Here is a 144,179-nt window from a genome sequence, read left to right as displayed (position 1 = left end):
GTGGAGAACATGGGGAAAACATACAGTGTATATAGGAAGTGCAAGTGACTTAGTATCAGCAGTTCATTTATAAGTCATGAGCAAGGGAATGTGAAAAAGAAGAATTGTTAAAATGCATATACACACAGACGGGGGTAAAAACAATACCCCGGATGGATGGATGGATCTTGGTCATTGGATAATCCCTGCTTCCTCATATTAAATTAATCTGGTTATGATTTAAACAGCTGATGACAAATATTACACTCTCTGGATATAACAATTATTAGTTATAATAATCTAGAAATGAGTATTTATAAAATACAATGGGGTTTTTTTTCACTCAAGTTATCTGAACGGATTATTTTTATAAACTCACTGATGGTGATTATTGAGAAGGAGAACTGGTGTTAGCAGAACTCTCACATTGCTTTAATTGTCGAAGTAAATGAGACCTGGTGATAAACAAGTAATTTGGCAGACAGTTAAAATGTCTGGTTTCTCACATGTCCTACCTTCAGTCTCTCTCTCTCTCTCTCTCTCTCTCTTTTTGAACTTAAGTGTTTTTTCCACCATTGGTACCACTCTCACCCCTTTAGAATAACATTATTATCACAAGCATGAAGAGCACCACAATTATCCACAGCCCGCTCTTTCTCAAGTTAGGAAATCGCCTTGAAAATTGGATAGGCCTGCAGAGTGTTGCCACTTAAGTCTGCAGTCCTGTGTGTGTGTGCACGTGTATTAGTGTGTGTGTGTGTGTAGACATGGAAACTCCACACCATGCATGCTGTCAGATCTCAGTCCGTAACATAAACCAATTTCCAGCAGTACCTCTCCTTTAATCGTGTGAAGCAACGATAACAACTTTTTTTTTTTAAATACGATATTTTACAAGACCAAATGAGTTAACTTCCAGCTGACATATATTTTTAATGGTGAAATTAGAACAATTATTTTATACCACTTTACGCTGCATTTAGAGGTGGAGGGCGTGTAGACTAACTAAAATCTTATGTGGGTTTTATTGTGCCAGCAATTACTGAAATTGTTGGTCCTAACTTTGTAATCGATTTTAAGATGATGCCACTTAAAGATCAGTCAGACCTGGTTTCCAGCTCCAGCTCAGATGTGTTGACACACAAGGAGCTGGACCACATCACTGCAGCCTGCAGTGGCTGCCCTGACGTCCAGATAAATACAAGGTTCAAGAGGTGATTTGACCTTTACTGTCTGGGCCTGTGGGCTTTGGGCAGCAAAACGAATCACATTATCAATCTATAATCAGACAGAACATCCCCCCATCCAGATCACACACTACTACTACCCCATTACTTATCGGCGTTATCACAATTGCCTCCGACAAGGAGGTTACATTTTCAGTTTCTTAGTTAGCATGATTACACCCAAATGTGAAGACGTATTACCACGAAACCTGGTGGAAGGATGCGGTATGAGTCAGGAAAGAAGCCATTACATTTTGCAGGGATTGGGTGTAGATCCAGCAATATAAATGTCTTCAACATTGTGAGATACGTTTTTTTAGTTTTTTACATTTTCTTTGATTTTTCAAAGAATAATTCATGGACATTGATGAAAAGATCAGGCTTATGAAGGGTGTTATTTATGAGCATGTGCAGTTTATTGCAGATCCAAATATAAATCTAGATCATTTGAATTTAAATATGGCTTCATAGGGAGACTGTTGGGCCTGCACTGAGAGTCATTCCAGTGATTTAACTGGTGCTGTTACCATCAATACGATCATTACATCCACATAACACAACCCAGCCGGTCGAGGGAGACGGCCGTCCAGTCTTGTTCCAGAGATTTCTTCCTGTTAAAGGAGAGTTTTTTTATCGCCACTGTCACCAAGTGTTAAGGTTGGGGTAAGTGGGATCTGTATGGTTTCTTTATAATGTTGTAAGGTCTAAACAACTGGTGGTACCATCAGTAGTAATGCCTATATAGGCATCTCCCACCCAGACTTCAGCCATCGGAGCCCAGCTGTGTTTTATTGATTTTCTGACACTTTTAACTTTATAGGGCCTCTGTTCTACTTTACACCAATTTCCTTCGCTCTGCTCGACTCTGTTCTGGTCGGCACCGCTCCACTTTACTGCACTCTAGTACACTCTTCTGTACTTTACTGCACTCTACTCATTTTTAACAGCTCTGCTCTGCTTTATTTTACTCTTCGTTGTTGTTGCTGGTGTTCATTTTCAGAATTATACCACTTTGCGAACACATTTAGAAATAGATGAGGTATAGAAATACTGAAACCAGATTTGGATTTTATTCCACTCACCTCCTCTCTAATGTCATCTAATGTAACGTTAACTTAAACCCTAATCCACTTAGGTTTAGGGTTTTCAGATTACGTATATTTACAGAGGTTCTTTGAGTCTCCAATGGTAAAGCTTTGGTATTTTAAGATTTTTCTTTTTCATCTTATACTTGCTGGCTTTACGGTGTCTAGTGTCCTATCCTCTTATTGGCCAAAACCATTGATGGAATCAATTACCAAAGGTATTCTCTGCTGCAAATACTAAATATTCTTTTACACTTCCAATTGATTTCTCTTTACTGAAATGCTCTCTCCATTTTATTGCATGACAAACTCTTATAGAGAAATAATGCCAAAATTGTCACAGTAACTTAACTCAGCTTTGTTGTTCTTCTGATCAATTCACCGAACTCTACTGTTCAGTTTTTCATTCTTCTCCTGCTCGGCTCTACTGGTAAATTAAATAACTCTGAGGTAAATCTAAGCTGGATTTTGAATTTTGAGGACCCCCCCCACACACACATATTATGAGAAGTTACTTGACATATGCTGAAAATTATTAAAGAAAACAATGTCATATATCAAGTCAAGACATGGCACTGTAATAAATTAATTATGTTTATCTGTTATGTAGCTATGACCATTGTTCTTTTTTGTACAATTACAAACAGCTTGGGGGCAGTAGAAGTTATTTTGATCTATAAGCTTCTGGTCAAAACCAATGAATCATATACTGTCTGTCATTTTTAGCTATTTTTCATAACTTAATTAATTTCTACAAAGCCACTCGGCTCACAGTAAACACATTCATTCATTGTCATTTTGTTTGACTGTGCTCAGACAGTGAAAAGAGCTCTCTCCCACCTCACATGCCCACAGTCTCAGCTTGGCCTCTCGTTGTTTACAGGAGGGAGTAAAGTCTTCTCCCTTAACTTCTGGCACAGTATCACTTTACTCTGGATTCAAAGCAGAAATCCTCACACGATAGGGAAATGATGTCATAGAACACAGAGAAGGGGGTCAGCTCAAAAGCAGGGGCCACTTTGAAAAAGTTATTTGTTGACAAACCATAAAACAGAGGGGAAAAAAAGGCGGAAATGTGTAACCCCCAAAAAACAATGAAGCACAGAGCTAATGAGTCCCAGCGCTGTGTGAGCACACACAACCCAGATGACTCCATTTCTCCTCCATGTTTGTGCTTTTTCACTCTGCGTTTATTTTTCAACGGCATCTGCTGCAGCAAGGTTTAATCAGAAGTGTTTATACAAGGTACAGACACAGAGACCAACATTATCCTGTGGAGATAATCTTTCTCTTTTTAACTATGATAAATAAATAAAAGATGTGCATCATCCAGCAATATTCAGTGTGACACCGCTGGGGAGTCATACTGCAGCTTGTGTATTCACAAGTCTGAGCTTGACATCACATTACAGCCAGGTTCTCTGTGTTTTGGTTTTCCAAGCTGGAAAACCAAGATGAATGACCCCTGGGAATAGCAGATGATAACAAAATGTCACTGAGTAGAGCAGATACCTCCATCGAGGCCCATCGTCCCCCTGACATTCAATCGAGCCGCACCAAATTTCACACATTCATTGGTATGACTTCCCTAAATGTGCTCGTTTTTTTTCTTTCTCGGGATCCAGAGCAACATTTTATGAGGTCTTTCTGGACCCATGACCCATCCTTCCACCAAGTTTTGTTCAAATCGGTTCAGTAGTTTTTTGCTAAACCCTGCTGACAAACTGGAGAAAACCATCCAACAAATGGGAAAGGGGTGAAAACACAACTTCCCCGGCAGAGGTAACAACAAATTATGGGATTTTTTGAGGGGACAAACACTGTAGCAACAAGTCTACAGATAGAAGATGGATTCTACTATGTGTACGATAGAATAACTGAGTAACAGTACAGATCTATTACTTGTGCTTTTATTACTACTTTTTATGCTGAATTATTGAGATTCATCTGAAGTAACGCTGCCATTCCAGTTGAAATTTCTAAAGTTCCAACTTCCCAGTGTTCGAATTCAACATACGATAATGCCTGTGGTATACTTGCTTTCCAGCCGTGCATATGCGGAAGACAACGGGCTGTCTCCTGAACGTTGTTGTTCAAATACTTGGTACTATGTGTGTTACTGGAGGATTCCACTAGAGGGCACACCACCGAACAAAATGTAGAGTGCGCTTCTCTTTAATCCCTGACTAAGACCAATCTTCCACTTCTGGATTTGCGTGCGGAAAACATAAACAAAGTTGGACACACTTGAGGAGATCAACATTTGGATTAGGTATAGATCAAGACAGAAAAAAAATGCATTTATAGGTTCATGTCGGACCCTAAATCAGTCATGTGAAAATGGCGAGTTAACTGCTCTCGTTCTGCATTTTATGCCACTAATGACGTTCCCCTGATAACTAACCCACTGACCAAGTCAAGGATTCGCTACTGCCCCAAACGATTATACGCAGGGTATGTGAAGCAGCAATCTTGCGTAAAGGTACGTGTAGTGTATGAGTTTATTGTAAAAAAGGCTAACTAATAAAACTTCGGAGCTACAGTTATTCTCGCAGCAGTACAGGCCTCAGCCACATGCTCACAATGACAATGCTAACATGTAAATAGCTCAGTTTTATGGTAGTCTATAAGTGAAATGTGTTTTTATCAACTGTTTCTTAGAAGCGTTACTAATTCCTAAATTCACAAAGACGCACATTTAAAGGCCGACTACCTCTTTAGAAACCGTGCATATCTTTTTCCCCCCTTTGCTTTTATCAGAGTTCCCTGTGTTCCTGATAAAGTTTTGTGTGCATCAAAGGACAGAAACAATTCGCGTCTTTTAAGTGCGACCAGAGACGAGAGCTGAAATGATTATGTGAAGCAATGAAGTCATTAACGTGGCAAACGGACGTTCTCCCCCTGTGTCAATGATTTTAGAGTGAAGATTGTGTCCGCATGCTCACGCACAAGCCCACATGCACGGACACACACTTACACCCTCTCTCTCTTTCTGTCTCTTGCTCTATCTCACACACTTAAACACACATTGTTCCTTTGGGATCTGAGCTTATTCATGAGTCTTATTATGCCAAGGTTTTCAGGTTTTCCCTTTTGATGTGTCATTGTGTTTCTCCAGCCTTTTAGGTGGTTTTCTTCTTTTCTGAGTAACATTTCATGAACACCCCCTCTCTCTCTCTCTCCCCCCTGCCAAACCACCCCACTTCACCTCCAGTATCCCTTTTGGCACTTATGATGCCATGTTGTGCATTTGTCCAATTCTCTGAGCGATTCCTCGGCCCCCCCGGACTCGAGGAGGTGCTCGGGAAGGTTCTGTAATCCAGATTTCTGGAGACGTAATCACGATAGGTTGTGCGTGAGAAGAGCCAGCCGTTTGTTAATTTGTTTTCGAGGTTTGTTTGTCTTACTCATCCATGTGTGCTTGTGTGCGAGGCTGCGGCAGAATCCAAACAGTGTGTGTATATTGTATAAATCCCCTTGTTAATAGCAGGGGATGGACACATTTCTTTGATTTTCCCTTTCATTTCACATCAAACCTATACACTAATTCTGACATTCAATTACTACCTCCTGTGTTCTGTCGAAAAAAAACCCATTAATCCCACAATTTCAAGGCATCAATCAGGGAGTTTAACACAATCGCTTCTCTTTTCAGACTAAACTCACTCACCCTCCTCCCACCGCTGCCACTCACATGAGTTTTTCCCAAAACAGTCTAATTGGTCCAAATTATTCCAAGTACACATGATCCCCCAAATACTTTCAGTCCACGTTGCAGCTCCGAGACTTAATCCAAACTTGGAGTCCCACTCTGGCTTCCTCCTGATTCTCCATGCAAGATGCATATGCAGATTGCACATGAGCTCTTGTGAAAATAAAGGCACTTGTGGTGAAGGGTCTGAAAAGTCTCCTGAAGTGGTAGACTCTGCGGCCTAATTAACATGCCATAGGTGTTAATTGGCAGCTGGCAGCAGTCAAAGCACGGAGCAGGTGAGCACCAGCGCTTGTTGAACTTAGATGCACTGAATAGCACGAGGAGTCACCGGAGGTTTACACGGCAGCGATTTGCAAATCAATGCCCACGGCTGGAGGTTAATTTGGATGTGGAGAAGGCTGACATCATGTTTCCAACCTCATTCACGAGGTTAAAGCACCATTTTCCCTTCTTCTTCTTCTTCTTCTCCTTCTTCTTCTCCTTCTTCTTCTCCTCTCTCTTTTGATTTGCACCCACAGACTTTGATTAAAACATCTTAATCTGATCGTTGGACTGCAGTGATGTGTGAGGGTTCCTCCGGTGTAATTGCATTAGGCTGACCTTCATTTTGAAAATCATTGTGTAATATATCTTTTGATGTGGAATAGTTGTGTGATTCCATTGTAAGAGAAAATAAATTGGTTATTCTGAAGTAAATTACTCAAGTAAAGTTCATTTCCATTGTTGATATAATCCACCAGCTGACATTTTACTGTTAAGGCACTTAAATAAAAGGTGTAAAATCTCTGATGTTCCCAAATTTCCAATGATAAGAGATAAGAAATGTCTGTGGATTTTTAAATGCGATTTTATTTCAGATGTAATGCACATCCAGCAGTTATTAAATCCATGTAACATATGGGTTTATGAGATACAGTTTAGTTATTGTTCTCATTAGTAAATATGTATAAGGCTAAGAACTGACACAAAAGAGATGGTTTTCCAACAGGATTTTACTGACCTTTTAAAAATGAATAGATCCACATTATGCTTTCCATATTGAGCCCCTGCATTGTAGGGTGACCTGAAAAGTGCTAGAAGGAAGTGAAGATGGAGAATATATCTGAAATATGAATGATAATGTATGGCAGGGTCTTCCTCCTGATCTGAACTCTGACTTACTTCAAGGCTGTGGGTAAAGAAAACGCACTGGGACGGTTCCATACACATTTAATGTACACCTCCTCACAACCGAGGTGGTATCATCACATCTTTCATTATATCACTCTGCAAGTGTTAAACATCACTCATGTTACTTTCATGTAGTTTGCCATATAATATAGTTCCAGATGTAAGTTAATGAGCAAAGTACAATATGTAAGTGTATAATCACCAATAGTTACATTCTATAAATTCTCAATCATGAAACTGAGAAATATGTATAAGCTACAATCAAATCTCATTTTACATGTTCTTCAGATACGATAAGACTTTATTAAGAAATTGTTGCGCCAGTAGCACAATGTATGATATACTACATTACAATATATGATATAGGAGTTTCACAATATAAATTACATTTCTGATCTCATCTTACAGTAAGACTGGCTTTTCCTCTCATATTTCAATTTGCACACATCCAGTGTGATCCGGATCATTTTGACAATTTTATTTTGTTGTTTTTTTATTGATTTAATTGTTAACATGATCCAAGGTCCTTACTTTTCCCGGCAGAGAGTTGATATTTCTGAGATCCCCTCCTCCTCCTGCTCCTGCTCCTGCTCCCCCTCCTCCTCCTCTGCGGCCCTCGGGGGAGTCGTGGCCCACATTCACGAGCCTCGATCGCCGCGCACACTTACATGAACCTGACCCAATCAATTACGTGAGAAAACAAAACAAACGGTAAATAGATCTTTGAGTTAATAAGTAAATAATCCGCAAACAAACCCGGTCGTGGCCTGAAGCTCTGAGCTGATGAACACACACGACACGCAACTTAAAGCCTGTGATTTACGTTGCCTTGACATTCACAGTCACTATATACGTCTATGGCCTAGTATCTAATACTTTGACAGTCAATCATTTCAACGTGTCACTATGAGCTCACATCTTTAAGATTCCCTGCTTTTATGTTTTACAATATAAAAAATACTCTGCTTTGCAAAATAATAAGTATATATCTTATTTGAAGTAAAACTTATAAAAGTACATGAATCCCTGCCCTTGAGTTGGAAGATATTCTAGAGAGTCAATGCATTCATTTTTCATTTTTCAAAAAGTTTAACTGCTGCACACAAAGGCCTGCTGGTGTGTGTGCGAGTGCGCGTACGTGTGTGTCCACAACTCTCTTGTGAAAGTTGCACAGTTATTGGACCACAACTGGCTTCTAAACAAAATCATGCTCATATAAGTCTCAAGGCAACACACACACGTTAAATGTGGGAACGCACACGGACACACGCACACGCACACGCACACGCACACACACACACACACACAAACACACACACACACACACTCACACACACACGCACACGCACACGCACACGCACACGCACACGCACACACACACACACACACACACACACACACACACACACACACACACACCACACATATTATGTACTGGGATGGTCAAACTTGAAGTGATTAACATTGAGTAACATTTTCTGAGCCCAGGGAATCTTCCATTCTCATATGATCTTGATTGTTGTTGCTCTTTTTCATTTTTGAATTTGAAATAAATAAAATTAACATGCACACATTTGACCAGGCTTGTTATTTTCTTGTGTCAAATGAACTAAATATAGAAACAAATAAATATCCTTCAGTTTACCCTGCATGGTTTGAGTAGGGCTTAATTAGGTCTCGGGTCTTTTAATGGACTTTGTCTTGATTTGGAGGATTATTATCGAGCTGCTCTCGGTGATTACGTTTGTGTAAATGAGGAAGAAGAAGACAGTAAAGCTGCTTTATATGAGGCATTCGTAAACTTCTGGTCGTCACCACGCACACATGCAACCCTGATGCAGATCTATAAGAAGTTGGTTGCACGGTTGCAGGTTTTAGCTGCTCAGGCCTGATGTGCAGATGGAGATACTGTCTGCTTTCCTCTCTGTATTTGGTGAAATAAACGAATGCATGCATTGGAAAAGAAATTGACAAGTTTCTTTAACACATCATCTTTCCACAAAACCAAAAAGTTTCATCTTGGAGAAAAAAACAAATAAATATTGGTTCAACGAGGCTAATTGAAGAACTCGTACAAAACTTATTTTAAGAATGTGGGATGATAATAGTATTTAGTTAAAAAAGTTAGAATAACGAGATATAACTTGCGTAAATCCTGCAGACTTGCTGTGTTGTTTTTTTTAAGGCCTTTTTGCGCAGCTTTGATGTGACGCACAGATTTGAGGGGCAGCTTCCTTCGCTTTGGGGCAAACACACACTCTCTCTCTCTCGCACACACGCACACACACATATACACTCTTACACTCTTTCATCAATTAGCCTTTACCTCCCACCACGACTCAGCCCCACATGGAGATTTTCCTCCCAGAAACATATTTAGTTTGAGTTGATGGGAAAACAAAACATCCATTTTTAAACAGATTTTTCATCAAGTCGACTGTTCGGGCATTAATATTTCACTTGTGATGGTAAAGCCAAGCAACACAGTTTACAGAGCAGCGAGTCAGATGTGTTTGCTTCTCTGAGCGCATGAGCCTGAAGGAAAATAAATCTCTGCAGTCACTCTAGGTGGCGAGTTTCGTCAATTTATTAAATTGGAGCGTTTTTTTGCCAATCCCCTTGCACGGAGAGCATTGTTTTCTCTCTCTGTTTTATCCACAGGGCATTATGAATAATTCGAGTCCAAACACACAATCCTGCTTATGGAGGACACCAGGAAAAGACCTGCTCTGCGCCTAATGCCAAACCAGAAACCAGAAGCAGCTGGGAGCGATCAATAATTCATGCACAGGCCGCAGAAGGGGCCAAGCACTGTACTGTCGGTTCGTGTAGATTATGGGAGCACGTTATAAGTGGAGATGAGGGAGGTGGTGAGATTCTTCACACGCGTAATAGTATAAATACCACACTGTAAAAAAAAAAAATACTTCATTACAATGAAAATATGTCATATAAAATGTAATCAAAGTCAATAAAGAAAATATACTTGAATTAATTAAAGTAAAAGCGTCCAACAATGAGAAAATACTCATATGAATGTTGCCTTGTTATTCAATTGTTGTTGCTGATGCATCAATGTTTTGTGTCAAGAATTATTGGTTCATAACAATGCATCATTTTATATATGTAAACGCTTGGCAAAGTTATTAAAGTCCAGTAAAAAGAGGTCGTGGATTAAAGGGAAAGAAGAAAAGCTGTGATGGCAAAGTATGTGACGTTTTTAAACAAATAAAAAAGTTAGGATTAGGCTAAATAAAGCTTCTAAAACGAGTTGATTCACTTTGAAAATAGCTTAAGTGTTTTAGGATGACGGTCACATGATCACACTTTCTCAAACAGCACTTACATTTACAGTCATGGCCTCTAAAGGGTTTCAACAAAAAAGAAAAAAAAAAGAAAACTTTCTCCACCTTTGACGCTAGAGTCAAAATTCAAACTTACTTTAACGGGGGACCCTTATAGAAATTAAGTAACGTCACGAAAACGGGGGTATTTTCATCATCTTTTACAACATCCTCTGTTTAGGAGCGAGTCCAGGAAAAGGCATCACAGCTCGCTTGGCTCCACTGATTTAAGAGCTGCTAAACTCCTTCTAATCAGGCCAGTTTGCAGAGTTTGAACTGGAAAGGATCCAGTCAGCAGGTTTACCTCAGTTGAACTAAAGGAGCTTGTGTGGGTCCGGCGCGGAGGCTGCTCCGCCTCATGCAGGCCACTGTTGAGTAAATAACTTCATATGAAGTACAGGTGCACAGCATGAGAAGCACGAATCCGCACTCACAGCAACTGAACACAAGTTGTGCAATGTTGTAAACTTTTTTGGGGGAATAAACATAAAAATATGACCAACACAAATCATTTGAGAACTATTCAAAACGCTGCCATTTCATCCATGAACCCGTTAACCCAAGTTTGAAATGGATGTTAATCTTTAAAAAGAAGATTTAGCACGACAATTTAAATAAAATAATAAAAAACTTAAAAATGTTTAATTTATTATTTAAGACTAAGGTTTTCTTGGTGGCTTGTTGCGTAGTTTGTAAAAACGCAGCGCACTAGTTTGTGTCACCAGGTGTCAGTTGACAGTTCGCAGTGATCTGTCTGTTTTCCAGTGATTTGTCAGACACTTGTTTCTAATTTCTAAAAACACGTAAAATGGCACCAGGACCGATTATTTGGTGCGTGTGCGTTTTATTCCTTTTTGTCTCAAATAAAGTTTTGGAGCGTTTTACGCACGTTAACAAAAACTCCCAGTTTTTTTATTTATCCATTTAATTTAACGTATTTATGTGTCATCACAGTTTTATAGGCTACGTGCCCGGTGACAACGCATGGAGGAAATTCCACGTTCCCTGTGGGAGCGCACAGGGGCACCGCGCACAGATGCGCTCTGCTGCAGTTTGCGAGAAGAAACGTTCCCAAGATGTTTATCGGTGGAACGATTGAGTCCAGATTAAAAAATGAACCTCGGGCGATCACATCCCGTCTCAGCGGCCAAACTGCGCCGCCGACCGAGGAGATAAGGTGCGTTTGGGAAATGTTTGTTTCTGTGTTTAGTCACATTTAATGGCAACATAAACTTATCTTGAAAACCATAATGAACGGCCATTAGGACTACAAAGCTCTCCAAATGGTGCGCGTTCAAGGGCATATTTTAGTGTCATATCAGAATTACAACTCGAGTAAACCAATTTTCTCCACACAGGAATAAACACAGACTCAAGTGAACCGCAGAGATCAAGCAGAACGGGATATCACAAAGTGTTTCCCAAACTGCAGCAGACTTCTCGAGCAATTATGAGCGTTTGGCTTTGGATGGTAAAGGAAATAGCTTTCCTTGCTGCTAAATGTCACCAGAAACGCGCCTGGAGCTGAAAGTGACCACTTTGTTTTTGTTTTGAGCGCTTACACCCCTCTCTGTTACTGCCACTGTCATGGAAGAGTGTGCAGGTCAGAGCTTAGACCACATGGACAAATCCTGTAGCCTAAACAACCACTGATTATTTATCTCTGCCCCTAATATATAATGAGTTTATAACTTTAAAATGTGTTTTTGTTTTGGTTGCACAATAAAACGAACTAATTGAAACTTTACTTTCATCTAAAATGTTCTCTTTCTTTTTCCTCATTTCCCAAAAATAAAATAAAATAAAATAAAAACCGAGCTGAAGAAAAGGAAGAGTGTGGTGAGAAGATCTGGCCATAACAGAGAAATACTGTTATAATAATAATAAAAGTTGAAAGCTGAAAAATTTGACAGCACCCAGGACTCTAAGGAAGCTGCAAATTGTGGCCCAAGAAAGGAAAAACAATCATTTAAAACAACAACAATACAATACTAATATATGATATATATATTTAAATAATGCTCTGGTGGATTTGCATGAGACAGAATCACCTGCATAAATATTGACAGTGTTTCTAAAATCTGGCGTCCTGACCTATTTTTTGTCCGTCCAAATTTAGACTTTTGGTGATCTTGGATTCACTCGTTAGCCAGTCTTTAATTGCTCCGATTTTGGATGAGCTCTTAACACGACGGTGCGTTGCTGTTGGTTTTTCCTTCCACTGTTATGTTTCTTGCCACAGTCACTAACCTTGTACCCAGCTCGAGTCACGAGTACAAAGAGCGATGTCTGCAGGAATTCCCTCAGGTCAGAGAGAAAGCTGTGTTTTGAGGACCTTCTTAGCAGCCTTTGCCTCACTGGCCTTTGACCCCAGCCAGCCCTCTTTAGTGAAAGAGCATAATCCACCTAACATGGATTTAAACAAACAGTGTAATCCATAACACTCAGCCGCTGCACACCATCTCATTCAGGTTATGAGCCCTGCTGCTGTTATGGCTGCGTTGCTCTGAGTGGGTGATTTGTCTCGCAGACTTTATTGTCCCCTGGCAGCAGGAGCAGGCCCTCGCTGCAAATTTCACGTTGCGGTTCCCTGCAGCAGCACCCGGTCGAGATGGGAGAGTTTTGGATGGGAAAGAGAGCGTTGCATCCTGGGATACACCTGCACTGGAACCTCTGGGTGGAAAAGCTGTGACTGGGGAGCACGATTGCTGGTGTTTTCCCAGTGCGCGGCTCCGTGTGCGCCTCGGTACAGCTGTGTTTGTGGCCCTTGCACCCCTTGCCCTCGCCTGCCTCCCCGCCGCTTCAAGCCTCACCGCCTTCTCCCTCCCTCCTCCCTTAAAAAAGTCCATCAATATTTTGGTTGACCTTTGACTTGACCCGGCACAATTAAACAATGGGATTTTGGGTACACTAAATGGCCTGGCTTTGCTACAGAGGCCAGACTAATGAGAGGATGTCGTCTTTAGTTTATAGTTCAGTCCAGAAATCGGTGGAGCGGAAAAACAACCCGACGTTCCGTTAAGCTGCCTCACGCAAACTTTCAAAGCATGGGGCACTTGGAATGAGCCTGGGCTTTCCAATGCCATTTACCTTCACTCATGTAACCTTCCTCCCATCCTCCCACTTTCTCTCCCCCCCTTTTAGCTGCGTTTCCTCTTCCTTCACCCCTGTGTTTTCTGAGCAACAAGTTGAACAAACACATTTTTTAAGGTTTCCGTGAACAAATGTAGAACTGTGCTGTTGTGCATGAGCTGTCTTAGTCAGCCTGTGTTTGTGCGTGTGCGATACAAAGGCTGGTTTTTGTGTGTTTAGCTGTGTTGCTGATGTACTTTCCCCCCGGGTCTTGCTGGTGTTGCTTTTCCAGACTCTCCCAGCTGGAGTAACAACAGGCTGCTGAGACACTTTCTGATTTAAAAAGACTCTGGCTCTTCTGCACCAGCACTCACGTATAAAAACACCTTGGAACTCACTACGATTACTTTGGTACAGTGCAAAACTACATTTGTAGGTACTTTCACTTTGATTTCATGCTGCTTTATACTTCAATTGTATAATCAGGCCAAAGTTTCAGAGAGAAATATTGTGCTTTTTATCCACCTACATTCATCTGACTTAGTTTAAATATAAAACCCATAATAAGCTTATTAAATACTGTAACAGATTAAACCCCAGGTTCTCAACCGTTTCTGCTTGTGGACCCGTGCACTTTATGAGAAGTTCAGCTGATTTTTTTTTTTCTTTCCTCTAAAATTGCTTGGTTAAAATAATTTGTGGAAATATTTTAGAGCCATTAAGATTTGAGTTAATTATTTCACAAAAGCAAAAAAAACTTTGAAAATATTTTTTTCCCCTATCCCGTCCCTTTATTCATTTTGTATTTTTTTTAGAACCCCCACCTGCAGGTTGGGAGTCACCACTAGTAATAAAATATCAGCTCCAACTCCACATTACAAATTAAATGATCTGTTATAACCACTGACAGAACAAATACTTAAAAAATCCTGCTCAAGGTTCAGTTTTTAAGGAGCACACTCTTTAAAACTAGTTTGACAAACTGTATACACAGAGAAAGTTGAACATCCAAGTGAAGTGAGAATAAGCAGAACACATTTCAAAAGAGGGGAGGGACTCTAATTTGGATAGATTTTAGGACAGCAAAACATTAATAAACGACAAAATCTTAAAATAAATGTATGAGAGAGCTCTGTATACACCGTCAGGTTGAAATAAAAATGTACAGAATGTATTCTTAATCATTTATTCTTGACAGAATAAATAAAATATGACAGAAAAATCAAATGCATTTTATTTTGGGGGGGCTGGGTTAGGGGTAGCAGGAAACGTATTTATGCATTTATTTATGAAATCCAAGCTACAGTCCTGCACCTCTGCCCTAAAAGAACAACCTATGACCTATATACTACTACTAACATGTGCGATTTGAGACCTCTGCTCTTTCATTGAATACATGACGACATTTAATAAAATCCTCTAACCGTGTTTAAAAAATTAAAAAAACAACAATCAGATCTGTTCTCTGATGGTTTTCTGGGGTGAAGCTGAGCAGACGCCGCTCTGCACTTCCATGATTTATTAGGGCATCAACTGTATGTTTTTCTAGTATAATGGCAGAGAATCTATCAATGCCACGGCGCTGTGTGCTGTTACTGTTAACATATCTCAAAGCCTGCAATATCATTAATGGAGCCCCTCCCCCCCTTCCCTATATAAACACACACATGCGAACGCACACACTCCGACCCTATGGTGCCCATACATGCACTGGCTCCATTCGGCCATTGGCTGAGTCTTTCGAGGAACCTCCTCCCAGAGCGACAGACTCGATATCTTTCGCTCCAATAATCTCTCACAAATGCTGCGTGTGGCTTTGGTGTCCCCGAGTGCCTCTACGCACGAGATGCCTCAGACAGGGCTCAACGTATGACCACGCACACAAATAAACATAGTGTACACACACATCAGCATCACTTCAGCTGAAGGACACGTCCTCCATGGATGTAAAGGCCTCTGCTAGCGCTAGGGCGGCTCAATATTTGCTCTGTTGTGTTTCTTTCATGATATGCAGTAATCTATATAAATATATATATGCTTTTCTCACCATCCTAATGTGCTGAGGGGCGATTGTCTTTATTCATATCATGATAAAAGCTTTGGATTAACATCTGAGGTGTTAGATGAGGGGATGGACAGCTTGAGAAAGCAGTGACAATGGACTGATCTGATGAATTGAGAGGAGGGTGAGGAGGTTCTGTCTCCAAAATAACAGAGGGAGGAGACGTGTGTGTGTGTGTGTGTGTGTGTGTGTGTGTGTGTGTGTGTGTGTGTGTGCGTGTGTGTGTGTGTGTGTTTGAGTTGGAAATAGACAAGCAGATTATAGATGAGATGGGGGGGTTAAGGGGAGACAAGGCTTTCTTGGAGTGAGAGGAGAAGGGGAGCACTGCCTCATGAGTCCTCCACCCAACCCTGGAGGAGTTTCACACTCCTGCAACAACAGTGCTCCCACAGGAGTGGTGTTTGTCCGACAACACAGTCAACAGATTGGGGCGGACGTGAACAACAGGAACGTGAAATATGCGATGGGAAACGTGTCTTTGAGATGAGGTAATGTTCTCTCCTCTGGCACATTGGGACAACAGCTTCGGAGGTTGGTGGTGGATGATTCGCTGGTGGCTCTGTGTTCTCTGGCCCTTTGCCCAAACAGCGGGTTCATTACCACTGAATCAGTTACAGCAGACTGACACCCAGACTTCATTCACACACCTCACAGCTCGGATGAGACCGCCCTCCTCCTCTCCTGTGCCAAGATAGTGAGCCCTCCTCTCTGAATGATGCACACAGCTCCCAGTGCTGTCAACTACCAGGCAGGAAAAAGCACACGGAAAGAAAACTCAGATGCTTTTTGTTCAGTATTTATTTCTCCTACATTTCAAATTTTACAACTTCTTATGAGTGAGGAAAAAAATTATGTCCTATCTGCAAAGTTTGGATTTTATTCTATTTTAGTCGATGGAAATCAAGAGTTACAATTAATAAAAAAGGAAGACCCACTTGTAAATCTCCCCCCAAAATTATCAGTGGTTTAAATCAATTTCTTTTATGTCTTTGAAATAAAAAGAAATGAATCACCCCACACAACCATGGTAAACGGCCAATGTAGTTGAATGAAAAAACCTGCATTATTCTGTGGCTTCAAAAATTCTGGGAAACGGAGATTTATTGAAAACAGATTATAATTTAATTTGTTTTTTTGCATCATTTCCAAATTGAACCACTTATTTCAGAAGTAATTTTGCTGAAGATCTGCGCTCTCAATAAACCATTAGTTTCACATTTTGGGTCACTCTGGGCGACTTTCTCGCTGGGAGCTAGATAAGAAGACAGAAAGCGTTCTCATGTCTTCACGTAGAACAGGTGAAGTGTAAAAAGAACAAGGGGGTTAGGAGCCAGACTATTTCTTGGCTGCAGGGATCAGTTGTTTCTTTGAGTCTTGGCTGGTTTGCTGGCAGCTGCCCTAGCCAAGAAATGGACCTAAAAAGTCTGACTGTCACTTTTGCACTTTGGTTTTTGTGCTGATGGAAAAAGGGAAAAAAAGGGAGATACCACAGGTTAATTAATGAGCTTTAAAGGTGACGCTGGGAGGATTTTGTCACGGTTGGACTGAACCAGACGAGCTGCCTCCTCCTGACGTCGGCCTTCCTGAGCTTCATATTAACTGTACAGACATGTAAGTGGAGTCAATCCCCTCGACTAACTCTCACTAAGTAAAATATTGGGCTTTTCCATTAAGGTGTAGAGTTCATCAAATTCACTTTTGCAGGGGCAGGACTGCAGCCGAATCTAGCCCCAAAATAATCTGTCATAAACGAAAAACACATGCAGCTGGCCCCTTAAGAGAGAGAAAAAATGATTGAGAGCCGCAATTGAAAGAGGAAGTAAAGAAGGTCAAAAAGTGATCTTTATTTTCTTAAGCATCCCTACCTCTGCTATTAGCCAGTGGTCGTTTCTTAACCTTTCGGGTCCTGAATCAAGGGCCTGCTCAGTCGAGTTTCCCCTCAGAAATGGAATTAGACTAAAATTACAACGTGAGGTCATGGCTCTCTGGCACTGAACCCAACAACTGAGAAAAAAGAAGAAAAAAAACGGGGTTAGCAAAAAAGATTTAGAACCTTTGAAGAGCATAGCTTGGTATAGAAATAATCATAAAATATAAAGTAAATTATGTTCACTGAAGTATGTCGGAGCACGTTGAAGCCAGAAACCTCAAAGTGGGAGGACTATAGCAGGAGTTTTATGGAAGTGGCCACTCTCGGCATTCTTGTGATATTCCCAAAGTACTAAAGATAGCAGGGCTGTAAAGTACACATGTATGCTTGTGTGCAACAAAGACACACACACACACACACACACACACACACACACACACACACACACACACACACACACACAGGGCCTTAAGTTATAGTTGGTACAGATAGGTATCTAAAATATATGATGTGATGTATTGTTTCCACAGTCACTCTCTTTTTAATTATGAGATCATGCAAAATTGTTGTGGTGTTGCATAAATTGCATTTTGTGAGGACGGCAGCAAGTAAAAAAATAACACGTAAGACAAAGAAATCGCTTTTTTCAGATTAGTGTAAAACAATAAAAAAGAAATACAAATCCCCATATTACATTTGGTTGGTGGTGACAGAGAGCGTATGATGGTGGGAGGTTTTTTTTTTTTCATGGTGCTGCGTCTGGGTTTTAACATCCCCAAAGTGCAGGCTACTCTGCTTTGCTTGTGGTTCGTCTTTGTCCAACAGCTTCTCATGTGGGGATTGTAAAACCAACGTCCTGGGGCATCGTTTTAACCAGCACACCTTCATCTGGAGGAGACTCTCCACCCCTAACTCTAACCCTAACCCAGTGATGTGCATGTTTTTTTAAAGAACCAGTTTAGGATGTAACAGTGTGAATCAACTACACTGTTTATCTTTCTGCTTTACTGCTGTCAGTTCAGCTCATGCATCTCAACAACAGAAATGCCCTTTTTTGGAGTGAGCTGGGAGGAATATTACGACTCGTCAGTTGTGTGTCATGATGACAATCACAGAGCTGACACACTGCTGGGTGGTAAAATGTGGTTTGTTGCTGCAGTAACAGCCTCCACGACAAACAACAACATGTAGCACCACTAGGAAAATAAAATAATGAACGATTGGGCTCTTGGTTATTTATGTGTGTTGATATTTTTGCTTATTTTTCTGATTACATGTTTATGTAAATACTATTTAGATGACACATATTTGTGCTTGTGTACAATATTCTTCAAAGTCTTCAGCTCCATGGTAATTGGTCATACAGTATGTTCTTAATGTCATGACTGTTTTCATCTTACAGTTGAGATGTCTGTGCTCATCATTAACGAGAACTAAAAGTCCCACCGCACCATACACAGATAAAAGCTGGAGATGTTACCTTACTGGGATATAAACTTTATTCAACAACAAAAAAGTCTGTAAAAGATAGCAAAATTGTTATTTTATTATTATTGTTACTATCATAAATTCGTTTGTAGTATTATTTACTATAAATTGACAATAACACAAAAAACATATTTGAAACAACAACATGAATGTCATCCTGAGGCGGCTGATCCGAGGTTATATTTTAAAAATATAGGGTTTAAAAGTTTAAACATCACTGTGGGATTGGATTCAGTTAAAGTGTATTTCTAAAAGTAGAGGAGGAATATGATAATTTTCTCTTTGTCTTATCATTCTCATTCTTAGATAACTCTTATTCTTAGTTACCTTCTATACTATATGCTATGGGACATAGGAATTCCCTTTCTTTAAAGACTGCTCAATGTCTTTGGCTAGCACCACTGAAAAGCCTTTAAATAACAGATGCGACTCAAATGGAAAACAATCTGGGGAATTGTGTGATTTCCAAAAACTATAATGGTAGCCTTAACCCTTATCCAGTTGTTTATTTTGTTATTTCTGCACTTTCTGTCCTTTCCTGTCCAGGAATACAAATACATACATGTACAATTCTAAATATATAAGCACAGTTAGATGTCTGGCACAATGCTATAGCCTCACTCTTTTCCATTTAGTCTCAAATATCTCACTAAATCATGTGGAACTGAGCCTTAACATTTTGCCAGATGACCCTAGATAATTATTCAACTACTGATTTAGACCTTTAATCCCTGCTTTAGTTTTCTGCTGAGTTAACGAGGGAGCTAGTTAATGTACTTTCAGCCACAGGGGAGATGCTGTTTGGCTTGCATCCCATAAATCTATGTGCTGGGAAGACTGCATCTGTATAGCAACAAATCAGCTCATACATTATCTCAAGGTTCATTTACATAGTAAGCTAGAGACATTATAATATTATTGAGAAATCCAACACTTCAATTGATGAGCAAAACACTATTATTTGTTATAATCTTAAGAAACAGCGCAAACAAAACCTTTCACAGAACCTCACTGTCTGTTTCACCATTGATACAAACTAGAGTTTCCCTTTCCAACACAGAAATCTCCAGCATGACCAGGTGAGAGGTGGAGCAGCAGGCAGAGGCAGGACGTATCTTATGACTCTGCTGCAGAGATCATGTGTTTTTGTTTACATCCCATCCACACCAGCGTCGCTGCTTATCACCACAAACTCAATGACATCTTTCTTGGTTTTCTTCTATGTGTCTGGCTCGGCTTTTTCCCTCCTTTGTTCTTTGTATTTTTTTTGTATTTTTTTTTCATCTCTGCGTCTGTTGAGTGTTAGAAACTTCCACCCCACACACACACTCGCTCGCAGTGAATCCTGCAGAAGATCTCCTGCTGTGTTCCCACATCAGCTCCTTGGGACTTGCTCTAGAGTTTAGGAGGCTGACCGGAGGAAGGTCCGGATGCTCTCTCGCCAACATTTCTGGAGAATGTCTGGAGATTACCAAGAGCTCCGTGCATGTCTTAAAACAGCTTTCGATTCACGTGTCTTTAGTTTGCTTAACCACTTCTAAAATATTCTATCTGTGGAGTTAATTACCACACCAACAAACTATTCTGCAAAAAAAAATCACTGCTAATTAACCTTATAAGGATTGACGACTTACCTTGTGTTTCTCTTTTGTTTCTCTTTATACATTCTAGGACCTTTAGCTGCTAATAATCATGTCCCTTGTTCTAATGGACCTTTAACACTGAAAATTGCTTTTTTTTTGTCCTAATAGGGACCAAGAAGTGGGTTGTACCCAAGCTATAGGGGGCGCAACTGAGCAACCCGCCAACACACATTAACTGGTAAACATGCATAATGGGCCACTGCTAAAAACCACATAGGCTCCTTCAGAGTAGCTCCTGCAGGATTTTGCTCACAGGGACCTGAAATGTGTGTTCTACTCTGCAAGAAGTCTTCATGACGTCAACAGATGGTTGTCCCCACAACATAATGATTACCACAACACGCACACACACACACACACACACACACACACACACACACACACACACACACACACACACACACACACACACACACACACACACACACACACACACACACACACACACACACACACACACACACACACACACACACACACACACAGTTAAAAGAAGATCATAGACAGTATGTAAGACTTATCTTGTTATTGCGACCAAAACGGATCCTCGACTTTCTCCTGAGCCTTGGCCCTCCTGTGATGAAGTGGGAAACATAGTGATTGATGGTGCTCGTGCTCCAGGATTCATTAGATGACCTGCTCTGATATAATGATATAAGAAAGTGTCAGAAGTGTGGGTGGTCGCTCGGCACGCTTCCTTTGAGCAGAGAAGGGACAAATCCCGCTCCGTGTAGGCAAGAGATCACACGCATGTCGCAGATTACTCATAACTTGATCCAGAGCGGCTGCTCGTTTGTGGAAACGTGTCATGAGTTTGCATATTCTTTCTGTGGATGCGCATGTGTCTTCAGACATCACCGGCTTCATTCTGCTCTTTGTCTAAATCCTGCACGTACGACTTTAATGACCTCAGCTGTGAAAACAGAGCGCATGCATCTCCTCCACGCCCTGTCCTACGGCGGGTCCCCAGAGGCCGATGTTGGCGAGGGGGGAGTTTGCAGGAGTTTGGTTTGGGGGGGGGGGAGAGAGGGGGATCCAGATGCTTGGTTCGAAGGAAGCTAAATAACTTCAAGGTTCACTTGCTTAAGCTCCGTATGACATTCTTCAACACTTCCTTCACTCTCTCCTGCTCGCTCTTGGTGGGTGTGCCTCCACTGTATGTTTGTCTAAGGCAGTGTGAGAGAGCGAAAGTTTGTGTTATTCTTCGGTGCGTATCAATCCTTCTGCATTTATGCAGCCAAAGGGTGTCTCGTGGAGGGAGAGAATATTGGGAATCAGGTGCATTATGGCACCATTTCAGTGCGAGAAGAAGAAAAACAATCAAGTCGTGACGGGGCGAATAGAAATGTTATTGTGTGCGAGTGTGAGTGGAGTAGTTAAATGCTTCCATTGGTCTCTCTTTCTCTCTCCGTCTGCCCCTCAGGCTCCATAAAATGGCAGTGGATAGCCAGCCGTCCCTGAGGAGCATCACTAGGATAAACACACACTCATGAATGGGCTGCATTGAGCCGGCTCTGGTAAGGGATGCAGGGGAATACAGGGGTCAGCAGCGGACCCCTCCTACCGGGGAGAGGTCACCACACTGACCGCCCTCATAGCAGCGGCGCGCAGAAAGCCAAAAGACAAGGAGGATAAATTCTTTGCTGAGCCCCCCCGCCTCTCCTCCGCTGCCGTTAGCCCTTGTTCCTTCCATCCCTCCCTTCTTCCTACATCCCTAAAGATTGAGACGATAGCCCCCTCGAACACCCGTGCTCTGCTACTGAGAGAATGATTATTTGTTTAGACTGGGAAAGCCATTAAGTATTAACGACAGAGTATCAACCTGTCAAACTGTTTGACCGCCGGCTTTGCAAACTGGAAACCAGGTGACAACAATGGAAGTTACTTTATTAGGAATATCCTGAGCTCAATAACTCAAATAAACTGATCAATAAGTTGGTGTCTGGTTGATAGTCTGTGTTTCTAAAATACACAAGCAGAGTTAAACTCCTCTGCAACTGGCGACACAACCAAAACTAGGTGGACGAAGAATTTATTTGACAAAGAAAGAGTTCAAGCTTAGTTTGTCTGTTTACATAAGACGATGCTTCCTCACCTTCTGGTTTAGTTTGGATAGAACTGCAGTTGGATATTTCATGCACTCAGAAAAGTGATGATTAATGATTGAAGATTAAAGAATAGTTTGATATTTTGGGGGAATACATATACTATCTTGCAAAGACTTAAACATTTTTTTTTTCCGTGTTTCATTTATCTGTACAGACATTGGAGTGTAAAAACAGAATTATATTTTAACCTTTAGACAGAGCCAAGCTAGCTACTTACTGTCCTTGTGTATTGGCTCAGGAGATAACAAGAAGGTTGGCGGTTCGATCCCCATCTCCCCCAGTTCCCACGCCGAAGTGTCCTTGGGCAAGAACCCCAAATTGCCCCTGATGGTGTGTGATAGAGAGAGTTTTGCATATGCACTGAATGAATGTATTATGGCTGAATGTCCAAACTGAGTATAACCACAGTTTGAGCCCCTCATGTATTTTACTGTTCAAACCATCTGTCAGGTATAAAAAGCGGTCTAGTGCATGATTCAAAAATACACTTTTAACCTATTATTAATGCAACTTGAGAAATCTGTAAAAATAAACTTTAAAATGTTATTTCCTTCATATTATTTGAGGAATATTTGATTACTGTACATTCTATGTTAGAACTTCTCTCTGGGTTTGACAGGTACTTATTTTTCATATGTTTAACACTTACTTGAATTCAAAAGTAATACATAAGAGGCGCAGCTGGGAATATAGGCTACACTGACCACCTGCTGGCTCCAGCTGCATATTTACCATAGAGACATGAGATTGTCTTGACTTACTGCTCTAAACCTGGCCAGAAAGTTCAAAACTCTACTCCCCGAAATGCCTTAAAAAAATGAAACTTTCCATTAGGAAATTAAGAAGCCTAGTAGCCTACTGTGAGACCCATCAAATTGATTGCAGGGAAACCTTGATTTCCAGATATAGTGGTGTAGATGTAATTTTCAGGATCCAGCTCCAACTAATGCTCTTTGTTTTTCACAGTGAATTTGATAAAAGAACCATTTATTCCTGTAAGTGAAGTTAAGTTAAGGCCATTAAGCTTATTAAAACGGTTTACCTCTGGGTTTCCATCTCATAGACTCCATGAACTAAGATGATCTAAATTTGTGTATAATGTTCTGTTAAATTGCACCAACGCACACACACACTCACACACACACACACACACACACACACACACACACACACACACACACACACACACCGTAGCCAGGGAAATGCACAGATTTATGCATTTGCTCTGTGACATCTTAGCACCAGCATTTCACCCCTTCTTCCCTCATTGGCAAACATCGGCACATCACCCCCCCACCGGTGACGAGCAGAGAGAATGGAAACACACTGATCTGTGTAGCATGTGTGCTCATGCTGGACCAAGGCCACGTCCTGGACACCCTGCCGCCACCTGAGTGCAGAGGGAGGGGAGAAGATGGAGAGATCAAGAGGAGGAGACCAGTGAATCAATTAGGCTACTACTGCGTCCTGCCGGCACACTGTTTCACATAACTTCAACTTTATTTATATAGCCCTTTAAACACAGCATTATTGAGCCAAAGTGCTTTACCAAGAAAAGTGAAAACGATAATGAGCGATAACTTAAGTAACGATAAATAACAATCATAACATAACAACTTCATCTTGGATTCAGGGTTTGTTGTCAGGGTCCTTATTTACAGTTCAACATCTCGTTCTTAATGAACACATGGCGAGTTCCTTTATGACTTCCAGGAGGAGGTTTTACTGTTTTCTAAGCATTTTCCCTATAAGCTGTCCAACTTATTATCAAAATTCTCAAGTATGTTTATCTGGCTCCTAATATCTTTGCTTTCATAACAAGACCTCACTCTGTATCCCGTTTAGTTAAGAGTTTCCAAATGTATTATTCTACCGTGTTTGAGTTGGCTGCATGGGGCTGCAGTGCTGTGCATGAATCAGTAAAGAATAAACAGCCACTAACGACCGTCCAGGGCGTCGTTTAAGAGTCTTTCACCAGACACAAGACACAAATAGAGACTTTAATACAAATTCAAGATAAGATAAGATAACACAAGATAAGATAAGATAAGAGGAGATAAATGAGATGAGATAAGATAAGGATAAACTTTATTAAAGTAAGAGTCAGCAGCAGATAGCAGAATGAGGTAGACAAGAGAATAAAAGAGGCATAGGATTAAAAAGTTAAAAAAGTTAATAAGAATACAGAGAACATTTACATCATACATACACCTTTCACTACAGACAAATATTGTTTGTAGAGAAATGTACTTGCATGGGCAACTGTAAAATGTATTTGTGCATTAGTATAAGAAGATAATAAAATAGACATATCAATATATATATGCATCTATAGACTGTTATATAGGCAGGTATGGTATCCGAAATAAGTATGAGTATAACATAATGTGTGCTATGAATTAAATGTAGTATATGATATGATATAAGTATAACATTTCGAAATAAGACGGTAAGAGAGCATGCATGTGGAACAGTGTGATATAATGTAATACAACTGGCATACATTATACAGATAATGTGGAAGAGTAAACTAATCTGCAAAATGACATTTTCCTTAAAAATAGTGGGAGTAATGGTGAGTATTTGTGATATGGAATCAGACGGTTGTAGTTGTCTTCTGTGTCACATGGGGCAAACAACATTGAGAGAAGCACTTCTGATCAACAAGCATAACTCCTCCAATATATTGTCTACAGTGTTTTAGATGACACACACATATATATCCAGTAAGGGTTTAACTTGTTTTGAACTTGTCTGTCTTTTGCCTTTTTGTTTGAAAGTAAACTACAGCGGACTCCTGCAGGCCCCTAAGAGGAACACCTGACCCAACACTGCACATAGAGGTCCAGCACTGTCTTACTTTCATTTTCTTACATTTAACAAATACAGCATAGTCACACCAGGTGCTCAGGTTTTTTTTTATACAGATTGGTCTCAATTGACCGATTGGCTGTAGCCAAGTTTTTAGAAACACTGAAGTCAAACATTCATTCATGCCCTGTGTGCCAACTCACACCAAGAGAGACTTTGACTTAGCTACCAAAACTTTTTACGCTTTTAATCATTCGTTTAATTTTTTTAATTCCTCCCACCGACTGCCAGGACTGCTTGAAATCTGAAAACCCATTTAATGAGTTATATTTTGAAACGTTTTCATGTGTAACATTTAAAACATCAGAAATGTGATTTTCACGTGTCAGGTATACAACTAAGATTGAGTTTTCATACTTTATAGCCATCAGATAGATAAATAAGATCATTTCACATTTTAACATGAAAACATAAATCACACACTGTTATTTAAATATATATATAGGTATAAGTATACATTACAAATAATATTAAACACTTTGGGTTTTAAAATATATTAATAAGAAACACACATGGCCAAAGACACTGAAATTGAGCTCCTTACCCCCTGGCGACTGTACCGGCAGGGTGTGTGGCAGCAGTGCAAGTAAGTGCAGCATAGAGAATCACTGTGTGTTTGGAATGTGTGAATGTGGCTTATTTACTGTAAAGTGCATGATCGATAAGACTATAAGTTCTCTATGAATACTATTTATGATATATACTTCTCTTCAGGTTGTTAAATCACTTCATTTGTTCCCAGAGTTGATCATCAACTGTAAATATGAAATAGAACAAGACAATGTAGTTTGCTGCTCCTCACCACATCACCGGTGAGTCAGAGGAGCACCACTGATTCGTGGTAAAACAGATATTTTGCTGTTTGCTGGAGAAGTCCGCTTGCATAATGATCGCACTGAATTACCACTATTGCATGGTGGTAATTAGTCTTGGTGTTCGCATTTATGTGCGCACTGAGGGTATGTGGGTGTGTAAAAGCCACTTTTCCAGCTTTGCCGTGTACAAGAGGGCAAAATGGAAGCATAAGTGAGGCACTCCAAGCATGGGAGATAAAACATGTGAAGCCCCCCCACCCCCTGAGTGATTGTAGATTCAAACCGGAATGCATAAAGCGAGTTCAGACGATGACAAACACACAAGTTGGACTTCTTTGTGAACTGGTATGGTTTAGACAAATTGAGATTTTTGGTCCCTGGTCGAGTAATATATACACTTTGTGTTAGCATTCAAATTCAGCTGGTAATTTAGCCTGCATGTGCCAACACAAGAGTTCGGCTACATTTCAGCAGGTCCGCTGCACCCTGCTGTGCCCTGAAAATGTATCCAGTTACGTGCCGATGGAGCCACTTCACATATCCAACAGAAGTCTGCTTAGAAATGAGCAGACGAGCTTGACCACCCTGAAGACCCTCCCCTACAGCGATGTTACACTTTGATGGAGGCGACTGAAGACTTTTTGACGGAGGAAAAGGAAGTGCCCACCACCTTGGGAGGAAGTATCAAATAAAGCAGCATCTTTTTTCCACTTTGGTGAGATCTCGCCAGTTGGAATCTCTTCTGTGGGGACTTTATTCACACTGGCACTCGGACAAAAGGCGGCTTTCAGACAGGTCTCACATGGATATATGGTGTTTGTACAGTTTCTCTCCTCCATTTGAGAGGGTCAACATTGTCGTTGCAAACTAGTTGTGTGTTTTCCTTCTTTATTTGACCAAACCTGTGGAGGAAGAGAAAGGGGAATGGAGAGAAGGGTGATGAAATGACACCTTTAACTGCATGACACTGTGATTTGTACATGCAGACATAAAATAGATGTAAGGAAATGCACTCAAATACTCACATTCACTGTGTTTCCTGTCACTCTTTCCCTCTCAGACACTCTAATATGTTGTTTTTCCATGCATTACTCGGTCATGACTCAGATGGGCTGATGCCAAGTTAGAAATGTGTATTTCCAAGGGATTTTCCTCACCTCGACAATTTCTTACAGTGTGTGAGCAGGAAATCAAAGCTCAGCTCCTTAATGGGTTGCAGAGGGTCATGGTTTTGTCTTTTATGTGGCCCACATTTTGCCAAAGGCTGCGTCCAAGAGTTGGGGTTGCTCTTGTGTGTGTATCCTCAAATCTCTGGATCTAATTGTGGGTCAATCTGTTGCTGTGTGAGAGGAGCACGTCTGTCAAATATCAAGACAGATTTAGGCAAACTTCCAAAAGCCAGAGAAGGCACAGCGACAAAGAGAGAGAGAGAGAGAGAGTGAGGTGGGGTGGCTTGATCCGACCACTTAAACGCTCAGCTCCGGCGTCTGCCCTGCTCCCTCCTCAGATCCGAGTCATCCCCCGTATAGACACTCTGCGGTCGAGTCAATGAGGCGGAGAGCTGGGGAGAAAGAGGAGGATGGGAGGAAAGGAATATACAGACAGAGGGGAATGTACGGGGGAGGAGAGGGGAAGGGAAAGTGAGGAGTGACTGGGCCTTCATGGGTGGCTTTGGCTGCTGATGTTTGTTTTTTGCCTTTTGACTGACAAGCCTGTCGTCATTGAGGAATCAATGAAACAAACCAGAGGATGCAGGCTGCAATTTCAAACTTGGAAGCAGTCTGAGACGGTAGAAGCTTTGAACTACACCCCCATTCCCCACGTCAACCACACGTATACACGCACAGGTTTACAGGATGCATGCTACCGCGTTCTACAGCGTGTGTACCGGTCTGTGTTTGCTGTGCAGACTGCTGGAAGTCTGTGTTTAGAAGCCGGTCCCGCTCGGAGGATATGTTTGGGTTCTGCCTTGTGTCAGCTGCAGCCGTTGGTGTGGATTACCTGTGGGTGTCACGATGATGAACGGGCTGCTGGAGCTCAATGAAGTGTTTATGACCGAGAGGCGTTGTTGCATGTAACTAATCAGGCCTGAAGCCGGTAGTCGCAAGCGGTGCTTCTTTGGCAGACCCCTCCGAACGGTAACGCGATGATGCTTAATGATGTGAGGGATGCAAACGGTCAGCGGATGTTGTGGTGACATCACGCAGCTGCTGGACTCAGGAGCAACCAAGACTAAGTGGGACTTTCCAACTGGCTGAGATGCCCTGGCTAAATGCAGCCAATTTTTTCTCTTTTTGTTCTATTTATTGTTGTAACCTAAGTAGGAGATGTCTAGGTAACCTCTGTACTTTGTTTCAAGTGGACAGAATAATAAATTCTGCTGTAACAAATGGTTTGTTTCAAGCCGCCTGTTATTTTATCATCACATTCTGCACAAGCGTGATGGATAAGCTATGGGCCCCGGTTGTTTGTATGAGCGGATAGCATGCCAAAGCAAACACGTGCAGGGCTAGAAAAGTGAAAAATGCAGTGAGAGGCAGCAACATAATTCTACAGCGGATCCCAGATCTGTGGGTTCACACCGAGGTGAGACAGGCAAGATGTAGAACAAATAAAAACACCCCCCCGAAAGTCATCATCTAAATAAATTATGTGCAAGGATGCGTGCGCTCGCACTTCATGAGGTGGTGAAAGCTCAGTGTTTCTCCCATGTCTGTGTGGGGTGAGGTGGCCGGGAGCCAGAGTCTTTAATTCCTCTGTCAAACAGCACTTCATACATCTCTACCACTGTTACTGTAACTGTAATTCTCATCATGTGAACGCATCACAACTTTGCACCTACAGACTCTGAACTTTCAGTCTGGCTACATCCACACTACTACCTTTTATTTTGAAAAATACAACATTTTCTAACTAACTCGATCTCGGTCCACTTTAGCTCTGTATCAGTTTTAATCCCGGTCTATACCAACACGCCTGGAAACACATACCATGTGATCACCCTCATACACTTGGCAAGTGCGTGCCAATGTTCATGAGAATTGTATCTGATTGCTCGAATAATAGCTTGTCTCATTGTATTTTTGTAAAATGCAGAATTTAACTGCACAACAGCTATTAGCAAAGACAAAAGGCTCAGCAATGCTTTTAATTGATTATCTATGTTGTATTCTACACTGATAGCCAAGGCTACTGATAGTTCTACGGCTAAGGCCAATTCTTCAGGAAAGAGGTCATGTGATGGGAGCCTGACGAATCAGCAAAGGTTACATTGTGTCAGAGAAGACCCAATCGGCAATTTGTTGTAAGTGTCATGGACATTTCTGTCCGTCCAGACTGAAACGCAGCCCTGAAGCAGTGTTTTCAAACGTATCTGTAACGCGTAACAGCGTTTATGCGTTTTCAAACAAAAACTTAGCAGTGTGGATGTGTGTCCCTGTGGAGTAAGATGTGCTAAAAAAGTTTTGTTCTGCCTTTTGTTTGAGATCTCTGATGAGACGACATAAAGGAAGAAAGAAGAAAGAAAGAAAGAAAGAGATGAAATGGGCCAGAAAAAGAAAGAGCAAAACGATGGCATTACAAAGGGGGAAAGCAGAATGTATCCCAGAGCCACTCTTGTGTAGCAGGTCCTTGCAGCTCTGAGCAGCCTCTAATTAGGCGAGTATTCAGGGGTGGCATTAGTTCCCAAACTTTTTAATGGGGTGGAAAGCGGAGCTCCTTTTAGAGAGCGGGGATAAGTGTAGCGACTGTTCCATACACTGAATAGCAGATGGAGAGATTCTGCACCTCCCTGGGAGGTATTCACTCTTTTTTTGTATTCCATTCCCTGTACTCTCCCCTTTTCCCAATTGCTCTCTTTTTCTTATGTTCCTCCTGTGTTTTCCACACATTACCTCCATCAGACGCTGTGAGGTGTAAACACACAGTGTTTCACCTCGAATTGAAATAAACTGATGCACGAGAAGAGTTCAACTTTGGTCTTTCAGTCAAAACTCCGACAATACAGTGTGATGAGATTGCAAAGAATGAATGAATAAAAACAAATATATCCTCCTGAGTGAGACTGACCTCTCTGCTGTGTTTATTAATTTAGCTGGTCCTCTGTCTGTCCCTTGTCTGTCTGATATCCCACTCTATAGCTTCACAGCACAACTACTGTACTTCGGAACATTACCTTATAATTTAGGCTTCCTTGTTTGTTCCTCTTTGTGTGCTGTTGTGGTTGTTTTCTTTTTTATTGTATGTGTGTTTTTTCTTTCCATTGTGATTTACTGAAAATGGAGGGAAAAGATGGGAGTACTGGATCTTTAAATTCTGTATTTCATGTTACACACTTTGTTGAATAAAGTATGAGAAAAAACTTTTCTTTATCAAATGTATTAATTTATTAAAACCCGTGATCAAAAGTGAAAAAAGAAAATACATTTCTGGACAGTAAAACTTTTTAAAGAAATTTGAAAATATATCAAAACTATAAAACTTTATTAAACTATAAAGCTGTTACTTGTGTAATCCAGATTCACATGATTTCACCATTTCAAATTGGATTTTACCTCTGAAATCCTTTAAGTCGTTTTTTCGCACTTGTTTATTCTTAGGTATTTCTTATTGATTTTAAAAGTTTTTTGAATTTAAATATTGACTTCTCATCTTTTATGAGATAAAAATATTTAATAAAATTACTTTATATGATTTGTGCCACTTAATGATTTTCATGTTGATATTGATGAGTTTTCTATTCTTATTAGCCTTTTTATTATTATAATATATAAACAATAAAAGAACGTATAAATATTTTTGTTAATCCCACAGTGAACTCAATGCAGTGTGTTTGTGGGGTTATAAATTATTTAATAGAAACATTATTGGGCCAGAAAATTAAGATTTTTACTGTTAAAAGCTTTTATAGAGGAAAAAGTAAATGAGCTTCAGTAATTGCACAGGGCAAGCTGAATTCATTATTTATTGAAAATCTAAGAGTTTTGTAGCTGTCTTTCATTTTTTATAATTTTTATATCTAACAACAAATGTCTGATTGGAGGAAACAACTTTTATAACTTTTTATAACAGATTCCTTTTATACAACATGGGATAATAAATAAGACAGTGCTAATAAAGAAAGCTTATCAAAATAAAAGAGTTGGAAAAATGACCATAACTTAAAGCTGCATGTGGAATGCATTAGAAAAAGCTTTTTCCCTTTTTAAACCTTTTGTTTATATTGTCACTTTTATTTAATTATTTTTTCATTTGAACTTATCTTAAACCACAATAAATCCCATTTTCTCCTAGTTTGATTTTGTACATTTTCAATACCACCACATCCATCTTCAAACTCGGAGTTGTTGGTATCTCTCTTTTTTTAAATACATCTTTGCAGCTCTGTCCAGTATAAGCAGAGGTGCTGGGGTCAAGCTAAGACCCCTTGTTAATAAAGGATAAAAAATAACGTGCTAACTGGTTTGCAGCTTACTGCAGAGTTGCCACGTCTTTATGACTTTCTTTGAAACGTATAGATTATTTTCTCCGCGCCTCCAAATGCCCCAACGCATTTACCCAAAGGCCAGTGTCTTTTATGGGCTGAGTGTTGTGCTTTATCCCCTCTCCTCATGACCTGTGACCCAGCAGGATAAACTGCTAACTGAGCTTCAGTCATGCTCAAGGAGGCTGATGTCCACATGATCCGTGACATTTCATGAAAAGCCTCCTTTTTAACTGGACCACTATTTACACTGATTCTGCTGCTGCTGCCATTGTGACCTCAGGACAAACCTGTTAATCAACAAACCAATGAATTAAGTGTTTCAAATGCAACTTGTCTCATTTACTTTAATACAACTTTTTTGGGGTTTAACTTTAAATATGCTCGTAGCCACTGCTTTGTTGGATCAGTCTATTTCATGTTAAATATATTAACAAATAAATAATAATAATGATATAGTGATAATATAAAGTGATAATATTATATAGCTTTCAAACATTAAGCCTGAAAATAAGAGCCCTCAGATAATCACAAATCAGATAGATAGATAGATAGATAGATAGATAGATAGATAGATAGATAGATAGATAGATAGATAGATAGATAGATAGATAGATAGATAGATAGATAGATAGATAGATAGATAGATAGATAGATAGATAGATAGATAGATAGATAGATAGATAGATAGATAGATAGATAGATAGATAGATAGATAGATAGATAGATAGATAGATAGATAGATAGATAGATAGATAGATAGATAGATAGATAGATAGATAGATAGATAGATAGATAGATAGATAGATAGATAGATAGATAGATAGATAGACGTGGGATGTTTTGGATGAAGGACCTTGATTTGAATCAAGTTTCTAAATGCGTATTCTGTATATGTGTGTGCAAGTTCAATTTATTAAACCTCAACTATTAGCTACTAATATTTATCCAACCAGTGCAATTATGCTATTAAAATAGACTTGGGGCCCAAACGAACTCTGAGTTGAGTATGAAATCCTCATGACCATGGACCCACTGGGCCATTATAGGAAAATATAAATGTTTCAGATACACACATGCCATAAAAACTATTATGCGAGTGCAGGCCAATTACATACACAAATCTAATTGCAAACTGCATGGGTAGCCCAAATTTTACAGATAGACACCACAAAATTGTATAATTTACAAGTAACTAAATACCACGGATTAAATCCCTGCAGGACTCTAGAGCAAAAAACGACCCTGACTATAGCTTTAAATATTCGTCTGCCTGTTCAGCCTGGTTTTTAAACTAGTCCATATAGTACAACTGACCTGCTTCCCTGCTGCTCTCTCCTCAGCGTGAGTGTGTGTGTGTGTGTGTGTGTGTGTGTGTGTGTGTGTGTGTGTGTGTGTGTGTGTGTGTGTGTGTGTGTATGTCTCTCATTGCGTGTTACATCATCACGCAACAGCCCGAGCTGTCCTCCCGTGGCCTAGTGAACTGGCTCGAAGCGCCCTGCATGCATGTAGCTATCCTACACACACATACACACACACACACACACACACACACACACACACACACACACACACACACGTTGCTTTGAATCAGGGGGATGCAGCAGACACATGCAGTCGACAGGCGCACACATCCAGTCACGGAAGCAGCCGGGCTCCAACAGTATAGGCAACATACACAGGTCGTGAAAAATTAAACAGGAGAGGTCTGACACATCACGCAGCATCACGGCAACACAGGTGCCGCTGCAGCCTCGAGCTCCAGCAAACCGCCTCAGACATGGGGGGTGAGCAATCCGGTTAAAAATGTAAAAAAAATCCACGGTGTCTAATTATCTGCAAATATCTGTGCGTAAAAACAGCACTCTTTTGGGGGTTTTATTGTCCATGTCAAAATGAGGCGTGATCTCTCCTGCGTGGGGGAGGTAGTGACCCTAAATAAAAGAGAATAAACAATAAAACTAGTTCTGAGTTGTGTGAGGTGGTTTCTAACCTCCAAAACACCCCCTGTCCATCCACGTCGTTTTCTCTTCGGTAAAACTGTGTCAAATAACATCAGATATTGAAATGTTGACATTTTTCTCCCCTCCTGAGCTGACCACCTGTCGGCATCAGCACAGGCAGAATCACCCAGCAGGCAAAGAAAAAAAAAAATAATATAAAAATACAGCCGCTGTCCCACCGCCACCGACACCTTCCTGTCCGCTCACTGTAATTATTGAGGATGAGCGTGTGAGAGGTCAGGACGCAGGACGCGCAGGAGCCGTTGTGCGCATGTTCCACAGCGAACAGCACGAGTACAGGAGAGAGTGCCACATCTAAACAAGCATTTGCAAATATTATATATAGATTTTCTTGGGGTTCCATGACTCACGCGTAAACACACACTTTTGGAGGAAACACTGTTATCCATCGACCAAAGCCATGCAGTTGTTATTAGCTGATTAAACACACAATCACAATATCAAACACCTCTGACTTCGTGGTTTCATAAAATTATTAGACCCCATATCTGTCCAAGCAGTCGAGTGAGCACTATAAGCCAGTAATGATTATTTAACAAATTAATTTCCAAACAAATTAGCTTTTTTTTGCAAAACAGAATTTATTCTTGTTTAAAACAAACTGTGTAAAAATATCACACTTCAATAACACAAAACTTGCCCCAAAATGTACAATGTTTTATTACTGAAATAAACACACACTGCATATTATTATAAATGTAAGATTTTGCTTGCTGTGTCATACAAAGTTCAAATCAAAACTTGAAAAAAAAGACTGTTTTGATTTGCCATAACTATTAATAAAAAAAAGAACATGGATGTGTTTGACACAAATACATTATTATTAGCCTATTTCAAACATGTGATCATTCGTAACCTGCTCATTAAGTCATTGTATCCTGAGACGCCCTAAAAACAGTGACTTGAAAAGAATCACTTCATTGAAAGTACAAGGAAAGTTCGTGGTCCAAAAGTCTGATTCACACCGATGATAAATGAACATAAATAGCCTATATCTTTATAAACAGCGTGAATATAGGCACACATCGTGTTTTCATGTCCATCATTCAGCTGTGTGCTATCAAATAAACATACAAAAATAATCCTACCTTCAAAGAGGGGCGCGTTTTTTTGTGTTTTGTGGCAGTTTGCTTTTTTGTCTAACTTTCTTGAAAAGTTTTGCAGTTCAGACTTTTTAGCAGCCGCTCGTGCCGCTGGCCACTCTGCTCGCAAAGTTTTCACCCGGGTGTAAAACAGCTCCCGGGTGGACGGTGTGCGGCTGGCCCCCGGCTGCAGGCCCCAGAGAGGAGGGCAGGACCGGGACGAGGGCCGGGGAAGTCCTGGACGGGCTCAGCGAGCCGCCTATGATGCTCTCTATGGAGAAGGGAGACCGCTGCACCGGGGAGCTGGACTTCTGCACCGGGGACGCAGCGTGCGCGCTGGCGGAGCCCAGGCCGGAGCCGAGCTGCGGGTAAAACCTGCTCCTGGCTAGGTCCGTGGTGGTGGGCATGAGGGAGGGCGCGGGGATAACGGTCCCCGAGTGGGAATGCGAATGTCTGGAGTGCTGCTGCTGCTGCTGCTGTTGCTGCTGCTGCTGAAACGCAAAAAGCGCAGAGTGTGTGTGGTAGGACTGGAGCTGGATGCCGTATCCTCCGCAGCCGTACGGTCCGTACCCGTACGCCGCAGCCGGGATGAACGCGTTGTGCTCCCGCAGCAGGTCCTGCGCCTGCTGCCGCTTGAAGCGCTTCCTCCGCCGCAGGAAGCTCCCGTTGTCGAACATGTCGGCCGACTCCGGGTCCAGGGTCCAGTAGTTGCCCTTCCCGGGGTTCCCGGGCTCCCTCGGGATCTTCACGAAGCAGTCGTTGAGGGATAAGTTGTGCCTGATGGAGTTCTGCCAGGCCGGGAACTTCTCCCGGTAGTACGGGAAGCGGTTGCTGATGAAGTCGCAGATCTCGCTGAGGGTGAGCCTCTTCTTGGGGCTCTGCAGGATGGCCATGGTGATCAAGGCGATGTAGGAGTAAGGGGGCTTCACCAGGGTGTTCTTGCCCGCCGGCTTGTAGGCATCCCTGGGGGAGGTGGAGCTGTCCAGGCACGGAGGAGGAGAGCCGTCCAGGAGGATGCCGTCGTGCATCTGCGCCTCCTCGTCCACGTAGGAGCGCGTCCGGCCGTCCCCATCCTCCCCTTCTCCCACCACGTCTATGTCGGTCTCTTCCGAAAGGATGGAGGCATCCGACATCTCTGAGCTCAGAGTCATGGCTCGCACTCGGCCGTGCCCTCCGACGCCAGATGAGGAAGACGAGGATGGGGATGCACAAGCCGCCCTCCCTCTTCAGAAACTCCCGTGAGGAGGAGGAGGAGGAGGAGGAGGAGGAGGAGGAGGAGGAGGAGGAGGAGGAGGAGGGGGAGAGGAGAGGAGCACGTGTCGCCGCCGGTCACAGATGCCCCCCCGCTCTCTCGCTATTTCCATATGTCTGCGGGTTTATTTCTTAAAAGAATTTCCCCATGCCGACTTACGAGCGATCCGGTCGATGGCGGGCAGAGAAATGCGCCGGGAAACCTGCAAAAGGGCCAAACCTGAATCACAGAGGGGGTGGATCCTCTCGGTGTTTATACCAGCGGCCCGGTCACATGGTGAGGAGACGTCACCAGGGCCGACGAAGGGAGAGAGAGAGGGAGAAATAAATAACAAAACACAGGGTCTTTAAAGAGAAAAAAGTTTTGTGTGGCCAACATCCTTTTTAGTGGTTATTCATGGAGGTCTATATAGTCCACATGTATGACTAATGTCAAGCTTTTATTACACCTCAGTGCTCTGAGCAAAAATACATTCTGGAGGATGAAAAAACATCTCCGGGAAAGTTAAATTACACACACACACACACACACACACACGCACACACACACACACACACACACACAAACACACACACACACACACACACACACACACACACACACACACACACACACACACACACACACACACACACACACACACACACACACTTAAACATAAGCAGGTATTATAGGCCACAATTATATATCAAATAAATCTACATAAGTTATATAATTGATACACACATTATGTATTTGTATGTGTGTATATGTTTAATTGAACAGGTTTAATTACTATATAATATGTAAACATGCTATGTTTATCTTTTATTTATAGCCTATTTGTCCAGCCTATACCAGTGTATATAGTGTATAGCCTATATTAGTGTCATATATAAATATGTGTTTATTTATGATATAATATGTAGATCTAATGTGTTTATCTATTATTTATGGCCTATATGGCCAACCTATACCAATGTATATACAGGTAGTTGTATATACAGAACTTATATACACTGGCCATAATATTTATATATATATTTATTATAGTATATGTATTTATTATCGCCTATTTTACCAGTGTCATATATTAATGGATAAAAACGTAATTTAGAGCACATGCTTTTTTTTAATTTTAATTTAAAGAAACAGCACTTGGAAATAAAAAATACTACTCTTAATATCCGCCGTGAAGAATACCTGTAAAACATACCCACGATAGGCTATTTTAATATGAATGTGTAGCGATGTAGTGCCGGGGAGTGGTGCACCGTATCCAGGCAGCTCGGTTTGCGTGATCCGGTAGTTATCTAGATTATCCGCGAGCCATTAGTAATGGAAAAGAGTCAGCTGTTAACTCGAATCAGTCACGGGTCACGCAGAGCATGCAAGCCCCAGATATAAGGCCTCTGCTCTGCCGTGCGTCTGCAGCATCGTGCGGCTGCTGCTGCTGCTGCTGTGTGTATATCTCTCTAATTTTATATTATCTGCTTTGCTTTGGTTGCGGGGGATGGCATGACTATTTCTGGTAGTTGGTTTCTTTCTGTTTAACAAAAGTACAAATCTGATTAAACAAATACTAATTTAACAGATTAAGAGTTAATTTTCAGTGGCAGTGGCCAGTGACAATTCCATTACAATGTTTGCAAGCCTTTCAAAAAACAAGATTTCATAAAATATATAAAAGAAAATATCCTGAGTGTCTGAATTTTATTTTAAAAATTACCCTGATTAAAGCATATGAAGTTCATGTTTGTTGATTTTATACTTCTGTTCACGTGTTGGATTCATCCTTTAATTTATATAATATTTTATGAATCAAGTTGACACACGTGCAATCGGTTTATTTTATCTTTATCTTATTTCCAACCTGACTCTGGCACTGAAATTGTTTTGTGACTTTTCCATTGTTTTTTGGCAGCAGATAACTCCGGATATGATCTTAATTTTCTTTAGCAAAAATAAATCAAACCCTAAAAGCTCAACAACACCACGATCGGCTGAGTTTAATCGAATTATTAAGGAAAAACAACTTTCCCAAACATTTTACTTTTCACTTTTTCCACTTAGTGAATAATAGAAACTGCAGATTTTTTTTAAAACACAGTTGACCTAAAAGCGAATTAAAAATTATACTAAAGTAAAAATATAAATACATATAAAACTCTGTATTTATCGTTACTTTATAACAAACTGTTATATTCAGGTGCTGTGTGACTCTTCACTAACTTTTCTCATGGTTCTCATTTGACCGGCGCCATCTAGTGGTGAACTTGTCTCACAGTTATTTTATATCTTTTTTGTGGCCCATAAAATATGTAAATCCCAACCCTAAATCCGCAGGTATTTAAATGTAATTTAAAACTATATTTTTTCAGAGTTTATCAGCTGAAGAACATATCGTTTGTCTGACTTGTATACCATGATCCTGGTATAAAGCTTCAAACTACAGCTCTTATTCTTTCTTTTCATTTTAATCTCCATTTTGAAACGATTTTCTTCATTTCCTTTTCTGTTGTTGCAGTTTGTGGGAAGGGGGTGGGCTGATGGTTTATGTCGTTTGTAACATCCTGTTGAGAATCTTAAATAAAGTGTATTATGAATTTATAAATTTAATCATAATCAATTTCTAAATAACACCAATAATTGTTCTTAATTTTGCTTGTGGTAATTTATTTAGTTAATAAAGGAGTTGATGCTTTTGTATATTGTTGATTGTTATACATCACAAACACTTCACAGTTTGAAATATAAAGCGAGTCTGTGGGATCCCTGTATATTGATTATTGTTTATTTTTTTTCAATATAAAAACACCACATAGGTGACATACACACACACACACACACACACACACACACACACACACACACACACACACACACACATACACACACACACACACTTTATATAAAGTTTAAATATTTTTTTGTGAAGATGAATCAGTGATCGTGAGAAGTTGTGTTAACAACCAGGATTCGCTCTAAAACATAAGACTTTTATTTTAGACGAATAGTTTTGTCCGATCACTTTTAGCTTCATGATATAAGGATTGTGTGATTATTAACAATATAGACGGAAACACTCCACCCTGGTTTGATTAAATTAAATTCCAGCCCTCACTTTTTAAAGCCCAATTAAAAAAAGGAACAAGTGTATATATGTAACCCTAAATTAGTCCTCCCTGCCTATATACCTGCATTTAAAAGCATGTATAATGAATGAGTCGCAGCTGTAAATCCAAAGACCTTCACACCAATCGTTGGGTTCATCCAGAGAACTCATTAGATCCATGTCGTGAGTTATTTTAATTGTTGAATGAGAGATTATCATTAATTTATACAATCTCCAAAATGGAAAGGACGCCTTATAAAGCCACGACTGCCCAAAGTCTTTCTTTTTTCCGTCCTTTCTTTCTTTCTTTCTTTCTTTCTCTCTCTCTCTTTATATGATCTGACACTTACAGCAGCAGCACTAGCATGTGTGGTAAACCACTTATAAAGTGTTTCTAAATTCCCCCTCTGCGATCCGAGGGTGTTTCCGTGCCACGGGGTACCAAGAAAGCACTTCGATGTTTTAAACGCCTGCGTGACCCCGCCAACACACACACACACACACACACACACACACACACACACACACACACACACACACACACACACACACACACACACACACACACACACACACACACACACACACACACACACACACACACACACACACACACACACACACACACACACACACACACACACACACACACACACACACACACCCTCCAGTATATCACTGTGTGATAGTGGAGTTTGGAGCCATGTGATTAACGTGTATCACATGCAGAAAAAAGGCGAGACAAGGTACCAACAATGACACTGAGCCTGCAGCGGTGGCTGCCGAGAAGAAAAATACAGAAAACCAGAGAACCAATCACACTGATATGAGCTTATTTAGCTTATATCAGGCTCATGCCTATAGAGAAAAAGGAACAAAAACAAAAGATTGCTGTGATTTTTATTATTTTACAGACAGAACACGTGAAGCCTTCTTGAAAGGGTTTAAACTCTAGGGAAGGGAAAGATATGAAGTGAATTTAATACTAAAGGCCTCTTTCTGTTTGATCAATGTGACATTAACGAAGCAAACTACTCACATATTTCCAGATCTTTACTAAAACCAGTCAATACGAAGTTACAGACAGATATGGGGATATAATTGCATTAATTGCATTGATACAGGTGATGATGGAGTATTTTCCTGCTTGTGGGTGACTGTTGTTGGTGCATGCAATATTTAAATGACAAATTCATGCACTTGACTTTCACGAATATCATCTGTAACAGGATGCAATCATGAAGCGATTATTATGGAGCTGAATGACAGAGATGAGCAGATTTATCTGATTATATACACATTTTATTAAGTGCTTTATTTTTTTTTTACAAATTCATGGCATCTTTGCGCTATACAATCTGTTATCTTTGGCCTGGATGGAAACGTGTTCCTAAAAAGGTTCATTGTCGTCTTTGTTTCATGTTCACGTTTGTGATGACGATGCAAAGAAGTAAAACTAATTAATCACGCCATAACACCAATAGTCTTTTAATATTAAAATGCCCCAAGAGATCAGTATTGTGTTAATTTATGTTTTATATCGTATGAATTCATTTTATTTCACTTTTACAGAATGTGGCTGGGAAAATAATCCAAGTTTCATGTGTACTTTGGATTTTTGTAAAGCTGATGTTGCGACATTGGTGTAAGTTTCAGTCAGATTTCATCACAGTCAAATGAGGAAATGTGCGTTGCAGGTGAACGTGTGTAAAAATTTGTCTGACAATCAAATAATTGAGCTAAACATTTAACTTTTTGATGTCCATGCTCATTGATCAAAGGAATATCAAAGGAATGTAACAACATCAAAGGCCACTTGCTATCTGATGTTGTTACTTTCCTTTGATCCACTGGTTTTATCATCAGGTCAAATACCACTCCATTCACGGTCAAGTAATCACTTCCTAAGGACACTTTGTACCGACACCTCACTTCGTTGAGACTTCTCATCACCGACTTCGAAAGCTTCACTACCTGCTGCAAACCCCAGCTGCTTTAAGAAGAGAAAGGAGCTGCTGCAGAAGAGAATCACAACATCGACATTGATCGCACCGAAATGACAGACAAAACTGTTTCAGCCGGCTGTTTGACAGCAGATAAACCTGGTATGTAGCAATGACGGGGAGTAATTCAGTACATTTACTCAAAAACAATACTAAGCTGGTGGCTTTCTCTCTGCCCTCGCTAACTCCATGTAACCTTGTAATGCTCTTCTTCTTGGTCACAGATGAACAGATGCAGTCAGGGGATATTAAGGAGTTAGGGTTCAGCATACTGTACAACGGCAACCACTACTTCATCAGTGAGGGGATCGGTGAGGGGGGCTTTGGAAAAGTTGTCAAGGCTGAAAATGTAAGCACATCCCAAGATGTTTCCCTCAAGATCCTCAAGCATGGGGCTCAAAGAGAGGTATGTAATCTTGTTCATTTTGAAGTTTTGTTTCACATTTTCTTACTCCTAACTTGTTTAATTAAAGAACTGCTGATACCATGCGATGTCACCTACAGCCCCCATATCATAATTACTCTTTCCACAACAGATGAGGATGCTTGAGGCAGTGAGCGCTCTTGACCCCGCCAAATACAACGTGGTCCACTTCATGGAGCAGTTTCAGGACTATGGACAAACCTGCCTGGTGTTTGAGCGGCTGGACATGAACCTGTACCAGCTGCTGCAACAACGAGGTGGACACCTGCTGACTCTGAATGAGATTCGGCCCATTGCACACCAGGTAAAGATGATGGGGCTCTTTAATCAACCTATCATCAAGTGGTAACATACCTTTATATCTTCTACATCTGTAACTAACATTTCACATTGTTTCTGCAGTTGCTGACAGCTTTGGAAGGACTGAAGAGCATCGGGGTGGTCCACTCAGACCTCAAACCAGACAATGTGATGCTGGTGAACCATGAGAGGGAGCCCTTCAGGGTGAAACTCATAAATTTTGGGCGTTCCTTCATGACCTCAGAGAACACGCGTTGCAACACCCACACCCAGGGCTACAGGTAAGATCAATATGCCAACCTCATGTGTGTACTTTTGTGTTAGTGTTGTAAATGAACCAGCAGAAATTGTGTCAGTCTTCAGTAAACATGGTGAATTTGACTTTGTAGCTAAGTTGGTTCTTGTTTTCACTCACAGTTCACCCGAAGTCATCCTGGGCCTCCCTGTCTCAGAGGCCATTGACATGTGGGGTCTTGGCTGCGTGCTCCTTTTCCTCTACCTCGCCAACCACCCGTTTTCAGTCAACTGCAGGTACCAGGGAGTAAGTATTCAAATAAGTATAGATTTAAATGCCACGACATCTTCAAAGAAACAGGCTGATGTGATTTCTTAATTCTCTCTCCAGATGAAAGGAATTGTCGACATGCTGGGTCAGCCAGATGACGACTTCCTCAACGCTGGAAAATACACTTCCCATTTCTTTTTGTTGGACAAGCAGTGGAGGGACCTAGCGTGGTCGATTAAGGTATGTTAACCAGTTTTTAAATATTTTTCTACTACGAAGACAATACGTCTTCCTCAAAATGTTGAACCCATTACAAAGTATCTGAACAACATGTTTTGTTCCTGTAGACCCCAAGTGAGTTCAAAAGTGGAACTGGCATCCAAGCCAAGGAGTGGGTGGGTGATATTAGAAGCCTGGATGACCTGATCACAGTAAGTTGTCCATTTCATTACCAAAGAAAGAATTAGTACCAAGATTCTCTGTGGTTGAGAGACAGGAAGTAGTTAAATGGTCACCTACTTTGTTTTAAATCCAGCTTCAACCACTGCTGAATGGATCCAATGAGCTCCAGGACAGGAGAGAGTTCGTCAGTCTTATCAAAGGCCTCCTACAGATTGACCCAAAGAGGAGGCTCACACCACAGAGGGGTCTCTTACACCCCTTTCTTGTCCACATGATGGATGACATGGAATTCCCATAGTAAGTCACTGGTTTCAGTCATAGATGTATTAATGGAATAAATTGTTGATTGATTGTTCACTGACTAATCCGCTGATTTGTGTATTTTTTAGTTTAATGAATTGTCTGGAAAAAATGGGGGTTGTAAACGTGTACGACGCCGATGACGATGAGGACATTTGCTCAGCCATTCCACAGTCAGAGGATACAGACTCAGCTGCTAGTAACTCCAGTGGCAGGGTTGAAGACATGGGTTCCCCATTGGAGGAGACTACACACATGGATGCTGCAGAGGAATCACCTGAGGACAGATGAAGCTCAGGAGACACAGCTCTGTGAAGAGACTCATTCAGCCAGAATCAGCAGTCTGAAGAGGATGAATACGTTTTTAGGCAGAGTTGTGAATAGAGTAAAGTTAGTTGAAATAGTATAAATTAAGTATAAATTAACTGTTAGGTAACATTTTCTTGTTTTTTGTTTAACCAACTATTTAAAAACATTAAGATGCAAAAGTAATAATATTGAAAAAATGACTAAAATATCTTGATATACCATTGGATGTCTTTATTTCTAATCTGCCCCAATTCATCACGATAACAGTGACATTTTGCGCAGCATTGCCATCTAGTGGCTGTGGTAAGGTACTCAAGGTAAATTTCTGAATTTAATCAAAAGTCTATTTGAAAAAAGGAAAAGGGATAAATGTAAATATTTTGTATCATGGTTCCAGTCACCCAAACACTTGATCTGTTAGATACCACAGCTACAACAACAGGTACATAAAACAAGTTCATACAGTCAATGAAAATCATTGAAACAACCATGGCCCTCTGCTAAGTTTCTGGACAATACATGAATTCCATACCACTGATGAACGGAATAATAAGGGGTAGACAGGGGCATCCAAACATATGAGGAAACATCCTTAAAGCAAAATGGCTTGCAGCATGAAAGAAACGGCTGAGGTCCTAAAGGTCAAAATGGAATAAAACGTCATAATTACAGTATGAAACACCCTCTCCCCATTTAGGTGTGGCCACATGAAAAGGGAAGAAACAATCAAACAACTTCAGGAATCCAAGTGGTCCATTAAAAGTCCATATCACATAGTAAAGAACCTGGTGGGGTGGCTGGCTGTAATCCTTGATGCACCCTGCGTTGCAAAGTTTAGGTAACTGGATTTTTCCATGTCCCACTTACTGGCTGTTCATTGTATCCCAGTTTCTATAGTAAAATTCAAAAGAGTTGTGTAAGTTATTTGGAAACATAGCAAAGCCCTGCCTTTTTAAACCTTTGTCATTTCAACTAGGTGGTGAGTGGGTGGTGTTTCTTATATTAACATAACATGCCCCACCGAATAATAAGCTCAGCAGCGCTTTTACTTCCTCCATAACCTGAAAAGGGCAAGAGCACCATCACCAGTTATGTACGAAGCAAACTACTCACATATTTCCAGATCTTTACTAGAACCAGTCAATATGAAGTTACAGACAGATATGGGGTTATAAATTGCATTGATACAGGTGATGATGGAATATGCAGTTCAACTTTTCCCACTACAGTATTTTCCTGCTTGCGGTTGACTATTTTTTGTGCATTCAATATTTAAATGACAAATTCATGCACTTGACTTTCACGAATAGCATCTGTAACAGGACGCAATCATGGAGCGATTATTATAGGGCTGAATGACAGAGATGAGCAGATTTATCTGATTATATACATTTTATAAAGTGCTTTATTTTTTTTACAAATTCATGGCATCTTTGCGCTATACAATCTGTTATCTTTGGCCTGGATGGAAACCTGTTCCTGAAAAGGTTTACTATTGTCTTTGTTTCATGTTTACGTTTGTGATGACAATGCAAAGAAGTTAAACTAATAAATCACACCATAACACCAATAGTCTTTTAATATTAAAATGCACCATAAGATGAGTATTGTGTTAATTTAAGTTTTTATAGCGTATGAATTCATTTTATTTCACTTTTACAGAATGTGGCTGGGAAAATAATCCAAGTTTCATGTGTACTTGGGAATTTTGTGAAGCTGATGTTGTGACATTGGTGTAAGTTTCAGTCAGATTCCATCACAGTCAAATGAGGTAACGCTTTGTGTGTGCGTTGCGTGTAACAATTTGTCCAACAATCAAATAATTGGAACCGGAAGTACTTTGTTAATCCACTCTGCATTATCTAACCGGCTCCGAACTACTGACCTATGATGATCCCTATCCTAATCTGAACAGCTCCATGTATTAATATTAGTTCAGGGTCATAGCGCCACCTATTGATCAGTGTAAAAATTAGGTCTTGGTAACATTGTCCAATTGAGACAAAATTGCTCATGCTAAATCAAATGGCCTGCTTGAACAGATCTATATGTCTCTGCGTAATAACATTGATGGTGCCACCCATAGATTTATATATAAAGGCTAGATGTCTCGTTCGACGGAGCCGGACGTCCTCACCTGGTGGGAGGGCTGGCTGTAATCCTTGTTGCACCCCCGCGCTGCAAAGTTGAGGTAACTGGGTGTTTCCTTGGTCCCACCCTTTTACTGGCTATACTCTACTATTTTCTATTGGGACCAATGTTCGTTCTTTCACAGTTTCTATAGTAAAATTCTAAAGAGTTGTGTAAGTTAGTTGGAAACATAGCAAAGCCCTGCCTTTTAAACCTTTGTAATTTTGACTAGGTGGTGAGTGGTTGGTGTTTTCTAATATTAACATAACATGCCACACTGAATGATAAGCTCAGCATTAAACAAGTTTATGTTCTGTACATATGGCAGAATTGACCTGCTACTGTCTGTATCAGTTCGATGTGGTATAATGAAAAACGTCTCATTATCAAAATGATCTTGCAGCGATTTGACCCAATAGCAGACTGCTGGAGAAAGTTCCACTTGGTCTGTGGACTGCACATAAAGGGCGTGCCCCCACTGACTGCTGCAGGTCGCCCTCCATGCCTGTTTATTCAAATGTATTAATATTGAACATACTATGTGTCCAAATTGTACCAAATTTGACATTGCACTTCCTTGGACCATTAACAATACACATTCTACGTGTTAAACTGATAACTGATTTGCCTTCCACCTACAGACAGAGACACACAGATAGATGTTTGTGGAATTAGCTGGATGATAAAAATGATAACGATCATATGCATGTATAATATGAAAATGCAAGTGGGGCAGCTCATAAACATATCCAGATCTAACAAGAACCTCCGGCCATTGATTGATGGGGGTTGTTAAGGTGTTACCTGTAAGGCTGAACTCGAGGCAGCAGTGTCCCTGCAACTGGCATGCTCTTTTGGCCCTACGTCACTTCCTCCCTCCTCTCTCTCGCTTCCATCTTGCTCCCCGCATGTGTCTGCTGTTAGTTTACAGGTCAGTGAGGAGCTTTCAATACCTTCTTCCCTGCACCGTTTCCCCCGGGCCGACGGCTAGAGGTAAACCAAAGCCTTCCCTCACCGGACGGCCGAGGTCCGCCGCGGGGTGAAGCTAATCCCGGTGACAGTGTGTGTGGGCTGCGACTGACAGGCCGTCCTCGGGCTCACAGCTAGCTCCGAGGCTAGCCCAAGTTAGCCTGCAAGTTAGAGGCTACCGGAGCTAAAACCGCACCTTGTTTCTGCGCTGCGGTTTGCTTCAATTAGTCAGCAAACCCGTTAGCTTGAACCCGACCCGACGCTAGCTGCGGTGCTGTTAGCTCGTTGTGTTTCCTCTTTTTCGTGTTGTTGTTGAGCCTCCCACGCCTGCTGTCCACAACACAGACAGATGAGTGGAAAGCGTTAGCAGGTTGCTAATTAAACTCATGGCTCATTTGACTGTGATTCTTACAGCAACTTGTCGCTAGTGTTGATTCAACGCACACATTTGTTCACTCTGCTCCCTGTATGTGTGTGTTTACCTGTGTGTAGTTTTCAAATAGCATTTGCCTCATTTCTCCTCATCTCGTTGCACCTTGCATGTCATCAGGATGCTGCCGGATTCCCACGACTTGAGACCTTTGTTAGCCAAGTTTCACAGTGATGATATAATCTTGATGAAAATATTTGTGACCTGATTCAAATATAAAACTGGAGATAATATATATATATTAAATTAAAGTACTGTTCATAATTAGCCTGGAATGTACAGTGTTTCAGCGATGGACAGCTACACCAGGTTTCTATCATCTCCTAGATTTATTTCTTATTACATTTTATGAAGTGAAGGTTTTGTCTGTGGATCATTATGTGATACACTGTGCAGTTTATATCATTATAGGTTGGATTTAATGTTTTGGCAGATTTGTGTTTATCCTTGTTGCATGTTCATCAGTAATCTGATCAGTGTATAGATAATCACAGAAATATCCTCAGTGTCAAATTAAGGCTTTTGTTAAAATATAGTTATTTTGGCTTAATAACAAAAAGGTCCAGAGGAATTTAAAGTGAGCATGTTGCAGTGTTGAAATACCAGAGTGGCTGCTTGGGAGTTTGCCAGTAGAGCGACACAATGAAGAAAAGAACAAAATTATGTGTTCTACCTGACTCATCTTTGCTTGCAACAACAAAATCGACAGCATGTCACATTTCTGCTGCACCAGGTTTGCTCCTGAGCCTTCATGTTGTAGGAACGGTGAGATCAGATACACTGACGTCAGGAGGCAGTCACTCACCTCACTATCTCATTTGGCCTGTCTGTAAACCTGTTCTCCTTCCATCACCCCTCACACACTGTCCATGTCTGCTTGCTGTGTGGTTTTGAGAGAATAGTTGTTGTTTACAGGACTCATTGGCATCAGAGTGAATGAGTTTGTGGTAGTCACTGTAACTATGTAAACAGCAGACTAGCAAAGAAGTTGGTTAAGGTCCAGGGCAACCTTGAGGATGCCAATATGAATATCAGCTGTGTTTAAGATGCCAACATAATCATGTATGTTCTTTCTTTTCCCAGATGAAAGAAGCAATCATGAATCAAGAAAAACTTGCTAAACTACAGGCACAAGTCCGCATCGGTGGAAAGGTAATAAAAAACAAAATTAAATATTCACTTGTCCATAAAAGGCATTTTCTTGATACTTTAAGACACTGACAAGAGAGTCAAAACAAATTTCCACAGATTTTATTATACTGCAGTGTTTCCCCTATAAAAATTATTCAGCGGCAGTCTACCACACAATTAGCACCACCTTTGTTTCAGGATCAGGGCAGACACACATTATGAATCTGGTATCCTTGTACAGTGCTGTGTTACCCTGCTGCATGTCCTCCCTCCCAGGCAGTGAGGAGGCAGACACACACACACACTCCAGACAGGAGAGAAGTTCTTCCTGCAGAGTATGATACGAGTTGGCCCACTGCCACTGCAAAGATAAAATCCCAGGGGAAACACCGAACTTAAATAAAAAGCTGTAAAAACAGATGCTCTAACTGACAAGAGATGGTCGTATTACTGCTGTATGTGTGAATGAGAATTTAGATGCTTTGCAGGACTATGAAAATGTCTTAGAATATGAATCTATTGAAATGAGATTTAAGCTCATTTAGAGCAGCACTGCACAGTGAAAGCTCTGAGGACGTTTAAAGCTTGTTTCTATGACAACCTGCAGTTTTATCTCTTGCATCAAAGCAGCAGTATCTTTTGTGTACAGTCTTCACAACACTGTGTACGGAACAGTGTACTGTGGGCCCAAGAGGGAGCTATGATAAATAAAAAACAGCAGACCTTGGGCCAAAAAGGTACAATATCTAGAATACATGTTATATTGAATCTACACGATGGTGCCTTAATAGAGCATTTAAAACCGGGAATTAAAACAGAAATATGTTTTTATCAATGTCTCCTTAGGGTAGCGCTCGCAGGAAGAAGAAGGTTGTACACAGAACAGCAACCGCAGATGACAAGAAGCTCCAGTTCTCCTTAAAGAAACTTGGTGTCAACAACATCTCCGGCATTGAAGAGGTGATTCTGAACCTTTGTCTCGAGTCTTGTCCCACTGTGAATTAAAGTGAACGTGTTTTCACTATTGTTTGTTTTGACCCGTTACAGGTTAACATGTTCACAAATCAAGGAACAGTCATCCACTTCAACAATCCCAAAGTGCAGGCCTCCCTCGCCGCCAACACCTTCACCATCACTGGCCACGCTGAGACCAAGCAGCTGACAGAGATGCTGCCGGGCATCCTGAACCAGTTGGGAGCAGACAGCCTGACGAGCCTCAGGAGACTCGCAGAGGCCCTGCCCAAACAGGGTCAGTGGCCTATGCGATAATGCAACATCCATACTACTACAATTTCGTTTGAAAATGCATCGACTTTGCTACGGCTACACCTGGCGTCCTAACTACACCTGAGTTTTAGAGCCGCTAAAACAGACGTTTGGAAACGCTGCTGTCCCGGTTAATTTTTAATACTCCGGCACTGTGTTTTAGTCTGGATGGGCAGAAACAGAGATGTTTGGAAACAGTGATGTATGCACTCACGACTGCTTCCTGATTGGGTTTTTTCGTTTACAACGTAGCCATTGCACATTCGTCTGGCTCCTGTCACATGACCCCTTTCCAGAATCAAACTAATGGCGTTAGCCTCGGCTGCCAGTGTAGAAAGCAACATGGATAAACAATTGCAAGCATTGCTGACCCGTTTGTCTTTGCAAACAGCTGTTGTGCAGTTAAATCCTTCTTATTACAATGTTACAACTGCTGTTGTGTAGGAGACAGGTTCGGTATTTCAAGCACCTAAATGATGAGCTATCATTATTCGAGCTGCGATTTGCCACACTTCTTCATCTAACAATGAAATGCTTCTTGTGTACCGCCAAGTGTATGGGAGTTGTCACCTGATATTAATTTTCAAGCTTGTTAGTATGGACAGGGATTAATACTGATACAGAGTCTAAACGCTTGTGCAGACAGACATTGTTAAAGTCGGTTGGATTTAGCCTTAAAATTATTTAACATGCTGAATTGCATTGTAGCATGCAGTAGAGCACAATGTATTGAACGTCAGTCAAGGCTCAAGAGAATCACTGATATGGACACAGTCTCACTATAGGTTCATATGTGTCATTTCTGTTTGGTCATAAAGACAGACGTGAGTCCTGCCCTCAGGACCTGTAGCTTGATTATTTCTGGAAGACATTAAAACTGCTCTTGAAGTTTCTCACAGCCCTTTTTTCTGCTCTCACAGCTATAGATGGAAAAGCGCCGATTGCAACAGTAGAGGAGGAAGATGAAGACGATGATGTTCCAGGTGAGCGCAAACATGTCCCACTTGTGTTTACATTCAGTTGTCTGTCTGACTCAAAATAAATATCACTTCAAAATGTCTTCAGTAAAATCTGGTTGCCTTAAAGTCTTGCACTGAAATTCTCCTTCACCCATTATTGCAGGTGATTTGTTCTTTCTCAGTTAAGGGATCATTCATCAGTTACTTTAGACGATCGTGCAATGCAGCTTTTTGTTTGAATCTTATCGTCATTGTTTATAATATCTTAAGACTCCGTTTGCTTGTCTTTGGTGATGAAAATGGCTCAAACACATGAGGATGCCATTACAATAATCTCAGCTTTTCCCAGGACCCCTCTCTTCTCCATCTTCTCACTAATGTAAAAAACGATTACACGTGTACTCGGCAATAGGAGCATTCAAAGCCTGAGGACACAGGGTTAACCGCCATAGCCATCATGCTTTTATTGGCGTTAAGTTTCCTTTTTGTTCTCACTGAAGGTGCATGTTTACTCAGACGCTTTGAATTGTTTCCATTCGAACCCTCGAGTCTTTGAGGCAAAACTCAAGAGACGCAGATTTCTGAGTAATTTTCGCCAACTGTGTTGATACTTTGCACCATAATTTTTACAGCTGTTTTCAGTAACTTTACTGAAGTACTTTCAAGAGCCTCATGTGCTGAGCACATTGCCGTTTAAGTCGAAGTGGGAAAGATGTGCAAAGCAGTGGGATTGCATTTCATCTTGTATCATGTTCCAAATAAATGCACTTTTCCTGAATTGTGCTCTGGCACCTCTGAGTCATTTTCCTTTTCTCTCGACTTCTGTCAACTTACAGCCAAATCTTTTGTTGTTTCAGATCTGGTGGAGAATTTTGATGAAGCATCCAAGGATGAGGCTAACTAGAGGAAATGGGACATCCCGGAGTGTCAAAACTTGACAGGACCATGTGGGCACAAGATGTTTTAATGTCTACTTTGAGAGGTGGAAAGTTAATAAATCACCAGAGAGGATGTGAAATCAGTCAACTTTTGGTTGTTGGCATTCTGTAATATGTGCAACACCTGGCCAATTACGTACGTACTCTTAAGGCAATTATTTTTGATTACCCTTTTAGATTAGTACTCTGAAGTATTAAACACAGGGGTAGGAGTATTTAAGCAGGAGGTATTTTAGTACTCATTCCACCTCTTTGCCACCAGACTCTCCAAATGCTTGTTGTGCTCTGTGGTCCAGTTAGTGATTGTGTATAAAATGTGGTGTTTCAGGCTCATGCTGTGCATCTGTTTCCTCCATGTTACTGAACCTTAATTCTTTGTGGCCTCGCTGAAACCACTGTATCTGGAATAAACCTTTGCTACTGTCAATAAATTGACAAAATTACTTATTTGTTCGTTCAAGTATCACAGTTTGAGTACTGTAGTTGTCCCTCTGTAGTTGGTCAGCATGCCACAAGTTTGCAGGTTCATCTTTGAGAAGTTTGTTTGCTTCAACATGAAGTTTTGTTGAAGGAGCATTTTACCATAAAATAACCTATAGGTAAAATATAACTATTTTCTTCCACATACTGCTTCTGTCACAGCTGCATCATCAGATGTAATTTAATAAATAGAACCAACCTGTAACATTAATTAACTTGCAGTCACATTTACCAACATTCATTGTGCCAGAGACTTAAATCCCAACCGTGACAACTCATTAACCATCCCTCTGGTTCCAACATGACACCAGTGTCTCAAATTGTGGGTGGATTCTACACGTATTCATGCCTTGTTCAGGATGAACTGTAATAACTGGTAATCTCCTGTTATCTATATCACAATTATCAGGTCTGTCTTTTAGCAATAACGTATAGAGAAAGGAAGCAGGATGAAAAACCATAATATGACTCCAAGTATTTTAAAACTATTTTACTATCTCTATTTTATTCAGATCAAGCATAGACACGTTTTGTGTTTAATTTTCTTCCCATGACAGCGACTTGTATGTTTTATAAAGATCTTTAATTAAATAACTTCAACATACAGCAGCAAACAGCACCACAATAACCACGTGGGACATTTAAAACAAGGTCATAAAATAGACAACATGCCTGGACCTTAGTATAACTATACAGAGAAACAAATGGGAGTTACAACAATATGAGAATTTCATCACATTACAACACATTGTTTAAACTTTTCAAATAAATAAACCAAGTACAAACGACACAAGGATGTTCAGAATCAACACAAAGCTCAGCAGCATCATGAAAGCTCACCGTCTGTGCCATGTGCATTTCAGTCTGTTGGAACCGATTTTCAACCTCAGCCTCGGAAAAACGCTCACTATGAAAACCAGACAGTTTGAACGTGAACCAAACCAACAATAAAACTGTCACAATTGAAAATCCTTCGTTAATAAGTTAATAGATAGCCACAATGCTTAGCTGAAGAACAAATAAACCTGCTCTCCATTGCTCATTTTGGCAGCACACTACTGGTGGAGTGCTGTGCATGCTGGGCTGTAGACAAGAAGTGAACTAACCATTTAGTTTTTTGAAATCCCTCCATGAATCCTGCTAAGATATGCAACTCCAGATTCAATGTGAAGTGTTGAGTTTGAAAGGTTCAAATTAATAATTCATACAGCACCAACCTTCATGAGCATCATACACGATAAAAATTACGCTGACGTGATGCAAATACTGTTGATGGAACAAAATATTCCTGTTGGCTTATGACGTGGGCGTGCTACATGATTGTCCAGAGACCAGTGATGTCCCTCGAGTCCCAGTTCACTCTCTGATTCCCATCATCAACTTCAGTAAGTGGGCCTCCATCACCTGTTGAACTAAACAGAAAAATACAGTGTGTTATTGTGTGTCACGTCAAACTTGTAGCAAAGGGGAGTGAGTATTTTCTTCATTTAAAAAGCTGAGCAGCAAATTCAATACACATTCCCTGATTGTTTAATGTATTTTTTGCATTCTGTCTTATAATTAATTCATGAAAATATCAGAGCGATAGGAATAGTTTAGGTGTCTAAGTTGAATACCTCTGCCAGGGACGTTAAGTTGTCACCGCTGGCTGTTTGTTTGTTGGTTTGTGTGTTGGTTTTAATAAACGAACTTGGTGGTGTTATGGGATAGGGCAGTTTTTTTTAATTTTCCCAGTTTTCCCAGTAAAACATTCTGGCACATTTAGGGAACTGATATTTATGAGTGTGAGAAATTTTGTTCAGCTAGATTGTATTTAAGGAGGCCTCAGTGGAGGTATGCATTCTTCTGAGAACAAATCTAGTTTAAAAGTATTTTATAAAATGTTTTGCTCTGACGTCAAATCTATCTTTAACTTTGACGTGTTTACCAGTCCAGTCTGTATAAACTAACTGTGGTGGGGAATCATGACACTTTGTTTCAGGGTTTCATGAAACAGTTCAAAAGCTCAATTTAAATAGAATATAATTTTTGACAGAAAGAGGGAAGGTACATGTGAGACAAACATACTGTGTATACCCTCATGTCTTTATAGCTCAGACTATATGTTTATCTTTTTACATACCATTTCGGTGGCCCATAGCCACAGCCATGTCCATCGCATTGAACCCAGAATCTGACTCTATGGTAGGATCTGCACCACTTTCTGCAAGACATACAAACGTACATGAAAATAATTATTGTACTTCTTGATGTAATGTATCTTATTCAAAAAGATGCTGATTCTTCTTAAAGAAATGTTTATACAGATGGATAATGGCCAGAGGTGTTACTGTCATCAAAAGATTTGTCCTCACCTAACAGGATTTCAACACAGCGCACATGGTTGCCGTGGACAGCGTACAGCAGGGGGGCTCCTCCGTTCTGAAACCCACAGAGGCAACATCACTACAAGACGGAAGTTCATACCAATACTAAACGCTGACTACAAAGTAGGTGAAATATCTCCCTTATATAATAGTTTTACTGTCATATTCAACTTAACCAGGTCCAGTGAACATAAAAAGCTTTAGTATTCTTACCCAGTCGTATTCGTTGACATCAACACCACAGTCGATGAGCATCTTCACAATATCAGTGTATCCCTTACTGCAAGCCAAAGACAATGCACTTTCCCTCCCTTTGGCCAGGACGTTAGGGTCAGCGGCCTACAGCGAAGAAGGACACAGAAGGAAAACCAGTTTATAAATACAGATGTAATACAGATGTAGCTCTGATGGATATAAAACCATTAGATCTGAGTTATATGGGAAGATCATTTTTTCATACATTTTGGAGCAGAAACTCGACAACAGCGATTTGTCCATGTGCAGCTGCCCACATCAGGGGAGTGAAGCCTTCATCATCTTGGTGATTGATCACAGTCTCTATCAACACGACACGTAAAAAAAACACACAAACATGGAGACTTCATATACATACCTACCATCAGCACATTCATTATCACTATATACATGTTGAAGTGGGTGGAGCTTATCCCAGCTGGCACTGGCAGACATGGAAATATTTTAAATAAAGATTGAACTTCAAGTAGAACTACAGCCATAGAAAATTACTTATTCTGTGGATTCAAAATAGTTAATAAATGATATACTGTATTAACATATTATATAATGTGGTGGTGTCAGGATTATCAGGAAAACTCTCTCTTTCTCCCTCTCTCCATATATATATATATATACCTGAGGACTGCCTACCTTGTTCAATCCTGCTGGCCAGAAACACCATTTCTCCTTGGGCTGCCAGCTGATGAATGGACAAAGCTGAGAGGAAATGTGTGTATCGATTAACATGTGGACTTGATTCATTTGAAACATATTAATAAAGATTTAAGTCAATGCAACGATGTTACTCACAATGCACCAGAAGAGGTGTGGAAGAAACCTCATTGCCGCGGTGTTTGTTGGTGAGGGTGGTGGACTGTTTGATGGGGGAGAAATGTTTGGTGGTGGATGGTGTGTAAACATGGCGCATTTGTATCCCTGGCGAGGGGGAGGTCTGGATATTGCACTCGGCTGAAGGAGAGGGAAGACTTGTATCAGTTACAGCCTTTTCACACAAGGTAACACCAGTGATCGCTTAAACAACTGATATACAAGGTTCCACCTCTTCCTTCTTACCTTTGAATAAAACAGAAGCCACTTCCAGATCGGAGTTCACCTGATCCTCGATGTTCTTGCTGTCTTCTTCGTTAAGCGACTTGACGAATCTTGAGCAGACGTTCATGTCAAAGCGGTTGGGCAGGATGAACTTGATGCCCATGGCCACATTTTGGGTGCCGGGGTCATCTGGGCTTGTGCCCTCAGTCTTGATGGCACTTAAGTCTGGCATCACGCAGATCCCCTCCATGTCCTCAGGCCCCATGGAGCACTCTCCTGTCCCGTCTGAGGCTGACGCGCTGCTGCTGTCCATCCTCTGATCACTCACCGAGCCGTCACACTGAGGTCAAACTGAAGCCACTGAGCGCCTGAAATGCAGAAACACTTAAATATGAATCTATGATTAGATCCCAAGCAGCCAAACACAAGAGGATGCAATAACTACGAAAGTGCACATCTTATATTCCTATTTTATTCATATTCCTACCAACCTCAATACATTGTCTTTAAATGTAAACAACTACTGAAACTTTGCACTCTTGTTCATAGTTTATCATCTCTTGTATTTAGTATCTTGTTCAGATGCTTATTCGTTGTTCTATTATATTTACTACTTTACTGTGTATTCTAGTACTTTATTGGGAATCATTTATTTACGTTATGTTTATTACCTTCTATTTTGAGCTATTTATATTATTAGCATCTGCTTTATTGCTACTTCGCTCTATGTGCAAAGCCCTTGACTTGGTGCTATAACACAATAATGTCCACATTTGGGATTAATACAGTACATCTATCTATCTGTTAGCTGTCAGTTAGCATGCTAGCTATCGTAACCTTCCATCAGGGACAGTTACTCCCTGACTGAGGCTAATGACATCTAACATTGACACACATTATGTCTATAGACGTCTATGAAAGCTTTTTGTTCAGAAATGAAAACACAACTCACTCGGTAACACATTGTTTTTCTCTGATATCTGTTCCTCTGCTCTCGGTGTTTGTGTACATGTGCGCATGCGCGGTTGGTGGCGTCCACAAAGACGTACGTCCACTATTAACCTCCCCCCGTTGTTTTCCTTTTTAGTTCCGGAGCCTCGAAATCATTCTGATATAAAAACTTGATACTACACTGGTGTACTTGTTAAGTTATCTAAAAATAATTACTCTTATACAAAAAAAAGGCACAGTCTGGATTTCGCAGTAGGTTTGTACACGCTTAACTTATCTGTAGTTTAAAAACATATTAATTTACACACTGTTCTGATAATATCAGTGTGGACTTGGTAAAAAAATGAAATTCAAACGCATATACTACGCCATTGTTATATATAGAAAATTAAACAAAATTTGTCATCGGAAAGTCTTACAAAAGGTTTTCTATAGTCTATATATCAGCATTTTTATTTGACTCTTTTTTAATGTGACTGTCTAAAACCTAAAGTTGGTGATTTACTAATTGGTGTGATTAGGCTATGCATGATAAACAGTGTAGAAGTCCCTGTAGTATGTATCCAATTCACTGTAGTCGTAAATACAATGATAATAGATAGGTAATGGAGTGTTATGTAGGCTGTTATTATATTATACAATCTAAACTTCCCTGTATATAATCACTGAACAAAGAACAAAGAGAACAAAGAAAATATTGTTTTGTTGACAAACTCAACCGCTCAGTCCCAATTTAAAGACCGTTTTATGTTATCAGTGTGTTTGAGAAAACATGTGATGAGCATTCTGTTTTTGTATTTTTTGTTTTTGTGCAACTTTGTTTATTGATATTTGTCCATCACACCATCAGGCAGTTCAACAGGCAGACAGGGAGGTCATTTAGTTTCTAATTTGTCGTCTCTAATCAGGAGGTGAAGGGTCGTGGCTATTCCACCACGGTGCTATGTAGACACCAGGGGGTCATCGAGATTCTACAAGCTTCCCGAGTCAGCAGCAATGAGTCGCAAAGATCACATGTAACTCTGGTCTCCGACAACTTGTTTTGACAGTGTATGAGTCTCAATGTGTGCAGTGAAATCCACAGTGTGATGCACTCACTACCTGCACGACACCAGGATCACATGCACTGAAAACAATAAGACCAGATTTCTTAGATCTAAACCTCTCAGAACATCCCTTGAATTTTGCAGCATTGAAAAAACAAATGTGAGATAAAATATGAACCATGTGGAATGTTATATAAAAAACTTCCACAAGATGGCAGAACTGTACGTTCACTCACTTCTTATTTACTTGTACACTTGTGCCAACAGATGGCACCACAGTCTCAGAGGGTATAGTTGCAGTACATGCAGGGTTTGTGGGTTTTGTTCATCTCCAAAAGGGCCTTTAACCCTCTTATCCCATCATTCAAGCAAGACAACACTGTCCGGGTGGAACTTGATGGATTAACTCAGCTTGCTGACTGTGTTAAAAAGTGTTGTGTGCCAGTGTTGTTGTAGACTGTCAGCTCTGACATCGTTTAAGATGTGTAATCTGTAGCTCATTATCAGTCAGAGGGATAAGTCTGGGAGCAGGAAGGGTGGGAAAGTCGTTCTCTCGTTTCCTGTTAACGTCATGTGTCTCTGTCTTCTGTTGTCTGGTTAAAGTTACAATCCAACTGAGAGAAGGAGGAACATTAGGAATGAAAGTTTTCCATGTAAAGTGAGCACTGGTATAAAACAGTGCTGTGATTTCCCCCCTGAATGCCCAAGTTATTTATACTTCACTTTTCACATCTTTCACTGCAGTTACATTATATTGGTAGTAATATATTTGTGTCAAGTTGAATGTCAATGCATAGTACTACTGTCACATTACAATAGTTATACGTGTATTAAAAGTGAAGTGCATAGAAATCATAAGGAAATAATTCTCATAACTTTTTTATAGTGACTGTTGACAGATCTTAGTGTTTTTGCCACGTCAGATTTAGCTTTGTATATGTTCATAGGGATTGGGTTAGCCATGTTGCACCACCATGTTTCTACAGTAGCCCAGAATGGACAAATCAGGCAGATATCGCCTTTCGCATTTGTACATTGATGCAACAGCGTGAATTACGACAGATAAAGAAGAGCCGTCGCCCTTAAAGTGATCCCATGTAAAGGACAAGGATCGATGACGAAACATAGCTTAGGCCAGTTTGAGAGGAGTCACGAAGGAACTTGCCAGAGTAAGATAAATGAAAGTTGAATAAAATTAGCGAGTAGCATTTTTTGAAATGTATGATCCAGCATTATTAGAGCTTGACCAATTTCACTCAAAGTCAAGATTTTGGTCTTTGCTATTTGTGACAAAAAACTTGACAAAGTGACAAAACAGCATATCCAATCCATACCTTTGCATTTCTGAGATACGTAATTACTAAATACGTGTTATCTCTTCATATATGCATGTATCAGCTCTGATTTTAGACACTTGACACATCACTACATACAGTGGTGTAGATATGATGTAAAAATAAGTTCCACAAATAATATATATATTTCATTTAGTTAATAGAATGAAAGGTATAAAGCAGTATTATTATATAGGCTTATTGGATGATTGTTATTGATCTAGATGTATGAGGTTGAGATAGAGCTAATACTTAATATAGTGTTTAACCGATACAAATAACTCATGATTAATATGTTGAGCTGTAATATAAAAGTAGTGAAGTAGAAATTACAGTATTGCCCACTGAAATTAAGTGGAGCTTGAATATTAGGTATCAGGCCATAACATGAAAATAAGGTTTAATTACCTTCAAACATAATTATACTTTGACAGGTTCAAACGTTAGAAGTATAATCAATTCTATTTTCCAACAATTGTGTGTAAATGTTGGACACATAATTTGCACCTCTTTGTAAATTGTGGCCTCTTTATGGGCTCTGTATTAGATCTGCCACTGCAACTGACTCCATGTTCCCCCTACTAATGCCATGAAGTGGTGCGTTGATGTGGCTGTAGATGGAGGGATGGATAGATAGATAGATAGATAGATAGATAGATAGATAGATAGATAGATAGATAGATAGATAGATAGATAGATAGATAGATAGATGGATGGATGGATGGATGGATGGATGGATGGATGGATGGATGGATGGATGGATGGATGGATGGATGGATGGATGGATGGATGGATGGATGGATGGATGGATGGATGGATGGATGGATAGGTAGGTAGGTAGGTAGGTAGGTAGGTAGGTAGGTAGGTAGGTAGGTAGGTAGGTAGGTAGGTAGATAGATAGATAGATAGATAGATAGATAGATAGATAGATAGATAGATAGATAGATAGATAGATAGATAGATAGATAGATAGATAGATAGATAGATAGATAGATAGATAGATAGATAGATAGATAGATAGATAGATAGATAGATAGATAGATAGATAGATAGATAGATAGATAGATAGATAGATAGATAGATAGATAGATAGATAGATAGATAGATAGATAGATCAATTTAGTAGAAACTTGATTGATACCAAAGGAAATTTAGGCATCCAGTATAGCTTAAAACTCACATACAGGGCCAGAATTAAGCACTTAAGAATTGCGGCTGTAAAGTATAGTTAAAGGGCTGTGCAAATAGCCTACAACTGTAAGTAATAAATACAAAATCTAATCTAAACTTATGAAAGTGTGACCTTAAACCAAAACCTAAAATTGTGTTAACAGAACAAAGTCATTTTCTATGAAGGTTGTGCAGATAGTCAAGAGTTTGTTCATTCTTTCTTGAAAAATATTGGTAAAAGACGATAGAAAAGGCATATGCGTACAGTAATGCTGATGAGAGCCAGTATGTGTGTGTGTGTGTGTGTGTGTGTGTGTGTGTGTGCCAGGGGGCTGGACCACAGAGGGGGCAGGCTGCAGAGAGGGAAACTTCTCCGGCGACACCTGCGAACAGACCGTGAGCCGCTTCCCTCCCGGAGCGAGGAGAAGAGACGGATGAGACGCAGCAGAAACATGCAGAACAAAAGCGTCGGAGGCTTTCCCCAGTGATCAAGTGAAGGAGGAGAGACAGCGAGCAGCGGAGGAAAGTTTCCACTGACAGAGAAAAGTCGCGATCATCGGATCTGAGTCTGCGGCGGACCGGACAGAGGAGACACGACAGCAGGTAACGGCTGGAAACTGTAGAACCACAGATTCTAACAGATCGGGAGGAGAAGGAGTCGGGTGTTTTTCACATGGTGCATCTGCTGCTTCTGGAGCTTCCTTCCAGTTGTTGAGGGAGTTCTTTCTCTCCACAGCCAAAGTGCTGCTCATTGTGGGAACTGTTAAGTTTCTCTGAGCATTTTAAGCTTTCTATGCAAAGTACCTTGAGATAAATAATATTATGATTTGGCGCTATACAAATAAAATAGAATTGCTGCTGCGTTCACAGGTAAGACGCGAGGCATGGCACGTGCAGGGTCCAGGGTCTGCACTCGGTCTTTATACCAACTCTTCCTCCGTCCGGTGCTGGGATCACTTCACGACTGAATTCATTCCCTGACTGGACTCGATTGTTCCATGCAGGAGCGTCACTGCACAGCGCAAAGCAGCAGAGGTCGTGTGTTGTTCCTGTGGGATGTTTAAAGGGATAGTTCACCCCAAAAATGGAAATCCACTCATTAGCTGCACACCACCATGGCGATGGAGAGGTGGGTGACGTGTTTGGGTCCACAGAACTCTTCTGGAGTTTTAGGGGTGAGCGGTGTTGCAGCCAAATCCAATACAATTGAATTTTAAAAACAAACGAAACAAATCCAAGTGCAGCAGTAACAGCAGCTATCGCGAGTTCTCGGGAGAACTGCAGCAGGAACTAAGACAAGGATACTGGAGGACATTTAGGCTAAAAAACAGTGTAAATGATACCGGTTCAATTCGAATTTGAATTTCGAAACTTGGATGACACCACAGGAGCAGTATAGGCCTAGAGTCAATCAATGTTTTCTTTTCTGTTGTTTTTTATTCTTTAAAGAATCTGTCCCCATTTAGTTCAATTGTATTGGATTCGGCTGCAACCCTGTTTACCCCTGAACGTGTTTTGTGGACTCAGACACTTCCACCCACCCCTCCATCGGCATAGTAGTCAGTAGATAATGAGGGGAGTTTCATTTTTGGGTGAACTATCCGTGCAAGTGCTGATAATGTGTATATACCAACTTTCTAAAGCTAGAAAAGGTGGCAGGAGTGTGTTTACACTGTGCTGATAACAGATCACCCATAATAGCTCATGCAGATCCCGGTCTAAAATTGCCTGTTCTCTTGCTCTGGAGATACTTCAGAATTATTCCTTTTATTGTTTGTGTGCTAGACGTTGTGTGCAGAGCTTTTTAAAAACAGTTTATGGTGCAGATTGAAGTTAGAAAACTTTATTTTCATCCTACCTGAATTATCTGGTAACACTTTTGCATCACATGATGTCACAGTGACATGGTTGAGCGACAGCGATGCAGCTAATTGTGGCCTCTGTGCTTGTCTCGTCATTGCATCGAGCACATTCAAGAAATGAGTAACACTGCTGTGAAATGTTTCTCCATTCCCAAATATAAGAGTCTGGAGTAAATGAAAGTGTTTATACAAGATGCTGAAAGCAGAAACAAGGACATTTTCATACAGCAATCCTTCAAAAACAAAAACCCAAACTCGTCATGTGAAAGGAATTATTCAATCATGCATCACCTGAATAAAAATAGAAATCTAAGGACAACAGGATCAACTTGCTCACGTCTGAAAACATTTATGCCACATGCACAGAAGTAGAAATGAGTTTCCCTGATGCTTGTTGACAGCGAGCGTTCTCTTGTTGTGTGTAATCTCTGTTCTCACGCTCTGTTCTGGAGTGCGTGGCCATCAGCCAGGTCAGGTTTCTTATTCACACTGAACATGTCAGAGGCTAAAGTCAGGCTGAGGACAATGATTGACAAATGCTGTTCAGACTAGAAGAACTCAACCCTAATCTGCGGATTTAAAGACAGGTTTTTACTAGTACGGTTTTTTATTTTGGGTTCATGTTCCATTAAATTTAGCTAATAGACGATTCAAAAGTCGTCTTTGAGCTCTGATAGATCCTCTTTATTGTGTGGATTCAGATTGTCTTTAAACCTTACTTAAACAAAAGCATGAGAGAATATTTATTTTGTGTTGACCTAATGGGTCGTAACCTGCCAACCTAGGACAATGTTTATTCTTTAATACGAAATGTTCCTCCTCTAGTTCCACATGTGGCCTGGTGATATGAGGAGGATTAAAAACAGAGTGAGACGCCCAGGCCTGTGGCACTGCACTCCTCTATGGATAAGATGTCCTTTGGCCACAATATTACAGTAAACAAATGTAATCGTGATATTATTGTGAGATAAACCCTAAGGACACCAGTCAGTGCTTTACAATATAGCGTGACTGGACTTGCTATTGAGACACCGAATCCTGTTGTTGGTGCTGTGTTACTTTACAGGTTCATTTTCACAAAACAACATAATGTTACTTTGGGTTGGACTAAGATTCAAAAGATAGTGCCCCCAACCATTACGATTTTACTTTATATTTAAATGGAGTAAATTTGAACGTATAACAAAGTAATGGGTTGTGTTTTGTTGTTGTTACTAGACAATTAATTGATTAGTCAAATGCAGAAACGCCAAACATGCTCTAGTTCAAACTTTTTCATCATCGTGAACAGAATATACGTGGAAAACAAAATAAGATATTTCAAGACCATCCCCAAGGCAAAACCAGACATTACAATTATTCCACAGCAACACTTTGTCTTGAAGAAGAGTAGAAGAACAGATTAAACACTAGTTATAGTGTACAAGTACATGAGAATTTTCCAGTTTTTCTATCTGGGCTTCAATGAAACAACAGACATAGAAATTCCAGTCCTACCAGCCGTTTTTTGTGTGTGCTGAGTTTGACAACTGAACGGCTCTACCAATGGTCAGGATTTGTTTGAGCAAGTTGTTTCTGAAAAAATCTGCTGTGAGGAGCATTGCCATCATCATTATCATCATCATCATCATCATCATCACTACCATCTGACATCAGACACCTCGCTAAAGAGAAGCAGTTCCATTCGAACAGTTACTGTGATATGTGTTGAGCAAAGGATGTCATAGAAAATAAAATGGCCTTGGATAGGATAACGGTTCCCACCCCTGGTCTAGACAAAGTGCGGCCTGCAGAGCTGATACGGCCGTGCAGCTTTGAAGTCATGCACTATTCACAGCTGAGAGGGAAGTCACAGACGATCAGGTGTGTGCAGAAGATACAGTTACTCTTCCCTCCCTGGCTCTTTTCTGCCTGAAGACTCCGACACTGTAGCTGTTGTAGTTTCATCATCCACACTGTTGTAGACCTCAAGGCTGTAAGCAGAGCGTCATACATATCGGAGGGTATACACATCTCACATCGCTCGCCTTAAGACGGTGAGCTTCATTCTGGGGCAGCTCAGTTCACTGGCTGCAGATGTTTCTCCTCTTGTTTCTGGCTATGAAAGACAATTCGTATTAGACATTGACAATATGACAAAAACAAACTATACTATACTTTCTTATACTGTACAAGTAGAGACAACTGTCGAGAGTTGCATTTTAATTTGAAAAAGTGTCATTTGTTGATGTCCATCATTACATTATAGTAACGTGATTATTTCCTCTCTAGGCATCTGTTGGATGGGGGCGAAAATGGAGGTGAACAGAAGAGCGGTGCCTCTATATGTAAGTGCCTACATCTCTTTGCTTGTGTGATTCTCTCATGTGCTGCTGGTCTTGTATCGGGGTCTGTTTTTTTTGGGTGTGGTCAGTCGAGTACATGAACCTGGGCCACTCGCCCACATTTAGACCCAATTCCTGTTTTTTGTCCTCACCAGAATTAGATCACTCCTCGGTCTGTCCCTCCAGCCCTCCCTTTACCCCCCCCCACCTCTCTCTGTGTCTCAGTCCTCACTCTCCGTCTGTGCACTGGTTGACTGGCAAGCCTTGTGTCGCAGGTGAAACCCAAGCCAGGAGGGTTTCAGTCCCTGGGGAAGCCAGGGCCTTACACAGCCTGTTCACCGGCTGACAGGGCCTCCTGAAAGCATGGCCTCCACTGTGAGCATGGGGCCCAGAATAAGAGATATATTTGTTTCTTGGCTTTTTTAAGACCACTCACCCCATTTTTCAATCAAATAAATAAACATTTTTCTTTTGGAAAGTGTGTAATAGAGTTCAGGGTGTGCAGGTGTGTTTGAATTATTGTTTTAAACCTTTTATTTTGACATAGTAAAACTCTGTTTCGTGCTGTTACTTTCATTTCTTCCATCTGTCCTCCTGCTACCCTTCAGTCCTCCGTAACCCCCATCGTTCACCCTCTCTCTCTCTTTCTCTCTGAGTCTGCCCCTCTCTCTCACCCCTATTCTCCCGTCTGCGTGGAAGCGTGGGTGGGCCAGTCACTGAAGCGTTGCCAGATTTCTGGTAAGCAGAGTGCCGGCTTGTTTTGCTGTGTCACCAGTTTCAGACGGGGGGGGTGGGAGGCTCACTCCGAAACCTTCGCTTGTAATCGCTGGTAGAAGCTGATTGAGGACCGCTCTGAAACCCTGGCATGTGAATCATTGCAGGCTCTACCACCCCGTACACACACACACACACACACACACACACACACACACACACACACACACACACACACCTCTCCATTAGGAGGAAGTGGCGTCTCCACCCTCGAAGGTCACAGCTCAACAGGAGCAACTCTCACTGCTGAATGAGATCCAGATTTCAATGGCGGCCTTTGTGTGGACAAGCCACGGCACACTGCTGCAAAATAAAGGCTGTTATTGTAACACGCCTGGTAAGGTTTTATGGTGCACCTCCACACTTCCAGCATAGTGTCAGACCCACAGGAGATACTGTTGGGCCAGATCAATGGATAAATGGGTGCATTCAATTGCAGGCAGCAAACGAGGGGGTTTAATGAGGTTTTTATTGCGCTCCAGTGCAGGACTTCATGTCAGAGGGATTCTGTCGTCCAGGTGTGCGCACGACTGGTTGGCCGTTTTACAACCCCTCAGTTTCACCCTGCTGTTTTTCAAATTTGCACAGTTTAATGTCTCAGGGGTTCTGAAATCAAACCACATTTTTTGATTCATCTAGCAGCCAAACACACTCCTGATGGAAAATATTCTTTTGAACGTTCATCCCGCTTCACTTTCCCCTTCTGTTCAGTTCATCCCAAACCAGCTCCACGAGATTATGTGATTAACCTGGAGCTGTTGTTTTTTGTGCAGAATCAGTGTAATTCACGCCCATACTAACACGCCTGAAAACTCATATCACGTGGCCACTCATGTACACTGTCCATGTGCGTGCTGGTGTAAACAGGAAGCGTTTGGTTGTTTGTTGCAGAATTGTCACAGATTGCTTGAATAACAACTCTTCTCCTACACATGTAAACAGTTGCTTCACAACAGCTGTTAGCAAAGACAACAGGGTCAGCAACACTTGATTATCCATGTTGCGTTCTGTACTGGCAGCCGAGGCAAGTGGTTGTGGGTGTCTACGTCATAGTGTCAAAACATCACCAACTCTGCCCGTACAGACTACAACGTAGCACCAAAGTTTTCAAAAATAAATTGGGACCAGCAACATTTCCAAACTTCTTTCTATTAGCGATTCCACAACTCCAGCGTAGTGTGAACGCCAGGTGTATTCGAGTTGATGCGTTTTCACACCAAAACGTAGTAATGGGATTGGGGCCTATGTCTGGAGACTGAGCTGCTCCACCTGGCTCTGTTCCTCATGGTTATTGTGAGCCTGTTATCTCAGTTCAGCCCAACTTCATGTTCAGTAATGGGGCTAGATTAGCCACATCCTTGTTCTACATGTTTGTTCAGTTGCCAGTAAGGTTGGATTGGGATGCTTATCACATGCTCTTTGCATTGGCAAGGTGATTTTCTGGGTTTATGATGTTTGTTTGCTCCTGTAAGTGCTGGACTAATTTTGTTTACAATGGTTTTCACATGTTGAACCAGTCAGTGTATTGATAATCCAGTCTATCATAAAAAAGAAGAAAACAAAAGCAAATAACATGTCCTTTAAAAGTGACTTTCTCAGGTACTGTAGATGTAAAAAAAATCAACACTATAATAATAAACTATTTATGAAGTCCTTTTCAAAACAGATATAAAGAACAAGACAACAAATCTATAAAATTGAAAGATAATAAATAGAAAAAACTGCACAGATAAAATCAAGAAAGGCTTTTTTGGTAGAAGTACCTCTACTAGTAAAAGAGAAACATACAAGAACCTTAAATAAAAATAATGATTAAAAAATGGGTAATTCCAGAACTTTAGGGCCCTGGCTGCAAAGGCTCTGTCCCCTTTTACCCTGTTCTGTGGAACAGTGAGAAGACCTCTGTTCGAGGATCTGAAGCTACGCAGAGGCTCATACGGGATTAAAAGGTCTAAAATATAATCAGGAGCCAGGCCGTGCAGTGCCTTTAAAGGTTTTCAACAATATCTTAAAATCAACCTTAACCTGTGATATGATCAAGCCTCTGGGTTATCGCTTTCAGCAAAACCCATAACAAAATCAAAACAAATTCCTCAAAATCCCAGCACTTCTGGGTATTATTACATAATAATAAGTCTATACTTGGCAGTGGTCTTCTTTGATGGGAAATGTTTGTGACACCATGCCAGTTCTGCTGACGGCCTTTCTTGACATGTACACTCGGTATTAGTATCTCATTTGCACAGCAGATTAAATCGGAGGTATGTGTTTCAGCGGCGTATGAGAACAGACCCACAGTGCAGTGCTAGTTGTCACACTCGAGGCTGCAATGAGACTCTGGTCCACTGACTTTCTCTCAGCTCAGATAGGAGAAGCTAATGTGTCACTTTTTAAATGTTGACGTACACGTTTACATTTGAAAAATACTTTGCTTGATTATTAACTTGTATGTTTATTGGCTAGACGGAACACGTCCAAGTATAATATTTTTCTCAGCCGTCTGTTGCATTTCGATCAAAGCCATGCTGTGTTACACTGATTTAAAGTGACTCCAACAGTTGTCTTGTTTTCACTGTCATTTTATAAAAGGAGTTTTAGAGGCTTTGTCATAATGAGACAAATAAAACTGTCCCTTGTGTCAGCTCCTTTACAAACAGCTCCTCCCTACGCAGTGAAAAAGAGTTAATATTTAAAAAAAACAATGCCGTGTTGCTGCTGACGTCAAGGCTGCCGTCTCACTAAGACAACTGACTGTTATTGGAGCTGTTTTTGTTTTTGCAGTGGCACTGATCTTGCTCCCCTGACGTCACCTACGTGTTGCTCTCAAGAGATCATGGCAGAGAGCTGCAGACCTGATGACTGCTGGTTTCCTGGAGACCACAGGCAGGTTTTTTTCCCCCCCGACTGGTCGGACAACAACATGTGGGGATTACAAAATCATGTCGCTGTTGTCATTGGATTGGTTGTTTTAAGGGTAATCAGTATTAAATAGAATACCCGATAATTGTTTTGTCATTTAAAGGTGACCCCTGCATGGCATTGTTGCCTTTTCGATTTATAGTGAGCTCTCCATTAAGTGAGAAACCTCCTCATCTTCCATAATGAACACATTGAGCTTGACCTGAAAACTGCCCATGTGGGAGGCATGAGGAAAAAGCACGAGGTGTTGAATATTTCATTGTCACTGGATAAGGCTGTGTCATGATAACGCCAAGGAGAAAAGGCCATAGATCACATCAGTCTGACATCTTATCACCACCCTGCCACACTCCTTCCTCTTTCCTGAGGCACAATAGATACAGTTTGGATCAAGCAAATTCTCTCTGATCAAATTGTCCGGGTGTAAAGCAATATCATCTGAGGCTGCTGCAGACTGTTGGGACCATGAAATGAGAGCTGGAGTGTCCTCGGAGGACAGAAAACCAAATCAGAAGATATTGGAAAGAAGTGTTCACATATGTTGCGTTGTATTTCATAGACAAATAAATATAAAAGCTGGAAGACCACAGATTGTATACAATACCAAGGACAGACCGTGGATAAAGCCTCTTGATGCTAATGATTTATTGGAAGGATTATCGGCCCATGGGCAGAGCCACTGGGGCCGAGGCCCCTGGTGAAATCTAATTGGCCTCTTAAGTGCCACTGTCCTGTCAGAAGACTATTATTCTATTTTTATTTTCCCAGCTTTTTTGAAGTTCACAATGTGCTTGAACTAGGAACAATTTTCAAAAGGAATGACTTAAATGTGCACCATCACTGAATGAGGAATTGTGCATTGCTGTTAACATATTACTGGCCCCACTGTGTAATTGTGGCCCCTTTATGGCCCCTGATTTAGAAATATACTGAATTAACCAGATCTCTGTACAAGTTTATGCAAACAATGGCCAAATAAAATTCCTCCATTTCTTAAATGTTAAAATAACTTAATGTAGAATTGATTCTTCTACTTTTCTAACTGGATTCCTTGTGTCTATATTAGCCTGAAATCAGAATGCCTGCCCAAACCATGGACCAACATCTAATCTTTACATTTTGTGGAAAAACAATCAGTGATAACATTAACAGTGTTAAGTGCGCACTAAGGGGTCCTGCCGCTCACCACTTAGTGCGCAGAAGCTGTGGCTCGAGTCAGACCTCCATTATGACGCTGGACTATAGACTCAAAGGAGCAACTTTTCAAAGCCCCCTGTAGAGTTCAGTGGCACGGTGAGTACAAAGGGAGACTGATGTCAGTGTTAATATTCAGTTTATATTGCAGACTTTACATTAACCCCATTATTGATTCGTTAACCAGGAGCATATGGCCTTTCCCTAGGAGGTTGTGTGAGAAATCTTTGGCCTGTAATTACATTTTACCCGTGAGCACGTCCAGAATAATTAACATAATGTAATCTCAAGGGAAAGAACAGCTAACCTCAGTCGACATCCCCATCAACCCCCAACCATATTTAGCTTGACTTTTACTTTGAATTTGACTCTGTTCAAAAACGTCTTCAGTATCCAAATCTAGAGTCATGTTTATTTTATCCAGACTAGTGGCCAAAAAGGAAATATTAGTACTGCTGCAAAATACTAGTAAAAGATAAAGTCATTCGAACCACATGGGGGGAACAACATGGGAAACAGCATGAAAGAATCATCGTGGTGGGAATATTTTCTTGCTGACGTTAGCATTTAGCCCAAAGCGCTGCTGTGCTCATGTACAGCCTCTCCCAGCTGCTGTAGCGTGGCTCCTAGTCTTGTGTAATAATACTGTCGATTATATTTAATCCATGCACACTCTAACCTGTAATTGTCACCTGTGTGGGCTTTGGACCCTTGTATTTAGTGAGATCCTGCTAAACTGTTAAGACTCTGGACCACAGCGATGCACAGAGACGCCGCAAAGAGAGAAACGTCTGCTATCTTTTAAACGATAAGACGATGCAGGCACTAAAAATATATTTAAACATGATGGATGCCTTTGCCTAAAGTGCTAACAATAAGAGTGAATTAAGGACGGCCCATAAATCACAAGAGAAAGCCCTAAGCTGAGCACAAGAAAAACAGAAGATAAAATTGCACAAGCTTGGAACTTCAAGTATGTGATCCCTCTCGAAAGATACACTCTCTTACAGAGTTCACTCACCAGAGGAGGTGAACTAAGTCCTGGTTTCTATTGTTAGCACGTCTATATAAACCTTGAGGACAGGATATGTTATATATAGATTTGCTTTTTCGTACATAACTGAATACTCACATAACTCTACATTTTTCTATCCTTCAGAAACACATGAGATGCATTGACTGCTGTGGATTACAGAGAGAAAATCTTGACACAACACGAGCTGTGTAATCTTATCTTTCTGCTTGTCTTGCCCTCCATGTCTTCTGTAATCAGTATGATATTTTATTTTTTTAATCTTTTCCTATCAAAGCTATTTCATGTTATGGACACTCTGTAACACTTATGAACAGATAAAATTAAATCCAAACACGTGTTTACAGATGCAAGATAAAGATGAACCTGTAATAAACAGCTGAGTGTCGACAAACGTTGTAAGTTGGCATGGTTTTGTGTGTCCTTATTATTTTTCCTTTTTAATTTATTTTATTCCTCTGTTTTGTCCGTCTGTTTTAAGCATTTCTATAATTTCCATATTCAAGTACAGACCATAATATCGATAGCTCTTCTACCATAAGATATTTGTCACATGCTGTAAATGTTTCAAAATGCAAATTAAGTGTTAATCATTAAAAAGAAAGATGAACCTGTTGTCTAAAGGCAATAGCGAACAGTAAAAGGAAACAGAATTTACACCAGTGTCACTCAGTAGAGCCCATACCTCGGCCAAGGCCCATCAGTCCCCTTACGAAACTTCATTTAAATTCACTAGATCTAGATTTTTATTTGGATCCGCACTTGTATTTGACTCTTTCCTAACCCGTCACATCTTTCCACCAAGTTTTGTGGTAAACTGTCCTGTAGCTTTTGCATAATCCTGCCAACTAAGACACAAACAAGCAAAGAGACGCAGGCAAAAACATAATGTCCTTGGTGGATGTAATAACTCACCCGACAGGAAAAGAACAAACCCTCAGTAACAAAGTAAACACCACAACCACATTTAACCACAGTGCAAAAAAAAAAATGAAAAAAAGATAAAGTAAGTCTAGTAAGTCTATCCATATGTCATAATCTTAATCCTAGAATTTCACAATCTGATTGTGAGCGTCTTTGAGGTGACGGAGACAACAGTAGAGTTCATACGAGGTCGATTAAAAAAAACAAGGTCACTGATGTAACAGAAATAATGAATCTCATTATGAAGGTGGATCATGAAGTAGACGCTCAGTGGGGTGCAGCTGTCCCCCATTGTGAGAAAATGACTGGTGTCTTTCTTCTCCTTTTTTTCCCCGCTGCTTCCCCATTTTCCCTCCCTCCATCCAGTACAAGAATGACTGTGAACTTTGTGAAATTGACTGAAGTAGATCAGACGGTGTCAGCGGGGTGACCACAGAAGACATTTTCCTTCTAAAGAAAACAGTTTAGCCAAGTCTCCTTCCTTATTTCCACCTTAAACTGGAGCCATTGGCCTCGATTTTATTGACAATAATTCACTTTGCTTGTGTTGTAAACTGAATGGATGGATTTTCTTTTTTCCTGTCTCAGGGACAAGTGGAGGCCAATGTGAACTTACCAGCCGGCGCTCCTGAAGACGCAGAGTTTTATGCTGTTGTTCAAGGTTCCAGACTAACACATGTGACGGCAGCGAAAAGAGGAGATGATGGGATGAACCTTTGCTTCACAGTTCCTGGTAAGTCTCTCAGTCTCCGTAACAACACCCAGGCTTCATTCACTGCCTGTATTTAGCTGTGTCTCAATTTAATGGCTGCATCGATCAGAGGCTACATTTGTAGTCCGATTGCGGTGCGATTATAGGTTGGCTCCATCGGTTTCGATCCTTCCAGTCCCAGACCATCCCAGGATTCATTACAGTACTTCAATGACAAACAGTTTTTCAAAGATGTAATGGCGCCTGTGTCTGAGTATAAAGCTTCTATTCAATAAACAAGGGAACAACGGTACATTTGAATAAACCAACGGCAATTCAAACTTCAGCTCACTTGCTAGTCAACAGCAATAAGGAAGGTGACGAGCTGGTGACGCTGATCACAGAAAGCCTCAGTAGAACAGGCCGTCTCATTTGGGTTCGGTCTTTGCTTTATTCGTGGGTTCAGTGGATGAAGGATGCAGCCCCTGAATTGAGACACAGCTATTCCTATGTGACTCCAAAGATCTGTCATGAACTTCTCTGTCTCCCATAGGTCACGACCTTGTGGAAGTTGTCTCTGTCACATCCTACTTTTATGCAGAGGGCCGAGTCAGGCCGTGCGAGGGTAAATCATCTCTTGAATACGTCAGGGACGTTGCCCAGGAAGCAGCAGAGTACCTGAGTGCACACAGGGAGCAGCTCGACACCCAGAGCTACCTGGAGGTCCTGAAGAGGTTTCCTCTGCTGCCTGAAGAGGAGCTCTCTGTTGGAGGGGTAGACCGCGATGAGGGGGATGCAGAGGAGGTGCAGCTCAGAGAAAGTAGAGGGAAAGAAGCGGGTCTCAGGCAGCTGGATGAGAAGATCGCACAGGCGATGGCCAACATGGATTACCCTCAGCAGTGGAAAAACACTGACAGTCAGCAAAGGGAAGGTAAATGCGTAGACTCTTCAGTAAGACCTGCCCTGTTATTGATGCTTTCTGACACTTCTAAAGCACAGGTTTCCTATTGTACTGTGTACATCATGCTGCAGGAGGACTCAAACCTCCATATGTGGGATGACCCTTATCTCCCCTGTAGTGCGGGCCCCCCACACGTGGAGGTTTGAATCCTGCACAAATTATCATGCTTCATTTTAGTCTGTCAGAAGAATGAAGGATTCAGGCCTCAGATCCTAGCGGCCTCGGAGGTCAGATGTCAGAGATTCATGTCTGCAATACCTTAATTCATTTCTTGGTGTTGCTAGAGGAACCTTGTTTATAGGTCCATTCTGCAAGCAGTCTGCATTCCTACTTTTGATGTCCACCCTAACATTTTTTAAAGTTTGTGCCCTTTGTCATGTTCATCATCAAAATGTAGAGTTTGTCTCTCTAAATTGTGTCAAGCTACTAATTTATGGCAACTGTGCTCCACAATAACAGTAACAGAGAGAAAGAGACAGAGAGAGAGACAGACAGAGAGAGAGAGAGAGAGAGAGGGGTGCATAGCTAACCACCTCACATTCCCACCCGTAGGTGTGAATGCAAGCGTGAATGGTTGTTATTCTTTGCATGTTGGATGTACGCTGCCTCTCGCCCCCAATGTCATCTGGGATTGGCTCCAGCCATCTTTCAACCCTTAAGCAGTAGAACTAATGGGTGGATGGAAGTAAGTGAAGAGGATTAAAGTTCTCTTCATACATTTCTCTATACAAAGAAAATCTCATAGCCTCAGATATTTCAAAACCTGGCAAAATTTGAACCAAAACCCATTTCCATGGATATTACTAGATGTAGGTGAATAAGTAATAATAATTTTATATGTTTGATGAACCAACCCTTTAACATGTGAACTACAGTTGTCAGACCTTAAGGTTAATATCATTGCAGCGTGGCTCTGCTGTGCAGCAGGTTTTAGACCCAACATGAGATCTGACCGTACAGCCCAGCTCTTTCATCACATGATGTGCCAGACCAGCCAGGCAGAGGCCGGTGTGCTCCAAAGACGGAGCAATTACTGCCATTATTCCTCCTCCGTCAGATTAGAGTTGTCTTGCAGACCTCTGTGTCTATTAAATCAACTCCCACAATCCCCCTCTGCACCGCGCTCCCGCTCCTGTACACCACAGCTGTGTCCGAGTTGTTCCTGGCGTCTGGCCTCAGAACCTGTGTTGTTTTTTATGTTTAAATTATTTCAAAGCATTATTCAGGAATGTGAAACACTAGCAGTGTGCCAATGGTCTTACGTTATATTAAACATTGGTTTATTTTGGATGATTATAAATTTGAAAGCCCACCCACCCTAGTATGGAAACTTTACTGCACAGCTTATGTGCTGTCGTTGGTACAGTAACTTATTGCCTCCGTAAAAGCTTAATCTTTGCAGATACAGACTGGAGCCCATAACAAATGTACATGTCTGTTCAGCCCCGTGTTGAAAGCCCTCTCGTTATACAGTATGTGCATGCGTTGCATAGAAAACACAGAATGTCCATGCAAAACACGGGCGCGCTGAAAATGCAAAGTAGCAGTCGGCTCCCACTCTGTCGGTGTTTACTGGTCAGTGTGACAATGACATTCTTGTGTGCTGAACTTTGCATGAAGAGCATGTTCAGTATTGGCTCCTCTCACTCAGTCGAAACCGGGTCATGATTAGCTCCGCCATTTTGAAGGTGACGGCCCGTTTTCAGTTCAACTCGGGGCACAGATTAAAAAGATAAAAACCATATTTGAGTTCTTCTGCATCGTCGTTTGAAAGACAGTGCCATGGCAACCGTCACCCACACACCCACATTAACAGGGAGGGGACAAAGATGGAGCACCACAGTCGTTCACATGGTGCTCACAAAACAATAATTGTGTTTGCTAAACAGTGATCAGTCACCGTGAACATGTAGAATGTGCACGTTGAAGCATCATCCAGAATCACAGGGAACCAGGATTGTTTGTCACTTACACACGAGGCAGCAAATGTTTCACAGCAGGTGTCGACTCAGAGGAAACAATCCAGTTTTTCCAGGTAGTAACATTATCGATAAGCTGTGGACCTTATATGACCAAGAGCCTGTCTTTCCTCCAGCTGTTCAATGTGTCTATACCACACATACCATACATTCTGTACGTGGCAGATCATCCGTACATCTCCTCTCAGTCGAGGCTGATAGAGAGGATTGATGAGTAATGTAGGGCTTGTTGTCCTCAAGCAGTGTGTCTAGTGAGTTCATTCACCTGAAGTAGAGACATTCACTTATTTGAAGCTGCTCTGAACTCTGGAGATCCTCCGGACATTCTCAGGATTAGAGCCGATGTCAGAACACTGCAGGAGATCCCCCGCAGGACTCACCATGAGCGAGTAAATGTATAAAACAAAACAAAAACGTAACAAATATCTCCAGAATAAAAAGTATGTCGATGTGATGTGATCTCCGCAGTAGAATTAATACATTACGTGCTGCACCAGCCCTCACCTGCATACAGTCAAGATCCAATTCTTCGGACATCCTGCAGAAATCATTTAGTGTTACTTAACAAGGTTCATTCTTTACTTTTTTGAAATTAATGCATTACATTTATCTGCTTGTATCTCCCACTTCTTTATCTCTCTCTCTAGTTGCTGATATTCAGCCCAAAGAAACCCTGCTTCACCTGGCGGTGCGTCTGGGTTTGGTCCATCTCTCCCGTTTCTTAATTCACCAGCCGAGAGGTCAAAGGGCATTGACCTCGCCCAATCAGGAGGGAGACACTCCTCTGCAGCTGGCTCAGAGGGACGGACAACATGCCGTGTTCAGGGTGCTGGCAGCGTAAGTTACAGTATCTGTTGTCCAGTACTTATAGCACAGCTATATATACAGAGGTTTATGTTTCCTTCAGGTTCTCAGACAGACACCTTTTAATGGCTTCCAGACGTCTTTTAAAGAGAACTTCTTGAACTAGTTAAGCTGTCTGGAACCGTTTTTATCCAAAGTGAAGCTCATGCTGTTCCTTTCCTATAATATTGATGAGCTGCTAGAAACAACACATGATTTAAAAAGCACAACTCTGACGATGTTATCAGCTGCCACTTCTTTGGAAGACCACACATGCAAACATCAAACATGAACCTCCTCCGTGTGAGCTGATCAGAACCATGTATAAGAAGCATGTAAAATAAGTATATTCACTTCATTACTGTACTTAAGTACATGTTTCATACATATGTACTTTACTTTAGTAGATTTAGTTTTAGGTTATTTTCACTTTTACTTCACTAACTAACTACATATATCAGCAAATATCTCTGATTTCTACTTCCTTACATTTTTACATTATATCTTCACATTGTATTTTTTTATGATACTAAAAGTCATCATTCAGGAGATGGGAATTGGTCCATTGATCCAATCAGAAAGGGCATGTAACATTAAACTCCTGCAGCAGCAACCTCACTGGTGATGAAACACCTGAAATATTCTGAAGAGGTCGCCGCCGAGTATCAGACATTCGTTAATATGACAAAGCAATTATTTAAGGTTTCGCGCTGTAGTCTCACAGTTTAACAGCTTACTCCCACAGTCCAAGACCTGCAGAATGGGGTTAGGTTTATATGCAGAAGTGTGAATATCGGTTGACCTCTGTATGTCGACCACCTCTTGTAAAATGTCAGCTGGGATTGGCTCCAGCTCACCCTGTGACCCTGAGGATAAGTGGTGTAGAAGATAATGGATGGATGTGTTTTCAGCCGCATCACCTGCAGCATTCTTTATGCATATGACAGTCTGTATAGTCTGTATTCTCCTCGTATCAAACAGGATATACAGTCGTCACAGAAAAAATGATGTGGTAGGAAGTTGCATTAGGGAATAGGCTAAAATCAGGAAGTACTTTTACTTTAAATACTTATTCTTCTTAAAACGTTTACCTATATGTGTATGTATGTATGATTGTACTTACTTTTACTCAAGAGGAAATGTTGATGTAGTACTTTTACTTGAGTAAATTTTTTTAAATATTTGAAGTAGAATATTATTCCTCCACCACTTCAGGAGTAACATGTAGACAAGTGAAATAAGAGCAGAAATGTGCACAGAATGCTCATTTAAACATTTTTTCCGGTGTTTGCCAACACTCTAAAGATAGAGAGCCTGTCAGTAGAGACAAAATCAAACAAACGTTAGAACAATGAGAGCACATGATGACTTCAATCAATCAATCAATCAAGTTTTATTTGCATAGCCCACATTCACAAATAACAATTCGTCTCATAGGGCTTTAACATTGTGTGACATCCTCTGTCCTTAACCCTCAGCAAGAGTAAGGAAAAACTACTAAAAACCTTTTTAACAGGTAAAAATATGTAGAAACCTCAGAGAGAGCCACATGTGAGGGATCCCTCTCTCAGGACGGACAGAAGTGCAATAGATGTCAGGTGTAAGAAAACATCATCAGGATTTTTAGCAGCATCGATGAGGGTAAACATTTTTCAATACTATGTGTCAGGCAGTCCCGCTGCAATCACAGTCTCTGGCCAGCAGCCAGCAAGACCACGATCCAGCATCAGGATGGGATCCACTATAATCTACAGTCATTGTCCACCGCCGCCAGTTAGAATCCATTATCAGCTGCCGCCTCGGTCGTGGTCCACCATCATCCGATGCCAACGCGACAAAGGATCCTCCATTACAACGACGATCAGCTGGCACGATACAGAATCCACCGAACTGGATCCACCATTGCGACCTCTGACGCGCGATCCACAATCATAACCCATGGTGCGGCCAGAGCTGTGGCCCTGCATCCGCGGGCGCTAAGGCACAGAAACTCCAGGAAAGGGGTCAAGTTAGTAACATGTACTGATCAGATAAGAATTATCTTGATGTGATAAATATGGAGAAAAGGAAGGAGAAGCAGGAAAGAGAAGCTCCGTGTGTCTTGTGTCATAAATTCCCTGTGCGTCTTAGCATCATCAGGGGTTTTTGCCATTTAATCAATTTTGGAACATCGCACTAATTAGCTCTAACTATAAGCTTTATCAAAAAGGAAGGTTTTGAGTCTACTTTTAAACGAACAGAGCGTGTCTGCTTCCCTAACTGAAAGTGAGAGATTATTCCACAGGAGTGGGGCTTGATGGCTAAAAGCTCTGGCTCCTACTCTACTTTTAGAGACTTTAGGGACAACAAGTAAACCTGAGTTCTGGGATCGGAGTGCTCTAGTAGGTTGATATGGAACTAACATCTCTTTAAGGTAAAGAGGTGCCATATCATTAAGGGCCTTGAAGGTGAGGAGGAGAATTTTAAATTCTATTCTAGATTTAACAGGAAGCCAGTGTAGTGATGCTTATACTGGAGAAATGTGCTCTCTTTTCTTAGTTCTCGTCAGGACACGTGCTGCGGCATTTTGGACCAGCTGCAGAGTCTTTAACGACTTGCTGCTGGAGCCTGATAATAGTGAATTACAGTAGTCCAGTCTCGATGTAAAAAAGGCGTGGACTAGTTTTTCTGCATCTTTTTGCGAAAGGACATGTCTGATTTTTGAGATATTACGCAAGTGGAAAAACGCGGTCCTAGAAATTACTTTTAAGTGACTATTAAAGGACAAATCAGGATCGAAGATCACTCCCAAGTTCCTGACTGTGTCATTGGAAGCAAGGGCAATGTCATCTAGCGCAGCTATATCATTAGATAATGTATCTCTAAGGTGTTTAGGGCCGAGTATTATAACCTCTGTTTTATCTGAGTTTAATAAGAGAAAATTGCGGGTCATCCAGGTTTTTATGTCCTTGAGACATGCTCGAAGTTTAGTTAATTGATTACTTTGATCAGGTTTTATTGACAAATATAACTGGGTGTCATCCGCATAGCAGTGGAAATTTACCGAGTGTGTCCTGATAATGTTTCCTAGTGGAAGCATATATAATGAGAATAAAATTGGGCCGAGCACAGACCCCTGTGGGACACCATGGTTAACTTTGGTGCGCACCGATGACTCATCCTTGATTTGAACGAATTGGGAGCGATCAGCAAAATAAGATTTAAACCAGTTTAAGGCCGTTCCTTTAATGTTAATTAACTGTTTTAGTCTCTCTAATAAAATTTGATGGTCAATTGTGTCGAATGCTGCACTGAGATCTAACAGAACGAGGACAGACACAAGTCCCTGATCTGAAGCTATTAGAAGGTCATTAGTGACTTTTGCCAGGGCTGTCTCTGTGCTGTGATTGGTTCTAAACCCCGACTGATATATATTATTTTCCTGGAGAAACTCACACAGCTGATTGGCTACAACTTTTTCTAAGATTTTAGATAGGAAGGGGAGATTAGATATTGGCCTGTAATTTGCTAAAACCTCTGGGTCTAGGGTGGGTTTTTTGAGTAGGGGTTTGATTACAGCTATTTTAAAAGACTGTTTGGACCAGCATGACTTCAGTAAAAAGCTTATTCGTACAGCAGCCTCCTCTCTGTTCTCATTAAATTCACTTTGTGTCAACCTCACCACTGATAATCTTTATTCTCCTTAAGGGTGCATTGAGCTTCTTCTTCTCTCCTCATCAGCTCTGCGGGTCCCGGAGTCGGCGCCGCCGCAGGTGTGTGTAGCGTGTGGTCCGACAGCTCCCGCACGCTGAGGTTCTGTCCCGGGACGAACTCTCTGACCCTGACTGTGCGACAGGCCCCCGGCAGCTGCCCTCAGGACGACATCATGGTGCTGCGAGACAGACAGGAAGACCACAGCATTGTCAGACTGGTGAGAGCAGGCCACAGGGAAAAACCTTGATTCTAGAATACTCCTGCATATGGGAGAGAAGTGACTAATTAATACTCCCATGGACCTTTGGGCATCATGTGCCGTTGCTGTCGATAAGACCGTTTGGGCTGGTTTTGTTTGGACTTGTGTTAACAGTACGCACTTGAGTCTCACACCCTCTAACGTGCAAGTTGACCTTTTGATAAGAGTTGAGTCAGTAACGGTATACAAACACTGGAGCTATGGCAGCCAGTAAATCAAAAGGGAAAGAGAGGCTAACATGAAAAGACAAGGCAGGTTGTAGTGATAGTAGCCATGGCAGATATAGGAGTTTTCTTAATCAGGGGCCATGAAGAGGCCACAGTGTATACAGAGGGGCCAATTATATGTCCAGCATCCAATCACAAGTCCTGATTCAGTAAGGTGATCATTTAAGTAATTTACTGTTTACTATTAGCTCTATAGCTTGGAGCAGAACCACGGATCATTGAATACTTTTTTGAGAATTGTTCTTAGTTCAAGCACATTGTGTCCTTCAGAGCGCTTAGGAAATGAACATTCTTAACAAATCATCACATTTATTGTTTAGTTAGTAACTCGTTTATTTAAAAAAAAGACAGAGAGGACAGGGGCACTTCAGGGGCCAATCAGATTTCACCTGGGTCCAGTGCCCCCCTGGATCCGCCCCTGGACAGTAGCATGTGCATAGTGAACTTTATTTATGTTTAAACTCTTTATTTAAACCGCAGAATTTTCACTATATCTACCTGTTTAAGCTAAGTTAATTTTTAACCAGTGATTGTGGTAACATGACCAAATAATTGAATAATAACGTATATTTTTCACTATGTATTTCGTGTATAATTTTTTTTATGAGTTTGTTGACATCACATCTGCTGTTGTTTCAGATCAATGTGCTCAGAGCTGACAGTGAAGAAGAGGAGAAAAGTAAAGATGAAGTCCCTTCTGTTGATGAAGGTAAGCAGATTTATATTTTGAATTCCTTTCTCTAGTGGCCATTTATTATCTTCAGACTTATTGTTCTTATCAGGCTTGTTTATCAGTGACGTATCACGAAGTCCTTTTTACTATGAAATAAAATAAATAAAAGAATTGTGACGTAATCTGTACCTTAATGCAGATATCAGAATCAGGTTTTATTGCCATGCAGGTTTACACATACAAGGATTTTTGCTGTGGTGTATTTGTCCAGGTGTAAATATAAAAAAAATAGGAAAATATAAAAAAACAAAATTTAATATAAAAAGTACTTTAAGCACCAGGGGAGGGATTGTGAAATACATTGTAAATAAACACTATAGACTGGATTTTAGTCCGTTATGTGCCACAGGAAGTTAAAGTAATTGTAGTTGGTTGTAATCAAGTGTCTGGTTTTCCCATGACACACCTGCACGAGAGAGACGAGCCTCATCCAGACACGTGCATTATCTGTGTTCTCCCTCGTGTTCTCCCACGCTGGTCCCAAGTTACCTGTGCACGGCTGAAACATGAGCTGAGGAAAATAAAATCTCACACAGCCTGACTCGCTGACACACACGTGCAAAAACACACACATGTTGACATGCATCCAAGTGCATAGACTGCACTATGTATGGATTGGTTGATCAACAGACAAATACATTTCAATAACCAGTTTAATGGATTTATGAAGGAGTTTTAATGTTTGACATTGTTGAGGACTGAATATAGTTTGACTAATCAAATAGTTTAAAGTCGTCTCATTGAACTGTGGGAAAACGACATGGCCTTTTTGTTTTTGACTATTTCCAGGACATTTCAGAGATTAAGTGATTATTTGACTCGTCAAAAATAACAATCATCAGATTACCAAATAATAAAAATAAGTACTAGTATCAGCTCTAGTGTAGACATCACACTGAGCTCTGTTTGCACCGACAGCTCGTATATTTGCTGTCTGTCTGCGTGTGGCGGTATGCGAGCGCAGAGACACGTCAGTGACGAGAGGTGGAAGACGAACCGCCACAGGTTCAGCCGAGCAAACATTTGTACGCTCTGACATCCATCACTTACAACCTGAAGAGACTAAGAAAACGCTTCCAGCCGACGCCATAAAAGGCGCACACTCCTCCACACGTGTGTTTGCTCTTCCTCTGAGATTACGGAGAAAACTCAGGGGGCAGATTGTTTTTTCTGTCCTGGGGGGGACATGCTCAGGCTGGCATGCAACCACACACTGAGAAGAAGATCCTGTCAGAGTTCTGAACCACTACCTCTCGCTCACACACACACATTTAGCTCTCACTTTACCTTTGGCCACTCTTTTTTGGTTACCATAGAGATGGCAGTATCGACTCATACAGAGAAGCAGGAAGTGTTCCTCAGTATTGACCTTAACCCGGTCCGGACTTTAGCAGCCGTCCATTAATCCTCTCAAAATAACAAGCGCACAGTGGGGAGTATGTCCTCTTCCTCTGGACGCGCTGCTCTGGATGAGCTCAACGTCTCATTGGCCATGTTTCCATTAGTGGCGTCACACCCAGAGGACCTGATGTTGTGCCGTCCACACGACTCTCCTGTGGAGGAGGAGGAGGAGGAGTTAGGGCGCCATGCATCAACTTCTAGTTAAATGTTTTTATTTTGCACAGGCATTAGCAAGGAGCTGCGAGTGGAACAGCACGTGCTGGTGGACAACGTGAGTGTACTTACAATTATATGTGCTGGTCTGTGGAAGGGAGTGTGTTACGTGTTGTATATGTTTAGAGATTTGCCTCTTCAGTTTGCTGCGGGTTCTCACGTGCAGTTTGGATGTTTTCAAGTACACACTTCTTACGTTATCTTAAGACTCATGTTTCCTTTGTGGTTTCTTTCTGTTAAAAGGTTTTTGAGGAGCAGCTTGTTCTGTCTTTGGACGACGATGACGATGATGTTAAAGAGTACCCATCGTCATTATCTGGTAATCTTCTCTTCTCTTCTCTTCTCTTCTCTTCTCTTCTCTTCTCTTCTCTTCTCTTCTCTTCTCTTCTCTTCTCTTCTCTTCTCTTCTCTTCTCTTCTCTTCTCTTCTCTTCTCTTCTCTTCTCTTCTCTTCTCTTCTCTTCTCTTCTCTTCTCTTCTCCTCTTCTCTTCTCTTCTCTTCTCTTTTCTTCTCTTCTCTTCTTTTCTCTTCCCTCCCCTTCCCTCCTCTCCTCTCCTCTTCTCTTCTCTTCTCTCCTCTCCTCTTAATCTATCGAAAACCTTCTATTTATTCATCTCAAGGATTCACAGTAGTTGAAGGATTTATGACACAATAGTAACTTGTTCGGGCCTAAATACAGTTTCCATTTCAATATTATGGCAATAATACCCCGACATCTGGCTTAAATGATGAATGGGTAATCCAAAAAAAAAAGAGGAAAAAACACACAACATATTTGTGGCAGTGCTGAACAGCAGGGTGTGGGAACAATGCATACTAAGCTGGTTGAGAAGCCCTGACTGGATCCTTTCTCTTGTGGTGCTGGCACAGCATGCAGCGCTGTGAATCACATCATAGGAAATCAATACACCTACTGCTTCACGGACACAGACAGGGGATGCACTTTCATGTGGGACAGAGCAGCAGTTTTTCTGTGGTCAAACGGACGCGGTGTGTCCCCGGGACGGTGCAGGTCGGGTCTTTTCCTGCCCGGCCTCCACAATGACACAGACTGAGAGCGCAGGAATCTGCCCCGTCACTGTGGACAAAGACAGGAATGGGGTCAGGCTTGTCCCAACTAAAAAACTCTGTCTGAGCCGGGAGATGCCCCACTCTGGCCTGTCGCCCTGCCAACCCCACACCGACCACCGTCACAACTTCCACCCACACTGGAGCTGTGGACTTGAAGCGAGGGGGGGGGGGGGGGGGGGGGGTGTTAACAAGCTCCAATGTCCTCGTCTTACAAAAGCTGACATTTTAGGCGAGCAGCATACGTTAACCTTGATATCTCTTTAAACACATGCGAACACGGAAGATTGCGTGAGCCGAGCCAGCGCAAACACTCGCTGGCTAGTAAAAAAGGCAAAATTGTGAGGATTGTTTCGGGTGTTGCCACGGTTACTGTGAATGCTAATTTCCTGTGTGTTGTTGTGGCGGAAAAAAGAGTTTGCTGTAAAATCGGAAGAGACTCTGGTGCTGCTGAATGGAGCCTGTAAACTTTGGTCCAGTAAACTGGAGTGTGAGTGTGTGTGTGATGGTTTGTCTCTGTGGAGGACTGATGAGTGGAAACGGGAGGAGGGCGGTGATCCCAGTGTTTCACATTCAAGCACATTGTAGATTTCTGCTTTGTTGCTCAAGTCATCGAACTCACTGTTGAGCTGAGGGCATCTGTTGTGAAGAGACAGGGCCTCAGGGCTGCTGTGGGAAGGCGTCGTCCAGAGCTAATGCAAGTTAAGAAAACTGTGTGCTCATCCTGCCTGGTTCATCTGCTTTATAGTCTTTTTCATCAAATGATAACGGAATTTGCTTTATTACTTTTTCACGTGTGGGGTTTATGTATGCATTTGAGTGAGTATGAACTGCTGTAGTTTATGCAAGACCATAGAAGAAGACATGTTCAACTTTGTCCACAGCCTGAAGGCAAACTACCCCCCCTACCCAACTGACCGGTTTATTCAATATTGAAGATATTGCATGCCAAAATGTTTCTCTAGTAACAATGAAATAACTCGGGGCTAACCAGTGTGACAATTAGTCTACCGGCTGAGACTAATGCTGCTCCGGTACCTCCCCGACCGTTAAATTAAAATTGGAGATTTTTTTCTCCTGTTAATAAAACTGCAAACACACTAAGCATTTTATCTCAAGCGAATCAAATGAAAGCAGGCAGAAAACCAGATAAATTCAATGACTGGATAGAAGAAGTTTGTCCTGTGCTGCATGTCTGAGCTCCGTGCTAATGTCTTCACTGTGTGAGAGCAGCAGAGAGGAAATGCCTCTGTGATGCCCAGGATTTCCTTTACATTAGTGCAGGCTCGGCTGATCCAGACATCAAAGTCTGGCTGGAAAGTGCACAGAGTTCTATGAAAACGGCATCTAATCAAGAGGTGATTTTCCACATTGTAAAATTAGAAATACCACACACAGGCATGCTGTTCATGGTAACTTCACTTTATTTTATTTAAGTAAACTTTGAGGTTCTTTACTTTATGCTGATTGTACTTCAACTTTATTACACGAAAGTAATTGTCCTCTTTACACTATTATAATTTGACAACCAAAATGACTAGTGCAGATGACATTATGGCCCAAACATGTGATAATCATTATCATGTATTCTTATGGATTACACACCCAACATTATAGTATAATGTATAATAGGGTAGACATGCAACTTGTATTTTCTTTTTCAATTAATCAGTAACTGTTTTGTCTACAAAATGCCACAAGATAGAGACAACAGTGAAAATTAACAGTTTCCTACTTCTTTGACCAAAGGTTAAAAATCCAGAGATCTTCTGTTTAGTATCATGTATTACAAATAAAAGCATCAAAGTTAGAGAGGTTAGACACAAGTACTTTTACGGGTTAGGTTTTCCTCTGAGACTTTTGATCATTGACATTATTCAGGCAATTTTCATGCAACATCAATGTGCATTATTGGTTTTCCAGATGGTTTGTCATAAAGAAATGTTTGTACGTTATAGAATTTTGGCAGATGTTTGACAGACAGCTCATGTGGTTAAAACCAAAGAAGACAGGAGATTTAAAAGTAGTAAAATGGTGTTAAAACTGTGATCTTTATCTATGAATATGTTAGTGAGCTCAGATAAACATCCCCAAGCAAACCTCACACAGGAAAGAGAGTACGACTCAATGCAAGAGCATAATCCACTTTTGTCATGCTCATAAAACAGACACCCTGCCGGTTACGGTGATATGTGGAGGGTTCTGGGAAAACAAAGCTTGAAAGGTCAAACAGGGAGTCGGTGTGCTGTCTCATTATCTTTCCCTTTCTTCACTCTAAGCCTTGGCATTTAAGCAATGAAAGATCAATTAAATTATGGTTTGACAAAAATCACATCTTACCAGAATGGAGATCAGACCTGAAGTAATTATGATAAAGAAATCAGATGGGTTTTTTTAAACGTTAGGGTTGTTTCATGAGCTGCTTTCGCTCTTCAAGCATACACACAGCTAACAGGAGGATGAATTATATCAATCAAGTGGCTTCTCACCTTTTTTCTATTTATCCTTATTTATTTTAACTAAACTGAGATTGTGCTGTGTGTTTATCACAGAATATGATCATCCTGTGAAGTCCGCTGGAGTCGAGAGCCATTTTACCCAGCACGCCACAGACCCTCTGCTCTCCATGTTCGACATCAATGATCAGAAAACCAGACATCAGACGCAGGTTGTGCATCATCCACTCTCTCCAAAAACACAACTTAACATTTTTTATATATATTTTTAAGCTCAATGCATCTTTCCTTTGCCTCAGCCGGATGATGTTGACCTCAAGTACAGCGTCAGTGGAGTGACGAGCGGCAGCACAGGGACGGACAGCGGGTTATGGGACGCCGTGGACACGCAGGATCTCCTGCTCACCGCTGACACTCCTCCGCCCTGTCCGGAAAACCTCTGCCCCCAACTCCCGAGCTCACCTACTAACCAGGCCCACGCCAAGATGTTCTGTCCCACCTCCTTTGAGCCGACCGACGAGAGGGACAGTCCGCCCATGGACGCCTGCAACCTCAGGTATTAAATATCATGCACTGCTTTCAGACATCAGACACTGAACTCTGGAGAATCTGATATTCTCCGCAGGGGCTGCATGTGAGAAAGCAAATGACCGGGTGAGAGGCTCCCGACTTTCTCTGGAGTTGCTCCATCCAGCCTCCATGTGAGAGTCCATGTGAGAAATCAGCTGGAGCTCTGTCATATCGGAGAATCTCCAGCATAAGCTTCACATGTGAAAGAAATAGTCCGGAACAAGTCTGGACCAGTTTGTGTGGACATTCTTCGAAGTTCATGTCTGAAAATGCCTTTTATGGCTTTTACGACTTTTACGACTAAATGGCTTTTAGTTGTGGTTTGTCTCAGTGTGTTACTGGTCATTTCTCTCTCCAGTCCCAGTCTAGTGGCTCTGGAGTTGGACAGCGAGGAGGACAGCGCTGACATGAAGTCTCCGCTTTCCCCACTTTCCTCAGAAGTGGAGAAGAACGAAGACAAAGGAGACGCCTTTTGTCCCTCCGCTGACCTCACTTGCACTCGCAGCAAGTCGGCCTCTGCGGCATGCGAACCCGCCACGAAAGTAAACCACCCTCTCAGCTGTCAAACACTTCACTCAGACGTTTCCACATCTCCTTCATATAATGAGAGGGAAGTCTTTCGTCTTTACTCGGGGTGCTTGTTTTTTCTTTTCTTGTTTAGGAATTGGACAACCAGGGGATTCGACTGCGTTCCTATTCCTGCTCCGCACCAAAAATCAGTTTGCGGCCTGCCCGTTTTGCCCGGGACAATCCCACTTCAGACATCAGCCCTGGTCAGTACCACTGGAACCGTTACCCACCTCACATAGTTCCAGTCTTACACATTACTAACACTGTTTCCACTGCATGTTTTTGATGATCACTAATGGAGCAGGCGGATTGATGTGATGTTGTGTTCATTTTTCACTAACCTGTAGATTCCCTCTCTACTAATATCAAATCAAATCAACTCACAGTGAATGATAGGGGACAGTGCAGCCTTTTTTATTTTATTTATGGAAACAAGCCTTTTTGCATTGTGCTGGATGAGAAGATCAATACTGCTCTCATGTCTCATGTTAAATGTGAAGCGACAGTAGGAAGAGATTCAGCTAAGGAAACATGGCTCTGACAGAAGGCAAGACATATATATTTATTAAGCACATTTCATACACAGGTAGATTCAAGGTGCTGCACAGAGACATGAACAACAGCACAAATTTGACAGAGAAAATTTAAATATATTCATTTAAAGTCTGAAAGTACAATTTAACAAATCAATCGAATTACGCAAAAACAGGTTAAACAAAAGCAAAATAAGAGATAACAAAAAGAACTGAATAAACGAGGTACAGACAGATAAGGGATAAAATCTCTAAAAAAACTGACAAAATATCTTAAAGGAGTAAAAATAAAGTAGATAGAACTCTTTATAGTAGTAGAATAAAAGTAATAAATAAAAATGGAATAAAAGGTGTAGGGTAAAGGTAAAGGTAGGTATTCTTCACAATTACACACATTCAGTGATAGAACCTTTATTTTTTTTACAGAACATTCAAGACAAGGATTTATCCTGTAAAAGTATCAATACATTTCCATTATATTATTTTTTATTTCATCCTTACTATTTGTATTCAAAGTGATTAATTGTATTTAATGCCATTTACACTTTATTTAGAAACACATTTTCTTATGCCAGCATCACTAAACCTCACTACACATTATAGCGTGTGTGTTTAATCTATACATTAACAGAAGTGTCCAGAAATATCAGGTTATGGTCAGAAGCAGACTTCCTTGAGAATTCTCATCACAGCCTTTACACAAACACACACAAACATACGCACACAAACCACAAATCATCATTGACTTACCTTTGAAGTGGCTGCATCCTTCGAAGGACGCGGCCTACCCGGCCCATTAAGACCACTTCCTTTGTTGGCTGCATAGACCTTGAAGGTCGAACTGAAATGAAATCTGTTGTACGAAAGCTTTCCGTGATCAGCGTCACCAGCTCGTGCCACTATTATTGCTGTTGCCTGGCTACAGAGCTGAAGTTGGACATAACGACAAAGTTTCAATGTGAGAACGTTGAGTTGAAGCGTGCTGGCGCCATTTCCTTTTGGAAATACAAACAAATTAATGCTGGAATATGTTGTGCTGAGAAGATCCTTTCGTTTCTCAAGATTTGAAGGAGCCTCCAAAATGGAACAGTTGTCGGACCATAATCAACAAATACAGCCTCTGAAGGATGCAGCCCCTGAATTGAGACACAAATGTAGAAAGTACAGACATGAGAGAGTGTTTTAAATCTTCCCATCCAAAACTCAGCAAGAGAGCAACAATTTGAAACAGTTTCACCAACAGCTGTTTTTCATTTTTCAAGTAGCGACAGACTGTATTGTTCCCCTAATTTCCAACATTCACAATCCGCCCACAGCTCTGCATGAGGTAGCGATGTACAAGCTCTCAGTCTGTAGTCTGCACCCTCTGTAGTTGATGTGTGAGCCGCCCTCTGTCCACTGTGCCCTGTAGATGCCGTGCTCCACAGTGTCAGCCACAGCCGATCTCTCCTTCAGGCCCTCTCTCTGTCTAAATCTCTGTCTCTGCTCCACCCTGGTAGTAAGTACTGGACACCTGCAGCCGTCACACCGCGCCCTGGGCCCCGTAACCACCTCGCTGTCAGTGTCGGTGCTTGTGTGTGCGTGTGGGAAGTCAAGGTTATTACTGGAAACTGAATTCAGCGGCTGAAAATGAAAACTTTACAACATGGGATTCAATTTAAAAAAAAAAAGTGGCTTTAACCCACAGAGAATCATTACCGCTCTCCTGGCAGCTTTACAGCATGTTTCAGTTCATTGTTTTGGTTTCCTGCCCTGTGACTTTTGAGTTTTTAGTTCTTTCTCATGGCTCTTTGCACTGAAAAAAGCTCAATAGGTTAACTTTGCTCAACCAGAAAAAGACGGTACAAGAAATGAGCAACTAACAATTGAATATGTTTGAACATTAAGCTGCAGATGGCAACGTGAGGCAACATGAGAGGAAAAATGGGACTTTGTGCCATGAGACTTATGAGACTGCGATAATACTATATTACAGTGTTGTACTTTAATTATAACCTGTTAGCTTATAACTCTTAAAAAATGGTACAACCCATATGAATAAAAGCTGTTTCTCATGGTCCAAAATGTTACTACTATAACAGAAACATTACTATGAAGTCTTTTTGATCCGGTGTGTGTGGAGAGAACAGCACTGTCTGTCATGACTGCCAGCTGTTTATTAAATGTATGAGCATTTATCCAACATTATTCGAAAACACAATTGAGGCAACCGGCAGGAAATGAAATGCCATTATCAGCTGCTGCTTTTCCCCCTCATCATCTTAAATTTTAAATTTACAAATATTTGAGTGAAACAAAGCCAAAAGTCCAAAGGAGTTGCGAGTAGTGTGGGGAATTGAAAGTAAAATCTAAGAACAGGGTTTCCTTAGGGCGTCTTAAAAAGTCTAATAATTTGAATTTCAAGCCACAAAAAGTCTTAAATACATTAAAATATAACATATTAGGACTTGAATATGAATATGTAGATCTTACTTATGTCAACGTTTATTTAATACTGTTTCAGCTGCACTTTAGAATGAGCTTTTTGTCTTGTAGTTCTTTCCCAACTATTTCTCAATTGTGGGTTTGTTGAATTGGGTAGTGTACACTGTGACATTTAAATTTAAAGTATAAAAAAAAGCTAAGAGCTAATTCATCACAATGCCACTTTAACTTTTCTTCACCTACGGGAAAGCTACATTTTTCTGGGACTCTGATATTCCCTCATTTCTGTCGTACTTGACACAGGCCTTAACTTTCATTCATTATGGTCTTAAAGGCTCTCAAACTGCACTTGTTGAAACCTGCGGAAACCCTGTAAGAACTACATTAAGATCATAAGGCAGTAATAACCTTGACGTGTGTTTGCATGTGTGTCTGAGCAGACCTGGGTGTGTGTGTGTGTGTGTGTGTGTGTGTGTGTGGGGGGGGGGGGTGTGTGTACCTGTGTCTTGCCTAATAAAGACACACCCGTATTGTGATCTTAACGGCCGCAGGAGTGCAAGAAGAAATCAGGTTTGCTGGGATGAAATGAGCAGATGACTGATTGCTTTGCAGCCTGATGAGACAGGAGGCGTCTCAGGGTCGGCACCGTGCGTCTGTTTGTGCTGCAGCTTTTTGTGCGTCTCGCTCTGTCCTGGTTGTGTACACGAAGCTCATCAGCTGTGTTTGTGTTCAGATGCTTTTTATATTCACCTACTCAGATAATGAACAGCACATCTGGCATGTAATTGACACTTAACAGTCTTTGTTTACATATTCACTCAGAAACAACTGTCAGATATACAGAATTAAACTTCTGAATTTAGTTTCAGTCGTTGAACTGAAAGTAATTTTTTCTACAGGGGTTGATTTTTATAGATATTTTGTGTTAAATATGCTCAATCATGTTGTCAGATGAATAACCTCTTTCCATTCTTTGTGTCTGCAGAGCAAAGAGCCTCCAGTATTTCAGAGCAGTCACATGAGAAAAGGTATTTTTTCTTAAAGTTGATTTACTTTTTTTATTGTCTTTTTCTGTCTTTCTATCTGTCCAAAAAAAACGAAACTACCTTTCACCAGATATGTGCCGAGAGCAACACATGTCTGTAACCATGGCAATTAGGCCGTACAGTTACAGCAGGCGCTCTGAGAAGTTTGCTGAGGCTCTTTGTTGCTTTCTGTAGCAGAAGCTGCTTTTATGTGTCACTGCTGTTTTTGATCCTTTTCTTCTCTAGTGACAGCAGAGGTAGTGAGGTGCAGACATCAGTTGGACCCTGTAATACCTTTTCTATGCCCTGTTTTTCATCTGTGGGTTACAATGTGATCTTGCAGCCGTGTAGCTCATTTTCACATATGACCAGCGGCATCATGGCTACATCACAATGCATGGCAAATGCACTGTATGTACATGCAAGTGATGCTTTTTGAATTCAAAACACTGCAGATGTTGTTTAAGATAATGACCAGAAGTGACTTCATGCCCCCTCTGTGTGCTCTGAGAGGAGTGGCACTGGTTTAAAAAAAAGAAGGACATCCTTTACACTTCCTGTTCCACTCTGACCATTTTCACTGCCATTCCATTAGGAATGATGCCAACGGATATTTCCTCTGCCATTTGTATAAATGTATAAGCACCGTAACTTAACTGCTACACTTCATTAGCCCCCCCTAGTGGAAGATATCAATCAGACGCAGGGGTAAAAAAGCAGTGATAAAAACCATAACAGGAGATTGAAGTTATTGTGTGCCTATATTTTAGTGTTTGAGGTAAAGTATTCACACATTACCAACAATATATTTGTTTTTGTTTTTTTGCTAATATTTTGGCACAAACTATACAACTGAAAACCATCGATCCTGTTTGGGGACAAATGTTTTCATAGGAGGCCCAGATTTGGTCGGCAGCGTGTTATTGGCCATTCTCTGCAGTACTGGCATGTCAGCTCTACACATTTGTCTATCTTTCTAGTTTCAATCAAATATTATGAATCAAATTGTATTTGTAAAACCAATTTTCACCTTCATCTAATAGGGCTTAACAAGGTGTGACACCCTCTCTCCTTAACCCTCAACCTGAGAGAGCAAAAACTACCAAAAAGCATTTGAGGTAAAGCGGCAACTATTAGTTAATTAATATAATATAAATATAATTAATAGATAATAAAACTGAGTCAGTAATTATTGTTATTATCAACTTAAAACTTAATCATAGATCAAGTGAAATACTGTAACATTTATGTGTTCCAGGTTCTTAAATGTGGGGATTCTACATTATGACAGATCGATTATTTATAGGCTCAGACACTTAAGACGTAAAATCCCATAACTTTATGTCCAAGAATATTTTTCACACTTGTCCATATGAATCGATAATGAAACTCTTCATTAGTTGCAGCCTCCTCCTGTGTGATTGTAGCTTGTATGGTTTCATCAGCACTGAGTCGTCCATGTTCTTTGCAGGGAGATTAGGTTCCGTAGTCGTGCCCAGTCTGCGGATGACGAGGGCAACATGGAGCTGGCAGAGTCGCTCCAACACCTCACGCTGTCTGAGTTCCTCAAAGAGTATGTGCGGGGGGGTCGAACCTTCCTCTTGACCGTCCAACTTAAACAAACTAACCTCAAAAAACCCTACTCACCGTGTGACTCGTTTACCGACTCTCTTCTCTAATAATGGAGTCGTTATTATATCTTAACAATGTGCACCAAAGACTGTCATCGTCATTTTGCATGTCTCTAACAATCTACTAATTTGAATTTACTTTCACAGCACAGGGCTGCAGAGAATCTGCACACATTGTGACTAACAAAGGATTTGTGTTTGTGTGTGTGTGTGTGTTTGTGTGAGTTTTATTTTGATTTTGATTGCTTTCCTTAACATTTATTCTACCACAGAGGTGCAGTTACATGATTTGATGAAGTGTTTAATTCATAGCAGGAAGTTGCAGTTTGAACTAACCACATCCAGGTCAAGAACCAGTGGCATGCTTGTGGACTATGAGTATATAACGGACTTTCTGTCTGCACCTGCAGTACAAAAGCTCGTCGTCCTTGCTTTTGAATAGAATAAAATCAAACTAACGCAACAGTGACTTGTTTAGTGTCTTTTATTTATTATAATAGTGCACACATTTTATTTCCCTGACATTATTTTAAACCTTTCAACAGAATTGAGGAGGAGGAGCTGGATAAGTACAGCATCCCAACCAAAGCGGAGTCCGAGAAGTACAAAGTCATCCGCACCTTCAGTTTCCTCAAGAGCAGGATGTCCAGCACACGCAGCAAGACCAAGGTAAAACACCACGGACTGCTCACACCTTAAAACCAATTACATTAATACAAGTATGGTGTCAGCTCAACAACAAAAAGGTCACTTGAGGGAATGTGTGGTGGTGCATAAAGACAAAATCTTCTGTGTGTGTATACAGTGTACTTTATTTAGACCCATTTATAAACATCTACAAAAGACTGGGTGCAACAGCAAACTTCAAAATTGGCAAGAATTTAACATTAAAACATGAATACAACAAAACAGTGGCCTATTTCATGTGGTTAAATGAAAGTACTGTAGGTGTTGTTTTTTATTAGCACAGCAAGTTTATTATACTTTCACTTTTCGTGTTTGAGATGCCAAATATAATCAGTTATTGGGACATTGACTGTGATATTCACACATAACCAACAGTACATTTGTTTTTGTTTTTTTTGCTAATATTTTGACACAAACTATAAAACTGCAAACCTTTGATTCGGTTTGGGGACAAATATTGTCATAGGAGGCCCGATTTGGTCGGCAGCGTGTTCTTTCTAGTTTCAATCAAATATTATGAATCAGATTGTATTTTAAAACCAATTTTCTCCTTCATCTGATAGGGCTTAACAAGGTGTGACAACCTCTGTCCTTAAACGTCAACCTGAGAGAGCAAAAACTACCAAAAAAAACAAAAAGGGAAAAAACATTGAAAACTCAAGTGCAGTAGATGAGACATGGAGCAGAGCTGATTTAAAGACCTGAAAAGTGTTTTGCTGTTTAAAGTATTTATACAAAGAAAGTATCTGACAGAGATGAAGGAGCAGCAATGGAAATTGTAATGATAGAGGTATCAGCAATAATAGTAGTGTATGTGTGCATATTGTTTATCTATAAGCAATTTAGTTGTGGTCATAATCCACAATCAGCTGTCACCACGATCTGCAACGATAAAGCACAAGGACTCCGGGGATGAAGTCATGTCAGTCTAAATGATAATAATCATAATCATATTCATATATTTACAGAATTCATGAGACAAGTTTCATAACTTAGAACACTTTGGATATTTCTGTTGTAGTGTTCAGGTGTTCATATTCTGCCTGTAGAAGGGATGTATAGAAGTGAAAATTCAAACAGTTCAGTAGAAATCAGTTTGCCTGATCTAGACTCAGGTGTAGAATATAAGTCTCTGTCTCTCTGTCTCTCTGTCTCTCTGTCTCTCTGTCTCTCTGTCTCTCTGTCTCTCTGTCTCTCTGTCTCTCTGTCTCTCTGTCTCTCTGCCTCTCTGTCTCTCTCTGTCTCTCTGTCTCTCTGGGAGGCAGAACCAGGAAATGTTTCAGAGAATAACTCAGGGTCAAAGTGACCAAACCTGGGATCCAGCCTCTTTTCCTTTTAATGATTAATCCCCTGTTGAGACTGGAAGCCCTCTCTGACCTGCATCTGTTGTTTACGCCACACTTCGTTTCCTTGTCGGAGGACTATCTTTACGGTTAGGAAAAAAAGGCGGGGATTCCTCCCAGGCTTATTTATCTCCACACGGGAGAGTTTCCACTGCAAATAGAAACCTGAATCTCTTTGTCCCGATGTGGAGAGAAAAGAACTCGGGCCTGTTTTGACCTGAGCTCATAGTTGTCAATGAAGACGTTTTTTTTCTCCATCTGTGTGCCCTCTTCGTTTACACCCATGTCTCTCTCGTGGTTTTCCAAGGGGAAGGGGAAGGACAGAGAGGCCAAGGACAGGCAGCAGAATGGACATCGGTTTGGGACAGGGTCCTGTTTAGGCCCAACCATCTGTGTGGTGTGTGACAAACCAGCGTCTGGCAAGGACCTGCTGCATTGTTCCAGTGAGTAAAATCATAAATCCAAGACGTTTACAGTCTTAACTTTTGTAAAGAAAATTCATGTGGATCAAAATGTTTCTTTCCCCCTAGGCTGCACTGCCATCGTCCATAAAGGCTGTAAGGAATCTTTACCGCCATGTTTGAAGGTGAGCGTGGTGCTGTTGACTCGATCTGCTTGTGTTGTTTCAATTGTTTATACGCTCTGACCAGCCTCTCTCATTTGTATTACTTAGAAACTGGATAAATATGCTGTTACGACGGTGAAGAACAGGACAGCATCCCTCCCACAGAGTGAGTTTACAAGACCTGTGTCAAAGGGTCACAAATTGCTCTGTTGTTGATTTCTTGTAATCGTCTTCCTGTGCACCGAAGCTTCCTGTTTGTGACATTTCTGCGTGGTTGCTCTACTGGTTTTAGTGGTATGTGCTAATGTGGGCTTATTCTCTGGATCCCCACAGATTTCACAGTGAGAGACACATCTCCGCAGTGTGTGATCCCCATCTCTTCCTCTCTTCCTGTCATGACGGCGAAGGACAAGAAGGACACGGTGACCCAGACAAGCTGTTTGTCTGGAAGTTTCCCTAACAGTGACAGGTCAGTATTTAATACTGAATATCTCAGCCCTGAAGTGAATAACTAGGAACTGGTTATAAACTTTAAATCCGTCAGTTCAGAAATGGAAAGTCCCAATACAGAAAGTCTCAGTAATGGAAAAAATACCTTTCAGAGAATAAAAACAGTGGAAATAGACATGATGATCCTGGGTAAAACTACACAAAGCACACACTTAGTCTGCTAATATTAGAGGAGGAACCCACATAGTCCTGTCTTCATGAATTCAGAGGACATTATATTGACTTACATTGATTTCCTGGACACTTACTCGAACTTTAACCATAGTTACTACCTGCTTAATCCGTCATGGGGACTTGTTTTTGTCCCTATAAAGAAGACAAGTCCCAATCATGTGACCACACACACACACACACAAACACACACACATACCCTTCCTTTCTCTTTCAGTTAAATAGGCAGATGTTTGTAAGAAGTAATGAATCTTTGTTTATGTGTGTATATACCTATGTTTATAAATGTATGAATATGAACTGAATCCTCATTACTTATTATGTCACTGGGTGTATGAAATTAAAATCGTAAGAATAATTTTAAGGACATAGAACAGAACAGAAGTTGGACATTTTGTGGTTAATTTAAGATTTCAATGCAATACAAGTTTTAAGAAGTGACTGGGCATCAAACTCAATATATTGTGTGATGATTTTGGTGAAAGTTATTCACATAATAATGTTTCTCTGTGTTTTCTCTGTGGGTACAGTCGGCTCAGTGAGAGTTCAGAGACAGAGTGTGACGCCATGAAGGGACTCAGTCATTCAGAGGAGCTGCCGACTCCGACTTCCTCAACCTCCACGGACTCATCCTTCGTAGAAGGTATGAGATGAATGAAGCTCATTGTTTCAAAGATTTACACTGAAAAAACACGAAAAAACAGATTGATGTCAAAGGGGTTTATCCAAGTCTACATGTACCCAAACAGTATTTTACTACCAGGTCCCTTTAGTGACCAGTGTGGCCTGGAAACTGTCCAGTAATAAGAAGCAAAGTGCACAAATGGGAAAAGTGTAAATGAGCTGTTAGCTATGGTCACACCCCCTCTGAGGACTGTATGTTACAAAATGAGAATTGTTTGAAAAAGAAACGTGTATTTAAAAAAATGACACTTTTGATTGTATGGTACCTTTTTTTCAATATTCATAATCATACATAAATGTAAAGAGAAAAGAAAGACTCAGGTAATTATCTGCAGGGATGAAGTAAAGTGAAAGTAAATGGCCCGTCTCTTTTTAGTAACAGCTTTACACAAACAAATGAATTATGGCAATTTGAATAAAAAAATGTTTTATCCCCCTTCATACCCATAGATTGTGTGGACGTGTGTATCCAAGGTGACATCTCGGCGGATGCTGCGGATTACGAGGCGGAGTCGTGGAGCAGCACTGTGGAGCACAAGTTCTGCAAGAAGCTCGACAAGCGAGCGGTCAAGAGGCAGGACGTCATCTACGGTGAGCAGTGAGAGTTGAGAAAGAAGACCACTGGAATGTGTCGTCTTCTCACAGGGGTTGAGCAACAGATTCAGATTGTTGCAGAGAGGGAACCTGACGTAAAAGTGTTTTTAAGTGACCCGCGTGTTGAACCTGTGACGCAGAGCTGATGCAGACGGAGCTCCACCACCTGCAGACGCTCCACATCATGGCCGAGGTTTTCCGGCGAGGCATGAGGGAGGAGGTGCAGCTCGACACAGAAGCGGTGAAGCGGGTCTTCCCCTGTCTGGACCAGCTGCTCCTCTTCCACCACGGCCTCTTCGCCGCCATGAAGGAGCAGCGACACAGCTCGGCCCAGCCGCAGGGACACGGGAACTACCTCATCCAGCGAATAGGAGACGTCCTGCTCCAACAGGTCGGCCCTCTGAAGCTACCTTATTATTTAGCGTGACTGATTGAAGCTGGTGCAAAAGGGAATCTGTATATGTGTGTTTTTCTCTGTTTAACACTTTTTTATTGGTTTTCTCTTTGGGTTATCAATACAATTATACATTAACACATCACAAATCTGATGGATATACCCCTACCCACAATAAGACCCACCCACCCCCAGCCAGCCTACCCCATGCAGCAGAAGTACATACAATAGAGACACTTTAGAATGTATACATATATATGTATATAGGAATATTAGATTATTACAATACAATTACACTGCTGCAAGGCAAAGCAGAGAAAAGAAAGAAAGAGGAAAACATTAAAATTAAATTAAAATTAATTAATAAAATAAATCAGTAAACAGGTAAATACAATTTAAAAGAAATAAAAATAAAGGAGGGAGAGGGGAGGGGAAGGGGAGGGGTGGTTGCCATCTAATCTTTCTCTTGTAGTGGGCTTTGTATGCTCTCATAGTACGACAAGGAAGGGGTCCAGGTTCTCTCAAAGCTCTGTATGGAACCTTTCAGAGTATATCTGATTTTCTCCAGTTTCAAGAAAGACATTGTGTCTCTAATCCATCTACTGAATGTGGGAGGTGTTTTCTCCTTCCATAAGAGTAGTATCAGATGTCTGGCAAGCAGAGAGGTGAAAGCTATGACATCATGGGCCCTGCCTTTAAGAGGATATGTGTGTTTTTCTACAGTTTTCAGAGGAGAGTGGCGAGAACATGAAGCAGGTGTATGGAGATTTCTGCAGTCGTCACAACGAAGCCGTCAACTTTTTCAAAGAACTACAGCAGCACAACAAAAGATTTCAGAACTTCATCAAGGTACTTCTACAATCTCAGATAAACAGATAATAATAACAGCATCACTACGATACTGCTCAGGAAGTATTAGCATCATCTTTTATGCTTATTTTTCAAGCAACAAGGCAATAATTCCTTGGTGCGACGGAAAGAGATCCCAGAATGCATCTTGCTCGTAACCCAAAGGATAACAAAGTACCCAGTGCTGCTGGAGAGGATCCTACAATACACTCAAGGTAAGTCATCTGCTGCCACCTGCTGGGGGAACTGCTCACATGGTCAGCAGAGCCAAATAACCAAACAGCACTCTTCATGCTATTTCATCTGTAAATGTTCATCTAAAACACAACATGATCCTTCAGTCTTCTCTTCTTCTTGGTCCTTCATTATTTCTCAGCGGACACAGAGGAACGTGCCGACCTTTCCAGAGCCCTGGCTCAGATCCGAGAGGTGATAGCAGCCGTGAACTTGAGGGTCAGCGAGTACGAGCGGCATCAGAGATTACAGGAGGTGTGGAACCGCATGGAGAACCGCAGCTCCACCAAGCTGAAGAGCGGACATACCTTCAGGAAGCAAGACATGATGGGGCCGGAACAAATTCTCAAGCACCAGGGCCTGCTCCTGTGGAAGACTGCCACCGGTCGACTGAAAGGTGAATATGTATATAGTTACAATCTGAGATTTCTCAAATGACATCTTCATGTCTCTTCTGGATCGTGTGACGTTATCACCTCTGCCTCCTCTCTGGAGCCCCTAGATTCAGTCATTGACTGTGACTGAATTCATCATATTTCACAGTGAGAAGTGACCACCATTGTTTTCTGTGTATTTATAAAGCCCTAAATAGCAACATGCCATCATACATAAACTGGTCCTGTAGCCAAGTGAGTGGCTAAGTCCCATGTTCTGATTTTCAGAAAATTGCTTTCTAAGTGTTTGGGCAGTTGTGGCTTAGGGGAGAGAGTGGGTGGTCCACTAACCACACAGTCTGTGGTTAGACTCCCAGCTCCTTCAGTCTGCTTGCTGAAGTGTTTGGGTAATAAACTGAACCAAACTGCGAGTGGTGTGTGATAGAAAGTGCTGCACATAGAAGCAAAGTATAAATATACATGTGACTTGTACAGTACTGTTTAATGTTCAGTTAATTTCCATTTTACACATTAATTTAACCATACGTTTTATACTGTATATGTACCTGTGCTGTTATTGAAAATGACATGCCCTCAATGATTTTCTTAATACAGGTTGAACGACTGAATTAATGAATGATGATAATGCTTCTCTTTCTTGTCCTCACCTCCACAGACGTCCTGGCGCTCCTTCTCACAGACACGCTCATCTTCCTGCAGGAAAAAGACCAGAAGTACACGTTTGCCGCCGTGGTACGTGCACATATTAATTGCATCATGTTGATCTCAAATAAATAGCTGTAGCAGCGATCAGAATGTTATACCCTATTAGCTGTTCATATAAAGTAAACCATTTCACGTAGAGCTGCTTTCATCTGATGTAAAATAATCGTTTCCCTGTTTTAATGTGCTCCAGGACCAGAAACCTCCAGTCATCGCACTGCAGAAGTTAATAGTGCGGGAAGTGGCAAATGAAGAGAGGGGGATGTTTCTGATCAGCGCATCATCTGCAGGGCCAGAAATGTACGAGGTCCACGCGTCGTCCAAAGAGGAGCGGAACGCTTGGATGAGGCTCATTAGAGAGGCTGTGGAGAGGTTTGTGGACAGAAACTGAATTTAGAATTTCCACCGTTTGATGGAACAGTTTTTCAAACTTTCTTTCACTTTTGCCTCTGCTCAGCTGTCCGGAAGAAGAGGAGGAATACGCAAGTGAATCTGAGGAAGAGAAGCGATCTGCCGAGGCTCGTGTTCAGAAGATTCACAAGTTACAAGGTACTTTAGTCATGTTTTTTCCTTTATAATCTTGAATATTTCACTTGGTCCTTGAACGATGTGAACCTGTGTTATCAGAGAGTCTGCTGAGCCAGGACCAGCAGATCTGCTCCAGCCTGGAGGAGAAGCTGCAGATCTACAGCGAGCTCTCTGCTCTGAGTGGGAGGACGGACGCCTTGGCTGTCGAGTCGCGGCTGCTCGTCCAGCCGCACTCAGAGGACGTGCCCCAGGCGGCCGAGCTGCTGGTTGCAGCTCTGCAGGAGGGTGAGATGTTTGGAACACACTGTGCACATACAGTACTGTGCTATTTTTTTTTTTTTTTTGCCAACTCAAAACAAGAATCGTATAAAGAAATGCACTTTATTGGTATCTTTCCAACGTTTAGTTTCTCCATACATTTAATATCAATGACAATAGCAGGTCTGTTTTTCTTGGTTTGATCAATCAATCAATCACATTTTATTTGTATAGCCCATATTCACAAATCACAATTTGTCTCATAGGGCTTTAACAAGGTGTGACATCCTCTGTTCTTAACCCTCAACAAGAGTAAGGAAAAACTACTAAAAACCCTTTTAACAGGTAAAAATACGTAGAAACCTCAGAGGGAGAGCCAGATGGTATCTTAAAGAAATATTTATCCTTTGACATAAGCTTATTTGGGGTTTTGCTCAGATATAATGGAAAAAAATAACCATTAACATGTTTTTATCATCTCCCAGAAAATCTAATTTGACAATCTAAGTAATAAGTTTAACTCACACACACAAGTCAAACCAACATGCACCTTACCAGCACAAAAGCCCCGCCCAGTCATACACCACAGAGAGGAGGAGGGGCTGTATGTGAGAACACAAATGTCCGAGTCTGTTGCTCCGGACATTTTCCAGAATGCTTCCTGTCATTCCCCTGGTGAAATGTCCCTGGGTGTGTAACACAAAGAAAACATCTCAGGATGAAAACAAGGGAGCCTGACACTTACAAGATGTCGAGGAAGACATGATTTGGGGAGACAAGATTCAAGAGCTCTTGGCAATAAGTGTTGACAGCGGTGTTGATGTGGTGCCTTCTACATGCTCGACCCAGGCATCACCTCTGGCCTGAGTATTCTGGACATTTTCCTGACGCTGTTGTGAATGCTTCCGACAAGGACTGTCTCCTCCTACAGTCCTCATATGTGTAAAGATTTGAATCCTGTGGCATAGATTTATTTACCTTGCCTTTATTTCATCATATCTTAACAAATAAATTACAGGACAAGCCTAGAAAATCAAATTTGAAATTTAAAGGCATCAAAAATTTATTTTTTTATGTTCCTGTAACCGACCTCTCACACTAAACTCTAACTCACATGCACCTTATACGAGCCAAGTGAGTCTCACGCTTGAGCTGTTTTCAATTCAATTCAATTCAATTTTTTTTGGTGCAGCAGGCAATAAATTCCCCTGTGGAAATCATGTGTTTGTGTTAAAAGCACATCGATATGCGTTGGCCTTTGTCACCGAAAAGTCTCCTCTTCATCTTCGTTGGTGTCTACGACGTGAATGGCTCCGCTGAGATATTGTTTTCTTGTTTTTCATTTTTGTGTCTGTCGCTCAGGGGGGAATCCTTTGCAGGGCCTCCTCATGTATTCTCACATGGGCTCATTTGGACGTTATCCTCAGTTTGCTGTATGCAGAAACTCTGGAGAAAGTCAGGACATTCTCCAAAGTTCAGTGCGTGTCTGAAAAGCATCTTTGGTTTCACACTTGTGTTTTCCCCTGTTTTCCAGCTGAAAACCTTAAAACCACGTTGTCAGCCAAGGCCCGTTCTCAGTGCAGCCCCAGCCTGGACTCTGACACGGACTCCGTGTTTGCCGTCAGTCCTGCTCCGCATGTACAGCTCCCCTCGGATTCTTCCGAGCCCTCACCTGAGACCCCCAAGGCCGGGGAGGCAAGCTGGACCCCGGCCCTCGTTCCTCAGTCCCCGGAGTCGGATGACATTGACTTGAAGGTACATAAGCGAAAGGTATTTAGCTTATTTCTTTGCCTGCTTAATATCGTGCTATGAATTGATATAAAAAATTAAATGTGCTCTTTCTATTTAATATTGATGGACTTCTACGATGTGATGTTTTCCTCCATTACTGTACGGAGGACACACTATACAGCAGTGTTGTTAGAGGTCATTACAGCCTCTGAACTGCATCTGAACGTCACCGCCCTCCATTTCTCCACAGACGTGTGGCTCAAGATGGCCAGCAGTCGTTTTAATAATTCAGCGCGGTCTATTAGAACTACATTTCAGCCTTAATGGGATGAATCATTGATAAGCTCATAATAAAGGAAGAAGTCCATTTAGCTCCCACAGGTATTGTGCCATAAAAAATGGATATACAGACTTATTCCAATTACAGTGCCACCGTTGTGCCGCCGTTAGCAGCTTTTTGTGAGGTAAATGACTTCGATAAGAGAGAAATCTTTTTTTTACCAAACGCTGTGTGATAAATCAACCCAGGTAGGAAAGCAAGCAGCCTCAAGGGGGCGCAGATGTTTCATGAATGCAACTTCAGATTTTGACTCCCCATTAGGTTGTTTTTAACTTCCCCTGAGCAACTTTTTAGATAAATAATGAGATACAGTACAGTTCACATATTAATCTGCATCTTTTGTGCTACTTTGTCCATGAACAGGTTGCTCAAAGTGTCCAAAGCCTGACGCAGTTACTCTACAGTCTGCAGGTGAGTGGACTACTCAGTGTTCTGATATACAACCACCATTTTTCTCACATCCCCCTCCTCTATATTATCACCCAGTCAGCAAGTCAACAAACAAGCACACAACCCACCTCACTGTGAGCTGACACATGCTACGTCAGTGTCATACTGTGTGGAGATGAAGGCTGCAGCACACTCCGGCTCCGGTAAACAGAGAAGTGACACTCCACAGCTGTTTGAAGCCCAAGGAGAGGATCCATCTAATCTTTTTTTCCTGCTGATGGTGTTTTTGTTTCACTGTACACTCACACTCCCCTGTGGTATAAAATGTAAAATCTGTGTCGAGAGAACGTGTGCGTTTGCATGAGGACGTGTGTGTGCACTCTGTGTAGGTTTGAGTGGTTTAATCAAAATGACATTTTCATATTCAAAGTTGAGTATCCTTCCTTCCATATGAACCTGAAAACCACACCTCTGCCAGTGCAGGTGGGATCGTGTCACCCTAAAGAGATGCAGCTTCCTTGTCATATAAAACATCATTTTCATCACAATTTGCCATTCAAATTATCAGATGCACATGTACTTATAGTTGTGGTTGACCTCTGTGCCCTTCTCTCTCTATGCCAGGCTGCAGTGACCATCCAAGACAGCTGCCACGAGGTCCAGAGGCTCCTCCTCCAGGAGAACGGGCGCCCGTCGCCACGAGCTCAGCGACCTCACCTCCCGAGCGCCCGCGGCAACACCCTGCAAGAGCAGGAGAAGCAACGCAACCTGGAGAAGCAGAAGGAGGAGGTGGTGGCAGCCCAGCGGCTCCAGGACCGCCTGCGCCAGGAGAAGGAGCGCTGGGACAGGGAGTGCCAGGCCAGGGAGAGCCAGCAGGGGGAGCAGGAGAGCAGGCTGGAGGAGAGGGAGAGGCAGTGCCACCTGGAGGTGGAGAGGCTGCGGCGCGAGAGGGAAGAGCTGGACGAGCAGCAGGAGGAGTACCAGCAGAGCCTGGAGCGGCTCCGGGAGGGCCAGCGGAGCGTGGAGAGGGAGCGGGAGCGTCTGGAGAGCCAGCAGACGCTGCTCCAGACGTGGACGCACGGCCGCCAGAGGAGCCTGCCCACTGCCATTCCACACATGGTCATACCTCTAGATGGGCAGCAGGTACGGGCACGAACACAATTGACGCCTAAAACATATCTTCAAAGGTTTCAAAAATAACTTCAACCTGAGTCACGTGACAAGAGCTCTGAGAGGTTTCCGACCAAAGATCTTGACCCTGACGAGAGTGTGATGTAGATATTCAGTGTTTATGGAGTATTTCTCCGCCAGAGTCATTAATGTGAAGCTTTTCTCCGACAGCTATCATCCTGAGTTACACTCATTTACACAGAGCAGCTCAATCCCCTCTTGATGTACGACCCGCGATAATGAGAGCAATTTCAGCATCATTTGTCTTAGAGCTCCGGCAGCTCCACTCACCAATAAACATCCTAATGATTGATGATAATTAAACCGTTGCAAATAAAAGCCCAGACGAAATAATTAAAACCAGAGGCACGCGGCCCAAGAAAACCAATCAGCCGTGTCCAAAAGGGTCTAAATTATCGACACGCTGTTTGAAAAGCACAACGGCCGAAATGTCCCCCGCAGCTGGACGTCACGGAGGATAAAGGGTGCACTGTTCGCCATGGCCTTTAGGTCTCAATGTACCTCACGTGCAGAAGCAGCAGCGGTGAAACAAACAGAGCACGTTTAGCCGTCTTTGTGCTGCTCGGCTCAGCAGGTGTGGGCCGGTTTCAAAAGACGCACACAGAGCACTCGAACGGACGGACAAATGAGCAGACTTGTGTTACGCCGTTCCCTCTCCCCCCTCATTAATCTACGCACCACCCAGGGCTCTTACAGGCGAGACGTGATGAGGTTCTCCTGGGCTGTTTTTCGTTATTTACGTCCATTCATCTGTTTTAGTCGGTGCAGTAACAGCCGCGGTGTGACAAAGGCGTGCAGAGGTAGTGGAGGTCCTTATGTTCCCCGCTAATGCTTTAGCCAGAGGCTGCGGTTCATGGGGTCAGAGAAGGATCAAATGACGTTCACACACACACACACACACACACACACACACACACACACACACACACCTCTAATTAGCTGCGTTGCCTCAGTTCAGCAGTGGTGTGATGATGGGAGAGAAGAGAAGGATGGTATTAGACAAGGATAGTCTGTCACACCTTCTCATTAAAGGGTCAGTTCCCCAAAATGACAAACCCCCTCCAATCATCCAATGGAGGTTTGTTTACGACGCTTGAAGCAAAAAGAAATGTTGCGAGTAAAGGCTCCATTATGCTTCTCTGGATCCCATGGACTCTTTTTGATTTTTGCTTTTCCGACGACTGTAAACAATTCCCCAACAGTAGGTGGCACAATGGAAGACGAGCTCAGAGAAGCCTACCTCAATGCGCGTAGAAGAAGTCCACGTGTGTTTATCTTCCTGCTCCCGGCTATCCTCATACACAGTGAACGGTGGCAACTAACAGACCTAAATAAAGTGACACCCAGCAGGTCAAAAATGCTGATGTAATCGTTTCTTAGTGCAGCGGTTCCCCGGCCTTGTTTCCGAACTGCGTTGCTAATTCCACAGCTTGAAGCTACACGGAGCTAGCTAGCTTCCCCCCAGCTTCCACACACAGTCACCAGGGACTCCCGATACTTAATACTACCCAGTGTTTGCTTCTAACCTGACGGTGTTTGAGAAACAGTGTCATGATAGAAGTGGAATTAATGTCGTGACAGCGGGTTTTTGTGCTGTTACCACAGCAGTTAGCATGGTGGCTAGCCCGCTAGCGCCGTTATGAAAGTTCGTTATAACCGTATGTGACCGTACACACATGCCGTCAGTGCTCTAACCAGACACCGTCAGCCAGACAACTCCTCTAGCTTAACACACTTGTCACATTAATCGTAGAATCGTAGTTGTGTTTGGGTTTATTGTGACATAGGGGATGAAACAGGACGTTTGAGGTCCGTAAATGATGTCGTTCCGAAATGCTGTCGTTAGCGGACCAATCACAGCCAAGGTCTGTCCCAAGGCTCTCCGCCATGCCCACGGATAGTAAGAAAAATCAGAGGTGCACGAAAAGGTCTCTGAGGCGCTCGGAGTGGGCGTTTCTCTGTCCGTGTCAGTAAAAACGGAGAAGCATATATCAGCCTTAAGCAGTTGTGCAGGGTTGTGAGCTCCACAAATATAATCCCATACACTGCCTTTGTGCTGAGGGTGGAGCAAGACATGTTATAACTCACATATGTGTATATAAAAAAGAATGACATGGCAGCTCCAACAAGTGAAGCCAAATTGTCTTCATCGGCCCCCTGGTGGCTGTCTGAAGTATAGGTCATAAAGCCCTGCCTCCTCCATGTAAGCAGATGGGACATGGACCAAATTCAACAGAAGAAGTTTGTGTTCGGAGCATTTTTCTGTTATTTTATCACACTGTGTAAGTTTGTTTGGTCTTGATTAGTAATTTGATGTTATAAAAACAGGTTGAAACATCATAATTGAATTGATTGGTCGTGCATCGACTACAGATGCCAGTTCGAACAAATTTGACGTTAAACACAATTTGTCTGTTTGAATTTCCATTCTCTCTAAAAGTGCTCATGTCTAAAAAATATACAATTTCTCTGAATTCACGTTTCACACAGTGCTTGATTTTCATCCTTCTGTCTGTCGCTGAATGTGACCGTGACATTTGTCGTCCCCCCCCCCCAGGACTCGGCACCCAGTCAGTCAAGAGACCTCGGCGGTAACGGCTCCATGTTTGTGAACGAGGCTGCGTTCGCCAGCACCAGCGTCAACAACCGCCACGTCCACCACAAAAAGAATGACCCAAGCAAACACAATTGTCTCAACACCCTGCTAGCCAGGTCCAACAGCAGACAGCCCCCCATAGCTAAGACCCCCCATAGTCCTCACTCCGACTCCCAGGGATGGATGATGGAGACGGGATACCTCTACAGCCCTGCAGGAAAGCTGGGACTGCAGAACACCCCCCCCGGTAAGAATGACTCACAATTCAATGTGTTTCGAAAAACAGTGTCATTACAATTTGCTAAAATCTGCTAATATTGTAATTTGTCCTTGCAACAGTGCATAACCCAAAATGTTAATTTTGCTGTCATGTGGGAAGTAAACTGACAGTGAAAGATCCACCATAGAAAGCATCCAGTGACTCAATTGCTAATTTTCATTAAGTGGTTATGATTAATATCCTGTATCTCAGAGCTAATGGTGCAGCATCACGCAGCTTAAGTGCCTCTTTTATTGCACAGTAGGACGTTGTTTTCATAGCGGCTCAACGTTATTGAGAAATGTACTTCCTGTGAGAAAGTAAACAAACCCTCTGCCTGCACTGGTTTCATCCATACTGTACACACACACACACACACACACACACACACAGGCTTACACACACACTACTCCCAAGGCTGTATACCCGGTGAGGCCTTGTCTGTCCTTCCTCTCCGTTAATCAATGTCTCCTGACAAAGAAACCCCCACCACCCCCCCGCCCGCCCTCCCCACCGGCTCCACCTGCACCAGCAGCGAGCCGGGGTCCCTCGCCTGCCAGAGCAAAGGGAAATCAATGGCCTCTCTATCTATCGACTGGCAGACAACAGCATGTGAATCACAGTTCGCCGGCGATGGCTGACTGATTGGGACATTGATCTTGAAAAATCTTTACAAAACTCATTACAGCATGACTTGTCATCGCATCAGGCGAAAGGGGTGGGGGGGCGGGCGGGTGGGGGGGGGTGAAAGGCGGGGAATGAGAGATGGAGACGAGGATTCATCCGGGCTTCACTCGCGAGGCGTCGGCCCGCATTCTCACTTTTGTGTCCGTCCACATTCCTAATCCATTCATGCACACGCTCGTGCTTACATTCAGGACAGGCGGGGGGGGAAATTACAGGTTACAATTCGACTCAGCCCGTGGGAAAATGGGTCGTGTCAACTGCAGCTGATGTGGACTTCCTGGTTTGGTTTGCCAGCTACAGGCGGTGCATTCTCTTCCTCATTGATCAGCTTATTAACCTTTCCTCATTATTGAGCACACACAGGTCCCAGTGAAACCAGAGTCACTTGTTAACACGCCCGGGGCACACACTTGGCTGCAGCCTGCGATGCAAGGTGCGTCCCAGCTGACACCAACCCACCATCCACTCCCATGAGGACCTGCAGTCAAATAATTATAGGAAACTGAATAAACCTTCCAATCTCCACATCATTTCTATTAGTTTTTAACCCTGTAAAAAGGAGTGGTCGTAGGTTTTCATGTGCACTCCAGACTTTAAATGCTTCTCAGCGACCGCATAGTTAATCACCCTCCGTCTGTGGTATGTTGAGGAACCGGGTATCTCTTTGTTCCTGTAAGACGAAAAGGAACCTCTGACAAATGCAAATTCCCCAACGTGTTACCGGTCACACGGATCAAAATATGATCTCACTTTGCATCGTCACCTGAGCATGTGAACAAGTGTTCCCATGCATGCATGCACACATACATACCCACCCTGTTTCCATTTCCATAATTTGTCCCGGCACAATGTAATCTAGAGGAACCAGTTGCATGGAAATGACTGCTCATCTGATAAGTATTTGTTTTTGTTGCTCACAAAGGACGAGATCATTACAAGTTGAGGAGAGGGATGAAGCTGTGTGTACAGTAGACTAATTATTATTGTATAATGGGCTGCATGAGGCAACAACCTGCTTTATGACTGTGTAAAAAAAGCTTTGAGCTGCACAGTAATGTTTTTTAATGCTCTACACTGAGATCTAATATGGGACTTTTTGTGTCCCTCCAGATCAGGAAATGTCTGTGTTTGACAGGACAATTAACACACTGAAACAGATGAATAAGTCAGAATGATACATGTCATCAGAAATACTTTCCAGATGCATTTATTTTGTTGTTGTTGTTGTTGTTTTAAAAGCTCAGTGCTTCATCAGTTGTTGTGTACTGTTTATTCAACTTCCCCAGACTGATCACATAGACTTGTGAAAAGAAAAGCAGTGGATGTGCATGATTTAAAATGAGTTGCTATATTTTATCAACATTATTTAGCAGGAGCTACATTTAAACCTCTCTAACAACACGGATAGAGACCACCTGAAGCCACATCACCAGCTTTTTGAAAAAGCTTCACATTATTATCCCGCAGCTGCATTTCACTGTAGCCTTTTTAACAAATGCTCATTTTATAATTTCATTGCTTTCTTTAAATAGCATCAATTTGATGTCCTTATAATAATTCTGAGATCCTACTCAGTGGAGAATCTTTATGATGTGGCCGATGTCTCATATATCAAAGTTCAGGCCTATGCGGTGGCTCACAGTGCTGCTCTAACAGACTCTTATATAATTAATCAAACGGAGACACTCTCCTACAGGGACACAATGAGGCAATTTATAGTTCACGCCATCTGTTGCCATGACAGCACACACCTGCCCCTAATGCTACATGGTACCCCCCACACACACAGAATTGCAAGCACACACACACGCGGACACATTATCAGCTGTGCACAAGAACACATTGTCTTTCAGGTAATTTTATAATAATGTTATTGCTCTTATGATGAGAACACTACGCCCCCAAGCTGGAAATATAATATTTTTGCTCAAACACACCTCACACACACCCTGGTTGTTCATCCTTCCTCGTTTCCTTCCCCTGGTTTCCTCATCTCGTCTTGTCGGCCATGAATGGGTGCGTAGGCAGGTGTCATCGAATCCCCCCCGTGACGATTGATAGGGCTGACAGAGATAATGATAAACGTGACACCTCTAAGTACAGGGGGAATGATGGATATCCAGAAGATCCTTCTGTTCTGACTTTCACTCTCACGCAGGAGGCAGCAGCTGTGGCAGATCTATGCGCTGTTAGCGATTAGACAAGTGGGCTAAACAATTAGACTGAGCTCATTAAACAGCGGCTACATGTCCCATCCTGGTGATTCTTTTTCAGTGCTTACTAAATGATGAATTCTCCTTAGTTATTTGTCTGGCAGATGCATTATCAGTGTCAGTTGCTGTATTTCCTCTACACACTGTTCATCTTATCAGCTTAGCACAGATGGGTGCAGATCTCCATCACAGCGATAACATTCATGGAATAACTTCCTGTTTGGCAATTTGTTTTCAATGTAAAAGCACCAGGTGTTTTGATTACAGAGCTTTTATTTTGAAAAGTTGCAAACTTAGGGCTGAAGATTGTGTTTGTTTCCTGACAGACACCTAAGGTAGTTGACATGCAATATATGAAAAAATAACACCAGTTTACTGAATTATTCGAGCTTATACACAAGCCACATGCATGATAAGAAATTCAGTGTCATTTTATGAAAAACAGTGAATCTTCACTGTAGATAAACCAGGCAGGATGAACACATAGTTTTCTAGCTTCACTCTGAACCACAGAATATATTGTATATATATATAATTCTGAAGTACCTCCGGAGCGTTAACACAGGACAAGAGAACAGACAGGTTTAATAAAGTCACTGCATTACCTTTAATAATATTGATTTGTTTTGTGTGCCCACATAGATCATAGCAGTCACAGCTACATCGGGGAGACCTGGTTGTCGAGGGCGAGTGGAGCTGATCCGTATCCGGAGCTCCCGCATCCCGGAGACCCTCAGCTGGACCTCAGTGCACTGGTTTCCTTGGAGACTGACAGCGGCGGGGAGGAGGGCAGGGAAGAAACCATAGTGTACCTCTGAATATCAATAAATACGAGACTCTTAAAAAGCCAACCCAGCACTTGGCGGAAGATAGAGACATTAATGGAGGCCTAAGGCCAAGGAATGGATTGGGGCGGCCTCGGAAAGCATTTCCCTGTAAAATATGTTTTTTTCATTTTTCTTGTATATTTAAAAGATGCTGTGTGGTCTTTTTTTTTTGTGGCGTGGAGAGTTACTGGAACCACACAGAGAGAAACTGAGATAAGAAAACTGAGGTTGTTTCAGACTCAATCTCAGATGTGTCATGCACCTTAACTCAAAGCCCCACCGGGTGTTCACTGTCTCTTCACTTTCTGTTATTTGTGTTTGTGCGTGTGGTCTAAATTGTCTGCCTGGGCCTCTGCATCCGTTCTTTTCCCTCTCACCCTTCCTCAAGTCCCACATATCTCATCTCTGGAGCAACATATTTATTAAATGTACCACAGGGGGGTGAGAAAGTGTAAACCCAATATCAGCAAAAACATCAGGCTGCATCTCTCCAGCCGGGGATTGTCCTGACATAGAGTAAACTGTCTCTCTGTCACTTATCAGACAGGCTATGTTTATGTGCAAGCATAATGCAGAGCACAAAGCATTCGAATTGAAAGATGAGGCACGACAGCGTCAGTCCCACGTTTTTCCGACTCACTGCCTGTAGCCATCATTTACTTCTCTTTTATCGGAAGAATGCTTTTTCTTGTTAGGAAAAATAAGCTCAGATGTGGATTTTAAGAAAGATGTTGCAGCTGTAGTAATATCTCTCTGGTTTATCACTGCGCAACATTTCCACCACAAAAGCCTGTGAAAGCATCTTTTCAGAACATCTGCACAACGAAAAAAAAATGTTGTTGCAAACGTTTTGTTATCTTTTATTTCTGCTTCATTTTTCTTGGGATAGTAATGTCCGACAGTCAGTTGCTCCAGCACTTGAAAAACGACATAACAGATTACCATTACCTTTTGTTGTTAGAATGTTCAAATACCTGAACATGCCATTCCCTTCAGATTCAGCTGTTCTTTGTCTCTAGTGCTAATTATCACATGCGATCATGCAGATGTGTTATTTTAAGATGGTGAACTCTGTAAACATTTGACCTGCTAACCATCAGCAGGGTAGTACGAACATTGAGAGTGTTGTTCTGCTGATATAAGCATCACATCCAGGCATGGCTTTAGTATTGACATAATCTTTTTGTTTACATTTTCTGTCATCACTTAATGAAAAGACCATTTTACTTCATCTTTATTTGTAAAGATGAAGTATGCAAATGTTTCGGTGATGAACGGTGGCCTCCTAATAACTTTCACTCTGTGAGAGCAAGAAGGCAAATTAACCATCTGCTTCCTCTGGTAAAGTAATTTGGAGTTCAACTTCGCTAAACTTTGGCCAGCGATATTCATTTCACATTTGCCAATGTGTGACCGAGTTCCACAGGGGGTAAGATGTTATTCTTAAATTATTACCATGTACAATATGAAGTTGTACCTGACACACCTCATTCTTACACTTGAATATTCACATAGTCCATCCATTATCTATAGTGATTATCTTTTATGGGTGGCAGGGCGGCTGGGGCCAATCCCAGCTGACATTTGGTGAGAGGCGGGGTGCACCACGGACGTGTCCCCAGTCCAACACAGGTCCAACATACAGAGACAAACAACAATTCACGCTCACATTCACATCTACTGTCAATTTAGAGTCTCCTGCTAACCTAACCTGCATGTATTTAGACTGTAGGAGGAAGCTGGAGCACCAGCACGAAAACCCAGACAGACACAGGAAGAACATGTGAACTCCACACAGAAAGGCCCCGGCCAGCCGGCAGGTTCCGACGCAGAACATCTTATTCACGTTGTATATTTACTTCTTATTGCTCATAGGTGTTTTTGATTTAAGAGGTCCCTAAAAATGCTTTAGGTGTTTTTAGCCGACACTATAAAAGAGGAATTGAATTAACATTGCAGTCTTCTAATGGGACAATAAGGCAGTGGCAGTGTTTTTGATGTGATTTTGGTACCGTGTCTATACGTGTGTGTGCTTTTATTTATTTATTACATTACAAAAGAGTTAAACTGTTTGTGCTTTGTGGAGGGTTGTATTTTAAATTGGAGCGTGCCTGTGTAAACTGATGAAAGGGTGTTTTTCTTGTTGTTTACTTGTGTGTTATATATGCAGACACAGCTTTATTGATAAAATTACTTTTGTCGAACTTGATTTGGTGCTTTGTTTTTCTTGAGGTCAACACAGCATTTCTCGATGGAGGGCATTTATACAATAATCCAGCAAACTGGTTTGGAACACAAACACAACGTTCAGTTTGGGTACAAAAATCACGTCTTTCACGTGCGTGGTCTGAATGTGAAGCGGTGAACATGAATGTGCTGCACGTCCGGGTTTCAGCAGTGACAGGTGGTAGACAAGTTGTTCAATTGTTACCGATTTCCTGTCCGGCTGCACCGCTGAAGTGCAATCAAAAAACAACATCAGTATTGGATGAAGGCGATATGAAGCAACAAACGTGGCTGGATAAAAAATGCTGGGCTGCTGCATTCTCAACGCATAAAGATTGTTGACAAGGAAACTCAAACTCGTAAAAGCTCAAAATAAAAGCTGACTCCTCAACTGGAGCTTCCTCTGCCCCACACGTGTGTCTCGTGTTGCTCTTTCTCTTTTCGACAAAAGAGCAGATGCCTCAGATAAATTGGGTCTATAGATCACCTTATGTCCCCAACTACTCTTCAAACACCCATTCTATTCCCTTGATAGCTACCGTCCTCATTCGTTTTAGTAGCTCATCAATTTCTTTGCTTTGCTTAATTGAATTTTAATTTAATTCACAGGTAGATCCCAAATAATCCATGCTTTAATAATCATTTATACTAATTAACATATTGATTTTACGGATTTGGTTAAACCTGAGAGGATCTTTGAGTGAAAACGAGCTGAGGGTGGAATTACACTGGTTTAAGTACAAACCGGTATTTAGCATTTCCCTTATTCAAAACCATCCCATCAAGATTGAATCATAAATGTCAACAAGCCACCTTATGAGCATTTCTTTTGATGATTTTGAATATCTTACTATATAACTGTCCATCTATTTTCTTTGATTTTGACTGTATATGTCTACTCAAAAAAATGTGTCACTTTGCACTGACAGCTTTAATTCATCTAGATCTCCTTAACAAAACAGGTGAATTGTGTCATATTATAGTGAACAGCAATTTGGTGTTCCACAGGGATTGATATTTGGGCTTCTGTTCATTTCCCTGCTTGCTTCCTTGATACCTCGAATCATCCAAATTGACAATCAAAGTTACATCTGTTCCGTTTTGCTGCCAAACAATTCCCTGAAAAAAATGTCCTCCCTCCCTATGATCATGTAAAGAAGAAAAAACATAAAAAGCCTAAAACCATCAAGGATTTGATCCTAGTGGAGAGTATTTGCTGTGTATCCAAAGCTTGGTATCTTATGTGTCACAGACTGCTGCTTTTGCCCCAGAACTATTCAAAACACATTAATGAGGCCGTTAATTGCCTACGTTCATTACCATGAACGTAGGCAATGTTATTTTCTTTTGAGACTATCCCACATGCACCATCCTCTCTGCTGTAAATATTCACTAACACCAAATCTGTGGCTTTTACTCCAGTTCGAGTAGTTTGCATGTTTTAGGAAATTACTTTTTTTTAATAAATCCACTCAATATTATTGTGAGATTTTTGTCAATAAATAAAATATAGAAATGAGCCATTATTACATATAAAAATACAGAGAGAATGAAAAATTCCATTGATTTATGATTCATGTGCTTTTCTAGGCCTTGATAGCCATCTGACACCTCCGTCTCTCTCAGATCTTACTAAGGGTAATCAGGTGTTCACACCCATTCTCCATTTCATTAAAATAAGAATGTGAAATATGCAAAGGGAGATACATACTAGGTTTTCTCAAACGCTATTAATTACTTCCCAGTTGTTTGTTGTGTATATACTTTATGAGACAAAACCCAAAGTGCTTCGGATTTGCTGAATACTCAGGACCCCTCCAGGTATCTGGGGTCATCTGGGACTGCTTTGCCTTTAAGTTTTAAAAAACATATAAGAGTAGCACAACTCTGGAATAAACTTCTGGGAGATCTGAGGTCTGCTCCAAATCTAACCCTGTCCTAATCAATGTTGTTGTGTTAACCACTACTTTACTAAAGTTGAAGCTATTTTTGCACCGTAACTTGAATGAAATTTGCTGATATTCAGTTTCTTACTTGTGATATTATTTCACATAATTAAGTCTTGCTCTTTACTTTTGATTTTCATCAAGCATTAAATATTTCAGTACGTTGTCCATTCCTTGTATAAGCGCTGTTTTTCCACGCCGCTCTCTCTCTCTCTGATCTTTTACACTGAAGTGCATATGGAGATGTGGTCGGACCTCTGTTTGATCCTCCTCGTGCATCTGGCAGCCGTTCAATGTTCCATCAAACTTATCACCTCCGCCGTTAAAACGGAGATTACACTTCTCTCCATCAGCTCCCGCTGGGCCCGCGGTGGAATTCCTCACCCAATCATTTGTGAAAGTCTCTGTTCGTTGCGGTGAGCAACCGTTTTTGCAAATCATTTCCTGGTCCACATACTTTCATACATGTCCCTGTGTTTTATGTCAAAGGCCCCAAACAGCCGTTTGAGTGGGGGGGACTGTTTGTGTGTGAAGGTGTGAAAAGTGTGGAAAGGGGAAGAGCACATTTTGCTACAACACAAGCTCTTTGTATGCATGGCCACAGGGACACCTGTGTGTTTTTCAGTGTGACAGGTGTTATCGCGGCCTCTCGTACAAGGAAGTAAATGCCAGTCAGCCATCTGGATATTTCCAGCACGGCAGAGAGTCTCTGATATCATTCACTGATAACATCACACAGGCTTTTAATTTCCTGATAAGCCGGAACAGTTTCACATCTAAGATCTCTTTTTCATTCACCAAACCAAACAAACACATTTAAAGAGGAATATGTGTTAAATACTTAGTCTTTAAGTACCTCACCCCCCCTCGGCCATGGCCTGTGTGGATTCAATAATCATAAGTTGTTCCTTTCTCATTACACTGGAAAGAAACCCCAGTGCTGTCTCCCCTAGTTGTTTTTTAATGACCCCAGTGGATGGTAACCAATACCACCGAAGGAAAAAAAACGATAAATGTGAAACTTATTATCGCTGAGTCATCTGCCTGGGTGAGGCATGCATTGCTATGGCCATTCCCAGGGGGCAGTGTAATGATTTCTGTAGGCGCACAGTATAAACCTGCCCAGCCCAAATATAAATAATAGCCATTAAAGCTTATACCAGTGAGGAATGCTTTCATGAGAAACCTGAACAATATACAGCACATATACAGGTTATTAGATTTCTCTTGGGGAGAAATATAGTGACAGGCTAGACTCAATATATGGACTCCTGGAGGAGAACATCTACAGTGTCTGGAACAACTTACTGTGTTTTTTTATTTCATTGACTTTCAGTAACAGTGCCAGGCTTTTTTTTTTTTTCTCCACTTGTGTGTTTGGAGGCTCTAAATCTTCCGGAGTAACGCTTCACGATCCTTATGGTTTGTCTCTGCAGCCTTTGCACTCTTCCCAAAAGAATGCAGCTTTATTTTAAGTGCACACACGCTCTGATCCTTACTTTCGACCCTGGTTTTTAATTGGTTTCACTCGTCACGTCCCTTTAAAGTCACGGTCATCTCCGGCAGCCGTGTCAAGACTTAGTGCAATGCTGTTTAGCCCAAAATAAATGCTAATTATAGCATTTTTACATTAGACAGCTTCAAAGTCATGGTCATCAGCCGCAAACCGACACCTTGAACAAAAGGTATGCAGGTGAGACACACCAGTTTTTTATAACACCATAGTAGAGAAGTCAGAAAAGTTATTTCTGTATATATCTTCCCATGCCTCGGAAAAAGACATTTGTAATTCCTTTGCACAACAGTTAAAACCACGCCTGTGTTTCCAGTTGGCTCTAAAATTATATTATAAGAAGGGTCCTGTATTGAAATAACAACAGTTTGGCTGCTTGTTCCTTTTGTCTGAGCATCAAGAGGCACATAAATTCAAATTAGTCCAGAATCTGATAGTTATCCAGCAACAAGCCACCGCAGGATAATCAGAACTGATTGTGTGGAAGTGAAGAATAATAAAGAATGTGTACAACTGAAATAGATTTGACACAAGACGCCCGTGTTTGTTTGCTTTTCCCGTCATTTCCATGCAGTCTAAAGCCAAGTTGGATGTTTCAGAGCTTTGGGGAAAACACATCTATCAGCTGGACAGCGTTATGACTTGGATGTTGTTTTTATTAGCTGGAAAATGGCAAATATGTTCCCTCCACGTGACGTGAATGCAGCATTAATTACCTCGCCAACATTGTTATCATGAGGCTGCTTTTTAAATCTCTAGCAGCGTGCCTACAGCTGAAACAAAAAATAACTAAAGAATGATGTCTAAAATGTACAATAGTGACATAAAGTCAGTTGGTTTTCTTTTCAACGTTTTTCAGGCTCTAAATTACTTCTTCATCATCCAAACTAAATGATATGGTAATAATTACGTGAAATACACAGAGATGCTGACAAGCTGCTATACTCTGCCACATGTGAGATAACGCATTAGAATCACATAAACACATTTGTAGATTTATACACCCATCAAATATAAATGGTGATGGTAGCGGAGTAGTGAGACTGAACTTAGATAGGTTAAAGACCAGTTGAGCTGTTGCATTCTTGATGATCTGCAGAGGTTGGATAGCACTAGTAGGCAGATCAGTCTTCAGGATCAGGATTTCAATTCCTGTTCTCTATATTTCATCATTTACAATTCAGTCACTTTTAAAAGTAACTCAACAAAACGTACATAATCTACACACAGACCAGCGTTTCCACTCCGATAATTTTGCACCAGCGACTGATCCGGTTCTGACGTTTGTGTTTTGTATTTGTTTGACTCAAACTAGAATTTATCAGGTATACAAATAAAAAAATGAAAGAAATGTCCAACATTGCACGGATCCAGAATCCCAGAGGAAATACTGCAAAACCTCAGAGGTTTAATATTTGTGTCACGTTTAATAGAAAGAACAATTAATCTACAGGCTTAGATCCAAACTTCGATGATGTCTCCGTCCTCCATGTCCAGCTGGGCCGGGGTCTGGCCGGGCTTCACCCTTGACCCGTCGAAGTGTTTCTTATCTCTATTTACAAACCTCCTCTGCACACTATAGTCTGATACAATATCCACTTGAATAATGCTTTCCCACTATAATTAGCCGACATTATTAGTCCAAGAAATCTTTGTAATTCTTTTAAAATAGCTAGAATAAGAAGAGATAAGTCTGAGGATGCTACTGACAGAAACTTTTGACAGCATCTGTTATGACACCTATTGGAGGCATTTCTGAAGACTATCATTTCTCATGACGTGTTGTTTCTGAGTGTTCACCGCCTGCAGTCCGTCAGCGCCGCTCCATTCTTCCTGTCAACAGGGTCATCAGTGGTTCCTGTGATGCTGTTGGCACAACAGCACTGCAGGGGCATGTGTAGGTGTGTGTTAGTCTGCACGCAAAGGAGAAAACTGCACTTAATCATGTGTGTGTGCTCAGAGAGAATGTTTTTCTAAAGGTGACTTGGGGTGGTCGTTAAATGCCTCCTTTAATTGCTGTCTTGGTGGTTTCGCAGTGGAGGGCAGGGGAGTGCTCTCACAGGCAAACTGATACAAGACCTGTACCTGTCAGCACTTGAGGAGCGTGTGACATGCGTGTGATGGGGTTCGTGAGAGCGCTGGGATGAGCTGTTCACTCTGATCCTGCACCGTGACAGTGGGCTAATCCTACTCAATGGGCTCACTCATTAGGCAACCTACCCACCTGCTTCTCAATGGGACCCTCATTTTCCTTCTTTGTCCCACTGAATTGTATAGGCCACTGTCAGGTGTCCACTGAGCGTGTGAGCACGAGGCAGCGTAAGCTCTGGGTAAGGGAGAGTGTGGGTTGTTGTGTACAATTTACAGGATGAGTTATAAGTTAATGGAACTGATCAGATGTATGATCAACGGATGAGATTGAACTGTGAGAACATACAATTGAATAAGGCTCAAAATACAATTGAGGCAAAAAAATCATTAATTTACCAAATGACAAAGTGAAAAGAAAATACAACAGTACACTCTGCAATTAGCTAATGGAAATGTATTTAATTAAAGTATAAAAGAAAATATGAATGAACACATGAAATGTCTGAATATATGCACTTTCCTTTCATCCATTTATTAAAACAAAAGCCCAACAGCCCCTTATGACACATTTCCATTCATTAGATCCTGATTTTCATTTGGATCTGCATCACATTGCACATATATCAGCGCCCTAAACTGCCTTGATTTTTTTTTAATATGAATTATTCTCTGAAAAATCTCTGAAAATTTTGACAAGCTCCTATCTTGCAATGTTAAGATAAAAAAGTAAAAAAAATTAGCACCAACATTTAATGGCTCATTCCTTGGCTCATGCCCCACTTCCACAAAATGTCATGGAAATCAATTGAGAAGTTTTGGGGTAATCCTCTTAAAAAAAAACAAAAAAAAAAACAAATACAGACAAAAACACAATCCCCTTCGTGAGGTTAACTAAAGCGGACTCAGACTTTTGGAAACCAAATATATATATATATATATATATATATATATATATATATATATATATAGACAAAAACACTTCTCCTGTTAGTAATACTTACGGAACTTCTTTGTATGTAACTTCCTTCTTGATCTCAACTTCTCCTTTATGTTACAGGAAGGAACTAAACTATAGATGTCATATAATATTATAATGAAGATGCGGTACATAATAAAAACATATAATGACATTTTCTCTAATCTGACATCACCAACAATACTACATGGCGGTTTCTCTTATACGAGAGGTATCATTTTTGTTTATCTAAAGCGAGAGCTCCCTGCGCATTATATTATACCTAGTGCACTGTCAGTCAGGTACAGCAGATCTTTCAGGAGGAGTCAGAGTTTCTCAGAGTGATGATGAGCACTCAGTCATTAAAGTAGGTGAAAACAAGGTGAGTCCACTCCTCCATCCGCCCGTGCACAAACAGGAACCAACAATTAGAGCTTTCAGAGGTCATCTGCTGTTACTCATGGGCAATGCAGCCTTGTGATCAGCCGAGAAGGTGGGAATTAGTGATGCTCTGTGCGTCAGCTATTTAGGCCATAGAAGATGAAACAGGTTGGAAACGCCACTGAAGTGGGTCATCATAGACATCCTTTCAGCCACTTATCCAAAACTCAGTTTGACATTGCTGAGGGGAAATTAATGGCTGAGAGAACTTCAGAGATTTATCTAAGATCTTTTCTTAAATTAGAATCCATTGATCTTCCTGTGTATGCGATCACATTTGAAACTCAACATGACTGCACCTGTATCTGAGAATCTGACCCTTTTGTTTGGGAGCCAGCGCTATCCAGGCTGCTCAGATCATCATGTGTCACCTTCAGCTGTGCTGTGTGTTACATCAGCTCCACACACGAGTCTAACAGCAGCTGGGATCAAGGCAAACACACTCTTGTCTTCCAAGTAATTAGCTATGTCCTCTAATTTTAAAGCTGCGTCCTTTATTTCACGATAGGAAGCGGCAAGCCCTACTTTTCACTTTGATTTTCAGCAGCGCAGTGTCATTTAAGGTTAGGAGGACGGGGCTAAATGGATGGTTTGCATATTGTTTGAATTGCAAATGAAGTGGAATGATGTAAGACTCTGTGTTTAGGCAGATGCTATTCTCTCATGGATCCAGGATGCACAGCCAATGCGTCAGGGGTTGGATGCATTTAAACACTGAATTAATATATGATGAGTGGCTGCTGTTGTTGAGTGGGTTTCACTCAGTCACAAGAACTGATCTGACATGAGAAGACCATTTATAAAATGTTAAAACTTAAGCCTGTTCATTTCCAGCATGAACATGTGTCATAGGTGACTGGATTCCAAGTGGTCAGCTCTAAGTTCAATGAATCCAGAGTGACAGCTTGTGATCGGATCTAACCTCCCTGTTGTATATGCAAACGAATACAGATATGATTTCTGTTTGCAAATACAAGTCTACCACTGTATATACAAACTCTAATCTGTTGGACACAGAATCAAAACAGTTTGCTCCCGGTAAACCAAACCATCCAAGATGTTTAATGCAGTTTTAATAATATATTTATGGACTTTCCAAAGTTTTAAGACATTGTGGACCAACCCAGCTCAGGCGATTTTAGAGCCAACTGAGTGGTAATCAGATCTCAGTGTAAACTCAATGCATCTCGAGAGCATTAAAAGTCAATGTAAAGACACGAATAGATGCACATTTCGCATCATTGACTTCACTGCCATACAATCTATCCTTCACTCTAGAAATTGATATATTTGAACTCGAACGGCAAATTTGCCCAATGCAATGCCACAAAACTTACTGGAGGCAGGTCCTAACACCGCTCCAAGCTAGCAGGTCATCAAAAATGCCAATGTTCAGCCTCCAGTACGACAGTCATCCAGACACAGCTCCTGGAGAAGACTGTGAAATCCTAGTGTGCACCCCCCGATGGTCTGGAGGAGCAGCAACTGTAGTTACTTCGGCCAGTATTCCTCTGGTCCTCCTTTCCAGAGGAGAACGAGCGAATATTCCTGTTTTTTTTTTACTCACGTTGCTCACGCGAGTAAACTCGGGTGATCCTGGGGCCAAAGCTACCACAGCTCTAAGTGGCTGTACTTATGGGATCAGTTGTGCTTTACATTGAATAAAAAATGTCATCATGCTGATATGGAATATGATGCTGGAGTGTAAATATTTTGCAGGGGAGTAAAGTTAATTCTGTTCATCCTCTTTAGGAATATCTGGACCAACGTCATGGGGATCCACCCAATAGTCTTACTTAAGATATTTCAATAAAGCTAATTTATGTAAATTGATATGGAACCATTACTGTTGGTACAACATTACATGCCAGTCATTGTACTGGATGAGGGATATTTGGTGCACTCTGAAAAGTTGAACCTGCTGGTGGTGCTAGCATAAAAGCTAGAAGAAAATACAAAACTATTATGATGAATAACTTTTGGCAATCCTTTTAATAGTTTGTGTACATGATTCACTATGAACCTCATTCATAGTCCACAGAGTAAGTTAGGGGATTATAAAATCACTTGGACACTTTGTATTGAACCATGGATGTCACTACGCAATATGATAGAAGTCCATCCAGTTGTGGTTCATTATTTTTATTACTTATGTCTGGACCATGGTGGTGGACCGACCCGCTGACAGATTGATGGCTCGGCTAAAAAAGAGTTTATAGAAGTTTACAAACTTGGAGCTCTCTGATCTTTGGATGTTCATAACTTTACAGTGCATTATGAGTATTACAGCTTTTCAGTGCGACTACAGTGCCAGGATACAGCCACTGAAACATGTGTTTCTACTTTGTAGTTCCACAGAGAAATGACCAACTCTGCTCAGTCTGTTCCTAGCAAAAAACTGTGGCAAAGTGAAAACATTTCATTTTGATATGGCCCTTCCTGTTGGTCAACCCAAGCATAGACCACCACCACTATACACATGTGATCCTGTCAAGCTGACTGATGCCTATAAAATAATTGAAATTAAGATTGAATTGGTTGTTATTAGTGAAGATTAGTGTTTTAGATCCTCAGGCATAATTTTACATTCCATTTCTGTGGTTAGAAAAAGTTGCAACAGGAAACAAAGATTATTTTTTGAGACGCAGTTAAGCGATGATAATCTTGCAGATGGTATATTTCTGATTCACAGACTCTGGTTGATCTTGTGAGATGAACCTCATTCGGCCTGATATTAATGCTCCACGTTTTTGCTCTTTTGATATCTCCTCCAGAGGAAACGGGTGCTCTTCCCTTTCCACCCTGACAGGAGATATACAGTAAAAATGCTCCGAGCTGAACACACACAGACACACACACACAGACACACACACACACACACACATACAGACAGACAAATACATACACAGTTATATCCATAACTACGGCAGTTAAGGCAAGAGTTAAAAGGATTTGGCCTCATTAAAAGATGTTGGAGGCCAGAGAGGAAGAGGGATCAGACTTTATTGGATAGCTCGGGGCTGGGGAGCGGCGTACTTCAATGACAGAAAAATTGCTTTAAAATCACAGACTCTCTTTGTATTAGCTCCCCCCCCCTCAGCTGAGCCACTGAGGCTCCATGTTTGTTTGTTGTTCAGACTCCTCTTAACAATCCATGTAGCATTGTTACGCTGCAAGGCTTTAATCAAGTTATTTGTCTGATATTAAAAACACATTTCAGAGCTTTGTAGCACTTAACGCTGGTATCCTTCACCCATTTGCGCATCAGTCAGCGACAGAGTTGTTCTGATGCACTCTTATTAACTGTTTGGTTCTAATATCTAGGGTTAGAATTTTATTTAAAAGGTTTAAACCAACATATTTGTTTGGTTTTATTTTAAACCCATGGATGAAGTGCATTGGAAGTTTTTTCATAAGTACGTCAACAATGACACTCATAAGAACCATTACCTGGTTGTTTATAAAACCAAATATGCGATAATTCTAAATTTATATAAAAAAATATGAATTGATTACAAAAAATAACCATTTATTTTAATTGTTTGTTGTCACTGGTGGGTGACATGTTCACGGTAAATGGTGTCAGAATGTATCAGGCTACCTAAAGCTACATCGTGCATCTATTCTATTTTAAAAACAGATGACTTGTAATAGATTGTTACAATAGGAATTGTGTTCTTTCATTCTGTCTCTGTGCCCAACTGTTTGTCCTTGCACCTTGTAACTTTGGTGAGTGGGGACAGTCTCCAACAAGGTGACTCTAACCACTGGAATCAGGCCCAGAAAATTCAAGGGTAATGGTAGCTCAGTTAAAATGACTTAGAAATAATAACCAGTGTTCATTTCAGATAATCAGTGAGAAAACGTTTTAAACATCAATGATTCTGAACAGGTTTTGGCCTGTTTGTTACAACATGGTCAGGGAAGCTAATTATAAATCAGCAGAGGAAAAATCGATTGTTTAGCTCAGTGAGTGGCGCTGAGCACTGGCAGCTCCTGCTCGGACTCGGAGCCCAACAGAATACGTTTGGCTATAGAGGCTGCTGTTGCTTATCAGAAAGTTACATAGTGTTGCTTTAAACCACAAGCAAGTAACTTTGTGACTGTTCGGACGGGTTGGATGGGTTTGCAGCAAACTCTATCTCAATTTAAATCTCAAACTTTTAGCTGTGATATAAAATGTCACCTTTGTTGTGCTTGAACTAGTAGTTATACGTGTCAGTTTTCATACTTTAAGTTAATGGTAAGAAACATTACAGCATAAAGATACAGAATCCTTCAAAAAAAATGTAAACACTTCAAAACTTTCTGTATCGTTTCAGGATCCACGTTAACAGTGTTCAAAGCTGAGTGCAGGCATCTGATTTAGTTAATAATGAAAAGAGGAATTCATCTTTCAGTACACGTCCAATATTGTATGGTGGCAAACAAAATAAAACACAGACTTAACAGACAGTACTTATTGCTCGTGCTCTCTCAAATCGGTCATGGTTGGACTTCGAAGTCGATCCAACAGCTTCAGGTGGGAATGCAAGATGGACAAGCAGCTAGTCATGTAGAATGAGAGACTGCACATTATCTGGATTTAACAGATATTTTTAATTTGCAAGGCTGTGGTATTATTTTTCAATTTATATATTTGATCTGTAATTATTTTTTAAGCTGTGAAATTATTTGAGAAGCTTATCGAGAATGTGTTCGGTCCTGGTCGCGCTGTGGAAGATAATGTCACTGTGACACTTTCGCATTTATTGATTTGTGCTCAGCATTCAACGTGAGAGATGAGAGATATGAGGTGTAAGAGACGTAACAATAATGTCTCTCCACACAGCTCGGCTCATGTACAAGGCTGCTGCCCCCCCCCCCCCTCCCTTTCTATACAAAGGTGTTGAAAAAGCCTTTCAATTGAAAAAGTTATTAGCGTGCATCCAGCTTCATATGGACAAGGGGCACACCTCTCAGCCCTGAGCCCCATTTGAATTTCGATGACAGTTATGTTAAGCAGTGAAGTGCAAATTCTGACACGAGGCCCCAATTACTGAGCGCGTGGCGGTTTCAGGGGCCAATTAGTTCCAGAAAGAGCAACTGTAGAGGATCCTGTTCTGCCTCCTTCTTTTCTGCTAACAAGAAGCGAGCGATGAAGGCGAAAGTGCTCGCAGTGGACCCCCCTTTGGATAATTAATCTGGCTCTTTAAAATGTGTGATAAAGAAAAATGTTTCCCCCCCCTGGAATCTGTTCCTTATGTTTCTCTTGTAAAAAAAAAAAAAGCACACGTCAGGACTTTAATTGAATTTTTATGGCAATGAGCTAAGACTCTAAATACATGTGTTTACCACAAGAATATGGAAAACCCTCCCAGCGTGACTCACATATACGCTTAACTTAGTGACCTCTAATGAGAGAAAAGCATTTAACAGTCCCTGGATCCCCATAAAGCGCCATTAAAAGAAACTTTGATGAACGAAGTTGCGGCCTGTTAAAGTTTTCTCATTTAAAGATCCTCATTTAATAAGAAATGGACACCCACATGGTCAAGATAGTCTAACTTCTGGTTGGATGCTATTTTTTAACGGCTTAATTAATTTAAAAGGAGGAATAAAAAGGCACAAGCAGGGATGACAAATGTCTTCCATGCAAAAAGGATAAGGTAGAAAACATTTTTCCTTTTTTTTAAATGCCCAGAAATGTGTCGTGATGAGTCCCGTGGTGGTTATTCTTTGAAAGTTTGTCTTTTAACTCCTGTTACTGATACAACTCGACCCAGCATCACTGTGCACATGAGTGAGCACATGCTCATCCTGTGAATGTTCGAAATCAGAGGAGAACTGTGTTGTCTGGAACACAATAGAGCATCTGCATTTCATTATACGAAAAGGAGGTATGGAAATCCAATAGCAGCCGTGCCTCTGGGTGTGTGTGTGAGTATGTGTGTGTGTGTGTATGTATTCATATGCACCTGGCACACATTTTATATTTCTGCTGTTTGTGGTTGTGAGCAACGAAAAGCATGTTCTGTGTGTGTGTGTGTGTGTGTGTGTGTGTGTGTGTGTGTGTGTGTGTGTGTGTTTGTGTTTGTGCCAATACATCCCTGGGTCCCTGTTAATCGTTGCTTTTTTTTTTCCACTTGAATACACAAGGCACTGTGCTGCTGTGAAACCAAATTTATTCATGAAGCACATAATAATCAGACAGTAGATACTAGGCGGGAAATGGGAACTCCTCCTGAATGGTGATGGGCCGCTGCGTGTCCTTGGTGCCGCCGCGGCTCGGTGGCGGCGACGCAGATGAATCCACTCACTCTGAACCGGGTGACTGACAGCTCCTGTCTCTGTCGGCGTTTAATTTACACACCAGGCTGTCCTGCGCTGATAACGCTCGGTGATATTACTGCTGCCGTGGTGGTGACAGAGCAGAGGGGAGCCAGTGTTTAATTGTGATTCATCTGGCGGTCACTCATCAGTCGCGGCTCTCCACGCTGCCGCCGTGGATGAGAACAGGCCCGGCTGGCTGCTGATGATAGATGATGGGTAATGAGAGTGTGAGAAGTTCACGTGTCGTACAAGTCATCAGGGCCTATTCCACCTCCCTTGAGTTGGTGAATCACCTCCTCTCGTGTCGAGGGGAGAAAGAAAAGCTGCGGGAGAAAGACACCGCGTTTTAATATGGGGGGGAGCGCTGCCTGCGATTCATCAGCTGGTGGAAATGTCTTTTTCCAGAGTGCAGGCAGATGGAGCTCAGCAACAACACAACAGTGACTCACTATGATGGGGCTTCCTGTCTGGAAGTCTGGTCTGTCCCTCCTTAAAGATGTTTACACCAATTTTTCTGAGATTAGGTTTTCCTTAATACATGTTATTTAGTCTCCCCCCACACCTGATTGTGACTGACCTCTGTTACACACACATAAACAGGTGACACGGAAGAGATGTTTTTATGGAGCTGGGGGGAGGGAGAATGATAAATCGCGTCAGGGGCACGCGCCGTTGTGAGCTCGGCCCCATCGATCACCTCTGCTGTGTCATAGCGCCGCATTTAATGACGATCTCTGAGCAGAGAGGGGGCGGAGACAGGGGTTTGTGACCGTGGGCGGCTGTCAATCATTTTCAAATTCAAAACGTCTAGAAGCTGGTGTCCCGGGAGAAATTGAGTATGATGTGAAAAAATTAAAATAGTCCTCACAAACGCTTCAGCTTGCAAAATGATAGCAGATATACAGTGTCGTAATAAAGAAGAGCTGTATCACCACCGGGAGACGTTAGGTGGAATTCAAAGTGTGACCGAGGGAACCATACAGTAGTGCTGGTGGATTAAAAGCCGCGGCAGTTTAGCAATAAAACGGGTTTCAGATCATAAACAGATTATTACTGTTTATTACCATTCTTATATTTTTGTTCATCATATGTATGGTTTATGAAAACTTTGCACTCAATTGAATCTGGGAACATGGCAGCGTCGTCACAAAGGGCAAGAGGGTATGAGTAGTCACACAGGTTCTAAACAAGCCAACAATTTATCCACATATCACTACCACTTTAATTTTAGTTATCAACTGAGAAATACTTCACACAAAATCCCACATTCCTCACAACTACGGCAGGTAAAGTGAGTCAAAAGTCCCTTTTTCCACTGGTCCAAAAAACTTAACTTAAAATGACTGAAATGACTTTAATCGGTTTAGCTTGAAGGGTTTTAATCGGTTCCGGCTCTGATCGGCAGCGATTGAAATGTAACACCCAGGTGAACGCGCTATTTTGGCAAGACGGCGAAGTGAGAAGGAGGGACTCAGTAGTCGGTGCATTTGTAATGTTGAACTGTGGAAAACACTGTGTGTACCCGATTATTTTGGTGTTGTGTATGAGTCCAAAACTGCTCCAGCTCTGCCTGGCTGTAGACGATGTTGATATTTTGCAGGTGAGCAAAGTCATAACTGTTCATATGGGGACCAGGAATATCTGCACCAATGTCATGGTATCCAACTCATTGTCTTTGAGATACTTCAATAAAACCAAAAATGACAATAAATGTTTTTTGATTAATACGAATTGATTTGGAATCATGACTGTACAGACAGTAGTCATCCTCTGCTCTTTTCTGGAGGAGAAAGGGCGAATATGAACAGGTTGTGTCGATTTGATCCTGCAGACAAATTTGTGCACATAATGCAACAAATTTGTTTTGCGTTCGGTGGGAAAGCAGCATTAAAATATTAAGGCATATCTGGTTTTGGATACATGTGTTTCAATGGGATTTGTCGACACTTAGACAATTGTAGAACATTGTGACACTTCTCCCTTAATTAAGTCTGAGGCTCCAGCTCATGTGATGAGGTAGTGCTGTAGGATAATAGCTCACAACATGTTACTGAGAGTGTTTAGGTTTAAATTGTGCTGAATGACTGTAATGAGGATGTTAGGTGGTCTGCACGGTGTGTCTTTGTTTGACTCCTTTTTATTCCCAGCAAAAGGACTATTAGCATTTCCGTTGTGAGGAACACATAAAGCCCCGAGACCTCTGGACAAGAGCACATGATGTAATTCAAGCTCTGTGGCCTCGGGGGAGGTCGTATATTGAGGAGCTTTGATTAAAACGGAGAGAAAATAAAGAATAATAGCACGTAATGCTGAGCGGGTTTGACAGTCTTATGTGGTTCAGGTAATAGGATCCCACATGCCACACACCGTCTGTTGTGGAAGTGGAAAATGAGTTTAGGGGGAGAATCATTATAACAAGAGCAGCCCTGTGTTTTTACCATCATACATGACAGAGAGGACATACGAAAAACGGAGCGGTAATTGCATTTCTTCTCCCCCCCCCATCCATGCACCGGGTCATATTACAGGAGAAATATGAGCAGGCTGCTTGTATGAACGGCCGTCTGTGGCAGCTTTGACAGCCAATTTAGTCGTGCAGAAACAGACCTGTCCCTCCAGCACTGGGGGGGTTAGAGCTGTCACACATGCACTCGCACAGAAAAGACCTTTCTCTTCTTTTTTTTGAACCCCCTCACCCAACCTTTTCCATCTGCTGTTTTCTCCTCTTGATTAGAGGCAGGTCACATTCCTGCAACAATAAACCCGCCGTTTACCAGAACGTGAACTTTTTCTATTCACCTCTGTCTTGTCCACAGCCGTATGTGAATCTGCACAAATTGTTTTATTGATTGAAAGTCCTATTATGGATTTATGAAGATAAAAAAGTCTCCGGACCGATCTCTGGACAGAGATGAATGGTTTCATATTTTTGGAATTTATTGCTTTTACTGGAGGCTGCATGGAGCTTTTCTGCCTATTTGTTTTTTTTTTTCATACTGCTACAACTGCTGAAGGGCAACACAACATGGGAAAGGACTTAAACTTTTCACGGTTAAAGCTCAGTTTGGCTATCTGCCTGGTTTTGTTTTGAACTTGTGTTATTGCAGTCTGGAAACTTCTACCTTCACCAGTGCCAACTAGCATTTATAAAGCTCAGTGGAAAACCAAAAAAAGAGATATAGATATAGATATAGATATCTATTGAATGAGAGATATCGAAGATCGTCCCTTCCTGCTACAGTCTATTCAACAGGCTCTGCTCCCAGTTGATCACAAGCACCGGTTTACGGCACTGATCTGTAAACTCCCTGAGGTTTAACTTCATTTTTTTTTTTTTTTGTACTACTGTATTACCCCGCCTATAGTGTATTCATATTTATACATATTTATATTTTTATCCTGCTCATAGTGTATTCATCGTTCTTATATCATACAATTCCTGTTAATACTGTAATATTCCATTTATATTTCTACTGTTCAGATCTTATTTATTTACATTCTCACTTTAATATGCACAATACTCTGCACTTTTACTGCCTTTTTTGCACTTCTGGTTAGACGCTAAACTGCATTTTGTTGTATATGTACCTGTACTGTGCAATGACAATAAAGTTGAATCTAATCTAATCTAATAATCATTTGACTGTGCATTACTCATTTTCCTTCTTAGCATTTTCTATATCTTATATGTCTGATCCCGGTTCTGCAGGGGCAACATGGCCGTGTGGAGGTTGGCACTGGAGTTGGTATATTCTCCTCATGTCTGTGGGGGTTTGCTGTGAGAGCTTTGGCTTCCTCCCGCAGTCCAAAGACATGCAGATCGAGGTTAGGGCGATGAGCGACTCTAAAGCGACAGTAGGTGTCAATGTGAGTGATGGTCTCTGTATGTTGGCCCTGAGATACACTGGTGACCAGTCCAGGATGTACCAAGGTTTACTCTCACCCAATGTCAGCTGGGATTGGATCCAACTCCCCCCGTGACCCTAAAGAGGATAAGCCCTAATGGTGGATAGATGTTTATACAGTATATTATGTATATATGATAATGCCGCTATTGCATTTTTTTACTTGCGTTACTATTTAGTTAAGTTGCAGTGCGACAAATACAGCAACACAAGGACTCAGCATATTAAAGCACTCCGGGCATGTTGTATTTTTTCAGCTTTCAAGTGGTACAGTGCTATGCTGAGCTTATCAACCTCCAATTCTAGCTGGGAGCGCTATCAATATTAAATTCAAACACTTGACTAGAAAGCAAATACCTCCAGACGTTTGCATTTCTCAGAATGTCAAAGTATTGTTATGACAGAACAGAAATCACTGATCTTGTCTGTGTCGTTTCTCTGTGTAGCTTTTTTCTTCCATAGCCGTGTCCTTCCTGAGAGGTTGCACGAATGTCTGAGGGCTGAGCTGGAGATACTCTGCCTCAGCCGGATACAAAGGTGCATTAGAAGTCACTGATTTAGAGATAAATCCATTTCATTAGCTGAGCCCCGGCTACGTGGTGAGATATGTTCGTAGGTTTATTGCTCCGTTCCGTGGAGGAGTGTTTGTGCCCACTCCAGCGGCTGTAAATCAACAAAGAGGGTAGAAAAATCACAGCACGGCATCAGATAGCACACAGTCCTTGGCTAACCTTCACTCTGAGTGTGTAGGTGTTTGTGTGCATGCTTGTTGAAAAGGGTCTTTATCTTCCAAAAGTATAAGTGAATCTACCCTTCGGGGCATTTATATGAAGCTTTATTGTTCTCTATATATTTCACTGTTTTTCTTTCTAACCACAAACAAGTCAGAAATAATCGTTGAAAGTTTCATACGATAAAATACTCTGTTACTCTTCTTATCTGGCTTCACCAAAGCAGTTTTCTCGCATGATCTCTGGGAAAAGTCTGGAAAATTGAGTCTGTACTTTTTTCAGAGTTCACGTATGAACAACGTGGCAGGATGTTGTTTGAGTCAGACACGTTCAGGACTACAGCAAAATGTCCAGAACATTCAGGAGGCAGGACAAGACATTTAAATTGGAATGTGAAATCACTTATTTGTTTACTCCACATTCACACCAGCTTCAACCCTTAAAGCATTGTCTTTCCAAGTTGACTTTCCTCAAGGTCTATGGCAGCTCTTCTTCATCCTGAAATGTTCATATTCTTAGTTTGTTATTTTTTTCACTTCTGCATCAAGACGCCCACTCGTTCAGGAGCAACTCACTTTTGAAAGAAATTTGTGTTCTCACATCCCTTTAAAAAAAATTAAGTGCAGGTCTGAAAGCAGCCTCCAGAAGTGATGCCTTCAGTATATTTTTCACGCAATGAAATTTCATACTTAGTCAATGCAAATATGTGATTGGAATTTCGCGTCACTACCGGAGGGCCTCTAATGATGCAAATTATCCAAATCCACGGGATGCAATAAATGCAAATGTAAAAAATTTGCAACATCCAGTTCACTCGTACTTTACTGCTACAGCTGCATTAAAAACAACAATACATTTTCAATTCACCTCAAATCCGGCTTTCTCAGCCATGACAACATCTAGTTTTTTTGGAATCGCAACTGGTAAATAATGTCCTATAAGCAGCATGTGTGTGGTCTTACTTTCTGGCCAATTCATCTAGTGTGTGTGTTCTGACGATAATAAGATCGGTAATCAATCAAATCTGTCTGTCTGTAGATTCCCGGGTTTTTAAAATTGGTTAAGATTTGAAAATCCTCTGGTGTGTTAACAAACAGCAACAGGTGCTCCTGCCAAATATAAGACGACAGCTGACGAAAATGTACAATATCACTGCCATATCTGATTATGATTACACGTGTATTCAATCAAATGAATGTGGTCCTGAGATGTTTTCTTAATGCACGTATGATATGACGATTTCAATCAGATTCTTTCAACTGCAGCCTTGGTGGTGACAAACTGACTTGGAGGCAAATAAAAAGTTAATAAACAAAATAGCACTCAGTAGAGCTCATAACTCCAACAAGGCAGTCCCCTCATGAAACAACATTGAAATTCGAAATGCAGATTTTTATTTGGAGCTGCACTATATTGCACACAGTCATAAATATCAGTCCCCTACACAAGATCCATGAGTTATTCTCAGAGAAATCAAGGAAAACGTTGAAATAACCTTCTGTCTCAGAATATTAGACAAATACAGTAAAAATTTGCACCATAATGAAATGGATTTTTCACCTTGCCCATACCACATCCTTCCCCCAAGATTCATGGTAGTCTGTTCAGTACTTTTTGAGTAATCCTACTAATAATACACTTGTGAAAACATGTGTGGAGGTAAACATAAGTCAAAACGGTATGCCGGTTTTACTTTCATATCTTGTCAGCAGCACAGTGAAATAGCTTTGACATTGACCCTGAGCTCCTCGGGGTCTTCTATGAATGATGATAACCTTTTTACGAGAGCACTGATTGTTCAGTGGGCGGTGCGTTTGTACACATTGATCTAACCTGCAGGTTAGGTGCGCAGCAGAAGTCCCCCATGGCGATGAACTCCGGGAAATTAAGTGAACCGCCGTCATTACCCAGGGTTAATCCTCAAGTTACCTCGTTAACCACAAATGCCGCTTCGCCGCGCAGGTGTGTGTGGTATGTGACACATTAATTATCGCACACTCCCTGTTACAGGTTGGCCCTGCTTGGAAACGTTTCGCTTGCTCATTTAGCCTTTTGAAAGCTGACACTTATGACTGCTGCTGCATACTTATGTGCTAATCATCGCACATCGCCTGACACACACTGACACCGATACTGTTCCACACACACGCACACCAAACTCATAATTGTGTTGCTGGGTTATAGGATTATCTCTTAGAAGATGCCTTTGTTTTCCAGTCCAAACCGCACATGAACAATAGCGGCTGAAACATCTGTGATCTGAACAAACGCTCAACTACACCATGCAGACTGCTTTCAAACTCACGATACAACAAGTCTTAGGTCAGGAGTCAGTGCACAGGGAACCACGTTCGGTCGATACAACACCGCCACACTAAGCCCAGGGGGGTTCATCTGATCCACAACTGATCACGTAAATCCTGCTCTTGAGAATGGAGCACAAATGTTAGAGCCTTACTCCGTATCAAATAGCACAACGGCTCTCAGGGGTTTGGCCTAATACTCTTTATTTCTTATTAAAGTTTGTAACAATACACTTGACGATTAAATACAACTTTTAAGTCTGCAGGCAGGCTCTCACGAGGAGTTATTCGAGAGGGTGGATTGTGTGCTGGGTTCCTCCACCAACTCCCCTGCTGCTTGCAAAGGCTGGGAGGAAACTGAAACCTGTTGGGCTGGCACCGAAATCACATCTTCAAATCTCTTCTCATGTTTGCTGGCGGTGGCGAGAGCAACCTGAAACCATTTTACTGAGGCCAATTTTTTGATAAGAGCGTAAAGTCAATATCAATTCCCACATTGTTAATCGTCAGTTTCACTCTAAACTCACCGCTTGTTTTGGTAGCACCGTCTCTACGCACACAAATACAATCAAAACATCGACACGGAACATGATGTGTATCAAAAAGGTATTATTCAGGAAATGGGAAAGAAAGACACAACTAACTGGGGACAGACAGAAAGAACCTTCTTTAAAAACCTCTGTCTCCAGCAAAGGCATTTGAGCAGGAAGGAAATGACAAAATGACAAAAGCCAGATATTAGTGGGTTTTTGCACCAGCAGAATAGGGGCTCTATTGATTGTGAAGTAAAGTACTTCTTCAATCTAGCATTGGACATGGACTCTCAATAACCCTTTAAAACAAGTATTGAAATCGATGCAGCACAAGCAAAGATATTATTATCCCATGCATTATTCCACCTTGTCAATACCTGGCTCCTACATCACCCACGCTGCACAGCCAGTGTGTAATGTAGCCTCAAGCACAGATGGGGAGCGGCCGTGAAACATCACCAGAGGCAATTTATCTAATTTTGCAAGGCTTCGTCCTGAGTCACAGATGAAGACAAAGTTCTGCTCATTTTCCACTTAAATAAGATAATGCATTTTGTGTAACACGTGATAAAATAAGGTTCCTACTTACTTTAAAGGTTTTTTTTGTAAGGTGGCTATAGTTGTCTTACATATGGTCATAAATTATCCTAAATACTTGAATTAAAGTAAATGGATTGCTGGACTAACTGTGGTTCCACTATAATAATACAGGCTGGCTAATGAGAACCCTGGCCAGGCCAAGAAATATTTTTCAATAAGAAAAATTTAAATGACACCAATGAAGTAATGAAATACATAAATGCGTTATATAAATCAATGATTAGTTGGGTTTGGGTGCATCTGTGTAATGCAAAGCGAGAGTCAAACTCTGTGACGTCCACAGCAAAAATCGAAGTAGTACTTTTCCCCCAGGGCTCAATGGCTCACTGCCAGGGGTCTGTGTAAAGTTCATCATGATATGTGGGTATTCTGTGACATGGACAAAATATTTGTAATGCATGTCTCACATGTTGCTGAGACATTTCTCTTGTGTTGCTCTTTCAAAGGTGTAAGTAGAAGTGTAAGAAAAAGAGGTGACGTTAAATTGGGGGAAAGGAAATACATCAGGGGGTCTGCATAATAATTTCTAGCTTGCAGTGGGTCCTTGGATGAGAAAGAAATTGAGAACCTCTGCATTACAGCATTGCAGCAACACATATAAAAAAGAGTCACTTCACATGTTCCCTTGTTTCACCTTTGCTCATCCATCTATGACCTGTGATTGAAACCGGTTCTGTCTGATCTGTTTCTAAAAGTTTCCCAGCAGCATGTCTAAAACAAAACAAAAGCAGCTCTTCAGAATAAAACAACTTGATCAACCAGCTCTTAGCATTGTTCAGCAGCAGTAGAATAAACAAGCAGAAATTCCTCACACGTAATTAAATCAAGGTGGCACAATGAAAAAAATACACTGTTACACCCTTTTAATGTACAGTGGTTCTGCAACCTCCTCTTCCATGCCACACAAAAGAAGGCAGAGCGGCTAATTAGCGAGCATTCAGCAGAGACAGATCCTGTTATTGTCGGAGCTCGAATGTTCATTATCTGCTGTGAATTAAAATAAAAACAGTCTCCCGGCGGTTTGAATGCTCAAAGTCATCCTGGCTCAGACACAAACAAATGTCCCTGGACGAATGGCATGAATCCAAACGCACAAGCAGCAGCCGCATATTTTTAATTCTGCTCCGCAACACAACAATAACCGCCCCCACATGTCTGCACCGGAGCTACGAGGGTGGACAGAGTGGGTGAGACAATATACGGTTTGCTACGGGTGTTTGTCAAATCCTATTGTATTTAATTCGTTTTTTTGTTCTGCTTTTCAGACGAAAAAAAGTCATGGCTCTGCATTGTGCGACACAGAAGCGGCTTTGTTTAGCAGAGGGAGGTTAAACGGATAAAGTGATGTATTCACAAACATCACAATAGTTTCTCTGAAAATCTACAGCTGTGGCTCTGCCAGAGACAACAATCACGACAGAGCAGCGGTGTCGCGGCGGCGGTTCAAGCCATTATCGACCTCCGCCGCACGTCTCCGAGCTTCTTGGACGACCATTAATGGCAGCTAGGGGGGAGATTTATCTATTTAATTCCACTTCTGTATTAGCGTCTGACAAGTCCATTCTGCCATCTGACCAGAGGTTTCAGAAAGCACGAGAAACGATCCTCTCATTTTTCCCCCCGAAGGTTGTTCCTCATGGGCCGGGGGGGGGGGGGGGGCTGCTGAGCGATTTCTTTTATTTATCATGGTTGTCACCGCCGTTCGTTTATAAAACAGCTTGTGTGCAGTTAACAGAGGGAATAGATTTCACAATGTGCGCCTAAATTAAGCTCCAGTGGAACAACATGTATAAATTCTGCCAGCTGCTGCATTTACAGCTTCAAGGGATGTTCAACTATAATAAAACTAACAGTGTTGAGGCCTTATTAGAGATTTCATTTCATTCAAATAAGTGAACTTTGATGTGAGGTGTCACAGCTGTTGTGCTCACTGCATCTGCCAGAAACTAGTCAAACACATTCGTAAGGAAAATGTGTGTAATGTGAACCACAAGGCCTTTAATTGGTGAAGTAACGTTTATTTCTTGTTTTCTTTGACAGTCGTGCTCTCTGAAACTTATCCATCCCATGACTTCATTATCAGGATTCCAGTAATAAGGGTGGGATGCTGCAGTGAGGTAATTCGCTGCAATATGGCTTTTATTTGCGGCTGAATTATTAACCGTGCTCTGTCGAGCTCAGCCCCCGTGAGACTGTCACACTTCGACAGGAGAACGGAGCAAAACAACGCGGGGTTCGAAAATGACGGCTCAGCTCATGATGTCACCGGATCTGTCAGCTGGCACAGGCGTGACTCACTCGGTGTCGGCCGGTAGTCGAGGCTGCATCCGTAAGTGGATCATACTCTGAACTTGTTTCACACTTTTGCTTCTCGGAAGGTCTCATGAAATATGGAGGGATGAGAGTATTTTCCACATCAGTGGCCGGTGCCTCCAGTGTCAGGGGAACTTGTAAGAAGTCGCGGTCAGACGCTGAGCTGGTTATGATAAGACACCGGAGAGGAGGGAAAGGATTGCCACTCAAACAGCATGACGAGGGGTGGAAGTGAAACTTGCTGGTAAGGAAGCTCACTGAGACATGTCCTTTGTCGGGGGGGGGAGCCAAGGAGTCAGCTGAGTTTGATAGATAGATAGATAGATAGATAGATAGATAGATAGATAGATAGATAGATAGATAGATAGATAGATAGATAGATAGATAGATAGATAGATAGATAGATAGATAGATAGATAGATAGATAGATAGATAGATAGATAGATAGATAGATAGATAGATAGATAGATAGATAGATAGATAGATAGACAGAAAGACAGACAGACAGACAGACAGACAGACAGACAGACAGACAGACAGACAGACAGACAGACAGACAGACAGACAGACAGACAGACAGACAGACAGACAGACAGACAGACAGACAGACAGGCAGACAGGTAGACAGACAGACACACACACAAACTTTAATGATCCCAAGGGATATTTAAGTTGTGGCCTTTGTCTGTGGTGCAGTCGGACGAGCAGCCGGCCTGGTCACCGGATATATCCGTTCACATGGGCTGAGGAAGCTCAAGGTTTACAGGGCCAACGTGTCAGGGCCATGGAGCAATGTTTACCCAACAGCATCCTACTGTACTAAAAGAGAACAGCCCAAGGATACTCAAATATTGACTATATATAAATACATATCCATTTTTCAGTTTATGGTTTTGAAGGTAGAAATAAAGAATGTCCTTATCACATCATGATGACATTAAAGGCAATGAAGAAGTTTCCAGCTTGTGTTCATGTCACCAAACTCAACAGTGACATAACAGTCCTCCAGAATGATACAACAGCATCCGTTCTATAACACTTTAGCAGTTTGAACCAATTAAAACATGCATTTGTATGTACAGGGGGACATTTTCCTGACCATCCAGAGAGAGGAGGTGCTATGGCAGTGTGTGTGTCACTGTATTATGGCTTTATATTTCTCTTCTGCCTGCTGCTCTGGTGTGTTTTTAGCTTTTAGGCAAAATATCTTTTTATTTAGTTGTTTTTTAAGTTATCCAGTGTATAAACTGGTATTCGCTAGTTCATCTGAATGCCCCTTTTTACCCGACTGCTCTGTTACAAGAGCAGGACTGTGTTTCTCCATAGCACTACTGTTTGATAAACTTGCTCACAGCACCTTATATACTGTAAGTTGGAGTTTTCCAAGAAATCTGTTTCATGGTGGTTCCGGTTTAAGTATCTAATCTATATTCCCATTTCAATCATGCCTCTGTGTCCATTTCCCCCCTGTCTAAAAATAAGGAAGGCACATCACAGTGTTACATCTCCGAATCCAGTCAGTGTTAACCAGGGTCGCAACCTCATGACCTGCCGGGTCACCGAGAAGTGGTTGTACGTGCAACAGCTATTCATCAGTCTCCTCTCTCACCCCTGTTGCTATGCACTCACGGGCTGTTTCCAGACTGGCTTTCTCTGGTTATCAGGAAAGGTAATTCATTTCAGGAGGCTGATGGTCCACAGTGTGGGCGGCGGGGGGGGACGCTCACTGGGCCTGATGGATGGAGGGCCGCACTGATGCTGGCAGGGGGGAAGCCACACGAAAGAACGGATGAACCTCACACTGATTTCTTATTATTGATCGCTTCTCACTTGATTATCATCTGTTTCTGTTTCAGATTTGATGCTTAGTGGTCTGAGAAGATTTTAAATTTGCTACGGCAGCGTCATACCTTAAAGAGCTCATGGCACCATATCACCCCACTGGAAAGTAGAGAAGGAGCCAGAGTTCTCAGCTATAAAGCTTCTCTCCTGTGGAATCACCTCCCAGTTTCAGTTAGCGAGGCAGACACCCTCTCTATATTACGTTTAAAACCTTCTTCTTTGATGAAGCTCATATTTAAAGCTGGTTCAGGTACATGTGACACATTGAGCCTCTTTATCCTCCTCTTCCTCTTCATCACGTCAATGTTACTGACTTGACTTCTTCCCCTTGTGATCGTGGTGGCAGCTGATCGTTGATTATGATTACAACTAGATTGCTTGGATAAACAATATGTCCACTCCCATATGGCACCATTATTACCAATACATTTATCATTCAATTGTCTTTCTGCTCCATTTAACTGTCAGACACTTTTGTACAAATAATTTAAACATTGATACACCTCTACATTTATTTATGCGACACTGTCTTTTCTCATCAATGTTGTAAATGTTGTTATGTTGTTGAAGTGCTCTGCTACAGGCAGCATCTATTGCACTTCTGTCTGTCCTGGGAGAGGGATCCCTCTCTGAGGTTTCTACATTTTATTTCCTGCTAAAAGTTGTTTTTTGCTTGTTTTTCCTCACTCTTACCTTGTGCAGGCGATTGAGGTTAACTGTGATTTGTGTAAATGGGCTATACAATCTATTCAATTTGATGGGTAATGAGGTTGCTACTGAATTTCTGAAACTCTGCAAGAGGAACATGGAGTCAATTTAAGTCAACAAAACTAAAAATCACACCATGGCACCTGAGCATCGACCTGAGGAAATGATTTTGCTGTTGCTCAGACAGAAGAGCGGCTCAGCACCTGGCCCCATCCGGTTCACATGCTGAAGTGTCCTTGGCCGACAAACTGTGCCAGCGATGTGAAGGATGTGATAGAGAAAACACTGCGTACAGAGGCGATGTGTGTGTGTGTGTGTGTGTGTGTGTGTGTGTGTGTGTGTGTGTGTGTGTGTGTGTGTGTGTGTGTGTGTGTGTGTGTGTGTGTGTGTGTGTGTATGTGAATATGACTTTTGCTTTGAATGGTCGATAAGACCTCAAAGGCTCTTTATAACTGCAGTCCAGTCCATTTGATGAATGTGGTCTTTGTATGAAATCTGAAAACACCATAATAAAAGTGTTTCATAAAGGAGATGCACAACACTGAACACGCAGCACTTTCCCTCTGTTTCAAATCCTGTCTGCTCTCATTCACTGAATGAAGAATCCTCTCTATGTTGCTGGCTGCTATATTCAACCATTTTGAAACTTTAAAGCTCTTAACTTCGTTGGTGAGTTATGGGATCTTACATAAACTCAGCGTTTTCTACCAAAGTTGCAAAAAATCAATCAAATGTTAATCTGCACCCACAGTCTGGATGAAGCAGTTTTGTAGTATTACGATCAGTCTGTAGATTTTAACCATGCAAGCTCCTGATCTAAAGTGCATGTAGGACTTATTAAGGTCACAGCAGCAGGTGCCTGGTTCAGAAAGGTTCTACTTAGTCCCTTAATTAATCATGGATGTGTTTTGTGAGTACCATCTCCTATTTCCTGTTAAAGCCCGGAGTGCTCGCACCTCGGCAGATTGCTATTATTATGATGGATCGGCCAGGTAATAAGAAATAAACTCTCTGCAGGGGAAACTATTTGCAAACACCCCGGTACTGTTGGTGCAAATCACTTTCTCGATTATGTGCTCTTAAAATAACATTGAAATACTGCACCGCTGACCTCGGATCAGATTATTCTTCAAACTCATCACCACTTTGATGTGTTTGGTGTTGCTATCTTGCAGATGTTACCTAATAAAGATGTAAACATGATAAAAAAAGGTCATATAGATGAAAAACATCTATAACATATCATGTTAAAGACAAATTCTTACATAAACATCCTTCGCCAAAGTGCTTACTCATTGTTGGAACTTTTTAAGGTTACCTATGTTATGATTTTGCACGATACACAACTCAAATAAAATGGAATTAAATTGTGGTGAGGCAAATCTCAGCACGTGGAGTTCACCTTGTGTTCACAAGTGTGTGACTGGTCCCTAATGCTTAATTAGACCAATAAGGACTGAAGTGAGGCCTGGCCTCTGATTGGTTGAATGTTATTACACACTTCCTATGCTTCTATACATTTATTTGAAGCTATCGAGCCTTTAGAACACTAATCTTAGTCTGTGCTTATATTTTCATAAGACAATTTTCAGTAAACATTTTGAATGACGTAGCTAGACTACAGAGTTTTTGCTGAAGCATGCATCAGATGATATGTGCTTGGCCCCATTAGCTTTGGCGGACATTTTCAAGAAGGAGATGGAACCACACTAACATTACATTTATCTTACTGTAGCTAATAAAAACTGATTTTTTTGCATTTTTCTGACTTCATTCTTTTATCCTCTTTCCTTCAAATGATTATAGTGTGGACATGATTGCTTAATATCTCACATCTGTTGCCAACTATTTAGATTTCAACCTAACTAAACCAACTACTTTGTAAACCCCAACCAAACAAGTTGCATTCCTTTTAATCTGATCGCTAAACCTGAAAAGTTTCCATTGCCCACTTGTGTTTTCTCAACTTTAAATCTGTCTCTTCCTTTCCCCTTTCTCTCAGTAACCATTTGTGTGGCATAAAAAGTGAAATATTGAGGAAGCGCTGCAGTGTTTATAGCGTTTCAAACCAAACCCGTGCAGCGCGCCGTAAAGAGAACAGATTGATGGGCCCTTTCAAGTCACGGTAATTACATTTTTCCACAAACACACACGATCCTCTGGCTAAGCAGAAGTGATGGAGGAAGTTGCTGATGTGTCTGTTGATTGGGTTTGAATCAAACAGTCTTTCATGATACCTCTAGCTGTCTTTTAGTCTGCGGCTCCTGCCTGTGCGCATAAAAACCTGCGGGCTTTGTTGACTTGAGCGGAGTTAATAAAGTGTCACGCCGTATGACTGCTCACTTTTAAGACTCCAATACCTTCTTACTGTGCACACTGAGTGTGTGTATATAAAAGTGTGTGAGCCATCTGTGAGATGCTTTGTGAATCCTCGTGTCAGAAAAAGCACAATACATGCAAAACTGCAACCCGTTTCATGTCAGTGAGATTAATTAGTACATATCAAGAGCTATCCATTTTGTATCAGCACAGTATTAACCTTGACAACCTCAATTCAAGTTTATTTGTATATCAAATCGTAATATAAATGATCTCAAGACCTTTTTACAGAGTAATGTTGAGACCCTACAAAGTAATAGAGAAACAGAACCAACAGGGAACAACACTGACAACCGTGGAGGGGAAAAAACTCCCTCATTAACCGGGAGAAACCTCTGGCAGAACCAGACTCCCTGTGGGCGGCCATCTGCCTCGGCCGGTTTGGGATGAGCAGAGAAAAATGGGGGAGAGAGGAGAGGTGGGTGGAAAAGAGGGGGAGAGAAGATGGAGTGGGTGGCAGGAGACCAGGAAACAGTATAACCATTATATTTACTCTCAGTCAGACTTGTTGGGTATAATAGAAAAAGATAATAAGCGTGCTATTTATCGATTTGTGGATGTTAATGATAACAGCACCAGCTACTAAGAATAAGAATAAGAATAAGAATAAGAATAAGAATAAGAATAAGAATAAGAATAAGAATAAGAATAAGAATAAGAATAAGAATAAGAATAAGAATAAGAATATTTGTTGTTGTTGTTTAGTGGTGTCAGATCTGGATCCTGCGAGAGGGACAAAGTGTTCTTGTTGCCCACATCTAACCATACCTCCACCAAAGTTTGTTTCCCACTACACACAATCTTTCCCTTACTGTAAAAGATTGTGACTTATCCAGTATCGCCCATTCTCATCCAGCGATTGTGTTGTTTGATTCTCTAATATTTGCACACACATTGCCACATCACGGTGTTGTCATATGTGCCGGCACGTGCATGCGTATATTCGTGATTACCCTAGAAACCGCTTCACCTTGACTAGAACAGCTTATCGTGACCTTGCAGTCTCTTGGCAGCAGGTTGAGTAAGTGCTTCATTATAGAAACCAGCAGCAGCAGGTCTCTCAGTGTTACACACACCGAACGCCCAGGAGTCTAAATTACCTTGGCGTATAGGGAAAGCATTTAAGCCGTCTTTAATAATGATTAATACACCTCCACCATAATACAAAATAGGCCTCCGAACCCCATCATCCATCACCAATATGAAACCCTATCCTCTACAACACTTAAATTACTTTCATTAGTGGAGCCCATGGCACAGGGGCTGATGGGAGGTGCGTAGTCTGGCCGGTGGTAATTGTTCTTGTATCAATCAGTTAATTGATTGGAAAATAAAACAAAATAAATTAGGAAAAATGAGAGCGGGACTTTGTTTAACTACAAATCCAGTAAACAGTTTTACGGAGCTGGAGAGCAGATACTAATGCTCTTTATATCCTAAAGACAAATGTTTTCCATCACACACAGCTGACCCATGTGGGACCTTTTCACAGCACGTCTGAAGACACAGGATTCTTAATGTCGCTGACCTTTCTGTCACAAGAGAGACGCATTATGTTTTCGTGTTTATATCTGACCTGGAGTTCATTCTGTATTAACCTGTTTACACACACACACATACCAATTCATCATTAATATCCAACAAATATCCCCTTGACCACATTGAAGAGGTACATTTTGGGAAGAATCAAAATCATGCAGTGTATACGTCAATAAGGAATGCAACCTTTTCATAACATAATCTCTCATCCCTGTGCACACACACACACACACACACACACACACACACGCATGCTATCTTTCATCCATCCTCACTTGTTTTACTCGTGGGCGGTGTTGGCTCGGTTTGAGGCGAGGAATTTGTAGCACCTGGCGTAAGATGTGGCTCTGTCTCTGAAATCAGAACCTGGTTTGATGTGCTTGTGGTTGTGATAAATATGCAGTGGATTTTTTCACTCAAAACATTAAAGCCTGCAGATTTTCTTCCGTGTCGCTGAATAGTTGAACACTAATACTCAAAATCGCCTTTCTTGCCGAGAGTTAGATGAAAGGAGCGATAGCCCTTTTATGTCTGTGCTATACAGAGCCAGGAGGCGATTAGCTTAGCTTAGCATAAAGACGTGAAGCAGGGGAAACCATAGGCCTGGTTCCATGGATGCAAAATTCTCCAACCAACACTTCTATTACTCAGCATGCTACATGTTTTATGGCGTTTGATAACAAATGAAAGTAGAATGGCATTAAGAATGGCACGGCATTCCTCTACCAAGGCCCAGCAATCCCCTCATCAAACCACTGTGAAATGCACTAGATTGGGATTCTTATTCGGATCTGCACCAAATTGAATACACTCATTGATATCACTCCCCTCATCATGCATGATTTTGTTCCAGATAAATGAATTATTCTCAGAGAAATCTAATCAAATGTTGAAAAACACTCAATCTTGCAATGTTAACGAAAGAGTATTTTTGCGGGAAACCGTATTTGTATACATGTGTATTTTTGTGTAAAGATGGACAAACCAAAAAACAGCCAGAAAACATTAACTCCTTTGGTGGAGATAACAACATTCATGACTGTATTTTTGCGAAGACAAACACAGTACACAACTTAAACTATTCTTTAAACATGACATTTATGGATCAAACATATCAAATGAAAAGTGTGCGTAGGTAATTTTTTACAACTTTTTTGAGCACTGTTGTCACCACATGAACTGAGAGAACCGTAAGACTTACTTTCACATATGCAAGTACGTTGGACAGACACATTTTATATAGGATATTATTGGGTAATTTGATATTTCATATTGCATTTTATCCTCCTGTGTGACAGCCTG

The 144,179-nt window shown here is 41.4% G+C and overlaps 4 protein-coding genes across 4 annotated transcripts; 2 read left to right on the top strand and 2 right to left on the bottom strand.

Moving 5' to 3' along the window:
- Positions 1 to 35,128: 35,128 nt before the first annotated feature.
- Positions 35,129 to 36,187, bottom strand: foxd1 (forkhead box D1). The gene has a single exon (XM_061080036.1). It carries the CDS (start codon positions 36,185 to 36,187, stop codon positions 35,129 to 35,131), a length of 1,059 nt encoding a protein of 352 aa, XP_060936019.1.
- Positions 36,188 to 46,627: 10,440 nt separating this feature from the next.
- btf3 (basic transcription factor 3) lies at positions 46,628 to 51,891 on the top strand. The gene is made up of 6 exons (XM_061073903.1): positions 46,628 to 46,686; positions 48,238 to 48,306; positions 49,132 to 49,245; positions 49,333 to 49,534; positions 50,472 to 50,534; positions 51,368 to 51,891. Exons 2-6 carry the CDS (start codon positions 48,238 to 48,240, stop codon positions 51,412 to 51,414), a joined length of 495 nt encoding a protein of 164 aa, XP_060929886.1. The 5' UTR covers positions 46,628 to 46,686; the 3' UTR covers positions 51,415 to 51,891.
- Positions 51,892 to 52,528: 637 nt separating this feature from the next.
- Positions 52,529 to 56,610, bottom strand: ankra2 (ankyrin repeat, family A (RFXANK-like), 2). The gene is made up of 9 exons (XM_061073902.1): positions 56,537 to 56,610; positions 55,606 to 55,952; positions 55,342 to 55,500; positions 55,183 to 55,248; positions 54,755 to 54,852; positions 54,508 to 54,633; positions 54,283 to 54,349; positions 54,051 to 54,131; positions 52,529 to 53,340 (listed from the first exon to the last, which is right to left on the bottom strand). Exons 2-9 carry the CDS (start codon positions 55,895 to 55,897, stop codon positions 53,285 to 53,287), a joined length of 945 nt encoding a protein of 314 aa, XP_060929885.1. The 5' UTR covers positions 55,898 to 55,952; positions 56,537 to 56,610; the 3' UTR covers positions 52,529 to 53,284.
- A 4,044-nt stretch (positions 56,611 to 60,654) lies between these two features.
- On the top strand, positions 60,655 to 112,744 carry arhgef28a (Rho guanine nucleotide exchange factor (GEF) 28a). Its single transcript, XM_061075772.1, has 36 exons — positions 60,655 to 60,688; positions 64,219 to 64,274; positions 71,704 to 71,848; positions 72,360 to 72,737; positions 75,394 to 75,583; positions 79,310 to 79,499; positions 80,408 to 80,477; positions 82,127 to 82,173; positions 82,359 to 82,434; positions 85,736 to 85,851; positions 85,939 to 86,195; positions 86,568 to 86,751; positions 86,871 to 86,982; positions 88,724 to 88,810; positions 90,722 to 90,764; positions 92,233 to 92,334; positions 92,938 to 93,061; positions 94,730 to 94,865; positions 94,953 to 95,008; positions 95,096 to 95,153; positions 95,321 to 95,456; positions 96,199 to 96,311; positions 96,803 to 96,943; positions 97,087 to 97,337; positions 98,064 to 98,189; positions 98,287 to 98,404; positions 98,566 to 98,820; positions 99,474 to 99,550; positions 99,714 to 99,892; positions 99,978 to 100,069; positions 100,148 to 100,333; positions 101,841 to 102,061; positions 102,741 to 102,788; positions 103,392 to 103,910; positions 106,516 to 106,801; positions 110,356 to 112,744. Exons 2-36 carry the CDS (start codon positions 64,230 to 64,232, stop codon positions 110,529 to 110,531), a joined length of 5,340 nt encoding a protein of 1,779 aa, XP_060931755.1. The 5' UTR covers positions 60,655 to 60,688; positions 64,219 to 64,229; the 3' UTR covers positions 110,532 to 112,744.
- Positions 112,745 to 144,179: the final 31,435 nt, after the last annotated feature.

The sequence above is a fragment of the Limanda limanda genome, chromosome 1 (assembly GCF_963576545.1).
Source record: "Limanda limanda chromosome 1, fLimLim1.1, whole genome shotgun sequence".
NCBI lineage: Eukaryota > Metazoa > Chordata > Actinopteri > Pleuronectiformes > Pleuronectidae > Limanda > Limanda limanda.
Note: the sequence above shows the minus strand (reverse complement) of the source record. Positions and strands in the feature narration are given on the sequence as shown.

Coding starts and splice junctions, on each gene's coding strand:
- foxd1 (XM_061080036.1), bottom strand. CDS start 36,187: ATGACTCTGAGCTCAGAGATGTCGGATGCCTCCATCCTTTCGGAAGAG.
- btf3 (XM_061073903.1), top strand. CDS start 48,238: ATGAAAGAAGCAATCATGAATCAAGAAAAACTTGCTAAACTACAGGCA. Junction 48,307..49,131: donor AAGTCCGCATCGGTGGAAAG/GTAATAAAAAAC, acceptor ATGTCTCCTTAG/GGTAGCGCTCGCAGGAAGAA. Junction 50,535..51,367: donor TGAAGACGATGATGTTCCAG/GTGAGCGCAAAC, acceptor TTGTTGTTTCAG/ATCTGGTGGAGAATTTTGAT.
- ankra2 (XM_061073902.1), bottom strand. CDS start 55,897: ATGGACAGCAGCAGCGCGTCAGCCTCAGACGGGACAGGAGAGTGCTCC. Junction 55,501..55,605: donor GGCTTCTGTTTTATTCAAAG/GTAAGAAGGAAG, acceptor CCTCTCCTTCAG/CCGAGTGCAATATCCAGACC. Junction 54,132..54,282: donor CTGTGTTGAAATCCTGTTAG/GTGAGGACAAAT, acceptor TATGTCTTGCAG/AAAGTGGTGCAGATCCTACC.
- arhgef28a (XM_061075772.1), top strand. CDS start 64,230: ATGGGGGCGAAAATGGAGGTGAACAGAAGAGCGGTGCCTCTATAT. Junction 86,983..88,723: donor CACTTCAGACATCAGCCCTG/GTCAGTACCACT, acceptor TGTGCCCTGTAG/ATGCCGTGCTCCACAGTGTC. Junction 95,154..95,320: donor GACAGCATCCCTCCCACAGA/GTGAGTTTACAA, acceptor GGATCCCCACAG/ATTTCACAGTGAGAGACACA.